A 114953-nucleotide genomic window follows, 5' to 3' on the forward strand; every position below is an offset into this window, starting at 1 on the left:
TTTTGGGAAAGTTGGTATTTTTTGTAGTCTTTACTTGTTGAGCTAAGATTTTAGTCAAGTATGGATGGTATGTGGCTGAGATAGTTTCAGTTGTCGAAAAACCTGAAAGTTTCAGTTTGGCTGATGATTGCCAGTTTTGGATTCACCCACAAAACCATGAGGCTCGTGGGAGTAGGTATTAGGTATCCCGGAGTATGAACACTTGGTACTCTAATCCTATCATAGGATGCCATGCCAATTAAAATTGGTGCTCACATAAGCAATTTTAATTACGTAGCATGTTGTGACCGGATGGAAGTACCTTGTCATCGGTACTGTAAAGAGCAACTAATAATTTTCCCTCTCATGGACTGGCTGGGGAATGGCATTTAAGGAAAAGTCAGGAAAAGACTAAGGAAATCTTTGGAGTCTGGAGGTACGTTTGTCCTGGCTTGCTGCATGCATGGATATATGCCTGCATGGTTTATTTGTCAAGTTAGGGAGGTTTCAGCTTATTTACAGTCGTTGCTTTCAGAAAGCACAAAGCCAAAAATCTTCTGGGGCATCATCAAAAAGAGAAGAATTGAGAGAGTAAACATGGCTATTAAATTTAGTCTGAAGCCCTTAAAAATCATTGAAACTCCCAACAATATTTCTAAATGCAGTGAAATGATATCTGGTTTTGTTAGGAGAGTAAACATGGCTAATTTATTTACTCATGTTTGATTCTTATCCTTATTTTTACTTCTTCTCTGGACTAGAAGTTTACTTCATATACTTGATCTTTTTTGCCTGTTCCTTTACCAATTATTTCCTTTCACCTTCCCAACTTCTCTAATTTTCCTTTAATGTGAACTTTTTGTCTCACATTTTTTAGGGGGAGAAAAGGGTAGTGACTATTCATAATGTTTTTGCTGTCATAAGAGGGTTGGAAGAGCCTGACCGCCATGTGCTACTTGGCAATCATAGAGATGCATGGACATATGGTGCTGTTGACCCCAACAGTGGAACTGCAGCCCTGCTTGACATTGCCCGTCGATATGCTCTTTTGATGCGTTTGGGCTGGCAGCCTAGAAGGACAATAATTCTCTGCAGTTGGGATGCAGAAGAGTTTGGGATGGTAGGTAATATTACATTTTCATTGTTCTTTGATGTCTACCTATGAAAAAAAAAATTCATTGGTCATTGATGTGTACCCTAGGTTTGGGGTTGGACCGTTGGAGGGGAGAAGGGGCATCCGTCTCGTTGTTGTTACTTGAATTTTGGTTTTCAAAATGGACCAGCACAACAGTATCTGTGATAACATGTCCTTTAACCATGTATGATTGTATTAAGAATAGATGAATAGATGTCTGATAATATCTTATTGCTCTTGCATGCATTTCTCACTGATGCAGACGTCATAACTAGTAATAGTCCCACTTTGTTAGCAGGGTTAGATATGTAGAAAAATATGTCTATGATTTACCTTCATTATTGCTACTTTGCAGCTTCAGCTCCGCATTAACTGTTGCAATTGTCCTTGGGGGGGGGGGGAGTAAGAGTAACTTTATTGTGTCCATCTCGTTGTTGTTACTTGAATTTTGGTTTTCAAAAATGAACGAGCATAACAGTATCTGTGACAGCACATCCTTTAACCATATCTGATTGTATCACGAATAGATGTCTGATAATATTTTATTGCTTATGCTCGTATTTCTCACTGAGTCAGACATCATACCTAGCAATGGTCCTACTTTGTTAGCAGAGTTAAATATATGAAAAAGGAAAATGATCAACTTACAAGTCTTTTGCAACTATTTTATAACTCTATATGAAATGGAGGGTGGTTTTGAAAAAGAGTAATGCTAGATACAGTCATGGGTTGTACAAGTGCCGCACACTTCTTTTGAACAAAAGTGGGGTCCACTATTAAAAAATTAATTTTTTCATGTGGGTCGCATATTAACTCATTTTTTTTTTCAAAAGGAGTGCGCTCTATGACCGCAAATCTCATTTCTCTTTGAAAAATTGGATTTCATTTTTAATAAAGTGGCATATTGTATTTGTTGATTGTAAAATGGGTTATAGAAGAGTTGTAGGTGTATCATTACCCTATAAAAAAATCTCTATCATTTGCCTTCATTATTGCTACCTTGCAGCTATAGCTTCACATTAACTTCTGCAATTTTCCTTTTAATCGGAGATCCGCATTGTGCGGACAGAAACTTCCACCATTGAGAGAGAGAGAGGGAGAGATTGGCTTTTTTGTGACTGCAGCATCCATTCTCATTGGGATTCTGCCTATCACTTAGTGACAGGCTGGAGGGAGATTTGGCTGTTGACTTTATGGTATCTGGTGTAAACATTCTATTTGTGCTGCCATCTATCAGTCAGTGACGGCTGGCGATTGTAACCATTTAAAAGCCCAAAGATGGAAGAATGGAATCAACTCTTGTTTGTCTGCATGTGCATGTAGTTTGTTACTGTCTGCCCTGAAGAAACATCTGCTTAGTCATTAAAACTTATATTGACCAACTTTTGATGTAACGGATCTTCTAAATTAAGTGTCACATCTTCTAAATTTTGTTTACCTATTTGTTTGTTCTTTCAGATAGGCTCCACTGAGTGGGTTGAACAAAACCTAATGAGTCTCGGCCCCAAAGCTGTAGTGTACCTTAATGTAGATTGTGCGGTTCAAGGTCCAGGTTTCTTTGTTGGTGCAACTCCTCAGCTAGACAATCTTCTTCATGAGGTTACAAAGAAGGTGAAGTGTATAAGAAGGAAAAGGAAAATATTTATTCAATGATCATCTCTTCAGATATGATATGACAGGTCCTGACACCCAGTCTTTGACTGATGTGACTCAGCTCTCAATTATTATTTAAACTGATTGTCAGGTTAAGGATCCCGATTCAGAGGGTGCGACGGTGTATGAGAGGTGGGCTGCCACAAATATAGGCATTCATGTAAGTTTGCATTATTAGCTTTTCTATTCAGTGATTGAAACTTGTCTACGATCAGTAAGGTGCAATTCTAAGTCATTTTCATCATCATTCAAAAACCACCATCCAGTAATAGGATTCATGAGCAGTGTGATAGACAAGCTTGAGTTATTAGAAAAGGGTTATCGGAAACTCTCTAGACATGGTAGAGGTCACCAGTATTAGGTCTTATGTATATATCAAAATTGACTTATAAAAAAAAAAGGTATACATAAAAATTGCTCAAGGATAATCTATTTCTTGTGTGCCTATATGCTTGGTCCAAAAGCCTGCACCTAGACCGTTCTACGAGGGTTTTTAGCCACTTTTGAAATTACAAGCATTCATGTGAGTCGAATTTTGATGTTAAAGATCTTGAAGAAGATTGAGAAATGAACAAAAGGAATGAGAGAGTATTTGACACATTTATAAGCTTAGATTGCCCACCCGTTTATTTTTGTTTGCTCCATCTGAGAGTAAAAGTGACCAAGGCACTATTGATTGATTTCTTGTTTGGGATGCAGAAATGGAAGTTATATTGCTTTTCTTGCATATTTGTTGCTTTCTTTTTAAAGTGATGTGAAACCTTTCTCTTTTGGGTGATATGAAACTTACGTTGGTCTTTTGACCACAATTGGACTGTAGATACAAAGACTTAGTCGAGTGGATTCTGATTTTGCTCCATTCCTGCAACACGCAGGGGTTCCTTCTGTTGATTTATACTATGGCAGAGGTAAATATCTCATAGTTTACTTCACTTTTAAGGAGAACAACAAATTGGACTTTTACAAATATTGCAAATTAAATTGTCTTATTTGGTGTGAGGGAAGGTAAACTGAAATCCCATATTTCTTTTCTTGCTCCTATTTGTACTGGTGCCATGATTGAGTTGGCTACTATTTGTAGGGCTCTTTAATCAATAACTTTTCAGTAGCTGGAGAAAATTATTTCAAGCTATTCCCATAAAAAAAATGTTAATAAATTCATTTGAAATCATTAACAAATTCATTGTGATAATCTGGACTTTGCCAATATTTCATTGGCAGTTTTGATCCTTACAAGTTTGGTAAAGTGATGAATCTTCCATCTTATTCAGATTTTCCTGTCTATCACACGGCTTTTGACTCCTATAACTGGATGACAAATTATGGAGATCCATTGTTTCAGCGGCATGTGGCTGGTTAGCTGTCTTTTTCCCTAGCATGTGTTATTAAATGGATTTTCACATGCAATTTGTCAATGAAATGTTTAGCCTCCTCAAGATGACGCCATTCCTGTTTTCTGCTCTCAGTTGCAGGAATTTGGGGAATTCTGGCCCTTCACCTGGCTGATGATTCTATTCTACCATTCAATTACCTTTCATATGCTGATCAGTTGCAGGTGCCCATGTGATCTTTTGGTAATGTTAGGAATAAAACAATCATTAAGTTGGGAAATATTGATTAATTAAGTTGTAGTTGGAATAAAACAATTATAACTAGTAATTGGAACTGTATAAACCTTTGGAAATATAGGTGTTTTTATTTTTGTTCAGACTAAATATAGAAACTATAATTTCCTCGCATTGGCAGGGGTATAAAAACATCTTGAGCAACATTTTGAATGGTAGTGTATCCCTACATCCTCTGACGACATCAATTCAAGAACTTGCATCCGCGGCTAAAGAAGCTGAGAATGAAGCGAAGGTAAAATCAATAAACCTTTTTTGGGGCATTCATATATTAGTGAAGCTAAAATTAGGCGTTTTCTTTTGTATACTCCCTGTGTACATGGGCTATGCCTATTTTCATTCATATCAATGAAACTTACTCCTTACTTATAAAAAAAATATATATATTAGTGAAGCTAAATAAAATTCCCATGTAAATCTCCACTATGCTTCTTTCTTTTTCCATTTTTTTATCAGAACCTTTTTCTGCTTGTCTTTTTTTTAAAAAACAAATTAATTGTAGCCCATTTCTTGTTTTGAAGAGCAGATACTGCAAAAGCAGGAAACTACAGATGATTCTGTGGTGTTGAAAAAACGAGCATTGAATGATCGACTGATGCTTGCTGAAAGAGGGTTCTTGGATGCAGATGGGCTTCAAGGAAGGCAGTGGTTTAAGCATCTTGTAAGTGCTTTCCTTTTCATAGATTCATTGGAGCCAATTGTAACTGATGGCTGTGTAGATCAGAAAAACAGTCAGGTTCTGTATCATAATAACTCTGAAGGAAACTTTCCCATTGGAACTTGATTTTGCATTCTCTTCACTTTTAGGAAAGCAGTTTAAGGAACAATGCACCACTGTTATTCTGAATTATGAAAATGACCCTATTGACCAGCCAACTCATTCTGTCTCTCTTTTTTTTTGTCTTGAGTAGATTTATGGGCCTCCAAGTGACTATGAGAGCAAGCTGGTTTTCTTCCCAGGAGTAGCAGATGCTATGTCTGGATCTGCAAGAATGAGTAGAAAAGAGAGGAAAGCGGCGATTCAGCATGAGATCTGGAGGGCTGCTAGAGCTATACAAAGAGCTGCCAGAGCCCTTAGAGGGGAATTCACCTGAAAAAAGCTATAGGAAAACTCACACATAGGGGAAGAGAGGGAAAGCGATATGCCTTGACTTGTATATATGAGCAGGAATAATCTCTCGTTTACTGTTCTCTGTGGTGCAGTTTTTGTGTGTTGCAATTGAAGTATGCGAAATGGGCTTTATATTTTGAGAAAAGATACTTACAACCGTGAATTGCGTAACCGCCGCGTAATCGCTTTGAAAAAAATGAATAAAATATGAGACCCACATCAAAAAAATTAATTTTTTAATAGTAGACTCCACTTTTTTTCAAAGCGATTATGCGGCGGTTACGCACTTTACGGTTGTATGTAGAATTACTCCGATTCATATCCCTGAGAGCATTGGCATCTGTCTAGTTAGAGCATCTCTAAAATTTAGTTAAAAGTACATATTTTGCATAAAATTAAAACTATTCAAGATATAACTTTACATTGGATTAGTTAAAATATTATTTTTTTAATAATAATATTTATTTATTTATTTTCATATTTAACAATTATACTAACTATATATTAATTAATAATTTAACTTTTAATTAACTTATTATTTTCTAATTATTTATCTTTGTTCAACCTAATTATCTAACATAGACCGCATCTACAATTCTTATGAGGAATGTCTGTCTTCTAATGGAGAAAAATCTGTATCATAATAATCTGGAAAAATCATTTTTTTTTTTCGATTTCCTCTTGCGGGAGAAATGCAAGGCTGCAAGCGTAAAGTTGGGAGAGGGAGGGTGAAAGAGAGAGAGGAGAGGGAGAGGCAAAAAACATTTTGGAATAAAAAATTTCTTTTGGTTATGAATAGTAATTCGTCAAATTTAAAGAAGAGTTTAGAATTACTCTAATTCAAAAGTGGAGCTGAAGAGTTTTGACTGCTGGATCATTTCAATCATAGTTTGACAAAACTTAGAGATGAACTGCTAAGTCAATGCCTATGAGCACTGGCATTGGACTCATCAATGTTTAAAATTTGATGAATTTCACTCAAAATACACGGCATTGGCTTCACCATTTATGTAAATGTTAAACTTTCAGCTACAGTGGATTGTCATTTATGGCCAAACTTGTTGAACTACTGTTTAACATCTATTGCGTTATTTTATTACGAAAATATAATTTCGCACGCAAAGTTGTTTATTCCCTCTCTATTTTGCTTCCTTCCACTTTCCCGAAAATCCCCAATTCCTTTTCGATTTCTCTCCCTATCTTTCTTCCTCTCATCTCCCTTTCTTTCTTCCCGAAGGCGCCGAATTAATTTTTCTTCCCTCTCTCCTCTACTTTCTTCCTCTACCCCGTATTCCTGAAATCGATTCTTCCTCTCCCTTCTTTCTTCCATAATCTGGGATTTCATTATTTGTTCCCTCTCTTCTCTACCCCGAAATTCCTAAATCCCCAAATTCCTTTTCGATTCTTTCTCTCTCTTTCTTTCTTCCTCTCCCTTTCTTCTCCTGTTTTTCGCGAACCTAGACTTGAATAAAGCCAAGAGTTTTTGAAATCCTCTTTCATTCTCCAACGCTGCCTTATACTCCCTCCTCCCTCCTCTTCTTCACTTCTGGAGATTCGTTTCCTGGCCACCTAGGGTTAGTGCTCGCTTCTCATGGTTCCCTGAGGTTTCCGTCTCTTAACATGAGCGCTTTCTTTTCTTTTTATTTTCTGTTTTATATGAGAAATGCTATCTTTTTAAGCATTGTTCTTTTCCAGTCCATTTGTTATTAGTTCATTTGATTTAGTGGAATGATTTTTAATATTGAATGTTTACTTCTTCTCGCTGTTCTATGTGAAAACTGAGATATGCATTCAAGTGATCATGTAATTTAGTTACGCATTAGTAAGGGGCTCGAAATAACATGTTAAATAAAATTAATTCTCACAAACAATGGGGCGTGTAACTAGTACTACTGTTGTTTTATCATACTTGTGAATCCTTGATTGAGTATTTGTGGTAGTTTCTGGTTTGTTTCCATATTGCGTAAGGATTAGTATCAGCTTAGTTCTCAGTCTGGAACTGATCATAGTTTAGTTTTTTCCAGCATATTAGTATCAGCTTAGTATCACGAGTTCATCTTCATGAATTTTGAATACCATTGGTTTACAGCTACGAATAACAACAATAATATTAAAGGAATATTTAATTCAATTTCTTTGTAACAAAATTTAGAGACTTGCATCTATTGATAAAGCCACACAAGGAACCTTTGATAATATCCTGTAATGCCGCATGTTAATTTTGTTATGGGACCCTTGTGTTGTGATTGAAGTCCAAACTTATTTTCTATATTGTTATGGGAACCTTTGATAATTTTCCAGTCATAATCATGGCTTTTGAACCTTCTGTTATACATTTGCCTTGAATAATTAACATAAGATGTTTAAAATTTAATTAATAAATTTGCTTATAATAGGTAAATGTTCTTGCTCTGACTTGATCATAACACAATCTCGGGCTCTCCAAGGTAAATTTTTGAAGTTTTGGCTTTGGAAAGTTTTATACATGCAGACTGTGTTCCTATAGTTGCTTGGAGTGTTTAATTTTAATTTTCCCTTACATTAGAGAGTGCAGTTACCTAAAACCATGATTGTGATTGGAAATGGCAACAATTGTGAGAACCTAATTTTTATGATTTATCCTCATCCATTCCTTATATATGTCTCTAATGTTTGGACTGTTGTGGACTGTTTAATTTTACTTTTTGTGGGCTGTTGTAGTTGAAACATATTCAAAGTATTATCCCATTGTCATGAAGTTGCTTTGGACTTTTTTTTTATAATGTATACTGATCTATTCAATGCTGAAATTGATAAACTCTGTTTTTGTTGGAATTCCAAGGTAATGTATACTGCTCTTTTCAATGCTGGATTTTTTTTTGGGTACTGCTAATTGTAATGCTGTGTATGAACTTGTTGTGTAACTATTAGCACTTAACAGTTTAATCAAAATTAAACTTGGAAAACCAACATGCAACATGGTTTGATATTTTTTTAAAATGTGTTTCCACTGCTCTATTTTCTTGTGCTGCCTGGTATCTATTTTATTGTACTACCTGATATGAATTTAGAGACTTGCATCTATTGGTAATATGTTTGTTGGATGAAAGAATTGTAAATATGTTGATAAATTCTGTATATGATTGTTGGGTAGAATAATGGTTGTCAAAATGTGTTTGTTGGATAATTAGGTTGAGAAAAAAAATTAATTCAAAAATAATAATTTAAGTATCAAATTAAATTATTAATTAACATATATTAGTGTAATTGTAAAATATATTATAAAAAATAAAAAATAATATTATTAAAAAAATAATATTATATTATTATTTTGATGAATCAAATGACTAATCTAACGTGGAGTTATGGATAATGAGGTTTAGATATATGAAAAATATGTAATTTTCATCAAATTTTAAAGATAAATTTGATAAATTCAATGCCAGTACTCTAGTGAGTTTGGTTACCAAACTTATCTCAACTCATCTTAACTTATCATTACAACTTTTTTAAATCTCAATACAAAATATAATAAACAATTCAACTTTTTCAAATTTCAAAATAATAATAATATTAAAAAATAATATTCTAACAATATTTTATCATCTCAACTCAACTCAACTCAACTCAACTCACTTCAATATTCAAACACAACCTAAAAAGGTTTTATCTGAACTCTAAAGTTTAGAATGAGATAGATAAATATTTAAGTTATGTTTGAATGTTGAAGTGAGTTGAGATGATAAGATATTATTAGAATATTATTTTTTAATATTATTATTATTTTAAAATTTGAAAAAGTTAAATTATTTATTATATTTTATATTAAAATTTAAAAAAATTATAATGATAAATTGAAAGAAATTGAGAGAAATTTAATAACGAAACGATGCTTGGCAAACCCATCAGGAGGGTTTCGAAGTTTCGAACCCACGAGTCACTGTCAAGGAAAAAAAAAAAACCTGGGTCACTGAGCTACAGATGTCAAGTATTCATTTGCCAACAAAATGAGAAGACTTTCGGCATATAATAGCATTTGGCGGTTCTTTTGATTTCAAACCGTAAAGGTCAGTTGAAATCGGAGAATAGGCTCTGTGTTTCGACTCTCCGAAATTCCAAAGAGAAATGATATATATATATATATATATATATATATATATATAGAGAGAGAGAGAGAGAGAGATAGATAGGGAATGGAGGAGGGGATCCGGAGCTTGAGCAGATCTTTAGCTTCATTCTGCAACCACCTGGAGTCGAGTTGCTACGCTCTCAAGCAATCCCTCGATCGCCGTCCCATTCCTCTTGGTATCCCCCTCCCTCCCCAATTTACTCTCTCCTTTCCCCTTCCATTATTTCCCTAATTTCTTGATTGCTTTCAATCATTCCTCACTCAAAACCTTGTATTGGATGCATCTACTCTCTTTTCTTCTCTCCTTTTTTTTTTCTGAATTTAAAATTTCATCGAACGTTAACGCTTCGATTTTTTCCCTTTTTTTCTCACTAGCTTTAATTTTAGCAGCTAAACAGAGGAAAACATGCTCTGATTATTACTTTTGGATGTGTGTGTGTGTGATAGATTCGGTTTCATCGAGTTTTATAAAGAGCCTGAACCGCCGAGTATCGAGCGCGAGTGGCGATCTCAACGTGCTCGACTCAATGATCCTCGGTACCGTGTCTTTCGAGGAGCTTTTGGGCCACTGCAACGAGGTTTACAAGAAGAACCAGAGCGATCTTTCTGAGCTCCAAGACCGCCTCAAGAGCTTAGGATACTATGTTCCTGGTACGGTTCACGCTCCGCTCCTTCTATCAAAAAAATTCTTTACCTATAAAAAAATGAGTACAGAGAGAAATTAATATCTTAAGTTACCTGAGTTGGATTACATAATTATGTAGAGAGAGAATTGGTTAGTCTTTGGAATCTTATTTAAAGCATTGTATAGCGCTGATATTGTTATTTTGTGCTTTATTTTAACTTTTTGGGCCTCAGACGTTGAAATTGGTGATGAAGAAGAGGTTCCCGATTTATCTACACCGCTTTGCTTGGAATCCAAGGAAGGATTGGCTCCACCATCTTCTTATTTCGGACAAGACTGTACGACAGGTTCTATTATCAAGAGTTTGGAAGAAGATGCTTTGTATCCTTGAACCATTTTTTTGTTTGTTATTCTTCAGTTGTCTACTACAAAGTCAGATATCTTAAAAGGTGGAATGGGGATTTTTCTTGAGTTTCATGATACTCTGAATTTATTAATCCTTCGTGTGGGTTCGGGAAAAATCCAAGAAAGAGAAATGATTCGCCTAAGTGAGATTTAAGTACTTAACTAAACTAGGCCCAACATGTACTAGGTTTAATTTGAGTAGATTTCTTTTCTTATTGATATATTATTTTAGAGCGTCAGGATATGGAAATCATTTGTATTTCTTAATGTTCTTTAGATTAGACGAGTCACTCAGCTTGAAGAAGCTTGGCCTTTCAGACGCTTGCCTTGCAACTTTAGCATCTGGAGGTTAGTGAATAACAATTGCCAATGAAGAATGCTCTAGAATTCACAGTTTAACCATAGGAACTAGCTTCTGCTATTCCAACAATTCCTTCTTCTAATGCCCTCTTCTCTCATGCAGTTAATCGTCAGATTGAGTCTGAAGACTCCGAACAAGGAAAACACACAATTTGCGGTAATTGAGGCTGTCTTAGAATTCAATTAAGGGTAGCCACACCAAAATCTGATTCCTTCATTTCACATGTAGGGGAAGCAGATGTGAAACGGAAGTCAAATGAAGCCCCTAAGCCTTTGATTAAGATATCAATCGATGATTATGAGAGTCTTCCTTCTTACATGAAAGGTCTAGCACTCTGGGAGGTATCGATTTGTCCTAAAAACATTTTTTCCGACTTGAGTATACTTGTAAGCCATGCATATTCACTTTCATTTAAAAAAAAAAAAAAGATTATCAATAAGAAGAGTACAACAGTATACACTAGATCATAGTAATGGTGGGTGGAAAACAAAATTGGGGTTGAGAATTTGGGTTGGGTTGGAATGCTTTCAATGATATTATTGGAACCGGCTTATTTAGCTATGTTGTGCCATAAGGTTGGCATATTCACTTAAATCGAGCTTGCGGTGACTGGGAGATAAGTTAGAAGTACCTTTCTAAGAATTGGTAATGAATGCATTAACGTAATAAGAAAATGAAGAAAACATTAATTAGTAGTCGTTTTGCTGAACTTGATGACTAATTTGTTCATGGAGTCGCAATCGCACAGTCCAAAATTTTCAAATTCCCGTGAACTTTATTTTATTTTTGCCTGCCGAATAAGACAATATCTTGTCAATTTGGTAGGTTCTTGAGTAGAAAACTTAGGACTGCTCTACGATTCATTCAAGATTTGTTGGATATTTGGTGTTCCGTCGACTAACCTGGATGATTAGCTGCTTTCTAAAGTAGATCAGCTCTGCCCTCTTGCTTTCATACCTGCACTTATCAAGCAACTGAATGACTATTTGTTTAAGCGGGCCTTTGGTGTTTTAAAGCCTGCTACTGTTCATGGATATAAGCCGACGCGCTTCTATTTTCCTTTTTCCTGCTTTCGTCTGAACCTAGATAATCACTTCCCAGTAGGATTAGTGTATTAATCAATAATCATCGTTATTATAATTCAACTCCTACAATAACATTTGGTCCTTGATATTTTGCTGCACTTAACCTTGCAGGATCTGCTTGAGGCTGTCGAGAAGATCAATTCAAGCCTGAGCCAAAAACAGAGAACAAAGGGAAGCAACTACTTCCACCAAGACGAAATATCATCATTGGGGTTGGGTACGTCTATTCTTTCACTTTCTTATTGTTTTATAGATCCCGATCAGTTTTAAGTTAAAAAAAAATTGGCCATCCAAAGTATGTATGCCTGGGGTTTTAATGACAAGAAAAAAAAAAAAAAAATAGAAAAGGAAAAGAAAGGTCGTCCCTTTTTTTATGAAGAGGCTACCGCTCTTGGTTACAGGAGTCTGATTCATGCACCGGGACTCTGGCCATTTGGATTTGCATGGTTAAATTGTCAAATACGCTTTGTCGAAGCCTTTAAAATCTGCCAAATAACTGTTGTTTTGGTAATTCGATGTTGAACTTTTATTTTTTATTTTTATTTTTTGAAAAAAATTTGAGACTAATGACACAGGCGGTCACTTTTGCACTGTTTCAGGACCTAAAGCAAGATCTTATTTGCTGTTACTTGTACGCATGAATCGGTTGGTTGTAGAGACCATTGACGGATTGATATCCTACCGAGTTTTGTAGATGAGACAATCCAATAGATAACTGTACTCCTTCCATCTGATTTAACTTGTGTTACGTACTTGCCCATTAGGTGCCTAACATGCAGGGAAGATATAATGGAGCCTGTGTGTGTATACAATATTCAGTTTGTGACTTGAATAATGGACAAACGTAAGATTTTTTTCCTTTTTTTTTTAAGGCAACTCTCAAATCTTAAAGGACAATACTAAGGGGGACTGAGACTGTGCCTCCACATTGTACCGATAAGTGCAATTGCATTTAAATGTCTTTGATCATTTGAAAAGATTTCGTAAATTCATTAAAAATCATTTTTTTAACCATTAAATAAATAAATAAAACAAAACAAAACTGCATCGGTCAATTTGGGGATGCCATTCTCAATCCCCTATCATTTTCCCTTGAAGAAATGCTTGAAAAGCTATAGGACAACACATCGGCACGGCAGAATAGAAATTCTCCTAATTCTTGCTGAAACCCTCGGAACACCTCGATGTCTATATTTGGGTAGAAAAGTCTTCTTAAAACACTTTATTATTATTTATTATTACTTTTTACTTATTTTTTATAACTATTTATAAATATTTAATATTTTATCATTATTTTTTCACTATTATTCACAAAATATTTGAAATCACTTTGCTATTCAAGCACAACTAAATCATCAGAAATTGGGCATAAGTAGGCTTGGAAAAATATAAAGAGTATAAACACTAAGGTCTTGTTTGTATAAGCAATTGGACTTATCTCACCCTCTTTCATTTCATTTTTAACATCCCAAAACTAGTCAAATAAACACTTTTTAATTTCTTTTTCATATTTTTTCATCTAATCATTACAATTTTCTTAAATTTTTATATAAAACACAAAATACAATTCAAAAATTTCAAATTCTAAAATAAAAATAATATTAAAAAATTTATATTATGATAATATATTAATTTTATAATATTTTTATCCAACTTTTTCTATCATTTTCCAAAATCCAATAATAATCATGCATTTAATATCATGTATAAAATATAAATTTATTAGCTAATTTTAATAAAAATATGATATGAATCCAAATGATTTCAATAAACATGTAATTTATGTATTTAACTTCAATTGTTGATTTTTTTTGCCTCATACGAAAAGATAAAAACCATTAAGTTAAAAGCACATGATAAATATAGTATTTTATGCACAACCAAAAATTTAATACAAAATACTCATTCATCTCCTATGTTTTTTTCAATTAAAAAAAATAAAGAACTACATGTTTTATCATTCAATTTTTCTACAATTTTTATTTAATACAATGATGAAGTTAATATATATTTAGTTCTATTATATTTTTGTACAAGAATTTTTTTTAAAAAAAATCAATTGTTAAACAGCAGAGAAAAAAATAAACGAATCAGTTGAAATCGGCTCAAATCTATTCATTTTTTTATTGATTCAATTTAATTCAACTGAATCGAACCGTTTTATTGAGTCTTCCACTAAATATATCAATGAATCAACCAAACGAAGCTTGAAAGGAGTAATAATCCTCTTAAAGACATTCCAACGACCAGAATGGGGGATTTTTTTTAACGAGACCACAAGCCCGTCTCCAACCAAAAAGGGATCTAAAAGATAGACAAAAAAGGAAGAAGAAAGGGCAAACAATATTTATAGATCAACTAAAGAAGGGTGTTGAAGGCAGTACAATTCTCTTACACGTTCCAACAACCAGAGTATTGGTTTCGACTCGACCAACAATTTACAAAAACTTGTTCCCACCAAAAAAAGAGAGAAGAAAAATCGCATATAGGAAAAAGAATTGACTGTCAAAACAAAAATCCACTATACCCAATATACATCTCCTTGTCAAAATCTTTTTTATGTACCTCTAAATTACACTGGAGCTGTATCTGAAAAGCCACCGACCTCTCAAAAGGAGGTGACTTTATATAAAGAGAGTGAACAGGGGAAAGCACAAGCAAGGTGCATCAATATAATATAGCCACGAGGAGAGGAGAGGAGAGGAGGAAACCTCTCCCCCTTCCCCACCCACGTCTGGGAAAGAATACTACAGCCTACAAACCAATAGTCAAACCCCATGTAAATAAACTCAATGTGAGCTTCACTATTATCCTTCAACTGAAAGGGGCTAATTCTCATCACCTCCATTCCCAAATAGCCATTGTGGCATTTTAAGGATGCTCGTACAGCTCATGTTCTGGTGGAGGATCATCAGCTCTAACCTAGTTGTATATTTTAACTGGCTTCTCAAATGTGTGACGGTTCTGCAAAATTTCAAGGCAAATTAATGATGCAATGCATACATCTCCATGCTAACCCAATCCTAGTCTGACATTAGCACAAGGCTCTCAGCTTCAGCAGAAGACGAGATACAGGCATGTAACAACACCAATAATATAGATGCACCGCATCACCAGTGGTTCTTGCTAAAAGAGTTCTGGCATTGTTATTGATACTGGTAACAATCCTAGTTGTGTGATAACAAAGGACTTTCTAATGGAGGAGCTTTACCTGATTTACAGCATAAGGCCTCTTTGGGGTATTATCAGAGTGTTCCAATCCGAGGTACTGCTCCCAAGCTCCATAAACATCTCTTCTCTGAGGAAAACAAGTAAAAAATTCACGTATCAATAAAATATTTATCAAAACATTTTATTAAGATGCATAGCCCAAAACAACACCAATACAACCAATCGCGCTAGTGGTCATCCCCTCCTTTTAACAAGTAATAATATAGACACACCTGGAAACGACTGGATACAACATCAGAGTCTTGCAGGTAATCTGGACGACCCAGTGACAAAAAGGCAAACTTCCACTGAACAGACAAACGGATAAAAAATAATAACAATAACAAACAATTAGTTCTAAGTTGCATATGTAACCACAATACAGAAGTGAAGCCATAGAAAGTCGGTACCTTTAAAAACTCCTCATCTTGAACCTGCAATTTCTTTTGGATTCGCACTTTAACTTCTGCTAATGTCTCTCCTTCATGTATCGCCAAGAAAAAAGGTTCCCCAAAATTTTGTACTTGCTGTTTGAAGAATAAAAATTGATAATCTAGAAATTTTTCCACGCAAAATACCCATCTTCGATTTAAATTAACCAAACAGCTTAGGAACCATTTACTTAAATTGCAATACCATTTGGTTTTGTGCAGTCTCTTTGGTGAAGTGATAAACATGAACCAAACGATCTTGGGGGCCAAGGTTTTTCTCCTCTTCTGGTACCTGAGACTCAAAAAGCAAAGAAGGTCAGCTTCAACTCCAGAACACCGGGAACAACATACAGATAGCATCAAGATCCAAAAACCTAAAAGACGTTTCCTTTTCCCCCGCCCCCCCCCCCTTCCTCTTCCTCTATCCCTCCCTCCCTCCTCGAAAGCTCCCAAGCTTGGAGATCCTCCCCTACCTTGCCTTCTCTTTTTTCTTTTCTTTCTATTTTCTTTCCCTTTTATCTGGATGTTGCAAGCCAGGTATGCTAACCTTTGTCATCCACCACCACACAAGTGCCTCACGATCACGATCACCATCACCATCACCATCACCCTCTCCACCCTTTGCTCCACCTCACCCCATCCTCCTTTTGTATCTCAGTTGATTTATTCAGTCTAAACTTATCTCCACCCCCTTTTCCAAAAAAAAAAGAAATAAAATCCTAACTATTTAAAGAGGAAAGAGGTGAAAATTAATAACAAAATCAAAATTAACGAGTAAAAAGAAACACTTGGGTGGGACTTGCCTCCTCTGCACGCAATGTCCAGTACTGGTCATTTATATTCTCGATCTTTTCATTGAGTGGAAAGATCTGCATGAAAAAGATAGAAGAATAATGCGTACACAGTGTACAACATATAAACAGCATTCTTTGAAATTCAAATTCACAATTTAGAGAGGGAAGGATTTCATATATAGGTGTATGTACACACAAACTCACACACACACACATCCAATGCGGCAAACATGTAGATAAACATCATAATAAACCATCAACTTCACAAAATATCATCATGAGCAAAACTTTGACAGAGAAAGATCAATGATGAGCCTGCAGCTGTTTAATTTCAATGATTAGTTAATAGTCATTACCTTATAGATCTTGTGATAGAAAACTTCAAGCAGTCTAACTTCTGCATTTGGATGTGACAACTCTACCTGTTTCAAGCCACAACAAAGAAGTGACCATGTAGCAACTATAAAAGTAATCATATTGCAATCATAAAAGATCTATCATAGTAAGAAACACAATGCAGTAAATAACTTATGAGTCGGAATCAACAACATATTAATAATTTTTACTTATAAGAAAATATGAATAATAATTTCCTTAAAACTCAATTCCTTTTTAAGGAGATCCATAAAGGAAGAAACACAGTGTGAGTTCCTTAGCAATGGAAAAATCTTACCTTTGTTCTCAATACATTAAGCACATCTCCAACAGTGCTCTGTTTAGGCAACCTAATATTGTGAATTACCACCTACAATTCAAAAAAGATTACATGGGGGGTAAAAAGTACAAGCATTATCCACGAACATGGAAAAGAACATGGAGGTGATAGTTATGGATTTCAGACGCACTTCATCCTTGGTAGCATGAAGAAAAGCAACTTTCAGATTTTTAAGACCTTGCAATTCCGGCAGAGGGATGTCCAAGACTTCATAGTACAATATATCTGAGGTCTGCTAAAAAAAAGAATTATTTACACCTACAATATATTGATGAAGATGAGAGTTATGAGAACAATGCAAGAGCTAAATCCATCCGACATATACCTGATTGTAATGGACTAGCATGTCTGACAAATGCTCTACTCCTTGATATTTGATAGGTTGGGGCTTAGGTTGCTGAGAATAGCAGTTGTGAGATGTGAGTCTGATTTTGGATGGATCATCCAAACCAATTCGCTGTGCAACTTTTTCCACAACCTCGTCATAACTATTTATCTTCGACCTAGAAAATAAAAAGAAACCAATGAATATCAAATAGTGCAATGCTACTTACAAGTCTGTTGAAGATACACTCTCCACACTGTTGACATGTCATAATTTGATTTGCAAGAGGATTTAATTTTAAAATTCTCTTGCCAATCAAGTCATGTCATGTCAGTGGTGTGGAGGGTGTCCTCTCCACATCGAGTTTTAAATATAATTTTCCTATCAAATGGCACCAATGACAATGCTCCAACTGTGTGAAAAAGTGGTGTCACGTGGAAATACTTACAATTCTAGACAAAAGTCATCCTCTTTTGGTCTCTCCAAAGATCGGAAATGAACAACCTGTAAATCATCAATTCATTAACAGGTGAATTTTAATTTTTTGGCACAAGGCCAAAATATATTAGTTCAACATATACATTTGATGAGAGCCACTACAACAAACCTAAGTGAATAAAGGGGCAAAAACCATGCTTCAATACCATAAGTATTATCTATAACATAAATAATCTTCAAGAAAGTTCCTTTTGAGTACATCATCTACTCCTGCATTAAATGACCACGAGATTGGCCATTTGAGTACTTTGAAGGGTAATGCAACTAGACAATTTGAAATTTTAAAAGTTCAAAACATTTTCCCATTCTTTCCTCTATAACACTTTGTCTTCTTGCCCTATATCTAAGTTACCAAAACTGAAGCAACTAGACCAAAGTTTTAAATTTCGTACCGTACCGGCCGGTACGGTCGAAATTTTTCGTTTCGGCCGTCCGGCCGGTACAGGTATTATATCTATTCCGTACTGGTTAAAATACCGGCCGGTACCGGCCATTTCGGACTGAATTTCGGCCTGTACCGGCCTATATTTCTGCCGATACCGGCCGGTACCGGCCGATATTTCGGCCTGTATGTTTTTTTTTTCGTTTTTTCAAACTACAAATTTATATTTTAACCCATAATTTAGACTAGACTATTTATAATTTTTATATATATGTATTTATATATAATTTATTTATATATAGACTATTATTTTGAAATATAATTTTGAAATATATTTATATATATAATTTATTTATATATCGACTATCCTGAAACGTTATTCCGAAACGCTATCCCGAAAAGGTACCGGTACCGAAATATTTCGTTCCAGTGCCTTGGCCGGTACGACGTCCGGTACGATATTCAAAACATTGAACTAGACCCTTCTTTCAAGGCTGCATCACCATATCCTAGAAACTACGCAAAACTAACAAACATATAAATATCCGTTGCCGAGTTTTAAATTTTTTGGTGGAATGACCTGGCGATTGTGCACATATTCCAAAAAAGATGGAACATCTGGATATCGGAATTCTTCATCACTTCCAGGTTGAGGAGACTTCTGGAAGCAGATAATGTCCCCGTCTTCAATCTGTAAACAGAGCAACAAAAAGGCAAATTAATGTACCAGAATATTTTATATTATATAAGGCATGCAATATACCTGACTTAGTCGAAATGAGGTCTTCTTATCAAGGTGCTCACACATGACACAGGGCTCAAACTTTATTTCCTAAACCACAACAGAAAAAGACATCAACTAAAAATCTATTTTAAAAAAATGTGACTGAACATAGAGCACAGAATAAGGACAAAACAAGCTGACAATAAAATATGTTGGACACAAACCTCATAAAGTTCTATCTCCTCGTCAGGGGTGAATCCAGCCATTTGGTTAAGTTTATCTAGTATTTCTATGGGCTTACCTGAACTCTTTACAAAAAGCCTACCAACATATCTGGCAACATGGACGCAATTATGTCAGCAAGCATAAAACAAAATACGCTTGCAAAAAAATATGGTAAGGAAGATATCACCAAGTACCGCAGTTCTCCTTTTTCAGGGTCATAAAACTTGAAGAAAAGAAGAATATCTTCTTTAGCTTTGTCAGGAGGGGTAATAGGTCGCAGATCCTGAAGTATTATAGCATTTGAATCTTTAAAGTGTAGGAAAATAATTATTACACTAGGACAACTATTTTTTGCAAGATTTATTCTAGCTTTGGAAGTTGAAATGCCCTTCAAATACAGGGGCAAACAGTGACGTTTTCTTATCTGTGAGGGGCAAACAATGACAATTAGATGCAAGTATCAGAAAGACAGCATTACCAGTCCAAGCTCTACTTCCAAAAACAATTTTAATTCTGCATTATGCGTCTTATTTGATACCTCCCTCAAGTGTCCAACCTACAACCAGCAAATGGTTATCATTAGCTTGCATGATAAAAAAATAACAAAATTGATATGACTACGGCACCAGAAAAACTCATGGATATGCTTCAGGATAAAGACAGAATCTCTTTTAATACATCCAGAAAATACAGCCACCAAAGATATTGTCTTGCACAGTTGAAATGATCTTACATATTACTTTTTCTCCTCCATATTGACAATTTCCGTTCCAGCCCCAAAAAAATTCTAGTGAAAATAAGCTAAGAGTAATACTAAATACAGTCGTGGATCGCAATCCTTTTGAAAAAGAACGGGATCCACTATTAAAAAATTAGTTTTTTTTTTTTTTCATGTGGATCCCATATTTATTCATTTTTCAAAGGGATTATGCGGCACTTGCATACTCCACAACTGCAAATATCATTTCTCTTTTGAGAAATATATTTTTTTCTATAGATAATCAAGAAGTTTTATTCCTAAGAGAGATTTTTTTAGAAATATACTAAAAAGCTATATTAGATAAATCTGCCTCAATAATTGTAATAAAAGACAAAATAACACAAGAAGCAAAGTAATATGTGATTACCGATTGTGCTTCCTCCTGAAGGTTCAAAGGTCGATTGGGACGATACGTATGGTTTTGCCGCTTTGCCCAAACCCAAAACCGCTGAAATTGCACTGGTATGCCAAACTCTTTGGCAACCTCCTCCTGTAAACCATCTCAAAATTATAAAGTGAGTAAATGAATAAAAAAGTTTCATGATAAAAAGAATTGAACATGGCATACATCCAACAACAAAATGCAGGATCCAATAAATCTGAAATTTCTAATTCGCCTTCCTTAAACAAATAATCAAATATGAAGCAAGTAAGCTCAAACCATTTCCAAAATCAACAGTGCATTTTTTTTATAAGTGATATCAGTAATGCATTAGAAGACAAAAAGCTACTTCCAGAACCAACAAACTACAAAGCTTTCTAATTTTGTATTTTGAATAATTTTTTTTTTATAAGTTGTATTTTGAATAAATTCATAGTGACCGATACAATCATTTTAAACTACATGTCTTGGTTTCCTTCCTGAAATGTCCCAGAACAAGTTTTCCATTTCTCAGACGTTGTAGCAATTATTTTTAATTATTCTAAACTAGCCTCATATTCTTTTATAGGTAAAAACCAACCTCACATTTAAAGATGAGAAGTGATAGGGATACAATGTTTACACTATTTTTTTTTATAAGTAATAATATTTATTGATGTGAATGAAACTAGGTGATGCCCAAGTACACAGAAAGTATACAAAGTGAGACACCTAATTACATTCTAGTAGGCTAGAAAGAAGATAAAAACTCATGAACATTCCCTCCCTTCAATACAATAGCAGAAAACCACTGGAAAAGAGATAATACAAAAAAATTCCAGATTTCCCCCGTTGCGCGCTCCTTGTTATTAAAGCACCTGTCATTCCTTTCCGACCATAAACACCACATTAAGCACAAAGGAATCATCTGCCACACGGCTGCTAGTTGGACACTACTATGAGATCTATTCCAGCATGCTAATAGATCCACCACACTCTTGGGCAAAGCCCAACTCAGCCCAGCTCTACTAAGAATACCAGCCCATAGCTCCCCAGCCACCTCACAGTGTATGAGCAAGTGATCTATCGATTCCCCACTCTTTTTACACATGTAGAACCACTCCGTGACCAACATACCCCGCTTTCTTAAATGTTTACACTATTACACAATCCAACTACATGGCACTACCATGTAATAATAAATAATAATTTGGAGAACAGGGAGAATATGAAGATCAATTTAAAGTTCTACTCACTGCGATTGAGGCGAGTCACGCGCTTGAAACGAAATCACATTTTAAGAAAAGCAGGGAGTTAAAGTGTCTTTTATGTTCAATCAACTACGATGCTAAGGGAAGTAGCTCAAGTCGAGGGAAGAATAAAGGGAGGGCATTGTGAAGACGATCACGTTGTGGGATGTTCAGGTAGAGGATTAGTTTTATGGAAACAAGGGGTTGGGGTTGGGGAGGTGTGTCCAATTCGGGCTTGGTGTATTTTGGGTAGGTTTCATGGGATTTTTGGGTCATTAGGGGCTTTTTTGTATGGGCTAGGTGTTTTTTATATACGTCCAGTGTACTTGGTTACTCCTATTGATTTATATATATATATAATATTTTTACTTATAAAAAAATAATAATAATTTGTGTCAAACACATTGCGTTTCACAATTAAATTATTATTATGTGATAGTGCCATGTAAAAGGGTTGAGTAAAAGTTGTCCCCATGATTTATTGTTAAAAACGAAAATAATAAAAAAAATACTCATTAAAAGTTGTGCTCGCCTCCAGTATATAGTTAAGGACAATTTAGAAAGATAACTAATTCTTTTACTTATTGTTAATAATTGAAACATCACAAAACCAAGACACATAAATTGGGACAAAATGAGTACTAAGAACGGGAAGAGTGCACAAAAAAACTTGCCAAAAGACACCATCACATTTGTCAATAAAAACATATTTCAATCCTTCTCAATTTAAAACATCAAGAGTACCTTGAAAAGATTAAAGGGTGTTTGTTTCTGAATACGGAAACTATGAACTTTGTCATGATCCACAAGGTCAAAATACATATCCTTTCCAATCTGTTTGGAAAGATCTTCATCTCGAGCAACCTATATCCGTTAATCAATTTCATCAATCAAGAGTTTCATAGACAAGACCTATGCTTGTCATTGCTAAAGAGTTAGACATGAAATGCGGACAGACAGGTAAGAACCATAACCTTTATAATAGTATACAAGTGGGCCTGTGCTTTATATCTTCTCTTGTCTTCCTTCTCTTCTTGTTCTTTCTTCAACCTTATCTGGAATGGGCCGAGTTCAGTCAATCTTGATGCACGCATGTATACACTAAGAAATAGAATTCGAATCATCAAGATGTAAAACCAAGCATTTACCCTCAGGTGCTCAGCTATATCCTTCTCATCAACATTACAAATTATTTTGTCCTTGTCACTTTCACGTATATACACAAGCATGTAAGCATTTGAGTATTTTGTGAATTTAAAGGGAGTATTATTGAAGCCAGGATTGGTTGGTGGCAACTGTTTGACACAGAAGGAAACATCAGCTCACAGTTAAGATGAGCGTTACAAAGAAAAGAGATACAGGGTATTTAGTGACTTTTCTTTCAGATTACCTCTTCCTCACCACCGTATTGCTCCTCTAATGCCCTTTTTACATCCTCTTTTGTCACCCGCTCATCGTCAAATTTTAACCTAAAGTAACAAAAATAGATTACCAAAAATTTATGAACTTTAACAATAAACGAGAATCCCATACCAAACAATTAAACATACACCAGAAGTTCACATGCAAATTCTGTAGGGTAAAAACTGAAAGTAAAGAAGTTCCTGAATAACTAAAAAACAGAGAGAGATTCTATAAAGCATGAATACCACTGATCTGAGAATGTTGGCCTGATAAAAGCATAGTAATGTCCACCATGCACCCCACCGCTATGGACCAAGACACTACAAGAGAAAAACTTGAGCATGTAAAGATGAAGGTAAATCCAAAAAGAATGTAATAGCATCACCAGACAGCATCAAATAAACACCCATACAGGCCACCTTTTTTTTTTCCTAAGAACTGTTTTATTAAAAAAAATGCAATCCGCGCAGGAAGTGTACAAAAGAGATTTATCTAGGAGTATCCATAGCTAAACTGTTTTTCTTGTCATAAGTAATGAACATTCCATAAAAAATGCTCAAATGTGCAATCAACGTAGATTGATATTAGAGGCTAAACTATTAATGATGGATGGGAAATAGAGATTGATGATCGACACTAGGTTAAATTTTACCAAACAAGAAATAAAATCATGCTTTCAAATAAAGAAAAAACATTTAACTGATTGAAATGGTGGAAGAGAAATTTCATAGGTAACACTCAATAGTTTGAACATAAATAGAAATAACCACAATTCATAAAATAAAATAAGATTTCAACATTCAAGGCAGCAACAGAACTTGCCACACTGAGCAATCCAACTTGTTAAAAGACCATTAAAAGAAATTTGCACTTCCTAAATACTTCCAATTAAATGAGGTCCAAAACCTGATAAGTTAAAAAAAAATGTAACAGTATTGTATAGCAGGGTTCCACCAGTGAGAAAAAGTGAGTGAATTCAAGTCAATGGAGCAAAAAGCTGAAAAGAGTTTCAATGATGCCATAAAACGACATAGAAGGAAAATTCTTTATAACAACGTGGGTAAAAATAATGAAGAATGATGATATGTTAAATTCGGAGACAGCAGAGAATTTGTGATTCTGTATAGGAGTAACGGAAAATAATATATGTAGCAAATCCCAATAAGTTGATGAGGAGCAATAGAGTCGGCCCCAACTTAGCTGGAATAAAAGTTAATCAACAGCAACATGTAGTATGGTATGGTAGAGTATGAGCAACTCTTGATGAAATGATTTTACATAATGCAATGAACAGTATCTGTAGTAAAATTCTTTTTTTTTTTTTTTTTATCAGTAAAAGAAAGATATTATATATATGAATGAAATAGACAGTCCTTGTACACAGGAAGTATACATAAGAACTCCTGGCCACATTCTAAAGACGGTAAAATAAAGACAAGAATTCCTGAACATTATCCCCATGTAATACAATTGTGGAAAACCAAGACATTAGAGTATGGAAAAAAAAAATCTTCAACTCGGTCATTGAGCATTCCTTATCTTCAAAGCAACGTGCATTCCTTTCCGTCCAAATACACCACATAATACACAACGGAATCATCTTCCATACTGCTACCACTTGATGACTGCCTTGCATGTTTGGCCAACAACCCAACAAATCCACCACCCTCATAGGCATAACCCAAGCAACATCAAGTGGTAAAAGTCATGTAGCTCATTCATGATTTACACATGAAAGACAATAGACCAAAAACAAAGAGGCCAAAATCACAATTATAACAACAAGCCTATCTGAAGTACAAGAAGTCTACAGTGGATAGGTAGGCCCAAAGACATTCATCTAGCTACTACTGATCAAATAAAAAATCAACATTTTGATCAAGGAAGATGGTCAAAGAAGTCATTGAAATACATCACAAACTTCTAGAAAGTAACATATCTATCAGTCAAGAGTGAGAAATCACTGGAACCTATGAAGCGTGTATAGGTTGCGAACACTCCTATCAGCTTCGGGTGATAGATATTTTCCATTCTCCCTATCAAGGTCAAGTTGAAGAGGAAATTCATAGCGGTCGTTTATCTGCAAAACCAAGAGCTTCTATTTACTAAAGAGGAAACATTAACAAGCAAAAAAGAAAAGTTGATTTTGATGAAAGAGTGATACTTCAACAATTTGTAGATGTACCAACATACATAAATAAGCTCAATCCAGGACGTAAAGAAAGCATGTGGTAATCACTTAAAGTTCAATCCAAGAGGTAAGGAAAGGATGTGGTAGTCGTTATTATTTAAATAAACAAGTTATTGACAGTAACAGATCTATCTTAGTGCACGCCCACCTTAAACATTTATACCATACAGCATACAGAGTTGATAACTACAATAGCATCTATCATGTGTACTCGGGTTGTTCCCCTTTGAGCATTTTTGATGAATTTTATTACTTATCAAAAACATAGTTGATAACTACAATGTATGAAGAGATGGACAGCAATGGAAACACAAACCACGAAGATGAATAAAATAGTTTCCAAAACTGACCTTCACCATAGTGTCCCTCATGAAATCATATTCAAACCGCTTAAGCTGAAGTTGAAGAACTGGGGGAAAGTCAATAAACAAGACACCCTTCTTAGCATCCTGAAATAAATATCAATCAGCATATCAGTTGAAAATAATATTCAGAAATGTCACTACTTGAGATGAAGATAAAAAGCTATCTACAACAATGGCTTGAGCAACAATTCTACAGGAGTGATGCTGAACACTGCAACGACTGAGGAGGTACATAAACATATTCGCAATCAAACCTATACTCCCTGAGTTTCATTAAACCCCACAAAATATCTACATTTATATTTCTCCAGGTGATCGTTTATCATGTCCTTCATTGTGCTGCTAAAAATACTCCCTCTCAACACCAGAAACTCATTCACTTCCGAAAAATAAAACATAGATATATTTTCCTTTCAGAAAAAACAGTTATTTTCCTGTAAAAGAAAGAGCGTCAGCCCAGGTGAACAGTCTGAACACATTTTTTTTATCAGTAAATATAGATTTATTGATGAGGAATAGGCATAGCCCAAGTACACGGGACATATACAAGAGCAACACCTAGACGAGCACATATACAACGCACTTCTTCAAAACTCTATTAAAAAAATATCTATTTTGTAATCCTAAACAATTGCTTTGATTAAAATGAAAGAAGTCCACATCAATTTGATTGGTACCAGTAAAATGTAGAGCAGGAACACCTAGGATATTTAAAACTATCCGGTCCACCACTTTAACCTACTTTTAGTTGGTTTTCATTCGAAGTGCCAGCAAGAAATCTGAACGATTTTGCTGGCATGATAGAACTTGCCCAAAAGAGCATCTCAATGTGCATGAGTGCTTGGGCCATAAAATGTTTTCATGTCCAGTTCGCATGAAATAACAAACAGTACTAACCTGCAAACCATGTTCTTCAGCATGGTATTTGTTATCACCTTCAAGACGTTCAACTTCCACATACTTGTCAAAAGAAGCATAAACATCCCGACAGCCTTTGACATCAAGCTGGAGGTCTGCCATGTAAAATATATATCTTGATATCATGCACTGAAATTAACAATTATTCTCAGCTGCAGACAAGATAATTCAAACTAGCACTGAAAAACTTTACCATAAAAAGATTCCTTTCTTGTAGATTTGTAGTCCACATTGATGCATTCAATGTAATTCATGTGGTGTCCTTCAAATAATTGTTGTATTGTCCCCTCCACAACAGTACCCTGGATCAAGAGGACAAGTTAAAACCACAAAGCAAACATACATTCTCCAGGAAAAATTTTTTAAACCTCATGCACCTTCATTTTGTCTTCAAGTTTTTCACACAGGACTCTATTGAGTTCTTGGACATCATGTTGCATGAAAGAATCATATGTATCCCAACCGAAAGACTTGGTCAATTCTTTAGTTGCCACACTGCTGTCATTATATTGAAGCTTGTAGAATAAACTCTGTAATGCCAAAGGAATACTACCGGAGGGCATATCATTTTCAGTTGTTGGCATATGGTACACAGCCTGATATCAACATGCCAACAGTAAGGTTGTTGCATCTATATAAGATCGGTGATAAAAATCAAAGCGACTTTAAGGAAACAGAGAAGACATTCTGACCTTTCTAAAGTAAGGAATATGGTAGAGAGTCTGAAGCAGAGAGTTCATGTAACATGTTGCGCCTTGGTTCTTCAGTCCAACATAACCAGTCTCCTTCTTTGAGTCATATGACCAGTAATCCAGAACCTTACGGACAGCAACCTCAGCTTCAACAATACAACTATCATTGACAAGGTAACCCCTACTTGGGTCATAAAGATCACTGAGAGGCATAAACGATGTGAAACCCCAGTCGCTCTCCCTTGCATTGAACTGGTGTTGTGTGTCTGCCAAAACCAAATATATAAGCACATACATATGTTTGTATAAGTGTGTGTGCGCGTGTGTATGTGTGTATTTGACATCCTGCTATCACCAAATACTATGATTAATTTTTAAGGAAGTGCTTTTATTGGTTACACTAACTTGCTTGAGCTTGGAAGAGGCAAGAGTCCACAAAAAAGGGAAAAATTGTTCTCATATAAGCAATCCAACATACAAACAAAAAACCAAAATTTTCCATATTGCCTTTACTTTTCACTTATGTCCCAAGTACAAATGGGGTGTCGCTCCACCTAATCCAAGCCAAAGTTTTCAGGGGCCAAAACAAATTTGAATATTATACTTCTAAAAACGAAAATGTATTAACTAGTTAAAAGCTTAAGTAGAGAGAAAGAGTTAAGAGATTTATAGATTTATTTATTAATACATGATTTTCTTATACTTGCCATCATCTGCAGTTATTTCTGTTGCCCAATATTTATATTTGGGGAAAGGGGAAGGGCTTGAACCCTATATGGTTACATTTTATACCCTAATAATGTTTTCACCAGTTACTCTAAAAACTTGAGCTAAACAGCTATAAATGGAAAGAAATATTTATATCAATACCGTGAAACACTTTCCATATTACAGCATGTGTTTGATTACAAGCCTAAGGATTAGCAATTGTTTAACATGCAGTGTAAAACTGAAGCAAAGTAAAAGCAAAAGCATCCAAAAGATAATGCAAGAATTGTGTTCAATCCGACAAAATTGCCTTAAATGATAAGACAACAAGAATGCCTGTAACCATTGAAAGACAATAAGAACAGTGAAGAACATACCCTTTCTTATTGAGTACTTGCTGTGAGCCTGATTAAGCACACCCAAGCTGAATTGTGCGTATCTACTCCAGCCATATGGCAATGTGGTAGAATTAGCGACATCCAAATACATCGACAAGTGGTCCACATTGTTCCCTTTTGGAAAAACAAGTATCCTCCTGATCACAGAAGTCCAACACCAATCACAACACATAATTCAAAGCAAGTTGCAAACGCATAGATAGGTTTAACAAGAGGGAAACATTCAAATACCATTTATAACCGCCAACGACAAAAACCTCAGAGTAGTGCTTCTTGGTATTCAACCTAGAGAAATTCTCAATTGTCCACGTGAATTTCAAAGATGGTGGATCCTCCACTTGCTGATTCTCCACTGTACTTGAAGGCTCCACTTGAGCCACGACTAACAAAATACATAACAAAACTCAAAGCCAAAAATAGAAAAAAAAAACCCTAGCGTCCATACCGATCGTGTTACAGACTCCACCATGCTATATATATGGAAAAAAGAAAAACTAATTCCGGATAAATTACTCGCATGAAAATTTTCGAGAATATAAAATAGAAACAAATTCATGACATTTAGGGAATGAATTGCAATGAATGCGAATAATAAACCTTCCATAGGCTGAGGACCCTCAACTAAATCCGAATGCGGGACCAGCATCTCCTCTTCCTCTTGCTGCAAATACAAATACACAAATAAGAGCTCTGATCAGGCAAAACCTAACCCTACAGTGCTGAATCAAAGCCCTAGTAAACAAACATTAAAAAGTAAGTTTCCGAAATATGAGCCGTTCTGAAGCCTCTGAAAACAATCCTGGGCTATCAAATTGCGGTTTAAACATTGACACCGAAACACAACGAGAGGTGTGTGTGAATAGGGACAGAGAGTTGGTGCATACGTCTAATGCCGGAGGATTCATCACGGTCATTTATGGAAAGAGAGATGGACTGTCAGATCGGAGAATCTCAGAACCGGAGAGAGGGAAAAACGGTGAGGGAGGGAGAGGTGGGAGAGAGAGGGGGGAGGGGAAGCCAGGAGGGCTTGGCGACGAGGCACAGTACCGAGGGATGACTCGGTTTTGCTTAGGGATGGGTATTAAAGGGTTTTCAGGAAAATATAAGGGTATTGTGGGAATGAATGTGATGGCGCATGTTGAGTTTCAGTACGATACGACGTTGGATTGGTGGTCAAGGAGTGATGACCAGGTGATCTTTGCCTACTGTAACTAATTAAGGGATCACGTGGTAATATCTTTATCTTTACTGCAGAATGCAAATGCTTGATTTATAAAAAAACTTATAAATTGATATCTTAGGATACATTAGCTAATAAATATTTTTTGATACAGAATAAATGTGACATATTAGATTAAATCACATTAATTTATAAATTTATTTTCATAACATCTTTTTATAAATATGGCATTCCTCCTTTTTAATTAACATCATTCATGCCACTATCATTTTCTTGTTTTTCAACATAATTAATATAATCATTGTTAATAAAATTTGTTATTTTCTTCAAGTTTCTTTTCTATTAACCAGAAAATATTATATGCAGGCTCACAGAACTTTGCTAAAGAGTTGGTTCTTTAATTTAAATACATTTTTAGGAGAAAAGTAGTGAGAAATTAAACAAAAATAAAACATATTTTATCATTCTTCCTCAAATTTTAGAAGGTCGGAATTTCTCTTTTTTTCCTCTCTAATATATTATATTTTAGAAAATTCTATATGCCATACTATCATATTATGTACTTTAATCTTACTAAATAAGATGTGACACATTTATTATTATTAAATGATAATTTATTATATGCTTCTTTATCATCTGATAATAATGAATATGTCACGTATTATTTAATATAATCAAAATAGAATGAGAATGTGGTATATAATATTACTCTGTACGCACGCATCATCTATAATAATTATACCTCTGACTTCTACCCTTTTTATTTTTATAAAGAGAAGATGATATCCTCGCGCGCCTTAATACAAAATAAAGAGAGATCATTAATAACTACAACTCATCCAGATTCTTTTATTTTCAAAATAAACAATGAAAGGTTATTTTCTAATCAGTATGAAAGGTTATTCACTTAAAAATATATAATTTTTTCTTTTCATCTATGTAATAAAAATGATTATAAATATATTTATAAGTAAAATAGAAAATAAATATACATGGTGTGAAGCTTTATACGTAGTGTGAAGTTTATGGATAGCTCGGCTCAAATCAGTATTGCTTGCTGTGGGTTTGCAATTAATTGCATGATACTTTTGGAAATTTCTACGTGCATGAACGCCAAGTGCCGCCATGGAATGTCACTTTAGCCAGAGCCAAACTTAACTACGACCTTCCACGCGGGCTATATACTCCCAGGTGTACGTACACCTAGACAGCCAAAAATCCAACATCATTAAAAACTGGCACAAACGTATGTGTGTGTATATATAGAGAGGCAAACTGAAGGCCGTAACTGGCATCGCTCTTAATTAGGACGGTGTAAGCATAAGAGGAAGTGAAATTTAATGGAGACCCAGAGTGCAGGTGCAGCAGTGGGATCAGAGCAGCAGCCATTGATGAAAAAGAATGAGAAGCAAAACAAGAAGAAGATGATCAAAGTGATCATGGTGGGGATTGACGAGAGCGATGAAAGCTTCAATGCGCTCAGGTGGACACTTGATTTCCTCTTTGTTTCCATCGGTGAAGCGCCCGAAACCAGGCTGGATGAAGTGGGCAAGGTCGTACTGGTTCATGTTCAGCAGCCCTTCCACCACTACGTCTTCCCGGCTGGGCCCGGTGGAGCTGGTTTATTTCCTAGCTCCCACCTATTTATTTATATATTGTTTCTAATTTCGTTCATGAACTTGCTAATGAACATGATATATTAATTTGACGCTTGATATATGTATTATTTCTGGATATCTTACGTACGTACACAGCATTTTATGCAACGTCTGCGGTGGTGGAATCTGTGAGGAAAGCCCAGGAAGAAAATACTACAGTACTACTCTCTCGTGCGTTACAAATGTGCAAAGACAAGATGGTAAGCCTAGTAGGGACTTCTCGTCTATATATAGTACCCTATTGGGTCTCCTAATTTTCTCGGGATTTGTCGGTATATTTTATAATATTTTTTATTTTTTTTATTTTTTTTTTTTAACTCAATAAATATTTTAATTCAAATTATTTCATTATTATTTACCAAAAGAAAAATTCTTATCCTCCAAATATCTGATCCTATTAGTGATATGATCTCTTGAGTACTGCTCGAGAACAGCCTTTTTCACTATTTTTATTTTATCAATTAATCGTTTTTGTGTACCCCTGCCAATTTTGTATACCGGTGTAAAACATAAGTTTTGGTATCAGTCCAATGCAATCTGATTTTAGACATATTTTAAAATCAAACTAATATATATTAATTTTGAAATTTAAAAAATTGATACTATACCGGTTATACCCGTATTTTCAATTTTACCAATTCTTGTCTGGTTCAATTTGATTTTTTTGGTATATTATATAGTATATATATTATAATATATATTATAATTGTATTATAGACTATATTATAATATATAATATGATGATATATTGTAGTATATTATAATATATAGTGATATAGTATTAATATAACTTTTAATACAATAGACTATAATGATAATATATAGTTAATTATATAGGATTTTAAAATTTAAAATTTTATTAATTATTAATTTATCATATAATAAAAAATTATTTTGTATATAATTATATATAAAAATTATATATAATATAAAAAATTATATAAAAAATATTTTATACAATATAAAAATTTAAGATATTTATATGTGGACCAGGTGTTAGAAAAAAAATGAAAACCGGATCAATTTTGAAAAAAATAGAATTGATACGGTCCGAACCGAACTCGATACTTTACCAAAACCACCTGTTCGGTTATGTACGATTTACCAATTCACCAATTTTTTCTTTTTTTACCCCTAATCTGTACTTAATTTGTTTAGATGGAAGATGATGAATCGCATTTCCAATATAGTTCAGGCATTGGCGTTTTGGATTGGTGATGCTTTTGGATATGAAACCTGTGCAGGCCGAAGCTGAGACGCTGGTTCTTGATGGAGACCCGAAGGACATGATTTGTCAGGCTGCAGAGCAAATGCAGGTTGATCTCCTGGTAGTGGGTAGCCGCGGCCTTGGCAAAATCAAAAGGTACATGCACGTTTAGACTCTGAAAATGATCACTCATATCATGGATATCCACTATATTATTCTGTGGAAATGCAATAACTTCTAGGCAGTCCTGATTATCATAATGATCTGACCTGGTACTCATGCATCATGCATCGATCGGGTACTTAAACACACGTGCAGTACTTAAAAATGTGAATATTTTTGGATCACGTGTTGGTTATTCATGAAATTTAGGTTCTTTAGATATATTATATGCAAATCACGAAATACAAAAAAACAAATGATGATAATAATAATAATAATAATCGAAATAAAAGTGAAAAAGAGTGGTAAATTATTTTCCCTTATGAATTTGGCATCACAATATGTGTAAATAACAGGTGATAAATAGTATCCTATTAGGTGTCTTAATTTCAACTCACAAATATCACTATTATTTATAAATCATTTCAAGTTATGTCATATTAATGTCATTTATGAATTTAAACGGGACTATTATCTTTCATTTTTTAAAACTCAATAAATATTTTAACTTAAACTATTTTATTATTATTCATAAATTATTTCATTACTATTCACAAAATTATCATTTCATCTTATTCTCGAAACATCTCCTATCAGTGATATGATCTCTTGAGTACTGTTTAAGAACAGCCTTTTTCACTATTTTTATTTTATCAATTGATCGTTTTTGTGTACCCTTGCCAATTTTGTAGACCGGTGTAATACATGACTAAATGTTAAGACGTTTCTGGTTGCAGGGCATTCTTAGGAAGTGTGAGTGACTACTGTGCACATCATGCAAAGTGTCCCATCCTAATTGTGAAGCCGCCGAGGGAGTCTAGCAAGTAGAGGCCGGAGTAGTTACACGCCGGCATGGCTAGATTAATTAGTTGGTGATATTTTCTAGCCGCGAGCTTAAAGCGTATGCTTTACCTTCTTGTATAAGGATCGTCCAGATCTCGGGTGGTTTTCATCTATTTCCTCGACTTCCTACTTTGAAGTTCTGTACAGAAGAATCTGGGCACCATAATTGAAAAATAAATAGTATAAAAATCGTGGTAGCATTTGCACGTTATGCATTATTATGGAAGGTTTTGTGAGAAACCCACAAAGGTTTTGGACACGGTCATTTGTCACTCTCCGTCTTTAGCCAGGTCATACCAGCACCAGGAATTGAGGCAATTGCCCTTATGGGTAACATACGAGAGAGAGAGAGAGAGAGAGAGAGAGAGAGAGTTGAACATTGTTTTGGATTATGGATTTCAAAAGCAAAGACCACAATAAACGAGTTTGAAGGAAAAAAGTAAAGATACACATTAATTTGACTCCAAATGTTTCGGTTAGTCGAAACATGTTTACAAACCCTTTTTGTGGCTGTTTGTTTTTCGTTTTTTAATACTGTTTAGCATGAGTTAGTTTGTATATGTTTCCCTCGTCGGTCTCAGCCTGTATAAATGGCTACAAGAAGGGTATTGGGAAAACACAAATGCACAATCCAATCACTGATAGGACGCGGCAACCAGGCCAACGGAACTGAGCTCATGGCAGGTGTAAACGAGAAATCAAAGCTCGTTTAGCATTTTATCCCTGCAGATATAACATGAGCTCCCAAAATTAGAACGGGCAAGAATAATGAATATTAAGTTAATAGCCGAAATGGAACTAAAACATTAACCTGTTGGCTCATGAGAATTTCCACCGCCACATTCAGATCCCCATCAGCAGCTGCTAGTGCAACTTCTACCTGTGTCTGAAACAGCCCTATGACATTAGAATTTAGATTGCCAAGCATCTGAAATTTCACATATTTGCACAATAGGAAGCATAAAAACTAATCGCATAAGATTAGCCATGTTTGGGCAATTTGCTAACGAAAATGTGACCACAAACTTTGTGGGTTACAATAAATCCCCCATGCTGCAAAATTTACCAAAAACTAAAAAGGAGACCAAAAAATATACTGACGAAATGGGTAATAATGAGAACAAGTAGGGTGATGCAACTTTACCCTTTCAAAGCCCATTGATACAAGTTTTTGGATTTCTTCTTCGGAAGCCACTGAACCCTGTTCAATTGCCGAGTGAACAAAGAGATATTCAAAGCAGATGAGAAAGAAGAATGTTAAAAGGAAAATCCAACTAGTCAATTTACTAAAGAAACCTGATGGCGTGCAGGGACTAAAGCCGCTGGATTATCCGCTGCTTGCCGCCTACACTATCAAGAACAAAGAAGAGATGAACATCGACCAAAAAAATGCAAAGAACGCATATTGCCAGCTCCTAGGTATTGGTCCCTGGACCTAATGCAGTAATCTAAAAGGCATTATGAAAAGTTTTTAAGTGACAGGTGAAGTCAACACCTCTCATTTGGTAAAACATTGCAAACTGAAGGAAATCTTAATCAAATTCAAGAGCCTCGGAATTAGTAGATGAAATTTAGGATAAAACTCAATTGTAAGTGGACCTCATTCATTTCATTAGGTTTCAAAGTCATGTAAAGTAAACATAATCAACTAGGGGTGGGCAGTGGGGGCCCGCACCCTGCTACCCCGTCCACCTTGCCCCGCAAGGAGAAAGCTTGGCGGGGGGGGGGGTCGGGATGACCCCAGCAGGGCCCCCCCCTCCTTGCCCACCGTCGCACTATATAAAAAAAAATATTTTTAAATATTTATATAAATAAATTGTAAGTAAATATATACAATTTGTTTTTTTTTATAAGTAAGTAAAATATATACAATTTGTTGAAGACTTGAAGTTGTATTCAAGTCATTACATTGCAAGAGGCCAAGGCAATGCAATGAAGTGAATACAATTCTAATGAGTTTAAAAACTATGTTATTACTTATTAGTTTTTAAAATTTTGTTGTAAACATAAATTTTAATTTACAATTTAAATTATGTGATAATTTGGGTCCAAAAATATTTTTTTGGAAGCAGAAATAGTTTTTAGGCCCAATGGGCCATGAAAAGCATTGGACTGGGCGGGGGGCGAGGCAGATGACGTGTCTGACCCTGCCCTCCGGCACCGGGGGCAGGGTGCGGGGTTCCAAAACCTTCCCCCGCATGGTGTGGCAAGGTGCAGGGAAGGGTCCACCCTGCCCCGCACCATGCGGGTATCACCCCTATAATCAACAACCATTTCATAAAGCGTGCTAGAAATAATTTTTCTAATACCTTCCATCAGATAACCGTTGTCCTGTACCAGTTGCTGCCACATCCAAAGAATGATTTGGGCTGCTATTATCCAAGAGTCTAGCCTGTAGGTTTGAATCTGAATTATCAGCAGAAACTGTTTGACTTTGCACAACTCCAAGTGTCCTCCCCCTCCCTGGAAATCTTTGATTGTCCTGAGTTGACTGCATGCGATAAAAAATGAGCATATTACTTAGTCAAGACTGATAGAGGATTCAGGGGTAAAATGGACAGCTTCTTAAAAAAAAAGGTAAAGAGACAAAAACGCATTGACTTGAACAGTGAATGGAACTTGACATCCACCACTCCAATTTCACTCGGGATTAACCCTCACTCTATCTTAATTTGCAGAAAATATTTGAAATTTAGGCATAAAGGAATCAGCTTTGGAAAGGCAGATTGTCCATCTACTCCTTACCTATCGGCCACCACAAGTTGATGTAGATGATGATCCAAAACTAGTAATTAGTGATTTAGTAAACTTATGCAACAGAAGGAGATTGCTCATCCTAATATATAAAAAATTCCTTAAAGATCAGAGCAAGAGTTTGGTCCTTTCAAAGATAAAACTCTAAATTAATTTGCAAAAGCTGAGATTAAAAAAAGTGAACCGCCATTTACATCATGAAAAGAAAATCTGCAGGAAACATCTTGAATGCTTACAAAAGAGATCCCAAAAAGGTGATTCACTCAATACCTGAGCAAATGATTCCCTTCGGGGCATCCATGAGGACCAATTTCTCCAAATATTTCCAGACAATAATCCACTGTTCCAGAAATAATATCAAGTTATGTTTCTAGTAGGATTGTCAATAATAAGGGACTGTGAAAAGCATAAGCTACCTAGAAGTTGTATTTTGGCTCGAATGTGTAGGGATGTAGCCTGCTGAATTCCCACCAGTGCAAAGAATAAATTTAGGTCGCCTTATGCAAGATGACTGAAAATCATATTCGAAAGATCATATTCACTAAGGTTTATCCATATTATAAATGCACAATTACAACAAAAGGTTTCCCAACATATGCAGATACCGCCATATATAGCACGTCATCTTTATGCAATTACCCATACACGTTGCACAAGGCAATCTTTACAAAGAATAACTAATTGACATTCCAAAAAGAGGAGAAGCTTCACCAAAAAAGCATTAAGAAGCCTGAGCAACATTATGCAAATTACAGTCCATATTACTATTTATGTGCCTCATCTAAACCATAGAATACGATTGCATAAAAACTTTGTTCCACCGACAGCCTGTCAAAAGATATTTCCTTTTTTAAAGCAACTTCTTTAAGATGATTCACAATTATAATCTCTCAAATGAAATTATGCACCAGCGGACTTGGGCTAAGCCCATTCTTCAATTAGAATGAAGAAAATATTTTACTTCAAAAAAAAAAAAAAGAGAAAATTATGCACCTGTATGCAACATGTTAAAAGAATTTTTGATTGGTGCAGAAAGATCAAAATGAGTTATTTGAGGTGCTATGAGGCAAACTGAGCAACTATAAAAGGCAAATATGCAGGCAATCTAATAAAAATTGAAAAGGAATAAACTTTATCAAGAAAAGTAAAAGATGGAACTCTACAGGTTTGAAGGCCTCAAGTGCGCTGGCAAAGAGCGTTTCAATGCCGTCACAGATAGGGTCGTTGAACGCCGACATCACTGTTTATGCCGGTGTCACTCAGGACATCGGTAGCTTGTTGTCTGACTGCCCTCAGTCACCAGTTACTAATGGGGTTGGTACTTTTTTCCAGGGTTCACTTTCAATTAAAGATGGGGGTCCTTCCAGGGTCTTGAGTACTTTGGAAGAAACTGACGAGCCTCTTTTAGAAGATGAAAATGGGATAACAGAACGTAGTGCTTCCCCTACTTGCTCTATGCCTCCTTAGGGAGCAGTAGGGTCTAATAAAGTGGCACAAAAAGGATCGTCAGGGGGTGAAACACACACAAGCAATGTCCTCATTGATGGAGGGGAGGAACCTTTAATGGTGACAACAACAATGGACATCAACCATATAGCAGACGAGGAGATTCGGGATTTGAATGCAGGATATGGTGGGGAGGAAATTATGGGTTTGTCGTTGGTGCCTTATGAGGAGGAATGTCTAGAGTCGGGAGTGCAGTTGGGTACTGTGTCTGGGGATAATGTTGTTCTCCTGGTTTCTCTTCCTCTGATAAACAATATAACAGGTTCACCATCGGATTGGGTTTTGCATAAGGTTAACGAGATTCAACATATTGTGGGGCTCTCACATGAAGGATGTGAAGACCAATTTAAAGCACAACTCACTGCGATTGAGGCGAACCACTCACTTGAAACCAAATCAAAGTTTTAAGAAAAGTAGGGAGTTAAAGCGTCTTTCTTGGACAATCAACTACGACGCTAAGGCCTTGTTTGTTTTCAGAAAACACCTCATCTCATCTCATCTAATCTAATCTAATCATTATAACTTTCCCAACTTCCAATACAAAATAAAATAAAAAATTCAACTTTTTCAAATCCCAAAATAAAAATAATATTAAAAAATATATTCTAACAATACTTTATTCAACTTTTTAACTTTAATCTCATCTCATCTCATCTCATCTCTGAAAACAAACGGGCCCTAAGGGTGGTAGCTCAAGTCGAGAGAAGACTAAAGGGAGGGCATTATGAAGACATTCTCGCAGAGGGAGTTTTGGGTGGAGTATTAGTCTTACGGGAAACAAGGGGTTGGGGTTGGGGTTGGGGTTGGGGTTGGGGAGGTGTGTTTTATTCCAATTCGGGCTTGGTGTATTTTGAGTAGTTTTTCACAGGCTTTTTGGGTCATTAGGAGCTCTCTGGTATAGGTTAGGTGTTTTTTTGTATACGTCCAGTGTACTTGGTTACTCTTATTGATATATATATATATAATATTTTTACTTATTAAAAAAAAGTAAAAAATGGAACTAACTATAAGTTTTACATCTAACAGCTTCAATTTCTTTTATTTTGTAATAGTTGGCGCTAAAATATTATATTACCGCTTTAAATAAAATAGACCACGAGCTCTAGTCCTCTCTGCCTGCACATTTGCTCGGGGGGAGTGAATCCATTCCCTCACTCCTGCCAGAGTGGAGGAAGAATACGGTTTACATGGCTTTCAGGACTAAGCCCCTATTGGGCTCCCCTCCCCCCGAGAGTAAATGAAGCCTAATTTATAGTTCCCATGGAAGTAGAAGCATCCTTCTCTCCCTCCACTTTTGTTTTTCTATTTTTCAAGACAATGTTTTTTCTGAACTTAAGGCTATACACGCCTGTCCTCCATCTAGCAATCTTAACAATTATTTCGAGGAGCTAAAGGTGGTGACCAGCTAGATATAGCCATACCATATTTCTCTAAGTAACATGGTACACACCCCAGCCCACCAAATGCCTGGAGCTTTATTAAGGGAATGGACTTGAAACTCTAGTGGTCAAGTTGGTCCATCAGAGCATCATCCACAAGTAATTTAATTTTTCCAAGACCGTACTCTCCCTATACACTCACGGGAAGAGGGAATGGACTCCTAGGTCTCTCCCTGTAGTCCTTAAAAGATGTTAAAGTATCAAACTCTGTAGGAATGGGAAAGGACAACTTGGGCGCAAAAAATGCAAAGGTGCATTGAAAGATAAATCCAAGCTTGATGGCATAAAGATAAATGATGTGGGTCTATCATCCCCACCCCACCTCCCACACAAAGTTCCATGTCCATTGACAGCCGCCTCAAACTTGTCTATACTAAAGTTAAGAAAGTAAGCATAAGATTTTACTTCTCCCATAGTGTCCATGTGATCACAAGAGCTTTCATAAAGATACTTACAAGCCAAGAAGAGGCCTCAATGGAAGAATAAAAAGATGTTCCAGGCATTAAGAAGTTGAATAAGCCATAAGTATCTGAAATTAAAGACACCATTTTTAGAATTTCGACTGAGTTTCTTACATAAAATGGTGGAATAGAAAGGGGATGAGGGAGAGAGATATCTCAAACAAGGAAGAGACTCACATGCAAATCCAGACAAAATTCCACATAGGTGTCCAAGTAATGAGACATTTGTCATCAGAAGCTGGAACACGACCAGCAAGATCCACGGATACCTGGAACATATAATTCAAATATTCATGTCCCATTTCAATACATTACTTTCTATAAGAAACTAATAAAATATTAGTACAACAAAATAAGAGGACACCCCAATAGAAATTACCAAGGAAGTACATTCAATACACTATATAAGGATAATATTTTTGAGTGATGCTAGATAGAGTCGTGGAGTGTGCAAGCGACGAACAATCTTTTATAAAAAGAGTGGGGTCCACTATTAAAAAATTAAGTTTTTTTTCATGTAGGTCCCGTATTTACTCATTTTTTTTAAAAAGATTGTGCGATACTTGAGCACTCCACGACTGCAAATATCATTTCCCAATATTTTTTTATGTCATCATATAAAAAAGATACTAAACTCCAGATAAGCACTTACCACTTGGTGGGCACATTAAAGAGTCCAAAGACACTGTCAAACAACAGCAAACAGTTGTAAATAAGAATACCCAACAAATGGGTGAAATTAAAAGAAACAACGCTATGTCTACTGAATGAAAATAATATTGAGTCAACAGAATTCATGGTGCAAAATGAATTTCAAAATTTAGTTCTCCTTTTTTTTTTTTTTTGTGATAGGTAAATTCTCTCAGATTCATGAAATATAGAATCTGTAAAATGATGAAATAATTGAAGAGATTATTTTTTTTTTTATCAGTAATTGAAGAGACTTAAAAGTAATCATCACATATGTTTCTAAATTAAGCATCAGACTGACCAACCTCCTAGATTGGACTCCGCTCAAACTTGTTTCGATCACAATCATAGAGAATAAGATTCCTGAGAAGCCTATAGAACACTCATTCATGAGAAACAGATAAGGGTGAAAAGGATTATGTGCCACCACTAGTGCAATGAGAAGATGAAAAATAGCATTGCTTGTAGCCAATAGAATGATCATGTACAACAAGCGGACAGATCCCGTGATTCTCTCCAATTCAGAACCCAAAGGAACCAACGCCATCATGTTGAACAGAACATGAAGCAGTGAACCATGAAAAAAGATGGAGGTATAAATCCTGTAAACTGTAAGAAACAAAAAGAGTAAGGTCAGTTCCCATAAGACTGACACAACTCACTTTCAGAAGACGAGGGATAAACCATAAAAGATACAGAAACGGAATAAGAAAAATATATAGTCTTTTTCATTGACAGCCAACAAATAATTATTATAAAAAAAGTCAACAATGATCAGTGATTTAATCGGAAATAATCTTAATTCAAATGTACCAGCAATGCTTTGAAATATTTTTTATTAATAAGAACATAATTCTTTTAAAACAAGTCATACCCAATCTTTTTTTTTATTTTTTGATAGATTATCAATAAATTTTATTCACAGAAGTAGGCAAAGCCCACAGTCATACCCAATCTGCCAGAATGTACCTTGGAACTGTGATAAAACAGCTGAGGGCGAGAAGCATATTTCAAAAAAGGAGTCATATCCAACTAAGAGGCAGACCAGGTATATAATCCCACAAGCAACCACCACAGAAGAAGTAAGGAATGGAATGCCATCCCACCATTGGCCCACCCTAGTAGGCAATCCTGCCTGTACACCACAACACAAAACCAGTGTGAATTTAATAACTCGAGCTAAAGAAAAATTTATTCCGACCAGTAAACCACATATCCATTCAAAGCTGATGTGAAAGTGGCATTATCAGAATTGAGGGGATAAGGATGGACCTTTATTTAGAAAAGGGGAAAAACTGGAGGAAGGGAGATAAGCACCATCTTTACACCATTAGGAATGTGAAATGAGGAGTCAAAATGATGATCAAGCTTTTTAGCACCAGTTCAAGGTAAGAGAAGAAGAATGACCATGCTTTTTTATTTCTAGGGATATTCTAACATCATTCTAAAACCCACTTCTAAATTCAAACAAGTGTCTTATTTAATCATCATTGAACCACAAGTAATTTATATGAAAACACAGACGTCTTCTTTTCTGTAACAATCAATATCACTGAAAACATCTAGAGGGTGCTACTAGACACAACACCAGAAGCAAACTGCAAATGCTTGTTTCAACTTTCTACCTTCCTGGAAGTTTTCCTGAAGTTACATACCAATCTACTATAGCACTATAGCACTTATAAACTACTCATGAAGACACTTATACAGAGAATAAAGGATGCCATTACTAGGAACTAGAAGTCAGTCATCACCAGAAAATATTTTCGTGCACATCCATGTCCAAGCCACTAAAAACCCACCCAAAAATTACTTAAATGTATGGCCCGAGAAAGGCTAATTTCTCCAATGCCTAAGAATGTGTACTGAAGAAACTTCGTTGCCTGAAGCAACTACCAAAAAAAAAATACTCCTAACTAAAATGAAAAAGATTAAGTAACAGCCTAAACTAAAATTAAATTAGGGTTTCCATTAGAATCCATAATTCCTGCTAAATTTCAGAAATCCCAAACCTGATCCAACACATAATTCAAATTGGAAAATAAAGTATCTATAACTTTCTTCTAATTACTCAGAGAACAAATTCAAACAAAATTATGTATGATTCCCACTTTTTGGTTGCCAAAAAAGAGAGTCAGTCCAACTAAGCCCAAATGCGGCAATTTACGTAGTCTCAAGTACAAATTTTTACCAAAAACATTCGGGAGAAAAATCACGATTTTGTTTTCATTTCCCAGGTTTTCTCAGCAACCAAACAGCGCTAAGATTGAAGTTAGGGGTCCCCACGCATCATCAACAATATGCTTCACTGAAAGTAGGAACCAAAATAAGTACTGCAAATGAAGTAGTGGATCAGCGGTTACCTCCGTAACAATGTTGGGTCTCATTTTCGGTGAATTTCTTCTCTCTGGGATTTCGGTGAATTTCTTCTCTCTGGGACTGACTTTGTTTGAAAATTGTTGCTCGGAGTGCCCAGCCGGCCAGCATATGCTCCCAAGTTCTCGAAAGTCCAAAACCGAGCCCGGATACTTCCAGATAACAGATCGGGTGGGTAAAATATAAAACTCCAACTTGTTTGATTTGTGGATCATGGAAATGACCTATTGGGCTCATGGGCTCTGACTGAAAAATATTTCATTAGACCGGATCCAACAGAGATGCTACCATGGTCCATGGGTTGCTTTAAAATGGGACCGGATTAGTGCAACGTGCAATCAATTTGCGAGGAATTGCGGGATCTTACCCTCGAGAAAAAGCTATATAAAGTCGACCATATCCATCTTTTACATTTTGTAAACCATCCACATTTATATTTTCGAAAGGTTTGAGGTCTCCGGCCATAGACTTTGGCGAAGCGGACGTGGGAAAAAGCAATAGATTTGACAAATAGTGATGGGTGAACTGAATATACCAGTCAAATTTAGGGGTGGCAAATCAAATTTTCGGATTGTGTTCGTGTCGTATTAAATCATGAATATTCGATTATATAGATCAACCAGAACTTAATCCGTTAAGTTAAACGTGTCAAACTTCTAAATCCAAATCCAACACATTTAGAAAACGGGTCGTGTTGTATCGCGTCGTGTCACCATTTTTAACCCGTTTAATAATTAATTATAAATATATTAACACGACACCACTCATTTAAACCAGTTTGTTTCATATAAATGGGTTGAACTAATATACATAACTCATTTTACCTGATTAACATAATTTATCATAAAAGTTAAGATATATAATTATTAATAACCACAATATCTTAAAAATATATATATTAATATTTTTCAAATTTTAACATATAATAAAACTAATATTACAAAATATACAATAACAAATATGAGTATAAGTCTAAAATTACAATCTCAACAATAAAAACAATAAAAATATAAGCATACTGAGAAATATCAATATTACAACTTAACAATAATAAAATTTTAATTTTGAAATAAATTCTAAACGGGTCAAAACGGGTTGATTTCGTGTTAAGTAGGTTGACCCATTTATAAATTGTGTATTAACGGATCAACCAATTTTGATCCAAACCCATTAACATCAAACTCAAATCCGCTAATTCCGTATCGTTGTCGTGTTGAATTCACAAGTTATGTCACATATTACCACCTCTAGTCACACTGCATATTGTTGCCCGACATTCACTTTCATAGCTAAACAAGTCCTAATTATCCCTCTGGCAGTGGTTATCAAGCAAGGACTTCTTCAATCAACCTGTCAATGAATCTGCAGTCAAAACTTGATCCCGTCTCAAATTATTTTAGCTCAAAGTTATTTTGCATTAAAGTATTGAAACTTTACTGATGGATTATCAGAATTTGTGTTCATAAATACGTTCGACGAGAAGAAAAGGGAAAAAAATAAAATAAAATATGGAAAACTACCAGTAAGCCTATGTGATTTATATATACGGAATGTCATGTAGTAGTGGCCATGGAATGTTTAGGTTCAGCATTTTTAGATAATGTACAGATGCCATGGGAATAAAATGAAATGAACAAGGCATCTGGTAATGAACATATGTTAAATATAATAGTATAGCTCTTTTCTGACTTACATATTACTATACACTAGCATATAGTATTTTCATTGGTTGAACGTTCCCAACTTTAAGCAGTGGCCTGGGTATAAGTAACAGTAATAAAAGATGCAGACACAACGAAAAAAGACCACAATATATGCAGGACTCTACTCAAAACTCAATCTTCATTTTCAGTCCATTGGCAATAAATAATGAGAATCTTGTTGGAGGAGAAAAACAGATATTCTATTATAGAGAGAAGAGATGAGAGACTATTTCTAAAATCTCTCTAACTGAATTACTTGTCAAGTGGCTTACTTTGTGCCAATGTATACATGGGTATTTATAGGCTTATAGATTCACCTAGCATTTACTCTAATACATAGTACATGAACACCCAAGTACATGAATACCCCAAATACATGAATCACTTTTTTCAAGATGGACTTTCACTCTAGTTCATGAATCTACCAAAAGACACAACTCTTCATCTAACATTTACTAAATTAAGTTTATTATTCAACACTCACATTTAAACTTAATTCTTGGTAATTCCGATCAACATTTACAACTTGTTAAAAGTATCATACTTGAGAGGTTTCGTAAAAATATATGCAACTTGATCATGGGTCTTCACAAATTTGACTCATACTTCATTCTTGACAATGCATTTTCGAAAAAAATGAAATCTTGTATCAATATGCTTGCTTCTATCATGAAAGACCGGATTTTTCGCCAATGCAAGTGTCGATTTGTTATCAACAAAAATCTCTGTGACTTCCTCTTGTGGCAGAAGTAGCTATTTCAATAATCTTTTCAGCCAAATTGCATGACAAAAACAAGATGTCGCAGCAACATATTCAGATTCGCATGTGGAAGCGTCACAATTGATTGCTTCTTAGAACTCCAAGTAAATGCCGTATTTCTCAAATAAAACACAAAACCGGTAGTGTTCTTCCAGTCATCCAAGTCTCCAGCCCAATCACTATCATTGTACCCCACAAGCTTAAATTCATTAGAAAATGAATAAAGAATGCTGTAATCAATAGTACATTTTAGATAACGTAAAATTCTCTTAGTTGCTTTGAAATGCATTGTGCTTGGTGACTCCATATATCGACTAACAAGTCAAACTCCATAAAATATATCGGATCTTGTGCAAGTCAAGTGTCTCAAACTTCCAACAAGACTCTTGAACATTGTGGGGTCTACCCTCTCTCTGTCTTCATGCTTGGACAATTTCGCTCCATATTCAACCGAGGTACTTACGAATTGACAATCTTCCATCTGCAAAATCTTATTGAGAGATAAAAATTTCATCCTCCATTTGTTTGATCTCAATGCCAAGATAATAAGATATGATACCAATATCAGTCATTTCAAATTCTCTTGTCATAGCTTTTTTAAATTCTCCAAACATGGTTGAATTGCTTCTAGTAAAAATTAAATCATCAACATATATGCAAATAAGTAAAATGTCTCTATTTTCACACACCATAGAGAGCATATTCATGCGAGCATTTGGTAAATCTATTCTCTTGAAAATATTTGTCAATTCGACTATTTCATGCCCTTGGTGCTTGTTTTAAGCCGTGCAAGGCTTTCTTTAACTTCAACACTTTATCTTCTTGCCTTTTGACCACATAACCCATAGGTTGCTCTACATAAACTTCTTCCTCAAAGATTCCATTCAAGAAAGTCGATTTGACATCCATTTGATAAATCTTCCACTTATTTTGAGCTGCAAGAGAAATAATCATTCGGATCGTCTCTGATCGTATAACAGAGGCAAAGACTTCTCCATAATCAATATCGGGACGTTGGCTGTATTCCTTGGCCACTAATCTCACCTTGAATCTTTCTACTTATCCCTTGGTATTCTTCTTTACTTTGAAAATCCACTTCACACCAATGGGCTTTTGTTCCTTTGGTAAAGTCGCAAATTCCCAAGTATCATTCTTCTTGATTGATTTGATCTCTTCATCCATGGCAATTCTCCACCTTTTTTCTTGTGCCGTTTCTTCAAAACCTATTGGTTCACAATCGGTAAAGTGAAAAAAAAAAGATGTAGATCATCATTTAAATTCTCCGTTACCTCATAAAGATCTTGGAAACTTCTCATTCAGAATTGCCTTTCACTATAACTTCCTTCATAAGAAGATGATGAAGGAATACTAGGAGTTGTTGGTGATTGAAAATGTGTCGTGAGTTCTTGTACATCATTTCATTAATCTTCATCTTCAGGGAAGGGAAAGAAATCATATCTTTAATTTTCCTTATCACTCCAATCCCACAAACATTCTTCATCAAATTTCACATCTCTACTAACGACCATCTTCTTAGTGCTTGGATTATAAAGCTTGTAGCCTTTGGATCTTTGATCATAGCCGATGAAGATGTGTTTCTTGCATTTATCATCAAGCTTGAATCTTTCTTGATCGGGCACATGCACATAGCCAATACTTCCAAAAACTCTCAAATGGGAAACACTTGGCTTTCTTCCACTCAATGCTTCTTGGGGAGTTGAGTTCTCTACACTTACTGTAGGAAAACGATTTGATAAATAAACACAATCAACCGCTTCCGGCCAAAACTCTTTAAGCATCATCTTCAACTTTAACATGCTTCGAGCAATATTGAGAATCGTTCTGTTCTTTCTTTCAACCACCCCGTTTTGTTAAGGTGATCTTGGCACCATCAAAGCCCAACGAATCCCATGTGCTTCACAAAACTCATTAAATTTATTTGATGTAAACTCACCCCCTCTATCTGATCTCAAAGCCTTAATCTCATAGCCATTTTGTTTTTCAACAAGTGCTTTGAAATTTTTAAAAGCATCAAACACTTCATATTTTTCTTTCAAAAAATATACTCACGTTTTTCTACTAAATTCATCAATAAAGAAGAGGAAGTATCGATTTTTACCAAATGAAGAAGGCTTGATCGGTCCACAAACATCAGTATCAACAAGTTGGAGCAGCTCACTTGCACTTGTAAATGATTCTTTTGGAAAGCTCTTCGGGAATTGTTTGCCAACAAGACACCATTTGCAAAGTTGATCGGATTGATCAATAGGCGGCAAGCCTTCTCCATCTCCTTTTGAGCCAACAACTTCAATCCACCAAAATTCACATGCCTAAGCCTCAAATGCCAAAACCAAGACATATCTTTTAGACAAGTTTTGAGGCACTTAGCCACATCAGTTTGAATATCAAGCAAAAACATCATCATGTTGCTTGTCATGGACACTTTAACAATCAAATTCTTCTTCTCATCTCTTAGAAAAAGACTAACATTTTTTATTTCAATCTCATAGTCTTTTTCCAAGAGTTGCCCCAAACTCAAAATGTTGATTTTCATACTTGGAACATAATAAACATTTGGCATAAATTGATGGCTCTCATTTTTTAACTGAATTAGAATCGTACATCTCCCTTTGATGGAAACTTTTGACAAATCTTTGAAAGTGACATTCTCGCTCACTGATTCGTCAAGCTCTACGAACTTGCTTTTGTCTCCACACATATGATTGCTTGTAGCATTATCAAGATACCACAAATTCGATTTGCTCGTTTCTTCTCCCTTGTAGGCTAGTAGCAAAGTGGGCTCCACTTCTTCATTTTTAATGTGATTCGCCTTCTCTTCAGCATTGTTAAGAGAACTCCAGCACTCCGAAGCATAATGGCCATACTTTTGACAATTGTAGCATTTGATTTTGGACTTGTCATATTGTTGCCCATTCTGCCTTAAGTAATTTCCTTTGCCACAACCTTTTGAGGATTGACCTCTCTCTTCATGGTTGGCGTTTTAATTGTTTTGTTCGCCTCTTCCTCTTCCTCTTCCTCGTCCTTGTCCTCTTCTTCCTCTTCCTTGTCCATATCTACGTCCTCTTCCTCGTTGACTTCTATCATGCTCTCATTGCTTCTCTTTTACAGAGAGCGTTGTGGTGAGAACCTGCTCAATAGGTTCTTCCTTCTTCTTCTTCCTTCTTTTTCTTGAGTCTCTCTTATTGGGCTTGAAGAGATCCCATGAGTTGATCAACCGTCATCGTTTCCAAGTCTTTCGACTCTTCGATAGCCACCACAATATAATCGAACTTTGAATGCAACGAGTGAAGAATCTTCTCAACCACCCGGATATCCTCTAGCTTTTCTCCATATCTACTCATTTGATTCATAGTGGCCAACAATTTTGGAAAGTAATCCGCAATCATCTCAGGTTCTCGTATACGAAAGACTTCGAACTCACCTCGTAACGCTTGGAGCTGCACCTTCTTCACTTTATCAACTTCTTGATAGGATTTTTGTAAGATCTCCCATGCTTGCTTGGAAGTAGTGGTTTTGGCCACTTTCTCGAATATTGCTTCATCCAAACATTGATGGATGAGCGTGAGAGCTTGTTGGTCCTTCTTCCGCAACCTTTGCAAAGCCTCCTTTTGATTAAGAATCAACGAAGTTTTATCTCTAGGCTCCTCATAACATTTCTCTACGATCTCCCAAGCATATTGAGATCCAAGCAAAGCCTTCATTTGAATGCCCCAATTCTCATAATTCTCATTTGTCAAATGCGAAAATTGAAACGGATACGACGAGTTGGCTATCTTCAAGATTTAGAAAGTTCTAGCTCCGACACCAATTTGTCAGAGGAGAAAAACTGATATTATATCCTAGAGGAAAGAGAGGAGATACTATTTCTGAAATTTTTCTAACTGAATTACTTTTCAAGTGGCTTATTTTGTGCCAATATATACATGGGTATTTATTGGCTTGTAGATTCACCTAGCATTTACTCTAATACATGAACTTCCCTAGTACACGAACACCCAAGTACATGAATACCCCAAATACATAAATCACTTCTTTCAAGATGAATCTTCACTCTAGTTCATGAACCTACCAAAAGACACAACTCTACAAACACAACATGTCTTTTACCCGATTGCATTGCTGCTACTTGTTTTGTAATCGCCGCTTTCCTCCTTGGGCTCCAAAAGTCCCATTGTTTCTCCATTTCCAAATGAAGCATCCCCTCCCATCTCACTAAGTACAACCAAGCTTGATTTACTATATTTTATATAATTCAACAGTCTGTCAAAAAAATCCGCAGAGACAATATCCTTATCCCTAAGTAATGCAATAAATTCCATTGTTCCCTCCATGTCTCCTTTGCATTCGAAGTACTCCAGACAGGTAGCTCAACTTTACTTGTTTGGCTTCCACCATGACTCACAGACCAAAATTGCTTCCTTCATTGCTTCGACTCCCTGTTTAGTTTGATCAATCTGAATGTACCTTGTTGCCAAATAATAGTAAGTCCATACATTAGGCTTCAGTCCTTTCACCATCACCCGGTTTACAAGGGCTTCGGCTTTTTCCAGAAGTCCTTTTTTTCAAAAAGCATCATTAAGTGGTTGGGAACCCTGATATCATGGGTTTATTTTTTGGATTCCCACTCATTATATATCTTTTCAGCACCCTCAATGTCATCAAACTTCAACAGTTAGCTTATGATACTCTTATATCCGGTATTGTATATTACCTCCTTCTTCTTGTAAACCTCCCAGAGTCTTACCGCTCCATCTTTCTTACCTATTGTCGCGTATTGTGTGAGAAGGTAGTCAAATGCTAAACCCTTCTTTTTGGTAGTTATCAATCTCTCAGATTTCTTTTGCATTGCCGAAGCCTTTTCCAAAAGCCCAACTTTTGTGTATGCATTTGCTGCAATAGCATAAACAGTCCAATTCAAAATACCAATAGGATTGGATTTTATCCTTCGTAGAATCTTGTAGATTCCCTCAAAGTCGGAAGTAGTTGCACAGACACTGAGCCTGATGCCAAATGAAAATTTGTCAAATGGGATGCCCTTTTCTTCCATTTCACGCACCAGAATGTCCAGCTTCTCGTGATTTCTACTCTGATAATAGAGATTAAGCAAAACATTGTAAGACACTGTTGTCCTATCCAACCCCAAATCTCTCATTTTTTGCATAATAGCTTCTGCCTTCTCCACATGTTTAACATGGGCGTAGTAGTTGAGAAAAGCACTATAAACCTCAAGAGCTCTTAACTTTATGGCACATTACTGAAATAATTCTCAGCTTGTTCTATCCCATGAACTTTTGTAATCCGATATAGTCAGATGGCAATATCACGGGATGAAAGGTCAAAGTACCTTTTTTTAGTCATCCACATAGATACCTATTAATAAAAATAGCTAATATGACAATCAGGATTATTAGTTTTTATATAATAAGAAAAAAAATTTCTTTACTTGTAAAAAATAGATTAATGCTAGAAACAGTCTTAGAATATTATTATAACTATCTTCAGAATACTCATCGGGAAAAAAGAAAAGATAACTTTCTTCACAATAATTGCACAGGTATTCCTGGATATTCAGGACCCGCAACTTGACATTAATTGAGAAATTATCTCAACCTTTTCATTCATCCCGAAGAAGGATTAAGTTATTTTGAATCCTAGTAGGACATGCATAACAAGCCGCTAATGCTATTAGGAGGCACTGAAATTCTGCTTGTTATGAGCTCTCAGCAGAAACATGCAGGGACTGTTCTGTCATGTTATGCTTGCTTGTTATGAGCTCTCAACAACCTTTTCATTCATCCCGAAGAAGGATTCAACTATTTTGAATCCTAGTAAGGCATGCACAACAAGCCGCTAATGCTATTAGGAGGCACTCAGATTTTGCATGTTATGAGCTCTTAGCCAAAGCATGCAGGGGCTATTCTGTACATGTCTCCGATATTTCACTCTCACTTGCATCAATACCACAATTGCTGAGAGACAATTCTTGCTTACTAAATTAAAAAGACTATATGTATGGGTGTTTGTATCGGGACAAACACCTAATCCCACAAGACCAAACTTGTCACTAGTACTTATAAACCTTTCATAATAATAAGCCATAAGGAGCTCATAGCAACGCCTCAACATGGTAGCCTTTTCCAACTCATCCAAAAACTAATGTAGTGGTTATACTTGCAAAGGTTTCTTTAAGGTGTTTCCATCATGTAGCCAAGTAGTTATCTCACTCCATCGTAAAATCAAAGTGTCACTCTCAAGTCTCAAAACGTGATTTTAACAACACAAATATACTTATCTGAATAAAGAAACGAAACCATTTGAGATTATGCGTTTCACATATTCTGATCCACAGAAAAGGAAAAGTGCAATTTGGGGGAAGGGATACCTCGAGGGTGTGGGAATATCGTTTGTAGTGTCTGAGCTGCTTGACAATGGTTAGGAGGGGTTCTCTGCTGACGGTTCTGCCTTACTCGATCCATTGTTCGAGTATCGGGATGATCGAGATCTTAGTTTACTTATATATATAATACATATATATATATATAAGAAAAAAAAAGATCCTAAGATCTCCAACAGGCGAAATCCAACGATAGAGTGTTCAGCGAGGGATTCCTGGACAAGGTTCATATTGTAATCATTCGAACAAGCTTCATAAAGGAAGGAGAGAGAGAGAGAGAGAGAGAGAGAGAGAGAGAGAGAGAGAGAGAGAGAGAGAGAGAGGTTTAAGTAAGGAAGGTGAGGGTGAAATATTTTTTAGGGTATCATTACTCTTAAAAGCAAATCGACGTCGTATCAAGAAGGGTTCAAACTTTATAACATGAATGAGTAAGCCAAACTATTAATTTATCAATCAACATGTTAAGGACGAAGCTAAAAAATAACTGCCTCTGAAAAGAAATTAGGAAATTCCCTATTCAATAACCTAGTTGTTGGAATTGGAAGAGATCTACAAATAAAAATTCTATGTGCAGTCATTTTTGCGTACTCATTTGCATACTTCACTAATGTGATTGATTGCATCATTTTTTTTAATATAAAATAACTATTTTGACCAATTATATCAGTGGAGTTCATAAAAAATACGTAAAAATGATTGTACGTAACATAATTCATCCACAAATCCCACGAATAAATTCCCTTTCCTCATTTTGCAAGTCACTTTCTTTCAAATTTGGAATTGAAGTTTGCAGATCCATTAGGATCATAAATTTTAAACAAAAAAAAAAAAAAAATCAAACAAAAGTTGAGTCATTTTATATATGACTCCATTTTACATAAAGTTGCTTCAATATGTTTTTTTTTTTTTCATTTTTCTACAATATTATGACCAATTTCTTTCTTCCCGACAGCATCTTCCTGAATCTGAGCCCCATAATTACACTCAGTCCTCAAGTTATCGTTAATGCCATTAGACAAGTAGTTGATCGATTTCTGCATACTGGAATACCGTCACCACCGTCCTTGTCCAGACCACACCCATGTCTATTAAGTATTTCACCAATACCATGAAAACTGCAATTTACAGTGCATGTCAAGAATCTATGAAGATGAGGTTACTTAAAAACTGCCAAGTATGTCAAAATGTTTTGTGTTATGACAGTCGGCCTAAAGAATGGGCATGACATACCCCCGTGTAGATGGGGGCATAAGATTGTTGATGGTGATGCCTTCCAAATGAACAGCATAATTTTGTGAAATTGAAAGGCGATCGCACTCAACAACAAAAGTAAACATTTCTCACTTGAAAGCTTACTCAATATCCATAAATTAGATATAAACTCAAAACAAACATAAAGCAGATCCTCGTTCCCCCAAAAAAACACCAACCACCATGTTCAAGACTTCTACAGATAATTGAAGTACTAGAAATAACAAGCCAAAACCCCTCGTCAAGGGTATAGAAATTTCTAATCTGATCCCTCAACGATTTGCCTTGGCAACTCTCTCGATCTCATCCTTCTTCTTTATGGCGTAGCTGTACAAACAAAGGAAAAATTCATTTACGTAATGATGTAAAAAAGCATGAAAGCACAAATGTGACGAATCAGGGAGAGAATGAAAAGAGGTTCTGCGTAATAAAGAGTCAACAAATAAACCAAAGCACGGGAAGTTTTCAATTAACTAAGCTCTTATTTACCTGTTGGAGGAACCCTTGGCAGCATTAATAAGTTCATCTGCCAAGCATTCGGCAATGGTCTTAATATTGCGGAATGCAGATTCCCGAGCTCCAGTTGTAATGAGATAAATAGCCTGATTTACGCGGCGCAGCGGGGAAATATCGACAGCCTGACGCCTAACAACTCCAGCAGAGCCAATACGGGTTGCATCTTCACGGGGTCCACTGCAGTAGAATACATATTCAGAAGATTATGTAACTATGAAATTCGTCAAACTTTAAAAACACTAAATTGAATCACTGGCAGGGAGCCTAAACCAATCACTAAATTGCCCAAGCATTGCATCAGTACATGTCATATTATTAAACTGCAACTCCCTCTTGCATTTTCCGCATCCCCCCCTCCCCAAAAAAAAACTTCTTTCAATTAAAATTGTCCATTAGTAAATGCAAAAGTTAAAGGACACAGATTTAGCATACACTGAACCACCAAATTTTTCTTCCTTGAAGGGAAAAGATTGTACTCGTTTAGCATACCTGTTGACAACAGCATCAACAATAACTTGAATGGGGTTCAGATCAGTCAGCAAATGAATAATTTCCATTGCATGTTTAATAATCCTGACAGCCATGAGTTTCTTTCCATTGTTCCTACCGTGCATCATCAGAGAGTTTGTAAGCCTCTCAACTATTGGACACTGGGCCTTCCGAAAACGCTTGACTGAGTATCTTCCAGCAGTGTGAGGAACATAGGTAGCATGCTTGGCAGGTACAACTCCCACATAATCGACAAGTGAAATGTCACTGACCTAAATGGGGAAAAATTTTAAAGCAAGCATGTCAAAGCAAAATCACAACAGTGTAGGTGGGGATAACTTCTAACAAGTGCAGCTGAACAAATAATGCGAAAATAAAAATAAGGGACAACAAGTGAGTTACATAAACATATCATGGTAACCAAGCTACACAACACAACATATAGTGTCAAACTAAAGAAACGTGGCTTCTAAGCACAAACCAAGCAGTGATAGGACACCTCAACAAGAAGCACAGAAATTTAACCAATTCATCAAAGAGAATTATAATCGACCTAAAGTCATCGGTTATTAAAGAAAAGAAAATATTTCGTTTATCACTCAAAACCGAACAGAAAGTATTTACAGCCAACAGTAGAATCCCACCATGATGGATGTAATCCCCAAAAGAATATATATATATATAAACCCACTAAAATTACTCGAAAGAAAAAAAAAACTAAACACGAATAACTAAGCCAGTTAAGTAAACGCTCGTGCAAAAGAAATAAATCTGTGTCAAATGTCACACCACAAAACCCAGTTCACGATTACAACCAATATCCGTTCTGCACTTATACAGGTTTTATTTTGCCCCAATGGTGATTTTATGTTCTTAAAAAAACCAAACAGATGTTACAGAGCGTAAAATCCTAAAGTTGAAATCCGAAAAGCTAAATATTTGGAGGATTTGGACAGAGATGGGTACCTGAACGTCATCAAAGCTCCAGCGGTTGAAGAGCTTAACATCGTGGTGAGCCTGCACCGGATCCTGAGGGATCCCAATCTCAACGTCTGCCATGGCTTTACGTGCTCAGATAGAGAGTGAAAACCTAGATATGGAGGCGCTGTATCACGCGGGGCGGGGATGAGGAGTATAATGCCCTAGCTTTTAATTTGTTTTATATTTACGGGGTATCCGTAGGGCTAATGGCAGCGATTAATCTAGTGCGGAAATGACCATTGTACCACTATGGACGCTAGTGTTGTTTTTAGTCCAAATTGTTTTCTCAGTTTGCTATCAAAACCATATCATTTTATCTTATTTTATCATTATAATTTTTATAAATTTTTATATAAAATATAATAAATAATCTAATATTTTCAAATCTTAAAACAATAATAATATTAAAAAAATATTTTAACAATATTTTATTCAACTTTTAACTTTCATCTAAAATCATCTCATCTCATTTCACTATCTAAATCTCATATTATATATAAAGAAAAAGCTACTCTTCCCGGGGGCTACCGCTAGGTTTTTTTTTTATTTAATAATGAAGTAAGTATTTTTTAATAATATTATGAATTTTTTATTAAAAAAATATTAAAAAGTATTAAAAATATACATGTAAAAAAAAGAAAAAAAAAATCAAGGAAAATGAACTAGCGGGAGCCCCAACAAGAGCTTCCTGTGGTGGTTGTAGAGCCATCCTGTATATAATAGAAAAGAGTAATACTAATGTAAGTCTCAAATACATAAGTTTCATACAAATTTTTTGTAAAATAGTAGGGGGACACTATCATTTATATTGATTTTTTTCTTTAGATTTGTGTTTATTTATTTTTTCGTATTGTATTTTCTATTTATTTATTTTTTAAATACATAAAAAAATACTTTAAAAATAAGAAACAAGAGAAAAAAATTATATTGTTAATGCAATTCTTGGGTGGATTCAGATTTTACATCTAAAAAATCATTGTGCAACATTATCATCTGATTTGATATTTTCTTTTACTTATTAGATTAATTCCTATTTTTAGAATTAACAATTTCGAGGATTGATAAATAACTTCACAAAAAAGTGGATATATTTTCCATTTTAGTTATGTATTTTTTTTTCCTTTCAATTTATTATATTCGAGACCAGTATTTTTTAGATGTAAAATCCTGAATCCAATAACCCCTTCCACTAAAAATATAAAAGTTAATAATAATAACAATAGTCCCTTTTCGGAACTGACAATATGTTCTTGGGAGTTTAACAACCTCCAATAAGAAATTGCCACATCAGTATTTCATAAGATAAGTTAATGAGACACATCACATGTAATAAAATCCACATGTGAAAGAAAGAATAAGAAAAAAACATATTGAACAACAGTGAGCTCGTAACAAAACTATCTAAACTCCCGCACGACAGCAAGTTCCATCGCCGCCACTACCGAACAACGGTGTTGTCACACCAACTTAAGGTCACTGCACAACACCACACCATTTGTATAGCCACCAAGTTCCATCAGATTCGAAACAACCATCGCCCTCATCTTCTCCATTTCTATTTTCTTTAGATTTGATTTCACAATGAAAAATTGAGACAAATCCAAATCATCTGAACAACCGTTTTGAATAAACCCAATAACCCATATCACCTGGAGGTGGGGATGTCATTTTTGCCGATATAATATCATTGTTCACTCTCTTTACAAATCAAAACACAAAAACTCAACCACCTAATAATAAAACCCAAGCAATCTCCCACAACAAATTCATGAATTTCATTTCTTTCGGCTTACTTTCTTTATGAGAGAGAGAGAGATCAAAGACAAAAAAATCGAGGTTAAATAAAAAGATTATTTCTATTTTTAACCAATCGATTATTTTCATTTTTATTTGATCTGATATTTTTATTTCCATTGGGAGGGTCTGCATGATTCTATGTTTTGGGAGAGGTCTTCGTTTGGTTGGTTTCGAGAGAGGGGAAGGGTCACTGTAGTGGAGCTGAAATGGGAGTTATAGCCTGTAGTTCAGTTATAGTGGAGCTGAAATGGGAGACCTACGTGTCATTTATTTATTGAATGGCTGTTGTTAGGGAGATAACAGACCGACCGGCCATAAGTTTATCTCTAATGACAATAATAATAATAATAATAATAATAAAAGATAGGTATGAAGAATTGGGAGCAGCCGAGTGTAAATAGAAATATCCTTTTATGCAAATAAATGTGCAAACTTCTCTTCAATAATGTGTTGAATTCGTCAATAATTCAATTTGTGTGCTCTTGATTTTTGTTAATAGCATTTAAAAGGTATAGAAAAATTCTATTCATCATCTTCACACATCATATTTATTTATTTATTTATTTATTTTATCAAATATATGGTATATAAATGATGAATATAATAATTAATTAATTTAAGAAGAATAAAACCAACAAAAATTTTAAAAAATAAAAAAATACGATGGATGATGTATAAGAATGATGAATAGCAAAACTCGTATAGCAAATGAGCAAAAGGCGGGACAATAACCACATTTGGTTTGAGTTATTTTAATACAAGCATAATACGCAGCACATCACACAAGTAAATCACTTATTATGTGATGCATTATAAAGTCAAACCACATTTGGTTTTTCTTTTTTTATAAGCACACATCAGAAGTGTAAAAGATACGAAAGGCATATGAGAAGTGAGTTACAAATGCAAGTCAACATGTTTATACTTTCAATTCTGCTGGCACAAGTGCGGAGGTACTATGTACGACTCATTTTGGCAAGTCAATGTTTATATTTTAAAAAAAAAAAAAAGTATTGTTATTCAGAAGCCTATACACTACATATCATAATTTTTTTATTTTATTTTTTATTTTTTTAAAGTTTTTTTTAGTTTTATTATTCTTAAAATAATTGAATTATTTTACTCATAATTCATATACCACACATTTAATAAGAAAATAAAATTAAAAAAATCATAAAAATGATGGTGTGTGATGTATGAGACTTAGGAATAGAATTTTTCTAAAAAAAAATGGCAAGGAGAGTTGCCACATAAATACCAACTTTCTCTCCATTTCTCTCCAGTTTTCTTGCTAGGAAAATTCTCTTTCAAACTGCAGTTTCTTTTTCTCTTGTAGTACTAGAATTTGTATCTCTAGAAAATGAAGAAACCAAAGAAACCAGGATTTTTTACTGCCTCAATGGCCACAGCTTCTGCTGCAGCCCTTCGTCGTCTTATTCATCCTCCTCCTCTAACAGTACTCAACAGGTAAACCTTAATCTTATTTCTGAGGTCTTATTCTTCCTTCCTATCACTCATTGATTCTGAGTTGGGTTTCTTCAATTTTATTTGTTCTTTTAGGGTTTTTTTCAATGTTTTGAATACCGTACCGGACGATGTACCGGTCAAGGTACTGGAACGAAATATTTCGATACCGGTACCGTTTCGGGATAACGTTTCGGGATAGTTGATATATAAATAAATTATATATATAAATATATATAAAAATTATATTTCAAAATAATAGTTTATATATAAATAAATTATATATAAATACATATATATATAAATTGTAAATAGTATAGTCTGAATTAGGGGTTAAAAAATAAATTTATAGTTTGAAAAACGAAAAAAAAAAAAAAAACACAGGCTGAAATATCGGCCGGTACCGGCCGAAATTTAGGCCGAAACGGCCGGTACTGTCCGGTACGGCCGGTATTTTGGCCGGTACGGAACACATGTAGTACCTGTACCGGCCGGACGGCCGAAATGAAAATTTTCAACCGTACCGACCGGTACGGTACAAAATTAAAAACATTGGTTTTTCTTTTCCCCATTTGGTTTCTAAGAAAACCAAGGCCTGACAAATTGAGGTTTGACTGTTTTTTTTTTTTTTTATTTCACACTTAGCCTATGGCTCCATATAATACCCAACTTTTTTCTTTTCATTTTTCTTTCCTTTGCTTTCTTGACGACCAAAGAATATGATTGATTTTCATCTAGTTTTTTTTCCCTCTTGTTATAGGCCTTTCTCTTACAGATGCTGATTGTAATAGTAAATGTAAAACAAGAAAAAGTTATGGAATAAGGATGAAATACTTCATAAATTCCAATCTACTGTAGATACAAAGGGGCATTTGAGGAGCCCAGACCTCCAAAGGAAAATACTTCAAATGACTACTAGATTTCAGATGCCCAGACAATTCCCCCCTATATTCCTCGAAGGGATAACTAACAAGATTAATAACTAGATGACACGAGAAAGGTAAATAACAACTTCAGAATTAAAACGACTACAAGGAATTGAAATGCAAATGTCCCAGGGCGTGAAACGCTGCGTTGCAACTTAGGTTCATATCGTTCGTCCACAAATGACATTGTTACAATCGAGTTCATAATAAATCCCCTCCCATTAAAGAACTTTGTCTTCGAGGTTTAGAGCATTAATACAACTTAAGGGTCTGTTCCTTCCCATTCAACAACAACAACAACATACCCAGCAATCAATAAAAGTTAATAAACTTCTTCCAAAATTTCAGTTGGATAAATAAAGCCCCTGCCCTTTCATCCATAGCACTTGAAGTAGATGGAGAAAATTCAATATTCAATGCAGTCAAATTGGGGCAGCTCTATGCAATTGTAATCAAATCCCTTGTTAGATATTGAGGTGTAGTGGCAAAGTCAAACTTCTCCAACAAATGGCATCCTTTAGCAATCTCAGATAGGCCATCATCCCCCACAAAAGAAGTATTCCACAAGGAAGAACCTTGAGAGAAGGGCAATCGCGGGGAACATCAGAAATCAATTCAAGACTAAGGCTCAGTTTCTTGCTGCACCAGGTAGGTAATAGGCACAAAACCACCTTATCTAGGTGGTATAGTGTATCTGTTTGGAACGATAGCTGTATCTTCAGTTTGGGACAAAAGACCAAAAGCATACTGATGCAGCAGTGGAATATATCGGCAACACCAATTGATTTCCATCATTATTTTTTTCCTTCCTCTATCGAAAGGCCACAAGCCTTGTCTCTATATCAATTGATTTTCCACAATTTTGAGTAGATTAATCCTGTACCATCCAGAAATAGCCCTAAACACACTGCAAACTACAATATCCAGAGGAACATGTGTGTGTTGCTTGCCCTTGTAGTGATTTGGAACTACACCCCCAAAGACAATTTCACAAACGGTATTAGCATGAGGATCTTTCTTCTTATATATCTAGCTATTATAAAAAATAAAATAAAAATAAAAAATAAAAATAAAAATAAAAATTCGTAGATGGTAGCTTAACTTACATACCAAGCTAAAGCAACGTCAATCGTTGGGAACTGATTGAAATATAATCCTTTCATTTGCTCTTTCTCAAACATGAATCCCGTGGGAGGTTTGTCTTCTCTGTTCCCATAAATCAGAAACTTCGATTCTTGCATGAAATGTTCTGCAGAATCGAGCTCTTCAACAAACACATCAAAAGGCCTCTGGCCATTGGATACCCTGTAGCACAAAGGAAGATTGTTTTTTATATCTTATGTGGAAAATGTTCCAATGGATAAGAAATGCATGCATCGACCAGAATGACCCTTTCATCCTCTGGAAGGACCTATAGATAAGCAATCAATGGCTTTGGATACTCTGCCAGTGTAGCAACGCTATTTCATCCGTCAATTCAATACCAGACCCCGTGAGATCAAATGCAGTAGGAAACATTCTTGACTCCTCCAGCAGAGCAATGGTCTTGTACCAACACCATGCTCCAAACGCTTCTCAGTGAATTAGAATAAATTTTTTTTGTCTTAATTTTTTCCAGAAAATTCAGAGTTTCTTTTTCATTAGAGAGCGAGTCATCAAGGAGATTGCGTCCTCAATAAGGAGTTTTCCGTAAGTGCACTTTGGGTAATTTAAGAAAAAAATCTCTCAATCTGATGACTCCTAGAGATTGTTTGCATCCAATAAAATTTGAACCTTAGACTTAGAAGAACATACTCCCAAGCCCAATGTATTTACCACTTGAGCTAACCCCTAAGAGTTCATAAGCATCATAAAGTTACTTAGCCTAAACAAAATGATACCCCATAATAGACTAATATGCGATGCAAAATACATTGTTATTGGCTCTCTCATCAATATAGGAATTTAACAAGATAAACAGTGAAAAACTAAGCAAACAATTCTATCGTGGGCTTTCTATCGTGCCATTTTAATGACTAACGTAGTATCAAACAGTTCCAATTTCCAATTACAGAATGCAGAAGTAATCAACGGAATAAACATGATAAAAAAAATGGACGTAGACTGCAATTAGTTATGTAAATCATATTCAGAATAATTTTCAAACACAGATTTTGATCATCAAGCAAAACCACTAACATATTTTTTCCAATTTAATCAGTTCATCACTGACTTGTCTATAAGCCATTTGCTCTATAATACAACCAATCAGAAGTCGCAGTTGCATACAAACAAATTTTATTTTATTTTTATGTTGGGGAACCACCCTATGGTAGAGTCCTTAGGACTCACCCATGGAACCCAAATCTCCGGAAAGACTACACAGCAACCCACCACTATAGCCTCCCACTTAAATTGCAGTTTGATCTTTGAAGGAATCGAACATGTGACATAAAGCTCATGCACACAAGTTCGCTCTTATCACTTAGGCTACCCACGAGTGGTTCATGAAACCTCACTAGACAGGGCCCTTTGGACCCAATCCTGAGGAGTAAAACTAGATGCACAACCCCCTTTAGAATAGTGTATCATCTCATCCTATCACATCTTATCTCAACATTTAAATATCATTCAAATACAAACATTCTTCAATTTTATATTTTATATTTTTTCATATAATCATTATTTAATTATTACAACCTTTTCAAATTTTTAAACAAATTACAAAAAATAATTGAACTTTTTCAAATCATGAACCAAAAATAATATTAAAAAATAATATTTTAACAATATTTTAACTTTATAATATTTTTATTCAACTTTTTTTTCTTCTTTCTCAAAATCTCATAAAATATCTTAACTCAAATCATTTTATTACTATTCACAGATTATCTCACTACTATTAACAAATTTCTCATCTCATCTGTATAACTAAACGTGGACGTCTACAGCTCACCCCAACCCCGCTTTTGGCCTGTAGGCTGCAATATGAGGGGCATACTTATTCAAGAATTCCGGCACCGGATGTAGCAGAAACAAAATCACATTCAGTCTGATCTACAAGAAGAGAGATGCAAAATATTTTTTGTTTTCAAGAGCTATTACACAGGTTGAGGTACTTTCCTAAACTTTGTCAGTAACCAAACAAAGAGCCATGGATCTTCTAGCAAGCACAAAGTTTTTAATGAAGCAACAACAGATTTAAGCAGTTAAGCCAACGAAAACATGAACCTTATCAAAACCATATATAATAATCTAGCAAGCTTACTCCCGCCGTAATCTGTTATAAGTAATTTTATATACAATCGTGGAGTGCGTAAATGTATCGTAATCGTTTTGAAAAAAAGTAGAGTCTACTATTAAAAAATTAATTTTTTATGTGAATCTCATATTTTATTCACTTTTTTTAAAAATAATTACTCGATAGTTACATAGTTGTAAATATATTTTCTATTTTAATTTTTGTATAGGTCTGTTTGAGAGGGCTGATGGTATCGACGGTCCCTGTTTGGGAGAGTTGATGATTACGTTTGTACAACGAGTCGTAGCCGTTGTACTTGTAAATGACTTATCAAACGCAGCGTGACTTGTTTTTATCAAGCACTTGAGTAAATGTTAAAAATTAAAATAATAATAATAATAATAATAATATTTTGAAATTTTAATTTATCTAGCTTTGCTTAGTTGCAATTATTGTGCATTTATCATGTAAAGAAAAATAACTGCTTTGCATAACGTAATTATTTACTTAAAAAAATCTAAAAAATTTATCATTTACCAAAGAGAGAAGACAGAATCCTTGCACATCTCAGTGATGATTTATGTTTTTCGGTTTTGTGATTTCAGCTAAATTGAAATGGGTCTTTTCTCTATTTAGATTAAAGAGCAACACATCTTGCAAAACCCCTTCAGCCTCATTCCATTTCCACCATAATCTACAAAAATGTGCAGAATAATACATAGAAAGAATGCAAAGAATTCCTATATCTTCGTCCCCACCCTGCACGATACAATAAAATACAATTTGTGTTGTGACTTCATCTAAATTTAGTCCGTCAATGGTGTTGATGTTCTAGACGGTATCACATGCTCTGGAGCAAGGGAACTTCTGTCTGCAGTTGTCTCTCTACGCAAAGAAGTTGAAGTAAGAACCCTTGGGCTCAAGTGGGACAAGGTCCGGGGGGATGCATTAACGCCTCTTGATCTTGGAGACAAGTTGGCTTGCTCTAAAACCCGGAACAGAAGCTCCGAAGGATAGTCTCTCATGCAACCAATACGTGGCCCAGCTCCGGTTGCCCACCTACTGGATAATTGCTTAGCCAACTGATACGACTTCATTCCTTTATGCGAATCTATCCTTTTCATAATTTTTTCCTCTGGAATAGGCTGTTCATCATCTTCTTCTTGATCTTCATCAAACAAGTTCAATTTAGGAACCATGAAATCTCTCTCTGATAAAAACGTTTCTTCTGCTGTCTCATAGCCTTCTTCTGAAGAATTGTCATGAGGGTGAGTGTGGCAACTTGGTTGTAGTGCATCCTTCTTAAGAATGTCAAATGCCACATGTTGGTTTGGTATTTCAAGTCTGGCTATTTTTGAGACTAATTCTCGTGACAATCTTGTCATGGATGGTTCTGGATTTCCAGCAGCATTAGAATCCTGATCTCTGGATTCAGTGTTCTTTTGAGCCAAGATATATTCACTCATTGGTTCAGTATCCTGAGATAAATCTTCTTCTATTGGATTGCTTCGAAGGCAAACACCATCGGCATTTTCGGTAAGGGCTGCTTCTTCCTCTTCACTTGGGCTTTTCTGTTACATAGAAGAAGAGAAGCGCATCAAGATTCCTGGTGATAAAATTTTTATATGATCTCACACAAATAAAGTCTCTCAATGACAAAACGGGGAATTTTTGGCTAGCTACAAAGAGCACATCTTCCCATACTAAAGCCAAGTAGTACCACCAAAGGTAGTATCCACTAATAGGTTATGGCCAGCCAATAGTGTCCTGCTATGTTATCTTAATGAAAAAATGAGAAGCAAAGTCAGCATTACCTTTACATTGCTGAGATCCACATTGTGTTCCTTAAGGAACAACATTAATTCCTGAAAATTTTCTTCTGTTGGTAGATAATGCCCACTGTGAGGCCAAACCACCTAATGAGTTATATAAATCCTTTTAGTATGTCAAACAATTCACAAAAAAAAAAAAAAAAAACCACTTTATAAAGTCCATATTTTTCTTTTGTACCTTCAGAGCGCCATCTTCCACTACCAATCTCCCAGCAGACAATGTGGCTCCACCTGCCAAGAAACTGGAATGTTGAAATGTGCCCTTGTTCTTTAGCCCAACATACAAGGTCTTGGATGTGCTAAGGACAAAGATCCACTTCGCATCTTTAGGTCCTGTTGTATCTAGGAGTTTCCCACTCTGCCTGTAGAAAAATTTGCCGTCCTGCACCACAACTTCATAAGCCTTCCTTTCTGCCTGCAAAACGACATATTTGTCAGGCTATAAATTCCAATGGCACATGTAAATCTTTACTTTTGGTTGTATTTCGAGCCAACTAAAAATTTGAGGTTTAACCAGCTTTGGTCATTCCGTTTAAGGTAAAATAACTATCAATAAATAAATAGCCTGCAAGACAGACATCGGAAAAGCTTTCTTCCCCTTTTCAATTGCTAAAAGGTATGCTTGGTATTGAGATTAATCTAGAATGGGAATTGCTATTCCAGTGATTAAGAGGAGACATTCCTTGCTGGAGAGGCAAGAATCATTATTTTTGACACCTTGGAATTGCTTATATTTGACAATAGAACTTTTATATTGTTTATGCCGTAAATCAAAATCAAATAAAAAAGAGATTATAATAGAATAAAAGTATAAATTTTTATATGATATTATTTGATTTCATATAACATATTATTCTAGATTTTTATTTTATTTATACCTTACTGCAAAAATTTTCGATGCTATATTTACATTAGATACAAGTTATGACTGTTATGAGATACAATCTATGAATTATATCAACATGTCAAATCTGTCCTAATTCTAATTCCTCAGAATGGTCCATTGTGTGTGTGTGTGTTTTTAAGGCTCACAAGGAGATGTGAGGTTTACCGGACCAAGGTATTTGATACATTGTTGCTGAAGCTTGGATCGAGGACATCTATCAAGAAGATTGGCTTCTTTTCCCTCTCCTATATCGAGCCTGTATTTTTTTCGAAGTTCAAACGTCAAAGGGAGAAATAGATTTTCATTGTCAACCAAAACACAATATGAAGGATTTGCTTTGGGTCCCAAGGTAATATTACCAGTAGAAGAAGGGCTGCGTGCTCTCACACTGGAGCCATGTCACGTAATAAAATTGAAGGTTATGGCCATAGCGATGGCGAGGATCAATCTGTTAATGAGAAGGGACAAGAATAAGAATATGCCAGAAATGAAAACTAGTGATTTGGCAAAAAGATACACTAAGCATTGGGCTTACTGCCTCGAGCCAATGTTGTAAAGCAAGTTTACGAGCCTTTTCATCCTTTGATAAGCCTTTCCCGACCTGAAAAATCAAATTAAAAAGAATCAGCAATTGAGAACAATATAACTGAGCTGTATCGTTTGGTATGCATCAAATTGATAAAAAGCTACCTTAGCAGCTCTAGTTCTTGCCCTTGACCAACGTGAAGAAGCAGTTTCAGGTTTCTCGATGTCAAAAAATGATATAGAGCTCCGCTTCAGTTCTGCAAAATCGAGTAGCTTCCACCTACAAAGTGAATTGCAAGATGCTTATTGTATACATACAAGAACGAGGTGTTAGGAAAAACAGACACAAAACTATTAAATTTCATTTAGTAAAGACAGACTCTTCAAAGCCCATGGGTTCAAATTGTGATACCAGATTAAGTTATCGATCTTTGCTTCCAAAATATTTGGGAAAATTTAAATGGGTGGTTTTAACTCTATGTAATGGCCAAAATTTCCTTTAAAGAAGGGTGCATAAGAACTTAAACAAACCATCTCTGCTCCACAAGAACTGCACAATCTGCAAGCTGTCTCCTTGTTCGGAAACTCTTGTACACTTTCTGCAACTTCAATGCAGCCTGGCACCTATGCTTCTTTGGATCTGTCAATGGTGATTGGTGTTTTTCCTCGGACAAGCTATCTGATCTTGGCAATTGATCTCCAACATCTTTAGTGTTAGAGCTCACACTTTTACCGAAAACTCTGTTTTCCATTTCTGCAGAAGGAGTTCTGGATGAGAACATGGTCTCTAACCCTCTCCTTTCAAAGCTAAGCGATCCCTCGAACACCATCTTTCTCAATCCGTATGATTTTATCATGGTGGGTTCTGAATCACGGCCATTGAAACTGACTGATCGCAATGGATTTCTTACATCTTCACCCCCAAAACTGATTGATCTTAGAAGAATAGCTTCAAAGCGACTATCCACATCATCAGGGTCAGAGAATGGACAAAAGGACATCCCCATCTAGTCAAAATGGGATGTCTTATATATCCAAATAATCAAGATCTCAAAAAGCATGATCCATGTGGAGTCGGTAACCTGGTAATAAACAAAAGTTGAAAATAACAACGTAAGTTTGCAAACTGGTATTTGATACGACAGGCATCGTATGATAAAGAAAATAGCACCAAAACGTCAGTAATCACGGATGAGGGCCTATGATTGATTTCATGAACACAACAAAAAAAATATGACTGATTTCATTGACACCTCCCCGCACTTCGTTTAATAAGAGGATGAAGAGGAAGGAAAGGAAAATTTCTGACAAAAGTTGGCAAGTTCCGTGAAACAAGTGAGTTCCTTCAAATGCAGACCTTAGAAAAACAAGGATTTTGAGGCTTAAGTAAATCATATACCGTAGATACATATATACATACATATATATATATATATATATATATATATATATCCCATAACAACACAATAACATGAGTAACCCAAAAATATATGTATCTACGGGCCCATTTCAATCAAACAGCACAAAAACGAGAACTTTAGAGAGACCACTGACATGATCGATCTTTTTAAACTGATTTTCATTTAAACTTTTCAATATATATATATATATATATATATAATTTCTTTCTTTATTCACGGTAGACTCTGAATTTCATCGAGAATATTTCCCAGAAGGACCACTTTATCCTACCTATTTCGATCAACCAACACAATAACAATAACCCATTGATTATTTACAAAAAAAAAAATCATATTTCTCTTGACACATTCATATAACTTAAAATATAGAAATAAAGAAAAATTCTACTCAAATATAAAGCCAATGCCGTGAGCGTGAAATGAAGATATAGAAGTCTTACTTGTTCTATCGAAGGCAGAGTGGGAACCAGAGATGCGACTGGCTTTTACGCAAGATTGAAAGGAGAGAGACAGAGATGGGCAATGACCAGATGGGATTTGGGAGGATACAATATGAGAGAAAGCGAAGAATGTGGTGGGTGTAGCGAACAGGTTTTTTGGTTGGCTGTCTGAATATTGTCCCACGATCACAGAGTGTCCCCGTGCCCCTTTTTTTTTTGTGCGTCTCTGAAAAGCTCCAACACCGCTTGCCCTGAGATATTCTTGCACCATGTACGCATATATAGAGAAGACAGAACGAGAGGGAGAGCCGAGGGGGCGTTTGGAGTAACAGATGGTCTCCATCCACGTGTCATTGACCGGGAGGGTATACTTTTTTCTTTCTTTCTTTCTTTTATTTTTATATTCCCAAAAAACCCATTTATTGTTAAATAAATGTAATGTTTTTATTTTTTATTTTTTGATAAAGTAATGTTTTTATTTTTTATTTATACCATTAGTGGCTTGGAATACTTACAACTGTGTTGTGATAAGACTGTTGACATGGTTGAACTTTGAAGGACCACATCACCTCTGTCAAATCTAGTTCTAATGGAATTATTATTATCAAGATAGACTATTAAAATATAGTCGAAGTAATTTATCTCTAAGTCAAATTCTTATATGTAATTTCTAAATGTTGCAATTTTCAAGCAATTATGGTTCTTTATATGCATTGAAATTAGATTTGCAGTATGAAATTTCTATCTAAAATCGAATACATTTTTGAATTGTAACCAATTTTATACAAGTGGATATCCATCTGATTTTAAAAATTCGTAAACGGGTATTTTTGAATATCTAAATTTATATCCGAATTCATAATCTTATTTATAAATATAAAGAATTAGAATATGTCAAAAAAACGATGGACTCATTTACTCATATGTTAACTACATCGTCACTTTGATTAGGCCAATACATTGTTATCAATTCAAAAACGACTCTCTTTAGGAAAAGCTTGACCACATTTAAGGTTTAAGTATCATAGCTATATTTCAACTAAAATTTGGCTTACAACCATCAGCATATCCCTACATTTTAAATGCTTTCAATATCAGAATAGAGAGGTCACAATGGCCACTCAATCTGAATTTTACCGACTTAAAATAGATCTGAAAGAAGTTGTCACCTTTTTTTCTTCATTTAGATTTGGTTTCTACAATCAATCAACAAAAATGCTCTAAATTTATTCATTTCAATTTCTTTTGCCTCTCTCTCTGGTGCGTGCAATGACGCGCCATAAAACCGAAGTGAGATTAGTGGATCTAAAAAGTCAAGAGGCAAACAGCTAAAAGGTACTCTGTACCGTACGGAAAAATACGCGTGATCATGCCCATCTTTTTGCAATTTTATACTGAAAAATGATATAAGACAAACTATATTACAATTTGTTTACAATTAATTATAAAAAATTATTATTTTATCTACTTCGAACTTACAGAAATTTTGAATTAAAATAAAAAAATATTAATATTTTAATGTATAATAATAATTAAGTTATAATATAATTAGTAGTGTCACTGTCCTTTTATATTTATTCAAAAGTTTGAGTTTGCAGTTTGATAATCGTACGAAAAGGCACTCTCTTAATATTACTGACCAAATTGCCCCGCCCGATTGTATTATATCAAATTGCCCCGCCCGATTGTATTATATGTTGGAGATATTTGGATATAAAAAGTATTTATGTTGTCTTATTTAATTATTATAATTTTTTAAAATGTTTATATAAAATATAAATAATTATTTAAATTTTAAAATAATAATAATATTAAAAATAATATTTTAATAATATTTTATTTAATTTTTAATTTTTATTTAAATTTACTATTCAAATGTTTCCTTAAAACTCACGAATTTGAACCGTGACAAAAGAAGTGTTACATCTTAATTGTAGCATATTTTTTGGATTTTTACTATCTTGTATATGTTTTAGGATAATACTATAATTACTGTTGGGGCCAGCTAGGCTATTTGATGTGTTTTTTTTTTTACATGGATTTTTTTAATATTTTAAAAAATAAAAAAATTCACAACATCATTAAAAAATAATTTAAAAAAAAATTCAGCAAAAAAACTATTTCTTTTTTTACTCCTTAATTGAGGAAGTATTTTTTAATGATATTGTGAATTTTTTTTATTTTTTAAAAAAATTTAAAAGTGTTAAAAAAATCTATGTAAAAGAAGAAAAAAAAACACATAAAATAGTCCAGCAAAACCCCTGATGGCTCTAGTATTATCATTTGTTTTATTATTCAATATCACCGCCATCGGAGAGGTTTGATTTTATATGTATTTTGCTTAATACATTCTTGTTGTCCCTAACCTAAGGTAGATAAAACGACTATAGAAGTTATGCCTTTAGTTGGAGTAGGTAATTTTGATTCAAAAAAAGAGAAAGGAGTAGGTAATTCTGGATAAGTTTTTTTATTTTGGATTATTTTAGACTCTTTATTTTCTCGAATCTCTACGAGAGGGACTTGAGATCAACACATGCCATTGACTATCATGGTACAAGAAAATGATTTTGCATGTCCCTACATTTGTCCTAACATGATTTGTTTTTAAATTTTGATAAATATTATAGTTCTAAAGAAATTTTATAAAAATAAACTTATAAATTGACATATTTTAATATTATATATTAAATTGTAAAATTATTTTTCTTATAAAATACATCTAATATATCACCTAAAGACAAATCAATTTGTAAATTTAATTTTATAAAATTTATTTATGATTATAATACTTCTCTTATATTTTTCTATAATTCCAAAAATTAATTATAAAAATATGAATCCAATGTTACTAAAACCTCCTTATTTAATAGAATTTTGTTACACAATTTTCATCACCTTCTATATTTTTAAAATTTTTAAAATTTTATAATATTTTTTTAAAATTTTTGTTGAGTTTAAATTTTTTTAAATTTTCTATTTATTATTTATATACTAAATATTTGATAAAATAAAAAAATAATAAAAATTAAAAAAAATGTAAAATGTAGAATTTGAAGAGGTTAGGAATATTTATTGTATTTAATAAACAAGCTGTACGTTTATGACTGGCTGAGAGCATTCCCATTGGCTTCCCTAAAACTAATTTTTTCCTATAATTTGAGAAATATTTTAGGGAATACTCTAAAAACCTCCCTACATCCGGATTCCTATTTTAGGAAAAAGATTTAGGGAATGAATAGTGGTTTCCCAAATATAGGGAACCACTATTCATTCCCTAAATCACTTTTATTAATATTTTATTCATTTCAATTAAATTAATTCTTCTTCCAATCATCTACATTTTCTTTCATACTCATATTTATTGTCATTTTAAATAATATTTTTAAATATAATTTAAATAGCTACGAAAATATAAAAAAATAATAATTTTAAAAATATTAAAAATAATTTAAATTTTTATTTAAAATCTTCACTAGAGTAATAATTCAAAACATAAAAAAAATATTGAGAAGTTAAATTTATAAATGAAAGTGAGAGAAAAAATTAATAAAAAAAAATAGAAAAATATTATTTTAATAGAATAGGAAATTGATAGGGAATGAGATGTAGAAGGTTTTTGAAAGATGAGTAAAATTTAAGAAAAACTTTTAGGAAATGTACTTTTTAGTTAAATTATAGAGAATTTTATAAGGAACCTAATGTGAATGCTCGGAAGGTACAGACTTAAAAGACAGCTGTACGTTTGCCTTGGCAATTAATTTTCATCCGACAGAATCTAAAGGGAATCTGACCCACTGGATTAGGTTAACATCTTCGTCTTTTTGGGTCCAACGCGCAAAATCGGAGCCGAGGTTGTCGGTGCTCACCTACTCCAACCTCTTACTTGACCGGACGGACTCTAATCATTTTATGTATATCTTTCCAAACTAATGTAATAAAATATTTTATTTTATTTTTAAATTTAAAAATAAAAATTAGATTATAATAATATTTTAATTTTCTAATATTTTTAATCAATATTTTTTTATCTGCTCTCCTAAAATTTAATAAAATATTATAATCTAAATTATTTTATTACTATTTATAAATTTCTCCTATCATATCATTTTCTAAGCATTCTTTTAGAGATTGTTAGAAATTATTTGGACAGAGAGAGCCTCTCAATTCATATTATCTACTCATTATAATTTTTTTAAACTTTCATACAAAATATAATAAATAATTTAAATTTTTTAAATTTTAATATAAAAATAATATTTTGTTCAACTTTTAATTTTTATTTCATCTAATTTTATCTCATATAAACCCACTATCTAAACCTCCCTATTCTTTTAATTTTTATTCCCTTACTATTCTAATGCTGACCGACTCAATCCGAACTAAGTGAGAGAAGGTGAAAAGGGTCGGATTCCAGTAGTTTTTAAAAATAGAGAACGAGTTCAAAAGTTTCCAATTCCTTGACAGCTACTAGACCTGTCCCCTTTCCAAACTCAATTAATTTGCAGGACTGACCCATGAAGATTTTCCGCATTCAACCCCTATTTCCCAAAAGTCTTCACTCCATTTACAAGTCTTTTAAGCACTTTCTACAAGTTTTCTTGGGCTGCTTTTCCGCCTAGCACGATAGAAAGATTCAATACTGTGATTTTTCCACATTGACATAGTCATATACGAAATAATCTGTAACTCTCTTATTTGGAAGAAAACAAAAAAACCCAATGCAATTCTCCTACGCAGACCCTACAGGGTAATAGACGGTTCGGCCCGATACCCATCAAAACAGAAGCCTATCATTGGGCTTCATTTCTGTCCAAAAAAACAATAAAATTAATGGAAGAGAAAATACTGGACTAAACTTGGCCATACCAGGCCCGGCCCGGCCCAGCTGTGGTTGCGCCAACCTTAAGGCTTTAAACACTTATCCTCTTCCTTCACTGCACCCTTGACTTTCGTGCGCCGCAGCCAAAGAATACCAGCGCAAAGAAAGAGTAGGTATTATCTCTGAATTTATGATTTTATTTTTTGGTCTCTGAAGAATGGGATTTATATCTGTTTTTCTTGTAGTTTTGAAAGTGTTTAGGCTGGATTTGATTTGATTTCTGTTGCCTCTGTTATTGGATTGGTTCATAAGCGTTCCGTTGGATCTAGTAATGTTGTGAATTAGAGAGGAAGTGGATTATAGATTGAAGAAGCATTTGGATCTGGTCACTCCTGATATGAATATAAATTGAACAAATTACTGGCTGTTAGTGGCTTTTTTTTCGATTATTTTTTCTAGTCTTAGTCTGTTTCACTCGATTCCCAGGCCCTGTGAAGCGTAGCTTGCTTTAGCGGCCTGGTTTGGTTACAAGATGAGACGAGACTCATCTTATTTTATTTCATTAGTCATTATAATTTTTTCAAATTTACGTATAAAATATAATAAACGATTCAATTTTTTTAAATTTTAAAATAAAAATTATATTTTAATAATATTTTATTATACTTTTAACTTTATATTATCTGTAACCAAACGAGGCTTAACTTTGTCCTAGGAGCTGGACTAAGCTGTAGCGAAGCTCAGGCAAGCGCCTCTAGAGGTGATTTCTTTTTTAAAAGGGGTCTCTCGCTCCCTTGTCATTGAAATTAGCACCCGTGACTCTGTCCTTTGTAAAAGCCTCTTCGTTTGCTAATCAAGTCATAGAGGATAGTCCAGATCGACTCTTAGGTAGATTTGTATCCACATCAATAGGTAGTTTTGTCACTTTCAGGATGGAAATAAGAAAGAAGATGGGTGTTAGACAATGGCTTACGCCGGGTGCTTCCTGTCTGATTGGTATTTTCCTTGCAACTCCGACTGTGTACCACAGTTTGACATGCTAGGAGCTATAGAATTCTTATATTATTTGGCATTTTGATTTGCGTAACCTGTTTTACTTTATGATGCTATAGAATTCTTATATTATTTGGCATTTTGATTTGCCTAACCTGTTTTACTTTATGATTATGCTTTTGAATTTGGTCCATTGTACGCCTATTTTTGTACTCTGCCTCTACTGTGGTTTACTCTTTATAGTTTGGATGCAGCCCAGAAGTAAATTGGTGATTGATATTGCACTATAAAGCACAAAATATATTTTTCTGCCTAATTTTTTTGTCCTCTGTTTGAAACCTGTTTTAACGAGGGACCCAACAATGCTGTTTCAGCCATTAGGACATCATGTATTACCCAAGTTTGTTCGTGTTGGTTGCTGAATGCAAAAGCAAGATTTTAAACATTTTAATGCTAACGAAACATGAAACGAAGTATTGACATTACAAATAATCTTAATGGGCTATATATGCCCACGAGGCATACCCTCGGGATTAATTGTATCTTAGAATAGGTGGTTGGTGTCATTCATTTTGCATTCTGGCCAGTTAATGGGTTGGATTTCTAGGGTATGTTGGACTTGCACATTGTTCCTAGAAAAGCTGTTTTGGTGGTCGAGACTCTCACACCCTCTCCTTCTTTTAAATGCACCGTCTCTATGGCTAGATTTTGGCTGCGCTTCCATGTAGTTGGTAGTTTTTAGTATTTTTTTCAAAAAGTTGCACGGATGTTCATGTTTCATACTTGTTTCGGCATCAAAATTATGTTTTCCTGATTATATTATCACGCAGGATGGAATCTCAAGTGAAGCATGCTGTGGTGGTGAAAGTTATGGGTCGGACTGGATCAAGAGGTCAGGTGACTCAGGTGAGAGTCAAGTTTCTGGATGATCAGAACCGGTTCATTATGAGGAATGTTAAGGGACCAGTGAGGGAAGGTGATATCCTTACTCTGCTAGAGTCCGAGAGAGAAGCAAGAAGGTTGCGTTGATAGGCTTATTGGTTGGGAATCCGTTCCTCTCAGTTTTGGTGACTCTTATATGAATGCTCGCTTCTCGTAGTCGGTCAATGACTCTCAAAGCTTGGATAAAAAAAAAAAAGCCTTATCAGCGTAGTTGTTTTGATTTATATTGAATTCCGAGTGGAATGTTTATTCATGATGCTTAAATCTGTTATCTTGGATAGATCAAGGTTTGCTTACATTTTTGGTATGAAGTTTTGCATTTTAGATTTAGTGTACTTTTCACGCTACTAATAATAATGTTTGATCAGGCATAAAAGATATGCAACGAGAGTGTTATCCAATTCATCCACGAGGGCATGCGACATAACTATAAGATTTGTAAGTTGAGGGAGGGTTTGGCTATGTTATCTCATTGAACTGCCCAACTCGTGTGTTGATTATTGAGACAGCGATAGAGTCTTGGCAAGTTATAGAATGAGCTGATTAGATGATATTGAGACACCGGGGATTAAAATTCGAATCTTGAGTGACAAAACCCCATGTCACTTGAATTTGCCAACATCTTAATATTAGCTTTAACACATCGAATTCTAGATCAATATTCTTATATTTTAGTGACCTCTGTAATACTATTTTTATGATATTTAATTCTTTAAATGACGAAGAGTTCCCCATACCGTCTCAAAGTGCCCGTGGTGGGATATAAACCATCATTTAAGGGACTAGATGGGATTACTTTCATTTCTCTTTTAGTAAATTTTGAAAGGGGAGTCATTATTCATGAGCTATTATTCACTCTCACACCTCATAATTATAACTTTTCCATAAGGTGTGAGAATATTTTTTATAGGGTATGTGAGTGTTTTTCATAAGATGTTGGGTGTGCGGTGGTGAATAATGATTGATGAAAATAATTTTTCTTAGAGCATTGGCCATTTTCAAGTCTAAAATTTGGCTAAAATCTCAACTTTTGGCTATAGTATTAACCTTTGACTAGATGAGTCTACATTAGACTAGCTATCTTAAAGTCAAAATAATAATATAATATTATATATTTTAATAATACTTGACAATTTTTTTTAATATTTTGCAAATACACTTCATATATTTTAATAATATTTGACAAAATTTTTTTTTATACAATACACATCAGCACAAGACAAAACTGCAAGTTTTTTTTCCCTCAAATTGAAGTTTTATCACAAAAATCCCAGCTGAGTGTGTAGTATGACAATGTCAACATATGCCTTAGCCAACAAGCTCTACTTCCATTGATAACCACCTATTGTAGGAGCATTATATTGAGATATTGTAAATTACATCACAGACTAATCCAAACAATGCATCAAGAAGGATATCTAAATACTTAAAACATTGAAACATGGATCAACAGTCGGGCACCAGAGCTATGAAGAATAATTAGCAAACTAACCTCAAAAGGGAAAAAAACAATAGGAAGAACAGATGCTAACATATAAAGATTGTTTCGTATCACCAAAAGCTCTTGTCAAAACATATTTGCTGAAATAGTATTTCAACAGTTTTAAAAGAAAAGAGATTATTATCTAAAATCATAAGCAAGTACCAAAATGGCATTGGTTTTTTTCTTCAATTGGAACTTGATTAGTTGATCTTAGAAGCAAAAACAACTTTTCTCAATAATAAAATATCAAAACTTAACCGCTCAGAGTCCTCTAGTAACATAAGCAACAAATGTTGAAGCAAAAATTGTAGTTGCTGAAGAAACCAGAGTCCAGAAACTCCTCTGCTTTTGTGCTTCGGCTACAAAGTTCTGCAGAAACCCAAGCTGTATCTTCATACCTTCCACCATATTCTCCTTGCTGCTGAAAGTAGTCTTGATGACATCTAACTCCAATTAAAAAAACTCACTTTTGAATAAGCCAAGTAAACAATTTTCACTTTAAAGCATGCAAGTTATTTGATCTACTAGTGAAGGGCCATATTAAATCTGTCAAAGCAGAGGACAATGGCCATAACAAAATGCACAAAAGCAACACAGTAGAGGGCAGGGCCATAAAAAAATGCACAAAACCATCGCAGCAGGGGACATCACGAATGCTCAACAAAAATATACCACAATAGACACAATATAAGCACAACAAAGAAATAGAGAATCTTTTACCTCCATGTAAATCCATACGAGAATGTCGAGAAAATCAAGTGAATGAAAATATTATTTTCTCTCATGGGTATTGGAATAGAATATTTGTAGGCCTTGTACAGGATAGAGACGTGCATGGTTTTCGATCAGTTGTTCAACTTTTTCAAACTTGAGAAGTTTAGTTAGGCCAATGTAGATGTTTTTTTCTCCCACGTTTGCTTTTAATTTGGACTTGCCATTTGCCAATGCTCTTAGAGGTAAATGCTTACTTCCATAATGTTTGGTGAATAGGAGGTCAGAATTGAAGTCTCATTAATAACGAAGTCAAGGTGCGGGACTCATATCCAGTAATAAATATAAATAAATCATTATATTCTAAAATAAAAATATTATTATTTTAACCATCATGCTTTCATTATTTTCGACGTTACATTAAATAATTGGTTGATAAATAAAAAATAGCTTATTAATCATTTGATATCAGATATGATGAAATCAAGGCATCTCACCAAAGAAGATCCATCCATTTAAACAATTCGAGACAGCTAATTCGAATGTTAGGATGGTCAACATGCATCTCACCATGTGGACAGAGAAAATGTTAGATAGCGGTACAACTCCATAGTTGAAAAGAACAAGTTACCCCAATTTATCAAGCCATCGTTGACCCAGGAACAACCATATATGAAGTGACACTCCAGAGTAGTTTAAAAAATAAAAAGCGAAGTTGTTCTCCAGAAAGTTGGAAGACTTCCATTTCTTGATGAATGAGATTCTCTATTTTTTTAAAAAGAAAAAAAAAGGGGAAGCCGATTGCCAGGCCTAACTTCGAACTTTCGGCTTCGCTTGAAGTATTTGCTAGATTTGAAGTTTCCATTCTCTCTCAACTGTCTTTGTTATTGGCGTGGGCTCTCCAATGCATTTTCTATTTCGAAATCTCCAATTTCTCTTCACTATCTTTTTTCTTGACATGAACTTCTAATGGCCCCAACTTTGCTTCGAGATCCTTGACTTTTGATGTTAAGGATCTCAAATCTCGAGCTTCTGCTAGCTGACTGGATGGTGCTGCCTGATACATACCATGAAAAATCTTAATATATGCAACGGTGTAGCTAATACTTCATAGTTATCTAAAGAAAAATTCTACTTATCATCCCTACACCACACACCACACATCTTTAATTTATTTATTTTCCTTTTTTCCATAACAAATATGTGGTGTATGGATGATGAGTAAAACAACTCAATTAGTTTAGTAAGAATAATATATATATATATATATTAAAATATGTAAAGTGTGTAGTGTGGGATGATGAGTAGCATTCGTCCCTCAACAATCCTATCAATTCCGACTGATACTGAAAAATGGTAAAACATGAACAAAAATGTGACTTGTGTTTACTGGAAGAAAATGAAGAGCAGGACAGTGGATCAGGTCGCTAAATGCCATATGATTGTTGACCAACAACATTTTGGTTTTACTCAACTTTGCACCATCTTTTCACATTCTTCAAAATACAGTAGCATCTAAAGATCTTTACTTAATCCTGAAATTGTCTGAATTTGCATAATACATTCTTTAGCCATCCTTTGACAACATTAACCCCACTTTCCTGGAGGTAGTAAGAAATATTGAGCAGCCAAAAGTAGCCTTCATTGTATCAGCAGCAAACAGGGTTAAAAAAAAATGATGCAATTCAAAGATGGAGACTTCAGAAGTGCCAATACTTGGGAATAGAAAATCAGTATCTAGTCCCATTTGCAATCAGGCAAATAAGGATGCAAATCTACACACTCTAACCATCCGAGCAACTTTCAAGTGTGTTACCATATACTTTCTCCCACTTCCACAAGTTCTACTGAACTTATATTTAAAATTTTAAAGTACGAACTCATTTACACAGCAAAATTTATTACACAATTGACAATACCAAGCAGATAAAGGCTTCATACATTTATTTTTTAGTAGAGAACATGTGAATGGAAACTGTTAGTATGCCTTAACTTTGCCATAGGAAGCCATTGGAAATAAAACCTTGCCTCTGAATTTTGGGAGCAGATGATATGTAAAATATAAGGTTCTTAAGCGTGGCATGCTATAGATCACTTGTATTTATCATGTCAGCTGCTCTCTTATGTAAAAAAACCATAGAACAAAATTATAAGAAATACATGTTAAAGCTCACCTTTTCTAGTTGCTCCACCCTTCGTTTCAGATCCTCTTCAGATACGTCTTTGTGAACACCTTGAAGAATATATAGCAAGTGTGAACGAATAGTATCTGAACAATGTTGTTCAATCATACAGCAAGGGATCGTGGATTGACAACCCACAGCATATAAGGGGCAGTTCACAAGCTTCATAGGACAGACAGTTAAGCAATGCCTGTCCATTTCACGTCTCATGATGCTGTCTGAGCACTTCTGGTCACATGGAATTATCTTGAAGGGACAAACTGAATCATGCTTGTCCAAGTGACTGGCGCAAAATCTGGCATTACAACCCTCATTTGTGCAAGACATAGATCTAAAGCTGCAGTAATGAACATGCACAGCAAGCTCTTCTGAAGTGTTGAATTTCATGTTGCAGTGAAATGCATTCTTGAAGTCAACGTTCTTGAGCAAAGTCTGTGCAATTGCTTCCCTCCTATCTAACAACCAAAACCCATTTATCTCCATCTCTTGAACAAAATCGTCTATATTGTCTTCCCTCTTTTCACTCAGTAGCCATCCTGAAACCCGACTAAAAAAATTCCTCTTTGAACTTGCAAAGTCATCAATAAAATCAGAAATAATATCATAGGGATGGTCAGCTACTTCCGCCTCTGGTCCACCTTCTAAGATAACAGATTCGGCAACAAAGGATTCACTTCTTTGAATAAGATATTCCACCATTTCTTTTCTTGTATCAACAGCTACAGAAGTGGGGGTCCTGAACATATCACCTGTTGTGTTGTCAACACAAGCAGTTGCTAATCCTGGGATGAACACTTGCGCTATTTTGTGAACCATTGTTGCGTCAGAAAGATCACACTTGAACGATGGGCCTCCTTTGCCGTCTTCAATCTTCTCTGGTACAAATTCCACATTCGTTGTAGGAAGATCCATGCTCAAAGATACCTGCAAAAATTTTCTTCTCCAATAAAATCATTGCTAGTTAGGAGAAATTAGAATGGGTAGTGATAGCCGCCAAACTTCTTTTACAGCCAGTTTACAATGGGCTGACGTGGCAGGTGCTTAGAATGCTACATCATTTTATTAAAAAATTAATTTCGATCAGATCCCCCATCATCGAGCTCACCAAAAGGTCAAACTCAAAATCTCCTCCTATTTGAACAAGAGTCCGTCTACGTACAGTCTCTGAAATGCAGTCCCCGGGCACTCTTCCTACGTCTCCGTTGTCCACATATTCTCTTCAATGACCAAAAAGTTTCCCTCTATTTGAGTTCCGCCCAGCCCGCTGTACCAAATTTCCCTGTGCTTTCGAGTTCCCTCTGCAGCTCCGTCCGCCGGCGTCGACTGGATCTCTTCTCCTCCACCACCGTCGGCCAGTAAGCTTTCAGGGATGCGTTCTCTTTTTGGGCGCGGTCAGCACATCACTCGTCCTCCCCACAGCTTTCATCACAGCTCTGCTGCCGCACCGACCACCACAAGACCATTGTCAACCGAAGACGCCGCCACCGACCAGGTAAGGAACCGTTACTCTCACCCTCTATTTTAAAATCATTTCCCTATCCGGGCCACGTTTATTTTCTCCCTTCTTTGCCATTCAGCACATTTCTGGGCGTATGTTTGAGAGACATGCATGTACATCTGATTTAGGCCTGGCAGGAGAGAAGTAGAGAGCCAAGAAGGACTTGACCAAAGGCCGAGCCAAAAGCATATTGCTTTCACGGCAAAATGTCGGCAATTCATTCTTGGCTCAACCCCGCTCTCTGTCTCTTCATGCAAGACACTTCGAACAAAGTGGTATTCGTCGATATTTGTCTATGCACCATTTTCACATGCCACATGCTATTCCTCTTTCCAAGTATAATTAAGCTTAACCCGAAAAGACCCAATTCGGCCCTACCTATTTCCTATTTTCAACATATCGGAGATGATTTTTTTTTTTTTTTTAATAAATGGTTCCCTCCCTGCTTAGCAGCAATGGCAGGAGGAATAGAAACACAAATGTCTATCTGCCCCTCCAAAGCATCTTATCTGCTCAAAATCATTTTTATTCTAAAACAAATAGAAATCCACTGCCAAAATGTATAAACATAGATATGTCATGGCATGCCATTCGCCCCTGCAGTGTCCATTATAGAGCCAAAACAACAAACTTCTCAAGAAAACTTGACTAAGAACATTATCAAACACATTTCATCAAACTTCTCACATGGGACTTTCATCAAACACATTTCATTTATTGCTTGAATAATTGTAAGGAAATTTCCCAAGACACTTGCCTCCTCCACAAGCTTCTTTCCAATTTGGCAAACATCATATACTCCTTTGCAAAACAAAATTTCTTCCCCTATATCGTTTCTTAAGATGAAAATGTACTATTAAATCTCGGTTTGTCTGTATGAATTAATACATAGCAAATTCTAGCTTATTGGTATGTTAAAGACAATATTAGAAATTTGGAAGAAACTTCTTTCGAAAAAAAAAAAAAGAACTATGAAATTTGGAAGAAACCAATGAAAGAAATTCGGTATACCAACTTCTCCTGTAAGACCCTTGAGATCACACAAGCTATGTCTCTACTCAGTGGCCGGAACATTTTCAGGGATGTCGAACAACACAAGCCTTGAAGGAGGTAATTAGGGCAAGACGAAGGGGATGCAGTGCAAAAACCATCGACTGGAAAACCTCAGAAAATGCTGTAGAGAATCTCTCACAGGTTTCCGAAGCACAAAGTGGATGACGGACTTTGTTATGGACTTACTGCAGTAAACTGTAAAACAATGGCAAATTACGGAAATAGTACGTAAACACAGGAAGATGATGAAAATGGAAATTACAATGCTTCCATTGCTGATAACTTGGATTTTCGAGGAATCCAAAACCTCTCAAAGGAAAATACCAAAATGGTTCAGATTTCACATAAGGAATTGCAGATTCCTTTTCCCATCTTATCTGCCTGACCCTAACTGAATTACAATTAAAAGACATAAAGACCCTTACACATCCAGCTAATAAAACACAGCGTTTTAGAGTAACAATTCAAACTACACCGTACGTTATTAAAGTAAAAGCTGTAAATGACTCTAGGCATGAAAACGACATTGCACCATCCTTCCCTCTACGCACCGTTTCATCACCCATATGAAATTCCCAATTCTTTTCTGCTTCTCATTTTCCCTAGCCCTTCGATACTCTCCTTCTCAAATAAAGCTCCCACCTTTTCTTCTTCTTCTTCCATAGAACTCCCCATCAGAACCCTAAAAATCCCCCACACTTACAAGACCTTGCCCACAAGATGTGGGTACAAGGCTTTGAGGTCCCATATTTTCTCCCATGTGCTATCCTCCATGGCCGCTCCCGTCCATTTCACCAGTACCTCCGTCACTGCGCGATCGCCTTGTTGTTTCATATGGCGCTCTAATATCTTCTTCGGCTCTAGTAAAATCTCCCCATTTCCGTTTGTAGGTGGAAGAGAAGGCAAGATTTGAACTTGCTCACCGATTTTCTTCTTTAAACAGGACACGTGGAACATAGGATGTATCTTGCTTGTGGGAGGCAACTCCAGTCGGTATGCCACGGATCCCAACCTCTGGATCACTTGGAAAGGTCCGTAAAACCTTGGGGATAACTTCAAATTGTGACGCACGGCCACTGTCTTCTGTCGGTAAGGTTGAAGGCATAGGTAGACCCAGTCACTTTCCTTGAACTCTTTCTCGGTTCTTTTCTTGTCTGCAAATGTTTTCATTCTGTTTTGAGCTGACTTAAGGTTTTGCCTTAAAAGCTCCAACATTTGTGATCTGTTGCGTAAGTCCTTGTCTACTGCATCGTTGTTTGATGTCCCGGTTATGTAAGAGATGAGTCTCGGGGGTGGATATCCATATAAAGCTTCAAAATGTGACATTTTTGCTGAACTATGGTAGCTTGAATAGTAGCACCACTTGGCTAAGGGTAACCACTGTGCCTAAATTTTTTGTTTCTGTCCCACATAACACCTTAGATAACCCTCTAGGTTTTTGTTTAAAGCTTTTGTTTGGCCATCACTTTAAGGGTGATAGGCAGAACTAAAGTTTAATGTAGTTCCCTGCAATTCAAACAAACTTCTCCAAAAAGAGCTTAAGAAAACAGAGTCACGGTCAGACACAATTATTTTAAGAACTCCATGCAATTTGAAAACTGTATCCATAAAGATCTGAGCTACATCTTAAGCTGTATAGGGGTGTGATGGGGTCATAAAATGACCATACTTAGTGAGTCTATCAACTACCACCAGAATCACTGAGGCCCCTTTTGAAATGGGTAGGCCCTCTATAAAGTCTATAGAGATGTTTGTCCAAGCTTGCTCTGGGATGGGTAGTGGCTGGAGCAACCCTGCAGGAAAAATAGTCTCATGTTTAACTGTTTGGCACGCCTCGCACTCTTTCACCCATCTTTTTATGTCTTTTTTCATACCAGTCCAGTAGAAATCCCTCTTAGCTCGCTGATAGGTCTTAAGGTACCCGGTGTGGCCTGCCATTGGGTCATTGTGAATGTAATGGAGCACCTTCTTGATGAAAGGTGTTCCCGGTACCAGCATCAGTCTTCCCTTTTTTAAAAGAAATCCTTGTATGATAGAGATTCCCTTAGAAATCTCCTGTTGTGCTCCTGCCTTTGTAAAAATCTCTTTGAACTCTTGAGATAATTGGTAACTCAGTTTCAGTTCCTCTACCCAATCAGGTTTAGGAAGTGTAATCTGAGTAAATACTGCTTCGACGACATAACTCCCCCCTTCCTTTCGAGAAAGAGCATCAGCCACTCTATTCTCTTGGCCTTTCTTGTACTCAATTTTAAATTCATACCCCATCAATTTAGTAAACTATTTCTGTTGTGCTTCTGTGCCCACTCTTTGTTCCAGTAAAAATTTCAGCGCTTGCTGATCTGTTTTGACTATAAATGACTGTCCCAACAAGTAGGGCCTCCATTTTTGGACAATCGTTACTAAAGCCAACAGTTCTCTCTCATAGGTGGAAAGGAGGAGAGCTTTACCCTTCAACACCTTGCTTAAAAAGACAATAGGTTGTCCTGGCTGCATTAGGACAGCCCCAATTCCTGTACCACTAGCATCGCACTCAATGATAAAAGGTCGAGTAAAATCAGGAAGTTTCAACATCGGAGGTTGAGTCACCACCTCTTTCAACCTATTAAAGGCCTGTTCTGCATATGAAGTCCACCCAAAATTATTCTTTTTAAGCAAACTAGTCAATGGAGCTGCAAGTACCTCATACCCCTTGATGAACTTCCTATAGTATCCCGTTAGACCCAAGAATCCCCTCAAGGCCTTGGTATTCTTTGGCGATGGCCTATCTAGCATAGATTTAATCTTGTTTGGATCTGCTCTGACCCCTTCAAAAGATATGATGTGCCCCAAGTAATCCACCTCTTCTACCCCAAATCTACTCTTAGAGATCTTCGCATACAGTTGATGTTGCTGTAGCACTTCCAGCACTTGTTTTAAATGTTGTAAGTGTTCTTTCTAGCTCCTACTATACACCAAAATATCATCGAAAAACACAAGTACGAACCTCCTTAAGAACTGCTTGAATACTTGGTTCATAAGCCCTTGAAAAGTGGACGGGGCATTAATAAGCCCAAAGGGCATTACCAATAACTCGTAGTGCTCTTCGTGAGTTCTAAAAGCAGTTTTCTCGATGTCCTCGGGTACCACCCGAATTTGATGATATCCCGATCTGAGATCCAATTTTGAAAATACCATCGCCCCACCCAACTCATCCAGTAGCTCATCTATCACCGGGATGGGAAATTTATCTTTGATTGTGTGCTAATTTAGTGTGCGGTAATCGACACACATGCGCCAACTCCCATCAGCCTTCCGTACAAGCAGTATAGGTGAGGAAAAAGGGTTAGAACTGGGTCTAATAACCCCTATTTTCAGCAACTTTGCCACTATCTTCTCTATCTCGATTTTCTGGTAATATGGGTATCGATAGGGTCTATTTGAGATAGGTGAGGTACCCTCTTTCAAAACAATTTTATGGTCATGGTCCCTTACCGGAGGAAGCTCGTTAGGCTCCTCAAATACCCCTTGGAACTGTGTCAACAGCTCACTAACTTCAGTATTCTACACCACTACACTATCCACTTTTGACTCCATTTGGATTTGTAGCAAAAACCTTCTTCCCTTAGTCATCGAGGCCAACATTGCCTTGCTACTACCTTCAAGAGAGATTGGTGTGGGTTCCAATCCTTTAAGCTCCACCTTATGACTGCCATTTTCGAATTGCATAGATAATTTCGAAAAATCTCATACAATAGGACCAAGAGTTACCAACCAATTTACCCCCAACACAATGTCACAACCTCCCAATTCCAAAATGTAAAGAGATGGACAAAACTGAGTACCTTGCATTTTTAGGGGTACAGAATCACAATGGCCTTCACTTTAAATAATGGCTCCATTGGCCACCCTTACAGCTAACTTGGTAGACTGGTTGATATCCAAATTTGCTCTCCTTGCAATCACCGGGCCTAAGAAACTGTGAGAGCTTCCTGAGTCCACTAGGATTACTATTGGTTCTCCACTTACCGTTCCCTTTACCCTCATCATACTTGGACTAGGGGTAGGTTTGGGGGGTGAGATGAGAATTTTGTGTTTTGTTTTGAAGTTTAAAATATTAAGTTTTAATATTATTATTGTTTTGGGATTTGAAAAAGATGTATTGGAATTTGAAAAAGTTGAATTGTTTATTATATTTTGTATGGGGATTTGAAAAATGTATAATGATGAGATGAGATGAGATGAGAATTTTGTGTTTTGTTTTTTGCCCCAAACCTGCCCTAGGAGTACCCGTAATAGCATTAAGTGAGATTTTAGGGTTTCCTTCGGCCTTAGTCGCCAGCACACTGTCCTCTTCCAACTGTCCCCCTTTATCACCACTTTCTGGCTGATCTTCCTCTAGGGTCTCACACCCTTGCAACAGATAAATCTTGGTTTTCTTACACACATGGTTGGAATGCCATTTCTCATCACAGTGGTAGCATAGTCCCTTCTTTCGTTTCTCATCCCATTTCGTGGAAAAGATCCTCCGTGTAGGCTGGAAGGGTTTAGTCCACTTACTACTGCCTTCAGTGGATTGATCCCCATGTGATGTTTTATTAGTCGTAGGAAATATACTCCTGTCCCCTCCTGGTTTCATCCCCTTCCGAGCACTAATAAGATACTCCTGTTGTATTTTTGCCAACCCAAACGCCCCAATTAAACTGGTGGGGTTGAACATTTTTAAAAGCAGCCGGACGTCATCCTTTAACCCGCTAATGAAACAGCTTAATTTGTGTGCATCTAATAGGCCATTGATTCTGTTAGATAATGCTTCAAATTGAGTTTGGTAGGCTGATATTGTAGAGGTCTGTTTGAGCTTTGTCAAAGCTTCCATTGGGTCATCATACGTGATGGGACCAAACCTGATTTGAAGAATGCAAGTTAAAGTCTCCTAGCTGGTGAATTGCCCACTGTTCCAAGCGCATTTGTACCAGATAAGTGCCTCACCATGCATGTGATATGCTGCCATTAGTAATTTTTGTGATGGATGTGTTTGATGAAATTCGAAATAGTGGTTTGCCTTGAACACCCAACCTGCTAGGTCACTCCCGTCAAACTGAGGAAAATCTAACTTGATTCCCCTTGTGATTGCTCTTCGATTATCATTTCCCTCATGCTCCCTTTCCTGTATGTTTTCAGGAAAAAACTACTGTTGTTGTTCCCATACCGTACATAGCATCTCAGACATTTGGTCCAATCTATCAGTCAAATGTTGGATGGCTTTCTCCTGGTCTTCTGCCCTGCGTTGCTTGGTTTCCTTGTTATCCTGCTTGGATCTAGTATTTTCGGCCATGGCTTGGCTAGATGGTTGAATTTCTGGTTGGTAAAATAGGATTTGTTTTTGGTTTATGGCAGATTGTGGAAGAAATATAATGGTATTTGTGGGTTTTGTATTTGTGGGTTGTGTATACGAGAGAAATGTTAAGGATCGTAGGCTCAATGATACCACTTGGTAAGGACTTATTACAGTAAACTGTAAAACAATGGCAGATTACGAAAATAGTACGTAAACACAAGAAGATGATGAAAATTAAAACTACAGTGTTTCCATTGCTGATAACTTGGATTTTTGAGAAATTCAAAACCTCCCAAAGGAAAATATCAAAATGGTTTAGATTTCACATAATGAATTGTAGATTCCTTTTCCTATCTTATCTGCGTGACCCTAATTGAATTACAATTAAAAGACATAAAGACCCTTACACATCCAGCTAATAAAACATAGCGTTTTAGAGTAACAATTCAAACTAAAACGCTGTAAATGACTCCAGGCATGAAAACGACATCGCACCATCCTTCCCTTTACGCACCGTTTCATCACCCATATGAAATGCCCAATTCTTTTCTAATTCTCATTTGCCCTAGCCCTTCGATACTCTCCTTCTCAAATAAAGCTCCCACATTTTCTTCTTCTTCTTCCATAAAACTCCCCATCAGAACCCTAACAGACTCGATTAGGGCTCTGGAGGGGTACGACAGCTCTTTTAATCAGCTCAAGTTTCAGCTCAATACGCACTGTTTCTATACGTATGGCGTCTCCCGCGGCGCCTTTTCCACTTAAATGAAACGACTCGGTTCATACCCTACGCGGTTGTCTCCACGTCAGGAGTGCGTGGGGTCTCCACTGTGTGGGCACTGCGTTTAGAATTATTCTTTGAACAAATCCTAGATTCGGGTAAACAAGCCCGCTGATGCCGTCCCTTGCATTCACCACAATAATGGGAGTATACTTCACAGTAGGCAAACTGGATTATTTGGATTGAGATTGATACAAAAATTTGGACTATCTGGACTCGGCTGGAAAAAATCTCTTGCCATGGCGTGAGAATCACTGCTGGTAGTCTGCTTCTTTCCCTAAAAGAATTATCCAAACAACATTATGTCCTCCAGAAACATCCGAAAGGGCGTGCGAGGCAGTATCACTCGAGACAAGAAAATATACTCCTACCGATGGTAAAATTGATTCTCTCTTCCACGTTCACTTGACCAAAAAGAGTGAAGAAAATGCTGGACTCTCCGCTTGCACAGGAAATCAATAATCAAATTGACAGTCGATCCATAATTTCTTCATACATTGATGTTCTTTATTGGTTCCTATGTAATTCTATAATAGCATTCCCATTTCCGGAAAAACTTTCAAGCAATCTCTGCAATAAACATCATCCCGAATTTCCCCATAATTTTCCTTCAGAAAATTTTTAAATTTGTATGAACATAAAAAATGCTGGGGACAATGTCCAGTAATCATAATTCAGAAAACAAACACCACATTCACTCTGATCTCTACATTCATTACAATAGCAACCGGACCAGAAAGTGACGATAGGCAATTAAACACAAATGCAAGAAAAATAGGAAACTATACTTCAAGACCTATATAGCACGACAGAGAAAATAAATAGTACCCTTCCGCCCCTTAATATTGTGACAATGACAGACGTACCTGGTTGCAATGATCAGAATGCCGGAGAAAATTGAACTTAGTCCTGTGCTGGTTAATCGGAGAAGATCCCTTCGGATGTCACTGTTGGCGTGATTGAATACAGAGCAGATCAGGTCATCCCTGAGGATTTCTGATTAGAGCTTCAAACCCGGAAACTTTTCCAGATAATCAGAGAATTCAGAGGGTTCAGACTTTTGAAAAATTCAAGGATGTACCTTTGCTGCGGGCTTTGTAGCCATCGCTGACTTTAGCGGATAGCAGCACGGGCTTCGCACGGGGAGATGGGTACGTGCTAACGAGGCACTGGCAGTGACACCTCATCACACTGAAGAAGCCCCAAAGCACGCCTGCATAGGCGCATACCCTCCACATCAGCCTTTGTGAAATGTCTGTTTTATCTTCATCTAAATCACAGCCTTCCTTTCTCATTTGTTGCACACCCACGACCAAAGAACCATCCCCTTTCTCCCATCTCCTTTCGCCAGAGGCTCACCCACGACGAAACAATTACGTAGCTCAGGTCACGTAATAGAGCTCAAGCATTAAGGTTCACTTGTTTTTCCCCTTTCTTCCATCCCTCTTCTCCTTTCTCCCAACTCCTTTCCCCTGTAACATTTGTGAACAGTTAGGATATTTCTTTAGTCTACGATTTCTTTTCCCATTGATGAGATCGTATTTGTTGGTCTGTAATGAGGTCGTGATGAAGAATAGTGAGATGAGAAGGATTTTTTTTATCAAGTTTTTAGTTTGCTGGTTTGGGTGATGTTAGCAGAAGGATTTTTTTTATACTAACGGGTTTTGCTTGGAGAACCGGATTTTTTCTGAGCCAGTTAGTGTTTTGAGAACCCGAGTGTTCGCAGTGAAGGAATTCTGGTTGATTGGTTTTGTCGAGTTGGGTTTTTATGGATTCTTGGAGAGTTAGACTATTCATGCAATTAAAAATCTGGCTTTTACCTCCATTTTCAAGATCTTTTATAGTCAAATTTCTTTTAGAATTTTTGTCAAAAGAGGGATAGACAATACTTGGACGACAGTGGCCACTTTCCACGCCAGACAAATTTTCAGCTTTGGAATTGGTTCTATCTGGCTTGAAGATTCGATCTTTGCACATTCATCTTTGTATCTTCTCGACCCGAAAAAACTGTTTCTAACGCCCATATTCAATATTATTTGTCAACCAAAAAAAATCTGCCGGGTTAGGGCAAAAATCTAGCATTACAGTGATCGGGGAGAGGGTTCGAACTTAATAGGGAAGAATTACAGGGACGAACACTTCTACACTTCTATTTCGGGAATCTGTTTTCAGAGAGAGAATAACACAGTTTATTTTATGTGAGTTTTGTTTTTTTATTAATATAATAATTAGTCCACTCAGTTGGTGTGCGGTTAATATAAAGAAGTTTTCCCGTAGCACTACTGTATTTTTTTAAACACAAAAACATATTCTCAGACGGCATCGCCCGATCTTCCTCCTTTTCATTTCCTCCGATTTCCTCTCTCCACACTTGCCCTCAGTAGCTCTCTTTTCTCGTTAGGAACAATTATTGACGTTTGATTTTGTTTCTGGGTCTTTTTTTCTTCTTTTTCCTCCCTAAAAGTTCTTCATTGTCATAACTTTAAGATTTGGCAGTGGTTAGTTTTTTTAATTAGATTTTGTTCTAACTCCGGTTTGGGTCACAGCAGGAGAAAATAAGTTCTATAGCACGTAGGAGATTTGCCCGTCTCTTTTGGGTGTTCACCGCAAGTGACTTGCAGGCCTTTCTTCTCATCATTGGAGGTTCTCTCTCAACTTTGTCGATTTTCTCCATGACCATGGTGTAGTGTTTGGTTTCTCAGTCACAGGAGGAAGATAATGAAAAATAACATATTGAGTAGGATGGATGTATGCTGTTTTTAAGGCTTCTTTATTAAGAAACTCAACTCAAGAAAGCCAAATAGTTAGAAAGCCATTTTAGGGCTCAATGGAGCCGTCGGTAGTATGTGCCACCACGCACTAATGGCACAGCCAATGGATTTATGTCTCATGTATAGCAGTAATTAAAATTTGAGAGAGAGAGAGAGAGAGAGAGCGCCAAATAGTTAAAATTTAAGGCTTCAAGAAAGCCGAAGTGGCACATAATGGATCGACGGTGGGTGACGCATCTCCAGTTCTCACCAAAGAAATGACAACACCCTCGTGGGTGGTGGGAATTTGTGGGTATGCCGCCAACCCAGAACCTCTAATGGTGACCATGGCCTCACCACTCATGACAGAGAGAACCAATTTGTCGGTATCTCTTTAGGCATCTTGTGACAGTAAGAAGGGTGTTGTTGAGGATGGTGTGGAGGAAATTTTGGGCTAGTCGTTGGTGCCTTGCAAGGAGGAATGTTTAGGGCCTGGTGTTCAGTTGGGAGTTGAGTCTGGGGAAGATTTGACGACCAATTCACAGCACTACTCACTGCTATTGAGGCGGGTCACCTATTGGAAACGAAATCAAGTTTTAAGAAGAGTAGAGAATTATAGCGTCTTACTTGGGTAATCAACTACGACACTAAGAGAGGTAGTTCAAATCGAGGGAGGATTAGAGGGAGGGCATGAATGTAGCTTCGGGTGCAGTATTAGTTTCGGGCGTAGTATGTTGTAGAATGTAGCTTCTAAGGGAGTTTTGGGTGGTGTCTTAGTTTTTTGTGAAAACAAGGGGTTGCGGTAGTTACAGTTGCTTTGCTGTGGGGAGGAGCGTTTTGTCCCAATCGGGCTTGGTGTATAATGGTCATTTGGGTTACTCTATTATGGGCTAGGTGTTCTCTCTTGTATACACCAGTGTACTTGATTATGCCTATTGATATTAATAAATTTTTAATTTTTTGATAAGTACTTATATAAAAAAAATAGTTAGAACTTAGCTCTACTTAGTTTAGGTTTTAGCTTAATTAGGTCCTGAAAAATGAACATTTTAAATTCTAGTTTTTTTGTGTTGCTTTCTCAGAAACCAAACAAAGGCGTTGATTTTTGTGTCAAGCATTTTGCAAGAAAGGATTGGATCCCCCCCCCCCCTGCGCCCCCGATGTGTCTCTCAGCATGGAAATGGGGGATTGCAATTTTATTTGAAATTGGGTTGCGTAAAGTTGCTAAAATTTCAATTATCTGAGAGCTTCGATTAAGAGGCAAATTATTTATTGGAGGAGTCAATAATTTTTTCTGGCATTTTCTTTTCTTGGCATCCAAACAGAGCCGTTAGGTTTTTTTTTAGAGTCCAAGATGTTTATCTGTGAGAATTTCATAATCATTTTCTAAAACTACTTTTAGGGTGTGACTGAGAAGAGGTTGTAATGGCTACGGCTACATATCCACCACCACCACCATACTACAGACTTTACAGAGATTACTTACAGAACCCAAAATCAGCTCCTGAGCCTCCCCCGCCTATTGAAGGGACCTACATTTGTTTTGGTGGCAACTACACGGTGAGAATTACCTATATTTTAAGTCTCCCTTGCAAATTTAATGTTTCAAGTTTTATTTCCCAGTTCTACTTTTTCAATGTGAAGTGTATTGACGAAGTTACTTGTGTTGAATATATTGCAAAATTCTGTCCCTGGTTGTTCTTCGAGAGAGGGAGGGAGTCCTGCAGATTCCTTTTTTCTTTTAATGATGAAATGCGTGAATTTTACGAAGTCCTTTAACTTATATATGATTGGAGAGGAAACAAGGGGTGGTAGCTGAACTGGAAAAGATCACTTTAATGGAGGAAATTTCTTAGAGGCAAAAATCTAGGGTTCATTGGTTGAAGGAAGGTGATAAATGTACAAAAGATTTTCATTAAATGGCGAACTCTCATAGAAGGATCAATGCAATTGAAGTTATTTAAGATGGTGAAAACATGCTTTCGGATCAAGAGACCATCAAGGAACATGCTGTCAATTTTTATGAGAAGTTGTTCAAGGAAGAATATTGTGGAGACCAAAGCTAGACAGACTGTCTTTTGATGCTATTGACCAAGCAAGTGCTGAATGGATGGGGAGAGTTTCTGAAGAAGAAGAAGTGTTTGATGTTGTTAAAGGAATGGCAAAAGATAAGGCTCCGGTCCGGACAGGTTTTCTATGGCCTTTTACCAAGTTTGTTGGGATATAGTGAAGGAAGACATTATGAAGGTTTTTCTGGAATTTCATTCTTTTATGAAATTTGAGAAAAGTTTCAACACTACTTTTATAGCTTTGATTCCTAAAAAGGTGGGGGCATCAGCTGTGCGAGATTTCAGGCCAATTAGTTTGGTTAATGGGGTTTACAAGATAATATCTAAGGTGCTGGCCAATCATATGAGTGTGGTGATGGAAAAGAATATATTGAAGTCGCAAAATGCTTTTGTGAGAGGAAGACAAATACTAGATTCCTTTTTGATAGCAAATGAATGTTTGGCTAATAGAATTAAAATGGGTGAATCTGGAGTTTTGATTAAATTGGATATGGAAAAGGCGTACGACCATGTTTGTTGGGAGTTTCTATTGTATTTACTGGGGAGATATGGTTTTGGGGTGAGAAATGGTGTATGTGGATTAAGCATTGTATTTCTACGTCGAGATTTTCCATTTTGGTGAATGGCAACCCTGTTGGTTTCTTTAATAGTTCACGTGGTTGGAGACAAGGAGATCCGATATCTCCTTTCTTTTTTGTCCTTGTCGTGGATGCTTTGAGTAGAATGATTGAAGCGGTGGTAGGAGGTAGCTTCTTGTTGGGTTTTGGGGTGGGTTGTGATTCTCAATTTCTAGGAGTAGTGTAAAAGTCTCCCATCTCCTTTTTGCCAACAACACATTAATTTTTAGTGAAGCCAATCAAGAACAGCTTCGGTCTTTAAAAGCTCTTTTATTATGTTTTGAAGCTGTTTCAGGCCTTAAAATTAATTGAACCAAGTCTGAAATGGTTCCGGTGGGCTCAGTTTCGAATATTTCAGATTTGGCTAATATCTTGGGGTGTAAGATATTGTCGATGCCTCTAAGGTATCTTGGTCTTCCCCTGGGGGCCCCCACAAATCTGTTTTGATTTGGGATGGCGTGATTGAGAGGAGGTTAGCTGGCTGGAAAAAGTTATATTTGTCTAAAGGAGGTAGAATCACTTTGATAAAGAGTATGCTGTCTAATCTTCCAACATATTTCCTTCATCTCTTTCCTTTGCCAGCTGGGGTTTCTATTAAAATTGAAAAGATTTATCGGAATTTTTTTTTTTTTTTTTTTTGGGGGGGGGGGGGGGGGGGTTAAAGGGGAGGAAAGGAAATATCATTTGATGAGTTGGGATAAGGTATGTCAACCGATTTCGAGTGGAGGTTTGAGAGTGTGAAATTTGAGACTTTTCAATAAAGCTCTTTTTGGGAATTGGTTATGGAGATATCATTTAGAGAGGGATGCATTATGGAAAAATGTAATAGATGTTAAATATGGGGGTATGTGGGGGAGATGGTGTTCAAATGAAGTAAGAAGTGCTTATGGGATGGGATTGTGAAAGTCAATTTGAATGGATTGGGGGAAGTTTGTTAAACATGTCAAATTTAAGGTGGGGATGGATCAAGAATACATTTTTGGCATGACAATTAGTGTGGTGAGTCAGCTCTCAACAATGTTTTCCCTTCACTTTTTCAGATTGCAAGGCAGCAAGATGCAACTGTGGCTGATTCTATCTATTTCTTGAATTATAGTATTCAATGGAATGTTGATTTTGTGAGAAATGTGAATGACTGGGAAATTAATGTTATCTCAGATTTTTTTAGTAGAATATATGAGTTGAAGATTGTCCAAGGAAGAGAGGACAGATTGATGTGGATTCATGAAGGAAATTCCAGATTTTCTGTTCATTCCTATTATAATGCATTAATCTGTCAAGGTGTATGTGATTATCCCTGGAAAAGCATTTGGAAAGTTAAGGTTCTGAGTAAGGTGGCTTTTCTCTGTTGGCTGGTGTCTCATATAAAGTTCTGACTACGGATAATCTACAGAAGCGTGGATTTTGTGTAGTAGATTGGTGTTCTATGTGCAAGAAAGAGGGCGAATCAGTAAATCACTTGTTTCTACATTGTGAGGTGGCTAAAAGTTTGTGGCATGAGATTTTTGGAAGGATGGGTATAGCTTGGGTGATGCCTAAGCAAGTGGTCGATTTATTAGCTTGTTGGAGAGGAGTTGGGAGGAGTCAATGTATTGCTACCATTTGGAAAATGATTCATTTGTGCTTGATGTGGTGTTTATGGCTAGAAAGGAATGAGAGATGTTTTGAAGACAGAGAACGGTCGTTGAAAGAAATTAGGGAATTTTTTTTCAAAACTTTATGTTTATTGGCTGAGGCTATTGTAATGAATGGTGAAGATATGCTGGAGTTATTTTAGTTTGTTTGTGTCTTTTTAGCTTCTGTATGTAGGTATTTCCTCTTGTATACCTCCTGTGTGGCTATGCCTATTCTTGGTAATAAAACTCTTATTAATTATAAAAAAAAAATGATTGGATGCATCTCTTAGCTTGTAATTATGTTCATCTCTTGTATACTTCATGTATATACTTGGGCCTTGCCTAATTATGTGGATCAATAAAATTCTTCTCACTTATCAAAAAAAAAAAAATGTGATTGGATGATTTGATCTCCCTTGTTACTTAATAATCTAATAAGTCTTTTCTTTGGGAAATGTAGACTGATGATGTGCTTCCGAACTTGGAAGAGCAGGGAGTGCGCCAGCTATACCCAAAAGGACCAAATATTGGTATGAACCTGCAGCAGTTGCAAGTACTAAATACTAATTATTAAAAAGACTGAATCTGATAAGTAATATCTGTTCCCTCTGGAAAGTTAGTTCTTTGTCAAGAATAGAAGCTTTTATTTCAAATAAGGATCAGTAAAGTTAACTAATTAATGTATACTATCCTCTTCCATCTCTTGTTTGTCAAATAATCCTCCCTACAAGCATATCAATAAAAAATGAAGTGTAGCATTTTGTAGAGAGATTCTTTTCCCCATCTTCAAAACTAATTTGGATGTGGCAGGTGAATAGCTTGTATTTTTATTTTTAATCTGGAATTCTAGTGGTTGCCCTTATGGTAATATCTTGACCACATTATATACCTTTGGGGCAATACATTGGGTGATCATTTGATCAAAATAATGTGCAAACACACACATATATATATATATATATATTTGTGTTTTTGGGCAATAGAGAGGGATTGTACCTTTGTGACAGCTGTATCATCTGCTTACCTACATATTTCATCAAAATATGCTGCAATAATTGTAAATATTTATCTTTTGTAGATTTTAAGAAGGAACTGAGGTCACTTAACAGAGAATTGCAGCTGCATATTTTGGAGCTTGCAGATGTTCTTGTTGAGAGACCATCACAATATGCGAGGAGAGTGGAGGAAATATCCCTTATATTTAAGAACATACACCACCTTCTCAATTCATTGCGTCCCCATCAGGTGAATTATTATTTTTTGAGTATTTGAAAATCATTCATTTTGGTTGGTTTGGGAATCCACGATCATCTAATGCATTTTTCCTCTAGGCTCGAGCGACATTAATTCACATTCTAGAACTCCAAATACAATGCCGCAAACAAGCTGTCGAGGATATAAAGAGGTACCATTAAAATCTTAAAATATTCTGTCTTGTTTCCCCCAAATTTGAAATAAGTATGTTCTGTCCTTTCAACATCTTAATAAATTTGCACTTCTTGACTTTACCTCTTCAAAGATCATTGAAGGGATGACTTAGGTTTTTGTTTCTATAAATTACATGCAAGAAAAGCAAGCCTCGCCCTATCCTTTTTGGAGCTTTGCTCATAGGTTATGAAAATGATGCCATCACAATCGTTTATCACATGGTTTGGCTAAAAAACAAGCTCTTCTTTTATTATAGAGCTCTAATTCTCACCCTAACATTGAGCAGTCTACTCCTTGACATGGCTCGGCTGAATTACAGTGCCATAATCATTGATTTGTAGGCATAAGACTGAGGGATAATGGCGTTGAAATTCTGTTCTCTCCAAAAAAAAAAAATGTTCTCGATTTCACATAACATGGTACAGTGTTGTAGTGGTACTAGAAGATACATTAATCTCTGTACGTGGAAGCGTAAAAACTTGATGGTTGAATTAAGCTCCACTTTGTGCTCAGCATGGGCCTAACTGCTAGCAATTTCTTCCTTAAAAATTAGAAGGCAGCGTATGACATATAGGCTAACTATCTCTGGACCAATCCTAACCCAGCTCAAATGTCAGGGTCTCAGCGACACTGCTTGATACAATGCAAATGTCCAGTTCCCAGATGTTCACATCTTCTGAACTAGTTTAATTTATTCTTTCAAATGATTAAGTAGACAGGCACCATATGCCCTGTTATCTTTTGTTTTGCACCAGTTATATTTCTTGCACCATACTGCAATATCTGAAGCATCATCTAAAAGCATTGATAGGATCCTTTCTTATTGTTTAACTGTTAATCATATCAGATTCCCCCGCCCCCCTCCCTTCCTCTCAAATGAAGGGGTACTGCCACATTGCCTTGAGAAATGATTCTGTAGTGATGAAAATAGCTCGCAAGTTCTTATTAATGTTGTTCTTGCCGTCATTAATTTGCTTGTATAGGAGAAGAGAGGAGGCCCAGAAACTTCTCAAGGAATCCCTTGCAACCTTGGACGGACACTAGTGCATGATTGAGATGCTTTTGTTGAAACCAGAACTGCCCGTGTTTTTGTTTACTTAAGCGAATCTTCAGTTGTTCGAGAGTCCTGGACATCTCTGTCCTATTCTACTTCATTTCATTCTTTCCACTTTTGATTATATTGGAAGTATGCCAACCGAGCAGTTGCTGTATTTTTAACGACTTCACACGGCTCACTGCCTGGGGTGGAGGGTACCTACAAAGATCCCAGTACAAAGATTTACGAAGAAAGTGCTAAACGAGAATCTAAAATCTATCATTGCAGAGAATGGAACATGCTGTCATGCTGAGGCTTTCACACAAGCTGTGGCCTGTGAGTGTTAACAAGTGCTCAAGTACTCCATACTTGTTCCAAAAAAAAAACGGAACTTATGGTATAGCAGGTATTATTTTTAGACAATCCCATAATTCATTTACAGCTTTTAATCTATAAGAAAGAAAAACAAGGATACATTTACGTATAGGATCATGCTACTAGGCCGCCCAGCGTGTACTGTTGGGGTCCTTAGTGTAAATTGTTATTTTTTCCTTTTTCTTTCATCATTTTAAAATATTTTTTTTAAATCACAAATTCACTAATAATCACTTATTTAATTATTAATTATATATATATAGACTGGTCAATACAAGGGCGCAAAATCATAGAACTAAGTTAGCTTTTATTAGGGGTGAAAACCGACCCCCTCGATTTGGTTTTATGCAAAAATCGAAACTGATCGTGTAAGGGGTTAAAACTGGTTGGATCGGTTGTTGGCTAGTTCATGGTCAGTTTATCGGTTTGGGCCATTCTTTTTTATATGATGATAAAGTTGCAAAACTGAAAATCATATCTTAAAAAAAACACCGACGTGTGGTGGACTCCATGAGGGGGACGGAATTGGAGTGAGATTATAAATACTGCATCGTTTGCCGGAGACGTGGAGGTCGGGCCACTGCCACTAGAGAATGGAGATGATGAAAATTAAAGAAGTCTGAAAATGAGGGCTCTAGACGGAGAAGCATAAAGGGAGGTTGGAGCACATGTTGTTTAAACCCTAGGTAGAAACGGCGACGTTTTGCCTAAGTCGTTCCCTTTAGTTTAGTTTAGTTTTTTTTTTAATTATATAAGTAAAATGACGTCGTTTCAGAACGATATATATGAAAAAAATATATATAAGCATATGGCATCGGCTGGTTTAACGGTTTTTTCCTAGTTCAAACCCAAACCAAATCGGCTGACGTTGATTTTGTTAAATTACCACTGCCAACCGACTGCTTCTCTGCAGTTTCCGGCTAGTTCTAAGCTCCGACAGCCGATCTGAGTTGGTCCTGGTCGATTTTTCAAGTTCTTGTACAGTCCTATTACTTATATAGGATATATTGTAACCATTGTTAGGAGGTTGTTACAATAGGATCATCTTTATCAAGTACTGCTATGTTCAAATAATCAAATTTCAGAGCACTATATTAATGCCTCAGCAATAAATTATAATTGTTTAAATGATAGCATTAGTAGACTATATTATTTTTTTAGCATACAACCAATAAATTTATCTAAATTGTTACAATCTTTAATATGAGTTTTTTTTTTCTTTTTTTATCGTTACGCAATATTTAAAGAGCAGTGCTACATCTCCGAAAACCTACCGAAAAGTGCTTTTTTATTTTTTTTATTTAATGTATTTTTTTAATCATCATAAATATTTTTAAAAAATAAAAAATTCATAAAATCATTAAAAAATACTTACTTAATCACTAAGTAAAAAAAAATATATTCAAGACCTAAATTCGAGTCCCAAAACATTTATCATATTTAAAACGTTGAGCAGTGGTGGCAGGTCCTCGTCATTTTAACATCTTCTGCCACTCCTTCTTACAATAAAAAGATATAATGAAGTTAATTTGTAAATAATCTTTTATAACTCTTTTTATAGACCTAATTTTTTTTATTGTAAAATTGTGAGATTCATTAAAAATATTAATTTTGTTAAAATAATTGGGCTCAAGAGTATAAACTTGTTGCCTTTATAGTGAAGGAAATTGATAGAAATAGAAAGGAATCTCACATAAAGATTTCACAAACTTACGCGGTATTACACGAATGCCACGTCAGTTATTATTATTATTATTATATTTTTTTGAACTTTGCCACGTCAGTTATTATTATTATTATTATATTTTTTTGAACTTTGGGAGATAATTTCTCCCGCTGCCCTCCCGTTCCCTCTCCATTTCCCTTCCTAGACCCGCGCAGCAGTTCCGTCACCCACAACCGTCGCCCACAAACCCTCATCGCCCACAACTTCTCTCACAGTATGCCCATACTTTCGTTTGTTGAAATACATATAGAGCTCGTATTTGAAGAGTATGCCTAGACTTTTGTTTTCTTGAGATACATATTTAGTTTTCTTCCAAAACATATAGCGTTTTCAACAAAACTCCCAAACACGAGATGCCCATCTGACAAACGTGCTTATCATAATTTTTTTATAATTCTTTAAACATGCCCATCTCAGATGCTATTATTTTTTCAGATGAACATGTTGCCTATACTTCAGATGCTTTCAAATGGGCACCTCGTGTGATGGAAAATAGGGTACGAGAGCTTGCCTTCAGATCGCGTATACCTATCGGCGCAACGTCGGGGACTGTAAATTCCGGCAACGATGACAGGGACAACTACAACTAAAAAGAACAAGAGACACCGAGTCATTCACCGACGGTCAACAAGAGCTTAAGGCGGGAAAGATAAAAAAAACTCTGCTTAGAAGTTGGAACGGGACGAGATGGACGGGATTGTGGATCCGAGATACAGTTGATCATGGTGTATTTCAAGAACTAAAGTTTGGACATACTCTTCAATAACTGAGCATGCACAATAACTGAAGGGGATGGACGGGACAATAGAGTTTTGAAGGAAAAAAAATTGACGTGGCATAATCGTTAGTGTGTGGGATCCTTTCGGAGATTCTCGCATGTATTTTGGCAGGACTTTATGGTGAATAGTAGATTGTTGAATTTTGCTCTTTAATTTTTTTTTTTTAGGCTTGCTCTTTAATTTTTGTTTGGCCGCGAGTCAAATTCAAGCTTATCGGCGAATTATATTTATATTTATAAACAATTTATTTGTCTTTTAAATGAATTTAAGGATGTTAAAAAACTACTTAATTTGGCAAGATCAATTATTTATAGTATATCATACAAATTTATTAAAAAAAAAAAAACTCTTAACAAACCAACTTCAATATTTTTGTTTTAGTATCTCTTTTAGTGTGTGTGTATATATATAGATATTAAAGATTATATTTATAAGATTTTGAATAACATAAGATCCTATTAATCATATGATTTATTTTTATCTTTTTAATTTATTTAAAATCTTTTTTTCGTATTAGTGAGTTATTTATTTTAAAAAGAAATATCTCATTTATAATAAAAAAAATAAATTTATAAATTGACGAGAATTGATCATATACTAAATTATAAAATCTTACTTTAAAATATATTTGACGTAAGATATCAAATTTCATCACTTTATAATTTTACTTTTAGATCCAATCTACACTTCGTAACTAATTATTTGTTATTCTAAAAAAAAACTGATTATTTTTTAGGGGAGAAAATTTTTTAAGTGAAATTAAACTGCGTTTAAATATTGAGTTGAATTCAATTCTTTTTAATATTAATGAGTTGAATAGTAAAAAAAATTGTAAGGAGTCTATTTAAATTGAGTTTAAAATATATGTAAATATTAACATAAATTTAATACTTTTTACGAAAAGTTGAAAAAATATGAATTCTACTTAAAAAGATATATTAAATTAAAAAAAATTATAAATCGTACATATAAAAAAAATTTAAAATTAAGATGAATTTATTAATTTTAGAATTAAATATTTAAATATTAAATTTAATTTAAAATTAAACTGAGGGCAGGTTTGGGGCCAAAACCAAAACACAAAATTCTCATCTCATCTCATCTCATCATTACATATTTTTCAAATCCCCATACAAAATATAATAAACAATTCAATTTTTTCAAATCCCAATACACATTTTTCAAATCCTAAAACAATAATAATATTAAAATTTAATATTTTATACTTCAAAATAAAACACAAAATTCTCATCTCACCCCCCAAACCTACCCTGAATGCGGCCAGTCTTACAACCAAAGACAAGCCGAAAAGGGTATGGGATTAACATCTCAACCTGCGTAGCTGTGACGTCGGTATGGCCACCTGGACGCATTACTTGTATTGTAGAGCTTCGAACAGCCCTAGCTTAAATAATGTCTTTTCCCAGAAACCAACAGAAAACCTAGCACTCTCATTGTTCAAACTAATCGTCCATGGCTGTTTCAGAGGAAGAGTGTTCCTCCGCCAAGTCCCGGTCGTCTTCACCCGCATCTAGTAGCAGCACTCACTACCTCGCAAAGTGCGTCCTCAAAGGAAGTGTGGTCCTCCAAGTCCTCTACGGTCATATCCGCTCCCCAACCTACCTCGACGTCGTTTTCGGCAAGGTCATTTCTTTATTTTTTACTTGAAATTTTGTAATTGTTCCTTCTCGGATGTTTTGAAACAAATTGCTTGCAGTTAGACATTGGCTATTGCTCATTTGGGTTTTAATTAATAATTTTTTCTTATACGCATTACGTTTATTTCACTATATATGCAAAATGTTGTAGGAACCATGCGCTTTTCAAACCGCGTTATAGAGTAGAATAAGCAGTGATAAACACAACGTTTTATCACACCAATAAGAGCGATTTACATCCTATATCATTTCTCATTAAAATACAGGAATTTACAAAACAAAATTTGGTAGGTTATGATCTGACACATCTTACCAATGACATATTCCTTTTCAATAGAAATGATTTTTTTGGGACTGAATATAAAAGTTGTGTTTCTTTAGTCGATATTTTCACTTGGGATTTCCAAATAATTGTGGTAATAAAAGTCTCTGTGGTTTACCTTCGTGTAGTGTCACCTGACCAATAGGTTCCTCAATCTTCCCAGTGATAAACGAGAGTATGCTCAGATATGGCATGATCTTTTTTCTTCAATCCATCTTTGTTTTATGACATGATAGCTGGTATTGGGCTCCACTTTTTTGTTACACCTTGCTAGCTTAATCCACCGCTGATTTATTGGTGACATTTTGTTCAGGAGACATCAATAGAGTTGGTAATAATTGGTGAAGATGGAATTGTACAATCTGTATGTGAGCAGCCTGTATTTGGCACAATTAAAGATATTGCCATCCTACCCTGGAATGAGAAGTTCCATGTACGAAACCCACAGGTCAGTTAGCTTATTTGACCGATCATGAAAAGTTAGCTTATTTCCTATTGTTGAAATACATATTCTAAGAACATTTTCTTTTATGAGGAGATTAGTTAAATATGAATGCATATAAGTTTATGTGATTAAAGGATTTTCTTATGGCCATAATACTTTTTTTATCCTTTTCTTTTGTAGATGATAGGTAAAGACCTATTGGTTGTTATTTCTGATTCGGGGAAGCTCTCATTTCTCACATTCTGCAATGAGATGCACAGGTTTTTTTTTATATTTTCTTCCCAAGTTAATTCTTTTATAGTGAAAGAAACAAAGGGCTTTGTAATTTCATGGTTTGAGTTTTTAGGCCAGGTCACTTCTTTCTAAGCTTTGTTACTGTATAATGGTGTTGACATAGGTTTTTCCCGCTAACACATGTTCAACTTTCCAATCCTGGAAACTCAAGGCATCAGCTTGGAAGAATGCTGGCTGTTAATACCAGGTAAGCCACTTTTGTAGTTAGACAAGTAGGAAATGATTTTTTTTTTCCAAGTTTAAAATTATAAAAACTTATTTTATTTTTATTTTTTTATGATCAACCTGCATTATTCAAGCCAATGTGCCGTGTAAACTTAATTTTATCGTAAAATTTGAATTAAAATTTAATTTCTTTCCCCCTTTTGTTGAATCGACTGAAGTCTTGATTCGGGATTTGAAGCTCTTAGGGTAGTCCAATTATTATTTTTGATAAGTAAACAATTGTATTAATAACAATAGGCATAGCCCAAATACACAAGAAGGTATACAATAAGTAACACCTATCTAGGATGAAGAAATGGAAACAAGAAAATCATGAAAACCCAAGCTGTTGAAGTCAACAGCTTTGGCCCATAAAAATAAAGTTATAACAAAAAGTAATCTAATCTCCTCAAGAGAGCGCTCTTTGTCTTCGAATGTCATGTGATTACACTGCTACCATAAGCACCACAAAATACAGATAGGAACCATCTTCCACAGCTGTGATCTGTGGAATATTGCTTAGGTTTGTTCAACTGGCCAAAAACTCAAACCACTGTGGCAGGCATAACCTAGGCTAGCTCTAACAGTATGAAAACATCTTCCCATAATGTTCTAGCAACCTCGCAATGCAGTAGAAGATGATCCACAGTCTCTCCGCTTTTTTTGAACATGCAGCACCAGTCCAATATATTCACCTTGCGTTTTTGTAAATTATCCACTATTAGAATCTTTCCTAGAGAAGTTGTCAAAGCAAAAAAGGCCGCCATAGGAGGAGCCTTATTTCTCCAAATCCTTATTTATCCCAATGATTGTTATGCGGTTGAGCGAGGGACTTATAGAAAGAACTAATTGAAAATATACCTTTTCTAGCAAGTACCCACCACAAAGTGTCAGTTCCTTGAGTACTTGGTCTCGGAGTACAAGAGTCTGAAAAAATCTGCAAAGCTACTAACTTCCGAATCTTGGGCCGCCCTAGTGAAACTCACATTCCATTGGACCAAGTCACCAGACATCTCCATAAGGTCTGCCGTTGATGCTTCTTTCTCCCGTGCAATCTTGAACACTGTAGGGAATGCGTCCTTGAGGGCGCTATCTCCACACCATATGTCATGCCAAAAATTTTCTGGTGTTATTTATATTTTATGGGAAATCTCTATGAAGCTAGGCATAGGTCTGTACATGTATGCTTTTGGATGATAAAAAACTCGAGTAGCTGCCTATGTTGATTACATAAAGATAGAACTCTTATTTTGATTAAGCAATGTGATGAAAGTACACAAGGATGATTCTCAAAAATGCCAATTGGGCTATATGAATAGCAAGCTTAAAGTTGCTTACGCCAGTATTGTCTTAAAGGGTAGAAAGAAAGGAGAAAAAAATGCATCTTATTTTATTTAGGATTATAATATGCACATGCTTATTCTTTTGAACGCTAATTTAGCTGATATCAGGTAGATACTAATTCTTGTTTGGAAAGAGGGCTCAAACTTCCTTTTGCATATTTTTGCATTTTCCTTTCTCGTCCCTTGAATTTTGGAAGAAAAGGAAAAGGATCCATACACTTAAGGATTTGCCTAAGCTCTAATTTCTATGAGATATTTTTTTTCTTTACAGTGGCTGTTTCATTGCTGCTAGTGCTTATGAAGATCGCTTGGCTCTGTTTTCCATTTCGATGTCAAATGGGAGTGATATCATTGATGAGGTTAAAAATATTCTAACTCACATGTTATGAAGTGATTTGTCTTTCTATTAAAAGAAAACTGTAAATGAAACTACCTTCTTGTGTATTTTGAAAAGAGAGTTTCTGGAACTAGTATTTAACTTTTCCCCACCAGCTTAATATTATGAAGTTTTCTGTGATCTCTATAATTTTTCATTGGGAGGTGTAAAGGTTTTTCATATTTTATGTAATAGATGTGGTGGCCAACGTGTACCGTAGAAATTATAAAAAAAATATTCATTGACATTATAAAAGTTTCTTGGGGGTATCCACTAGGGATATGTTTAGTATATTTTGGAATGGAGGGAGCATTGTATTAAATTTGTCGTTTATTCTGGTGAAATGAGCATTTCATGGGGATAACTGAAATTTTTTGTTGTCCCACAAATTCAGAGAATAATTTACCCTCCTGAACATGAAGGAGATGGAAGTATTGGCAGAAGCATCCAGAAAAACTCTATACGTGGTACCATATGGAGCATGTGCTTTATTTCACAAGATCCTAATCAACCGAGTAAGGAGCATAATCCTGTGCTTGCCATTCTTCTAAATAGGTATGAATTGAGTATGTGTTATAGGGGAATATAGTCTTGTTGCTCATTGTTTATGTGACTGTATGAGGAGAGTTATAATCTATTCCCATCCTGAGGAAAATTATAAATCAAACTAAAAACATTTGGACTGCAGGCGGGGAGAAGTCATGAATGAACTGCTGTTATTGGGATGGAATATGAGAGAATGTTCTGTATTTGTTATCTCTCATTGTCGTGAAGCTGGACCCTTGGCGCATAATATTGTTGAAGTTCCATACAGTTATGGATTTGCCTTTCTGTTCAGGGTTGGTGATGCTCTCTTAATGGATCTTAGAGATGCTCAGAATCCCTGTTGTGTTTATCGAACGAGCTTAAATTTTTTACCTAATTCAGTGTATGAGCCTAATTTGGCTGAAGAATCATGTAGAGTACATGATGTTGACGATGAAGGTTTATTCAATGTTGCTGCATCTTTGCTAGAGCTGAAGGACTGCGATCCTATGTGTATAGATGGTGACAATGGCAATGTTAGTTCAGCTAACAAACACGTTTGCTCCTGGAGTTGGGAACCAGAAATTCATAAAATCCCAAGATTGATTTTCTGTGTAGACACGGGAGAATTTTTCATGATTGAATTTTTTTTTGATTCTGATGGCCCTAGAGTTAATCTATCAGAATGTCTTTATAAAGGTCTTGCGTGCAAGGCACTTTTGTGGGTTCAAGGTGGATACCTGGCTGCACTTGTGGAGATGGGGGATGGGATGGTCCTCGCCCTGGAGAATGGAGGACTGCATTACACAAGTCCTATACAAAACATTGCACCTATATTGGATATGTCAGTTGTGGATTACCATGACGAGAAACATGATCAAATGTTTGCCAGCTGTGGAGTTGCACCAGAAGGGTCATTAAGGATTATTCGTAGTGGTATCAGTGTAGAAAAACTGTTGAAGACTGCTCCTATTTATCAAGGTATAACTGGTACGTGGACAGTTCGAATGAACGTTACTGATTCTTATCATGCCTTTCTTGTGCTATCATTTGTTGAAGAGACCCGAGTTCTATCGGTTGGCTTAAGTTTTACCGATGTGACTGATTCAGTTGGTTTCCAGCCCGATGTCTGTACTTTGGCATGTGGCCTTGTAAGCAATGGTTTGCTTGTCCAGATTCACCAAAATGCTGTTAGGCTTTGTTTACCCACCAAGGTTGCTCATTCTGAGGGTGTTCCTTTGTCCTCTCCAGTTTGCACATCTTGGTTCCCAGACAATTTAAGTATTAGCTTGGGGGCAGTTGGGCATAACATGATAGTCGTTTCCACCTCTAATCCATGTTTTTTATGCATACTTGGGATCAGGTTGCTATCAGCTTACCATTACGAAATATATGAAATGCAACATCTGAGATTGCAAAATGAGTTATCATGCATTTCCATACCTCAAAAGCATTTTGAGAAAAAACAATCAAGTTCTTCTGTCAATTGGGTTAAGAGCCGTGTGGATGCTTTTCCAGTTGGAGTTGACATCAGTAGAACTTTTGCTGTTGGGACGCACAGGCCTTCACTGGAAATTTTGTCCTTTTTACCAGATCAAGGCCTAAGAGTGCTTGCTTCAGGGATGATTTCATTATCAAATACCATGGGAACTGCTATAGGTGGCTGCATTCCTCAAGATGTAAGGCTTGTATTGGTCGATAGGCTTTATATAGTGTCTGGTTTGAGGAATGGAATGCTGCTTCGGTTTGAGTGGCCTGATGCCTCCAAAATGACCTCATCAGAATTACCTATATACCAACCTATCAGCGACTCTTTAGTAAATACAGATGCTGCTTTGTCAAGTAAAATAGTACCAACTTCTTTTAGCCCACAGCTGGGTGAAGCTAACCTTTTTGAGAAGACAGATGACTATCCTGTCAATCTTCAGTTGATTGCCATTCGTCGCATTGGCATTACTCCTGTATTCCTGGTTCCCATGAGTGATTCACTTGATGCTGATTTAATTGCTCTCAGTGACAGACCGTGGTTGTTGCATACTGCAAGGCATGGCCTCTCTTATACGTCTATCTCATTTCAACCTTCAACACATGTGACCCCTGTTTGTTCTGTTGAATGTCCTAAAGGAATCTTATTTGTTGCTGAGAACAGTCTACATTTGGTGAGAACTCTTTTCTATGAATTCATACCTTCAGTTACCTGACTTTCATAAGGTTATTCTTTTTTAGATTATCAAAAACTATGTTTTCATTTAGGGCAAGTATATCAGGAAAATATTAACAAGTAGCATGTGAAATTTATTTGAATAATTCTGTTCATTTGTTTAGTATTTTTAGTCTGTTTATTCATTAAAATTTGAATTTTTATATCCTCTCTCGTTTTTAGACTTGTCAAAAGATTGCTTTTATTGAGGCTTTTCTTTTAGACTCTGGGTTTCGGGAAATGCCTATCCATGATGGTAGAAAAGTGTCTTCTACTATGAAACTGATAATGGCCAATTAGTTTTACTTATGCATTAAAAAATGATATTTTTTATTGTTGGGTTTCATGGGGCCATAGGATTTAAATTTGAACTTTGAATGGTGTTTTGTGCTAATAGATGAAGTGAGTAATGCCAGTGACTGCCTCAATAGGTTCTATGTACGAATCTATTTTGACAAAGTTGAAAAATGGTATAAGAAAGAAAAGAAGGGATATATATCTGATTTCATCGGGTTACTCTACAACACAATATGTGGGGCGAGTTGGTGGAATAATGCAACTTAAAGAAAGGCTAGTTAATGTTGTTGGAATGAATTCTTGGATAAAATCTGGAGTGTCAGAGCTCCTCATTTTAATTATGCCCTTAAACCTCTCTCTCTCTCTCTCTCTCTCTCATAAGTCCCCCCCGCCCTCCCCACCAAAAAGAAAAAAAGCTATTTGACTTTGTTGAGATGCATGTTCTTAATATGGTAGAACCTAAATCATTCCAATTCCGAAAGTTGATATCGGCTGATTGTCCCATTGATTTTACAAATAATGGAAAGTTGCTCTTGGTTTTAATATGTGAAGCAACAACAAAAAAAACTAATGGGATGGGCCATGTTACTTCTTTTTCTTTCTTTCATTTGTACTTCCTTCTAATCCTCCCCTCATTTGAATACGTGTCAACTAAGTGCTAATCGATGTTTTGTTTTTGAATATTTTGTTCACTCCTAGTCTCCATGGAAGATGCTTACATTTATGATCTTGATACATGACTCTCTAGGTTGAGATGGTGCACAGTAAGAGGCTTAATGTGCAGAAATTTCATATCGGAGGCACTCCACGGAAGGTCCTATATCATAGTGAAAGCAGGCTATTGCTTGTAATGAGAACCGAATTGAGCAATGATACATGTTCATCCGACATTTGTTGTGTGGATCCCCTTAGTGGGGTGGTCCTATCATCTTTTAAACTTGAACTTGGAGAAACAGCAAAATCCATGGAGTTAGTGAGGGTTGGAATTGAACAGGTCCTGGTGGTTGGGACTAGTCTATCTTCTGGTCCAGCCATAATGCCCAGTGGTGAAGCTGTGAGGTAATCTGTTCCATTGCTTCATTGCTCCACTTGGTCACAATCTTAATTGATTGAGGTTTCTGTTTCTTTTATTATTTAACTGCTTAAGTTTTCTCTGTAAAAATCCTGGTGGGCTTTCTGCCAATATGTCTAGGTTGGTTGGAAATTTATAATAAGACATCACATCATATAAGTTCCATAATCATGTTTTGACTGAAAATTTCTTTCACAGTACCAAAGGCCGTCTTATTGTCCTCTGCCTTGAACATGTGCAAAATTCAGATACTGGTTCAATAACATTCTGCTCAAAGGCAGGATCCGCTTCTCAACGAACTTCGCCATTTCGCGAAATTGTTGGATATGCCACCGAACAGCTATCAAGCAGTAGTCTCTGCAGCAGCCCAGATGATACTAGCTGTGATGGAGTCAAACTTGAAGAGACTGAGGCATGGCAATTGCGATTAGCTTATTCAACTACCTGGCCTGGAATGGTCCTTGCAATATGTTCTTATCTTGATCGTTACTTCTTGGCATCTGCTGGTAATAGTGTAAGTTGTGAAATTCTTTTCTTGTTTCGTTGTCTGTTAGTATATATTTTTTCCCTTTCTTTCATTCAGTTTGGTTAGCAAAAGATCTGAAGGTATGCTTTTATGATGCTAGAATCAATGAGGTCTATGTATTTTCCATTTGCTGATTTTTTTTGTCTGAATGTTTTTTTATGATGTTTGGTTTACCTATATAAAAAATCCCATTTGCTGACTGAGATGTTGCTTTCTTCAGTTTTATGTATGTGGTTTTCCGAGTGACAATCCTCAGAGGATGAAAAGGTTTGCTGGAGGAAGGACACGCTTTATGATAACAACTTTGACTTCATATTTTACTAGAATATCTGTTGGTGATTGCCGTGATGGTGTTCTTTTCTATTCTTACCATGAGGTAAGTGGTAATGGCAGTTATTTTTATCTATAATTTTTGTTTGAGACTGGTTAGGCCTTTTTTCAAAACAAAGATGAAATCATCTGTAAATGTGTTCCCTTTATTTGCCTCCTTACCATAGTTTTTGTAAAATAAACTTTTAATCTGTATTGAATGGAGAAAATCTTCATGATTGCTAGTAGCCTATTCTAGTTCCTAGCTTGTATTAGGTGTTTTCTCTTGTATATTTCCTATGTACTTGGACTATGTCTACTTGGCAATAAAATCTTCTTATTACATATAAAAATAAAATCTGTATTCTTGAACTTACAGTATATGGCCTATCGCTTCTGTTATTGGCCCTGACTCTGCCTGCTTTGCTTTCTTACATGTTAGGATTCCAAAAAACTGGAGCAACTGTACTGTGATCCATCACAGAGGTTAGTTGCTGATTGTATTCTTATGGATGTTGACACAGCTGTTGTTTCAGATCGGAAGGGGAGTATCGCTGTTTTGTCATGTTCAGATCAATTAGAAAGTAAGTTTTAGACTGAGCCTAATTTCATTCACATCAATAAAGATTATTACTTATAAAAAAAAAAAAAGTTTTAGACTGAGCCATGCTTTTAGTTTGTAAAGCTTTAGGTTCTGTCTCCCCTTGCATTCCACGTGTTTGAAAAATGGGAACACGCAGTGATTGCATGTATGGCACTTTCAAGTCGTAATTATTATTATTGTTATTATTTTTTTTTTTACAAGAAAATTGATTGATCCTCATAATTAGGCAAAGCCCAAGTACACAGATAGTATACAAGAGAGAAGTACCTAATTACAGCCTACGGGACCTTATACTGAAAAATTACAAACAGATATTGTTTGTAATTTCTCTACTCAGCTTGAGAGGAAAGCTTACCACACCTAATTCATATTCACATAAAGCTTGCAGTCTGGCCAGGGGTATTTGCTTCCTCTAGTGTGGAATATTAATATGACCAATGTTTTTATCGGAGTAATGTCTTCCCAAAAGCATATGCTGGCCTCATTATTGTTATGTTATTGGCTTAGTTGTCCCGTTGGTCATTTTCTGGTGTGGCTAGATGCTAAGTTTTGGCATTATTATTGCTCTGTCACAGATAATGCAAGTCCAGAATGTAACTTGACACTGTGCGCTGCTTATTATATGGGTGAGATAGCCATGAGCATCAGGAAGGTACTCTCTTGTGGTATTCATGTTATTGCAGGCTGCAATGGCTTTTTATTGTATGCAATCTAATATTGTTTGCTTAATACTTTTTTGGGTTTCTGTCCTGGATGATATTATGCGATGCAGAACACTTAGAGATGTGTTTAACAAGCCTCAAAAGATTGTTAAATCTTTGGAGAAGTTTCGGTGTGATTCTGAAGGATGTCCGAGGGCAGGACTGGGTTGTTAGGTCAAATGGGACAGTAGTATTATGAATAAATTTTTTCTTGGTTTGTTTCATGAGTTTATACTGCATAGATTTACACTGACCTATAAACAAAATCATAGATTTACAGCCTCCTTGAATTAAGTTTCATGGCAAGCCCCCTCCTGCAAGCAATCGGGTTAGGTTTTTTATCATCAATTACAGAGGTTGATAATGGATTAACAGACAGTAATAAACTAGTTTCAAATATATTATGACCCATGAGCTGATTCTTGAGAATAGGGATAAGTATCAATGGTCTATGTTCTGACTCAACATAGTTTGATACAGAGTGGAACGGTGGTATACAATTAAAATTGACTGCCTAAAGAACAGCACAAGAAAAATTTGTCAAGAAGTGTGACATTATCTGAAGAAAAGCTAGGGCACAATTTTTTCCTTCTTTAAATTGAAGACGTGACATAGGAGTTTACAGCGTTGTTGAGGACAGTTGGGTTTTTTCTTGCAGTGGGGGTGTTGTTTATCATATATTCAATTCAAATAGGTGGTTTCCAACCAAATGGTACAAGATACCAATAATTGATGGGGAAGGTTTCCAATCAAATTAGTAACAACTTTGACCGGTATAGATGTGTATATTCTGTTTTTATAATGGGTAATATCTGATATGCTATTTCATTCCTTCTGGAGTTTGGATCTAATGCTTTCTTTTAGAAAATTTTATAGTGGTTATTTTCTACACATTTCTATTTTGATAATGCCTCTTGTGAGTTTGCTAATGTTTTTATTATAGGGATCATATTCATATAAGCTTCCAGCTGATGATGTGCTGAATGGTATTGACTTGTCGCACAACACCATCATTGCCAGTACACTATTAGGAAGCATAATAATCTTTATTCCTATATCCAGGTATTCTTTGTTTCACAAATCAAGTTTCCAAATCTTTTTAAGTAGTAACGAATGTTGGGAGCATATTGATGGTTAAGGCGCTGATTCCTTCACCGGTTTTTTTTACCTACATAAATCATATACTAAGGAATATCATGGTTCATACCTATACCGGATTTGGGTCAAATATTAAAACCAGACATGTAGCTGCTTGCAAGATCTTTTGATAGAAATTACTATTAGCAATATAAAATTGTACCCTTTCTGAGACCACACATTGACTGTACTAATCATCATCATCGGCCTAATTTATGGTCGACAAAAACTTGGGGTTGCTTGAAGCATCATGCTTCAGTGTGGTATGATCATGTCCGCAGTTGCTATTGTCTATTGTCTGGCCATATTAACAACTGATTGATTTTTTTTCTTTGGTATATAACAACCACAGAAACATTTCCACTTAGAAAAATCTTTGGGCCAAATAAACCCTATGCATCGGTCTTGAGAGTCCATTGCCTCATAGTCATAAGGAAGTCTTAAAAGCTGCATCATCTAATTAATGTCCTCTTAAGAGATTGGAAGGACATAGTTTCACTGGCCGGCACTGGTATGGAATAGCAGTTTACTACCTCAAGATTTATCATGTAAAGGCCCATTAGGTGTTTGCTCTCTGCCCCTGGGCTTAGTCAAAATATCACAACTCCCCGTTATCTGTTGCAAATGTGATATGGAACTTCTTAGTTGTACAGCAGTAAAAGGGAGGAAGGAAGCACTTGCATATGACCCTAATTCTTCCATAACTACTAAGGAGTGTGGTTGACATTGTGATACTGCACTTTATTGCCTTTTTGGTTTGTTGGTAAAGTCTCAACTCGCTATTATAATTCCAAATGTCATGTTTATTATATAGGGAAGAACATGAACTCTTAGAAGCTGTCCAAGCTAGACTTGTGGTTCATCCATTGACTGCTCCTGTTCTGGGAAATGATCATAATGATTTCCGTAGCCGTGAAAATCCGGTAAGAAAAGTCGAAACTTGATTTTGATGTTACTTCTAGGAAATAATGATTGTGCTTTTCTCTTGTTAGTTTGTAATGGGAACCGTCTGGTTTTAAGTTAGTTTAGGCACTTTTACTTGAAAAAAAAAAACTTATTACGTTTTGGCACTTTTTTTTCTCTCAATAACTGGATGTGAAATCTTTCGAATATATATACTTTTGCCCTGAGTCCTTGTTTTTCTCTTCCTCCTCCCCTTCCTTGTCCCTATGACTTTTGCTTGTTCTGTGGGGGAGGATAGGTGTTCAGGTCAATCATTAATAGTCAAATTTATGTGAGTTTCATTATTGTTCCTTCCATGCTGTACCCAGTGTTTGGGGCTCAGTTTCTTCTTGGGGATTGTAACGTGTTAGAATGGTAATCTTACCTTGAACGGATTTGAAATTTGAGCCCGGAGTATTATATAGTTAATAGACTTCCTCTCTTAATGTTATTGTTTTTGTTCGCACCTTTCTCATTGACTGACAGGTTGGGGTACCGAAAATACTTGATGGCGACATGCTGACTCAGTTCTTGGAGCTCACAAGCATCCAGCAAGAGGCTATATTGTCGTTGCCTCCTGGTTCATCAGAAACAGTAAAATCAAGCTTGAAACCACATCTACCTTCACCTGTCCCAGTGACTCAGGTGGTGCAACTCCTTGAACGAGTTCATTATGCCTTGAATTGAAAGCATCTATTCTTCTCTCCGAATGTCGATCTCATGAGATGGATCTGCCAAGTACAGATCATTTGCATACCAAATGAATTGCGGTGGTATCTTCACTTGTTCTCTTTTTGCCTAAGCAATGAATTTCCAGCCGTAGGCCCTGAAAACTGTTTCATACATAAAATATTCCTGTCTGGTAGCGAAATGCAAAGTCAATACCCGGAATCATAAGTGACTCAAATTCACATTTTTTTTTGTCCATCGAAATAGTGGACAACATGTATAGGAAATAATGTGAAATATGGGTTAGGTATCTCTGCTGATTAATAGCTTGTTTTGTATAATTTTGTATCTCTTGTGATCCATTCTGTATGGAGAGACGGTCCGAAAATTTGATTTGTATATTGGATTAGGATGCAAAACTATCGGCCACCTCTTGAGTGGTGCTTTCTTTTGGGCATCTGGAAAAGTTGCATCTAGCATTTGTGTTTCTTTTCCTTTCAGTTACTTGGATGTTTTTCATCGTTGCTGGGCGTGGCTATTATACAAAAGTGAATGGCGAAAGCAGTCGAAAAGGCTTTATAGGAATGGACAATATCATGTTGCTGCTTTAAGGTGCGAAAATATCCTATTAAATGACACTCATGAAACGCTGCTGTAATTCCACAAGTTATCGAGCTGTATCGATACTGATTATTAATTTGCAACGTCTTTATTGCCAGTTTTGTATTCGAATAAGTGAAGAGGTAGTAGAAACCAGCAAACTTGCTGCTAAAAAAGAAGATAAAAGAACACTAATAGTATAAGAGTTGTGTTACATAGAAGTCTTACATCTCTACACACTATTTAAAAATATGTGATTTTATTTTTTTATTCTTATATTTTATATTTCAATTCAATATGAAATACAAGGATAAAAAAGTAAAATCATATATTTTAAGTGGTGTGTAGGGTGTGGGATTTATGTCTAGAATTTTTCATAGTATAATGCTATGGAGAAAATTGGTAGTGTGTGTAATATGTATATATATATATAGTAATTCTACATACAACCGTGAAGTGCGTAACCGCCGTGTAATCGCTTTGAAAAAAAGTGGGGTCCATTATTAAAAAATTAATTTTTTTCATGTGAGTCCCATATTTATTCATTTTTTTCAAAGCGATTACGCGGCGGTTACGCAATTCACGGTTGTAAGTATATTTTCTCATATATATATATATAGAAATAGAAACTATACGCTCTCTTCTTCAAAAATTTAGAAACTATACTTCATATTATTTGTATTGGTAGGACAATGGGGGATAATCTTTAGAATAAAAACTCTTCCTAAGCTTTGAAAAATTTTATTCTTAAGTCGGTGTATAGAGCACACTTAATAAAATGTTTATATGACTTAATTTGATTTGGAAAATAAATTTTGAATTTTGAATTTTACAAATTAAATCTTATCATTTTTTTTTTCTAAGCAAGCAAGTAAATTTCATTAGAAAATATGATACATGAGGAGGGGGTGAGATTCTCCAACAAACACCCAAGAACAATAACAACGGTGTAAAGTGGTGGATAAAAAAGAAAAAAAAAAGAAGATTTTTGTGACCAATTTCTTGGTCTTCCCCATGTCCTACAAAGAGGATATTGTCTTAAAAGACGGTAATAAGTTGTTCACAAAAATTTGCGAATAATGGAACCACCGCTGGTTGTAGTGGAACTTCTGTTGAAAGCTGTGAGTGGTGGGTGTACTGTTATTTGTTGTGTTGAGATGATTTTTGGAGAGATGTAGTCCCTTCTTCAAAATCAAAAGTTAGGAAAAATGATAAT

The 114953-nt window shown here is 35.7% G+C and overlaps 11 protein-coding genes and 1 pseudogene across 18 annotated transcripts in view; 6 read left to right on the forward strand and 6 right to left on the reverse strand.

Moving 5' to 3' along the window:
• The window catches only part of LOC109011903 (probable glutamate carboxypeptidase AMP1), a 7184-nt gene extending 1549 nt beyond the window's left edge, over positions 1 to 5635 (forward strand). The window contains exons 2-10 of the mRNA XM_018993283.2: positions 857 to 1099; positions 2573 to 2725; positions 2859 to 2927; positions 3588 to 3675; positions 4039 to 4122; positions 4234 to 4322; positions 4514 to 4627; positions 4919 to 5053; positions 5304 to 5635. Coding sequence (XP_018848828.1) covers positions 857 to 1099; positions 2573 to 2725; positions 2859 to 2927; positions 3588 to 3675; positions 4039 to 4122; positions 4234 to 4322; positions 4514 to 4627; positions 4919 to 5053; positions 5304 to 5486 — 1158 coding nt within the window. The 3' untranslated portion in view covers positions 5487 to 5635. The remainder of the gene's footprint in view (positions 1 to 856; positions 1100 to 2572; positions 2726 to 2858; positions 2928 to 3587; positions 3676 to 4038; positions 4123 to 4233; positions 4323 to 4513; positions 4628 to 4918; positions 5054 to 5303) is intronic.
• Positions 5636 to 9650: 4015 nt separating this feature from the next.
• Positions 9651 to 12905, forward strand: LOC109011905. Its single transcript, XM_018993286.2, has 8 exons — positions 9651 to 9787; positions 10059 to 10262; positions 10470 to 10617; positions 10919 to 10989; positions 11105 to 11158; positions 11231 to 11343; positions 12199 to 12304; positions 12687 to 12905. Exons 1-8 carry the CDS (start codon positions 9676 to 9678, stop codon positions 12779 to 12781), a joined length of 903 nt encoding a protein of 300 aa, XP_018848831.1. The 5' UTR covers positions 9651 to 9675; the 3' UTR covers positions 12782 to 12905.
• A 1506-nt stretch (positions 12906 to 14411) lies between these two features.
• LOC109011960 (ubiquitin carboxyl-terminal hydrolase 12-like) lies at positions 14412 to 29434 on the reverse strand. Its single transcript, XM_035688393.1, has 32 exons — positions 29323 to 29434; positions 29036 to 29099; positions 28670 to 28820; positions 28418 to 28575; positions 27333 to 27598; positions 27018 to 27236; positions 26834 to 26942; positions 26620 to 26735; positions 25708 to 25806; positions 25137 to 25246; positions 23412 to 23486; positions 23153 to 23231; positions 22911 to 23057; positions 22737 to 22817; positions 22507 to 22626; positions 20519 to 20641; positions 19870 to 19947; positions 19586 to 19674; positions 19391 to 19499; positions 19206 to 19274; positions 19023 to 19133; positions 18011 to 18066; positions 17563 to 17740; positions 17368 to 17469; positions 17196 to 17267; positions 16879 to 16944; positions 16532 to 16597; positions 15934 to 16020; positions 15708 to 15824; positions 15531 to 15605; positions 15299 to 15385; positions 14412 to 15051 (listed from the first exon to the last, which is right to left on the reverse strand). Exons 1-32 carry the CDS (start codon positions 29350 to 29352, stop codon positions 15010 to 15012), a joined length of 3351 nt encoding a protein of 1116 aa, XP_035544286.1. The 5' UTR covers positions 29353 to 29434; the 3' UTR covers positions 14412 to 15009.
• Positions 29435 to 30890: 1456 nt separating this feature from the next.
• LOC109011906 (universal stress protein YxiE) lies at positions 30891 to 33707 on the forward strand. Of its 2 annotated transcripts, none has more exons than XM_018993287.2 (4): positions 30891 to 31238; positions 31373 to 31485; positions 32521 to 32639; positions 33383 to 33707. In XM_018993287.2, the coding sequence occupies exons 1-4, from the start codon at positions 30959 to 30961 to the stop codon at positions 33471 to 33473; spliced, it is 603 nt and encodes a 200-aa protein (XP_018848832.1). In that variant the 5' UTR covers positions 30891 to 30958; the 3' UTR covers positions 33474 to 33707. The 2 variants fall into 2 exon arrangements, with proteins under 2 accessions (XP_018848832.1, XP_018848833.1); XM_018993288.2 differs by having other exon boundaries at positions 30894 to 31238; positions 31373 to 31476.
• A 148-nt stretch (positions 33708 to 33855) lies between these two features.
• On the reverse strand, positions 33856 to 42866 carry LOC109011904 (rhomboid-like protein 15). The gene is made up of 13 exons (XM_018993284.2): positions 42702 to 42866; positions 41308 to 41473; positions 40644 to 40947; positions 40301 to 40333; positions 39826 to 39917; positions 39643 to 39716; positions 36659 to 36753; positions 36513 to 36582; positions 35798 to 35979; positions 34785 to 34833; positions 34633 to 34689; positions 34300 to 34374; positions 33856 to 34211 (listed from the first exon to the last, which is right to left on the reverse strand). The coding sequence occupies exons 1-13, from the start codon at positions 42723 to 42725 to the stop codon at positions 34206 to 34208; spliced, it is 1227 nt and encodes a 408-aa protein (XP_018848829.1). The 5' UTR covers positions 42726 to 42866; the 3' UTR covers positions 33856 to 34205.
• A 10040-nt stretch (positions 42867 to 52906) lies between these two features.
• LOC109011907 (40S ribosomal protein S5) lies at positions 52907 to 55007 on the reverse strand. The gene is made up of 4 exons (XM_018993289.2): positions 54815 to 55007; positions 53849 to 54120; positions 53333 to 53536; positions 52907 to 53170 (listed from the first exon to the last, which is right to left on the reverse strand). Exons 1-4 carry the CDS (start codon positions 54905 to 54907, stop codon positions 53116 to 53118), a joined length of 624 nt encoding a protein of 207 aa, XP_018848834.1. The 5' UTR covers positions 54908 to 55007; the 3' UTR covers positions 52907 to 53115.
• Positions 55008 to 59711: 4704 nt separating this feature from the next.
• LOC109011961 lies at positions 59712 to 61351 on the reverse strand (annotated as a pseudogene).
• Positions 61352 to 62888: 1537 nt separating this feature from the next.
• LOC109011908 (IQ domain-containing protein IQM6-like) lies at positions 62889 to 67580 on the reverse strand. Its single transcript, XM_018993290.2, has 9 exons — positions 67341 to 67580; positions 66011 to 66561; positions 65645 to 65759; positions 65490 to 65555; positions 65314 to 65402; positions 65120 to 65210; positions 64247 to 64483; positions 64051 to 64152; positions 62889 to 63807 (listed from the first exon to the last, which is right to left on the reverse strand). Exons 2-9 carry the CDS (start codon positions 66484 to 66486, stop codon positions 63043 to 63045), a joined length of 1941 nt encoding a protein of 646 aa, XP_018848835.1. The 5' UTR covers positions 66487 to 66561; positions 67341 to 67580; the 3' UTR covers positions 62889 to 63042.
• Positions 67581 to 72233: 4653 nt separating this feature from the next.
• On the forward strand, positions 72234 to 74424 carry LOC109011911 (40S ribosomal protein S28). 2 transcript variants are annotated; one of them, XM_018993301.2, is made up of 2 exons: positions 72234 to 72332; positions 73983 to 74424. In XM_018993301.2, the coding sequence occupies exon 2, from the start codon at positions 73984 to 73986 to the stop codon at positions 74179 to 74181; it is 198 nt and encodes a 65-aa protein (XP_018848846.1). In that variant the 5' UTR covers positions 72234 to 72332; position 73983; the 3' UTR covers positions 74182 to 74424. The 2 variants fall into 2 exon arrangements, with proteins under 2 accessions (XP_018848846.1, XP_018848847.1); XM_018993302.2 differs by having other exon boundaries at positions 72238 to 72328.
• Positions 74425 to 77063: 2639 nt separating this feature from the next.
• Positions 77064 to 88323, reverse strand: LOC109011909. 2 transcript variants are annotated; one of them, XM_018993294.2, is made up of 4 exons: positions 88199 to 88323; positions 87984 to 88103; positions 78463 to 79395; positions 77064 to 77345 (listed from the first exon to the last, which is right to left on the reverse strand). In XM_018993294.2, exons 3-4 carry the CDS (start codon positions 79381 to 79383, stop codon positions 77202 to 77204), a joined length of 1065 nt encoding a protein of 354 aa, XP_018848839.1. In that variant the 5' UTR covers positions 79384 to 79395; positions 87984 to 88103; positions 88199 to 88323; the 3' UTR covers positions 77064 to 77201. The 2 variants fall into 2 exon arrangements, with proteins under 2 accessions (XP_018848839.1, XP_018848840.1); XM_018993295.2 differs by lacking the exons at positions 87984 to 88103; positions 88199 to 88323 and adding an exon at positions 79577 to 79659.
• LOC109011910 (mediator of RNA polymerase II transcription subunit 7a-like) lies at positions 79851 to 99613 on the forward strand. Of its 5 annotated transcripts, none has more exons than XR_004801036.1 (7): positions 88408 to 88530; positions 91270 to 91427; positions 94630 to 94699; positions 95248 to 95414; positions 95501 to 95574; positions 96581 to 97039; positions 99170 to 99613. XR_004801036.1 is itself a non-coding variant. In XM_035687968.1 (7 exons), exons 3-7 carry the CDS (start codon positions 91293 to 91295, stop codon positions 96639 to 96641), a joined length of 507 nt encoding a protein of 168 aa, XP_035543861.1. In that variant the 5' UTR covers positions 88416 to 88530; positions 89667 to 89760; positions 91270 to 91292; the 3' UTR covers positions 96642 to 97190. The 5 variants fall into 5 exon arrangements, 4 of the variants coding, with proteins under 4 accessions (XP_035543863.1, XP_018848845.1, XP_035543861.1 ...); XM_035687968.1 differs by lacking the exon at positions 99170 to 99613 and adding an exon at positions 89667 to 89760 and having other exon boundaries at positions 88416 to 88530; positions 96581 to 97190; XM_035687969.1 differs by lacking the exon at positions 99170 to 99613 and adding an exon at positions 89664 to 89760 and having other exon boundaries at positions 88418 to 88530; positions 96581 to 97190.
• Positions 99614 to 100918: 1305 nt separating this feature from the next.
• LOC109011914 (splicing factor 3B subunit 3) lies at positions 100919 to 113613 on the forward strand. Its single transcript, XM_018993303.2, has 15 exons — positions 100919 to 101157; positions 101807 to 101941; positions 102119 to 102198; positions 102336 to 102419; positions 104051 to 104138; positions 104550 to 104710; positions 104844 to 106839; positions 107926 to 108236; positions 108448 to 108763; positions 108996 to 109151; positions 109527 to 109668; positions 110264 to 110340; positions 111333 to 111451; positions 112341 to 112449; positions 112955 to 113613. Exons 1-15 carry the CDS (start codon positions 100987 to 100989, stop codon positions 113153 to 113155), a joined length of 4146 nt encoding a protein of 1381 aa, XP_018848848.1. The 5' UTR covers positions 100919 to 100986; the 3' UTR covers positions 113156 to 113613.
• Positions 113614 to 114953: the final 1340 nt, after the last annotated feature.

Source organism: Juglans regia, chromosome 3 (assembly GCF_001411555.2).
Source record: "Juglans regia cultivar Chandler chromosome 3, Walnut 2.0, whole genome shotgun sequence".
Taxonomy (NCBI): Eukaryota; Viridiplantae; Streptophyta; class Magnoliopsida; order Fagales; family Juglandaceae; genus Juglans; species Juglans regia.

Excerpts from the sequence above, each read along its gene's own strand:
- LOC109011906 (XM_018993287.2), top strand. The coding sequence starts at position 30,959 with ATGGAGACCCAGAGTGCAGGTGCAGCAGTGGGATCAGAGCAGCAGCCA. Across the intron at positions 31,239-31,372 it reads GGCTGGGCCCGGTGGAGCTG|CATTTTATGCAACGTCTGCG; the intron begins GTTTATTTCCTA and ends GTACGTACACAG. Across the intron at positions 31,486-32,520 it reads AAGACAAGATGGTAAGCCTA|GCCGAAGCTGAGACGCTGGT; the intron begins GTAGGGACTTCT and ends AAACCTGTGCAG.
- LOC109011907 (XM_018993289.2), bottom strand. The coding sequence starts at position 54,907 with ATGGCAGACGTTGAGATTGGGATCCCTCAGGATCCGGTGCAGGCTCAC. Across the intron at positions 54,121-54,814 it reads GGAGCTTTGATGACGTTCAG|GTCAGTGACATTTCACTTGT; the intron begins GTACCCATCTCT and ends TTCCCCATTTAG. Across the intron at positions 53,537-53,848 it reads GTTGATGCTGTTGTCAACAG|TGGACCCCGTGAAGATGCAA; the intron begins GTATGCTAAACG and ends ATTCTACTGCAG.
- LOC109011905 (XM_018993286.2), top strand. The coding sequence starts at position 9,676 with ATGGAGGAGGGGATCCGGAGCTTGAGCAGATCTTTAGCTTCATTCTGC. Across the intron at positions 9,788-10,058 it reads TCGCCGTCCCATTCCTCTTG|ATTCGGTTTCATCGAGTTTT; the intron begins GTATCCCCCTCC and ends TGTGTGTGATAG. Across the intron at positions 10,990-11,104 it reads TGCAACTTTAGCATCTGGAG|TTAATCGTCAGATTGAGTCT; the intron begins GTTAGTGAATAA and ends TCTCTCATGCAG.
- LOC109011910 (XM_035687970.1), top strand. The coding sequence starts at position 91,293 with ATGGCTACGGCTACATATCCACCACCACCACCATACTACAGACTTTAC. Across the intron at positions 95,415-95,500 it reads ATTCATTGCGTCCCCATCAG|GCTCGAGCGACATTAATTCA; the intron begins GTGAATTATTAT and ends TTTTTCCTCTAG. Across the intron at positions 95,575-96,580 it reads GCTGTCGAGGATATAAAGAG|GAGAAGAGAGGAGGCCCAGA; the intron begins GTACCATTAAAA and ends TTGCTTGTATAG.
- LOC109011908 (XM_018993290.2), bottom strand. The coding sequence starts at position 66,486 with ATGGGGATGTCCTTTTGTCCATTCTCTGACCCTGATGATGTGGATAGT. Across the intron at positions 64,153-64,246 it reads TGGAAGATGGCGCTCTGAAG|GTGGTTTGGCCTCACAGTGG; the intron begins GTACAAAAGAAA and ends ATAACTCATTAG. Across the intron at positions 63,808-64,050 it reads TGGATCTCAGCAATGTAAAG|AAAAGCCCAAGTGAAGAGGA; the intron begins GTAATGCTGACT and ends TCTATGTAACAG.
- LOC109011904 (XM_018993284.2), bottom strand. The coding sequence starts at position 42,725 with ATGAGACCCAACATTGTTACGGAG. Across the intron at positions 36,754-39,642 it reads TTGAGGCCTCTTCTTGGCTT|TCATCTTGCATAAGGCGACC; the intron begins GTAAGTATCTTT and ends TATGATTTTCAG. Across the intron at positions 34,834-35,797 it reads CAACGGTTATCTGATGGAAG|GCGGCAAGCAGCGGATAATC; the intron begins GTATTAGAAAAA and ends TTGATAGTGTAG.
- LOC109011911 (XM_018993301.2), top strand. The coding sequence starts at position 73,984 with ATGGAATCTCAAGTGAAGCATGCTGTGGTGGTGAAAGTTATGGGTCGG.
- LOC109011914 (XM_018993303.2), top strand. The coding sequence starts at position 100,987 with ATGGCTGTTTCAGAGGAAGAGTGTTCCTCCGCCAAGTCCCGGTCGTCT. Across the intron at positions 104,139-104,549 it reads GGAGTGATATCATTGATGAG|AGAATAATTTACCCTCCTGA; the intron begins GTTAAAAATATT and ends CCACAAATTCAG. Across the intron at positions 108,237-108,447 it reads CCCAGTGGTGAAGCTGTGAG|TACCAAAGGCCGTCTTATTG; the intron begins GTAATCTGTTCC and ends TTTCTTTCACAG.
- LOC109011909 (XM_018993294.2), bottom strand. The coding sequence starts at position 79,383 with ATGGATCTTCCTACAACGAATGTGGAATTTGTACCAGAGAAGATTGAA. Across the intron at positions 77,346-78,462 it reads GGGTGGAGCAACTAGAAAAG|GCAGCACCATCCAGTCAGCT; the intron begins GTGAGCTTTAAC and ends GGTATGTATCAG.
- LOC109011960 (XM_035688393.1), bottom strand. The coding sequence starts at position 29,352 with ATGACCGTGATGAATCCTCCGGCATTAGAC. Across the intron at positions 19,134-19,205 it reads CCTCATTTCGACTAAGTCAG|ATTGAAGACGGGGACATTAT; the intron begins GTATATTGCATG and ends CTCTGTTTACAG. Across the intron at positions 16,945-17,195 it reads TTAATGTATTGAGAACAAAG|GTAGAGTTGTCACATCCAAA; the intron begins GTAAGATTTTTC and ends GGCTTGAAACAG.